General features: G+C 44.5%; 1 protein-coding gene across 2 annotated transcripts; it reads left to right on the top strand.

The window, feature by feature from the left end:
- Positions 1-47,137: 47,137 nt before the first annotated feature.
- On the top strand, positions 47,138-132,068 carry LOC122563295 (ras association domain-containing protein 8-like). Of its 2 annotated transcripts, none has more exons than XM_043716998.2 (5): positions 47,138-47,406; positions 77,672-77,939; positions 83,686-84,476; positions 106,852-106,978; positions 128,610-132,068. In XM_043716998.2, the coding sequence occupies exons 2-5, from the start codon at positions 77,837-77,839 to the stop codon at positions 128,717-128,719; spliced, it is 1,131 nt and encodes a 376-aa protein (XP_043572933.1). In that variant the 5' UTR covers positions 47,138-47,406; positions 77,672-77,836; the 3' UTR covers positions 128,720-132,068. The 2 variants fall into 2 exon arrangements, with proteins under 2 accessions (XP_043572933.1, XP_043572932.1); XM_043716997.2 differs by having other exon boundaries at positions 83,686-84,587.
- The last annotated feature ends 12,111 nt before the right edge of the window (positions 132,069-144,179 follow it).

The following is a 144,179-nucleotide window of genomic DNA, read 5'->3' as shown; positions in this document are numbered from 1 at the left end:
TCCTCTGACCCATTGGAGGTTGATTCAGAGAATAGTGTTGACCAATGATGGCTGATTTTCTCATTGCTCAGCATCCCGGTGATAATGTCACTGGAAAAGGCGTGAACACTTCTCGTGAGATATCTCTGATCACTTTTCAAAACCCTGGAGATTTGGAAGCTCCGCAGTGGGAGAGTGAATCAGAAGACACAAGTTAATCAAGAGGGCTATAGAGGCTGGGTCACTTAGTATAGCCAAGGCAGAGATGGATGTTTAATCAGTGAGTGAAAGAAAGGGTTACACGGAAAAGGCAGGAAGGTGGAGATGAGAAATATCAGATGGGCCATGGTCCCATTGAATGGTGGAGCAGAGTTGAGGGCCTGGATGTCCTACTTCTGCTGCCACATCTTATGGTCTTACATTGTTGTGTAGAGTCTTATTTGCCTTTGAGATGTTGTGAAGCACTCCGTACCTAATGGATTGAATCATTACTGTAATGTATCAAATCATTTGCACAAAGCTACACAATGACCACCTTAACTGTTCGTTGAAGGATAAATGTTGGTCAGGACAAAGAGGAATTCCCCTCCATTTCTGGGAACAGTGCACTGAGATCTTTTAAATACAACTGAGAAGTGCTGGGCCCATCTTATGCCAAAGACATCTCAGTGAAGAGCCTGACAGGGCAGGGGAAGTGGAAATTCTGATGATCTTACCTGAAGGAACTCATTTCAATCATTCTGTGCAAACTCCTGAGTGACAGTCAGCAACACTGACTGCCTTGTTTGCAGCAAAAGCAGAAATGTCAGGGGGATATCATGAAACCTGCAAGAGCAGAAAGTGGAACGAAATGAGAAAGTACTGGAGAATCTCAGCACGTCTGGCAGCATCTGTGGAGAGAGAAATAAAGTTAATGTTTTGAAACTTCTGGGCCAAGTCTTATGACTCTTCTGATGAACTGAGGAGACATGCTGGGAGTGTGTCTGATTTAGGCCGGGTATGAAATTTTAAAATTTCCAGTGATGGGTTGTGGTGCAGAGATAAAGCCGTAAGTTTGCATTTTGTCAAGTATTACAACAGACTGTGGTGCTTCCAATTTGTTGTACATTTGTATTCCATGAGTATCCAATGAAGGGTGTATTGGGTACATTTCCTACTGCTTTATCAACAAATTTGAATGGTGTCTTAACAGACATGGTCCATTTCTGAACTCCAGTTGACCTCCGCTGTACAGGAGTGGAGTATGGGCCAAAGTGCACCACACTGAGAAATAAAGAGAGCATCTCCCATCTGATGACTAGGTTCTTAACTCCACTGGAGAGGGAATGTCACTCCCACATCCCAGTTGCAGTTTCATCATGGTTGCCCACACCTTCCAGGTTTTATCACACGCCCTGGTTCCTCTGAATCACATTCCCAGCACCTTCAGGTAATCCGACCTGACAGCAAAAGGGCTAAAGGATAGATCAGACCGTTGGGATGTCATGATGTGGCAGTATAGGATATTGGTGAGACCTATACACACCCTGCTACATAAAGGATGTTATTGAATTGGAAAGGGTACAGAAAAGATTTACAAGGATGTCACCCAGACTGGAGGATTTGAGTTATAAGAGGAGGCTGGATAGCTAGAACTTTATTCACTGGAACGTAGGAGGTTGAGAGGTGACCTTATGGAAGTTTATAAAATCATAAGGGGTAAAGGTAAGGTGAACAGTAAAGGTCTTTTCCCTAGGATAGGGGAGTTCAAATCTAAAGTAGCACAGCAGTTCAGTGGTTAGCACTGCTGCCTCACAGTTCCAGGGACTCAGGTTTGATTCCAGCCTCAAGCGGCTGTCTGTGTAGAGCTTGCACATTCTCCCCGTGTCTGGGTGGGTTTCTTCCGAGTGCTCAAGTTTTCTCCCACAGTCCAAAGATGTGCAGGTTAGATGGATTGTCCATGCTAAACTATCAATAATGTCCAAGGATGTGCAGCTTAAGTGGATTAGCCACAGGATATACAGAGTTACAGGCTGGGGGGGTAGTCTGGGTTGATTCACCTAGGAGTGTCAGTGTGGACTCAATGGGCCAAATGGCCTGCTTCCACACTGGAGGGATATGCTTAAAGTGAGGTGGGGTGGTGGGGGGTGGGGGAGGGGCAAGATTTAAAAGGGACCTGAGAGGCAACCTTTTCACACAGAGGGTGGTTTATATGTGGAATGAATTGTTAGAGAAAGTGGTAGATGCAGGGAAGTTGCAACATTTAAAAGACCCTAGGACAGGTGCATGAATTGGAAAGATTTAGAGCGATATGGACCAAACACAGGCAAATGGGGCTAGTTTAGATTGGGAAACGTGATTGACATGGAAAGGTTAGATTGCGTGGTCTGTTTCCATGCTGTATGCCTCAATGACCAGTTTAAATCTCTTTCCTGTTGGTCATCCTGGATTATGGAATCAGGCCTCTGGATACAAGCCATCTGACATCGAAACTAAAATTCCATCACTTCTGATAATTCCACATGATAATGAACTGTCTACCTGCACTTCAACTATAACCTTATCAGGCTGTAATGCCTTGTGTTTCTATAAAACACAGAGAACTCAGCTGGTGTAGCAGCAACTGTGGAGAGAGAAACGGAGTTAATGTCTTGAATCCAGTGTAACTCTCCTTCAGAACTGACGTTGTTCAAAGTGAGAATGAGCTCAGCCAGGCAAAGGGAAGTGGTGATGGATGGAGACTGTGCAGGCCTCTTTATATGGAAGGAGCAGACACCATCCTGATGGGGGATAGATATGTACAGGGATGAAGAGAAGGTGGAAAGCAGCAGAAAACTTGAATTTATGGGAAACCAAGAATTCCCAAATGTAGGTGTGAAGAGACTGAATGGGGGTGGGGGTGGGGGGGGGGGGTGGGGTGGACATCTTCAGATTTATGACTGTGTTGGAAATTGGTTCCATTGCTTCAATTCTGTTGTCTTGTGCACTGACTACTTCAGTTCCCTACCCATTGGTGGGGCCCTGTTTTAGTCACATTGGCACTCAGCTCTGAACTTCCCCTTAAGCTCCTCTTTAAAAGTTGTTTCAGTTCCTCCCAACATTATTTGATTCTTTGTATTTTTTTGGTCAGATTTTGCTTCTCTGAAGTGTCTCAGCACATCGAGTTATAGAAAGTGAATCCTGCAGATGCTGGAGATCAGAGTCAAGATTAGAGTGGTGCTGGAAAAGCACAGCAGGGCAGGCAGCATCCAAGGAGAAGGAAAATCGACGTTTCGGGCAAAAGCCCTTCATCAGGAATGAGCGGCTTTTGCCCGAAACGTCGATTTTCCTGCTCCTTGGATGCTGCCTAACCTGCTGAGCTTTTCCAGCACCACTCTAATCTTGACATCGAGTTATAGAGTCAAACCCTCCATTCCTGACAATGTCCTGGTAAATCTTTTCTGACTCCTGTCCAGCTGAATAATATTCAGGATGACAGCACTGGCAGGGTGGTCCGTCCATTCAAGGCTGGCTGCATCCATTTTTCTGTCTCTGCTTTTCATCTTTTTTTTCCTTTCTTTATCTTCCTGATGTGTCAGGGAGACTGGAACTGTGTCGGCAGTGACCAGAGCAGGACCCCTGGCTTTGTAGGCCCAAAGCATGGACCTGGAACAGTCCTGGAGCCGTATTTTGATTCCTGGCCAATGAATTTAAGTAGTTTCCTTTTACTCTTTTGTACCACAAATTGGTGCAACATTGTAGTGACAGGACACTTTTCACTGTTTCTCCTGAGGTATATTTGATGGTAAACCATTCTTTCATAAACGCATAAACATCCTTCCGATTCCAAGTTGAACAATGTGATATGAATCCAAGTTTGTGATGTGCAAGCAGGCACAGTGTTCTGACCAAGTGTTGGATTAGCTATTACTGGATCTCTCTGTATGTTCCCAGTAATGTTAAGGTGGAGGAGCACGGCTAATGTGGGAAAACATGCACAAACCCCGGAATCTGAGCTTTGAAACATCAAATATAGGAACGTGGGGAAGGGACAGAGAAAGGAGCAGGGCAGCATCATTATAAAGACCAACTCGAATATAACAAAACACAATCAACACCGCGTTGAAATAGAGCTTCAACATGGTTGTGTAATGAAGCGATAAACTTTAAACTTTTAATTACTTTGAGAATTTATGGTTTGAAATGCAGATTTTTTTTTGCTGTTGCTTCTTGATGTTCATCCTGTAGACTATAGGCTAAATATGGCTTCAGACCTGAACAGTCGACCCTCACAATCCAGGTAACATCACTGTAATTCTTTGTTAGCAGCTGGGAACAAGATTACCAGTCCTCTCAGATTATTCTGGTGCATTGTGAGTTGGCCCTGGCACATGCTCCTCAGGGATAACGTCCCAGGGGCAGAAGGAAGGGCTCCTCAATGCTGCAATTGACCCACGGTCACACAGTCACTCAGCACATCCAGGTAAAATACCCGCAGCAGCTGGCCACAGCGGGCACACAGCTGCTGAAGTGGTGCCCAGCTTTACATCTGCAAAAATTCAGTCAATTGTTGTAAAAATCCATCAGGTTCACCAAGGTCTTTTAGGGGAAAGAACTCTCCCACCTCACATGGTCTGGATTACATGTAACTCCAGACCAACAGCAATGAGTTTTGCTCTTAAATTGCCCTCTGGACAATTAGAAATGGGTAATAAATGCCAGAGACGCCCACATCCTCTGAATTAATAAAACAAATACCACTGAGATTTCGCAGCATTCAATTTGGTAAAATGATCCCCCTTCAGCCAAAATAAAAGCAGACCTGGAAAACAATCGATTGCAACCTCTAAAGAAGGGTCAGTCGGCCCCACTCTGCTTCCTCTGTACAAGTACGGCCAGACCTGCTGAGTTTCTCTAGCACTGTCTGCTCTTTTTCTACACTGCTTGAGCACAGGTAGTCATAATTTGGAGATGCCGGTGTTGGACTGGGGTGTACAAAGTTAAAAATCACACAACACCAGGTTACAGTCCAAAAGGTTTAATTGGAAGCACTAGCTTTCCAAACACTGCTCCAAAACCACTGATGAAGGAGCAGCACTCCGAAAGCTGGTGCTTCCAATTGAACCTGTTGGACTATGACCTGGTGTTGTGTGATTTTCAACTTTGTGCACAGGATGTGTGTGGTAGGGCTGGCAAGGTTGCAACGATCCCAGCAGACCCGAGAGGACGCTGGTGGGCCTCTTTGGTGAACAGTGACAGTGTTGTTGGTCTGCTTGCTACTTGTTCGGAAATCTGAATTGTGTAGGGTTCCAGGTCAGCCTAGTGTGTGACTCGGAGGTGAGAGCTTTCCCATGACATTGCTGTTCTCGTTCTCCTCGCTGGTGGGCATGGGAGGGCCACAGAGTTTCTTTTTAATGAACGACTGGAGTGCCAAAGAGCAACACAAAAAGATAGATATCATTTGATACTCTGGGCAGATCTTTCATGATTCAAAGATGATGTTAAATTCGATGGCGCATCTGATTTGATTAGCCTGTCACAGCAGGAAAAAAAAAGGGGGCTGCTTGATTGAGTGCTGAGCACCCCAGAGAGGGGCCGGGAGGAAACAGAAGGCTGCTTTGCCAGAAAGAGCTGCCTGTCAAGCCTGTCATATTTGATGGGAAACTTGGCCCCCGTCACGCTCTCATAACCTCAGCAAAACAACGCAAAGCTGCAGCCTTTCCACTGAGCACTGCTTCAAAGAATCAGCATCGCAGGAGGGAATGAGGAGTAGCCTGTGACGCTGGCCTCTTGATGAGGAAGCTCCACACAGACAAGCTCAGAACAAAAACAAACGCCGGCTTCCTGAACTCGAGCATGTACGTTGTCAACAGTCCCTGACAGAAGCTCAACGCACACACGGAGCAGAGTCCAAGCAGATGTCTGCTGTCTCTCAACTGATCCTTGCTGATAAACTGCTTCCTATCCCAGTTTCAGAGGATTGTGTCACCTGTCAAATTACACTGGGACATGAGCCAGTCAGGGACCCAACAAAATGTCATTTTATCTCATCCGTCTTGATATTACCTGTTTTTGCTTCTATTATTTTTGCGTGATTGTGTGTGTGTGATTTTGATTGCAGCTTGTATTAGTGTCATCGGCAAGTCGTGTGCAAACTCCCAGACCAAATCCTTACACTCACTTAGCAAGTGTAATTTACACCTTAAAGGCACCAAAATCAACAGATTGGTAAAGAAGCAATTGCATTTTTGTTGCAACTCAAGAACTCAGGATGTCTCAATGTTCCTCCAATAGGGAAATACCAGTTGAAGTATAATTACTATTACCTTGGAGAAAGTGTGGCAGCCAATCGGATCACACAAACACATGAGCATCAATGGTCAGATATGTTTGAGTGCCATCAGTTGAGGGATAAATATTGGGCAGTTTACCAAGAGAAGTGCACTGTCTTTCTACCTGTGTGGCAAAACAAAAACTGCAGATGCTGGAATCCAAAGTAGACAGGCAGGAGGCTGTAAGAACACAGCAAGCCAGGCAGCATCAGGAGGGACAGGCAGGAGGCTGTAAGAACACAGCAAGTCAGGCAGCATCAGGAGGGACAGGCAGGAGGCTGTAAGAACACAGCCAGCCAGGCAGCATCAGGAGGGACAGGCAGGAGGCTGTAAGAACACAGCAAGTCAGGCAGCATCAGGAGGGACAGGCAGGAGGCTGTAAGAACACAGCCAGCCAGGCAGCATCAGGAGGGACAGGCAGGAGGCTGTAAGAACACAGCAAGCCAAGCGGCATCAGGAGGGACAGGCAGGAGGCTGTAAGAACACAGCAAGCCAAGCGGCATCAGGAGGGACAGGCAGGAGGCTGTAAGAACACAGCAAGCCAGGCAGCATCAGGAGGGACAGGCAGGAGGCTATAAGAACACAGCAAGCCAGGCGGCATCAGGAGGGACAGACAGGAGGCTGTAAGAACACAGCAAGCCAAGCGGCATCAGGAGGGACAGGCAGGAGGCTGTAAGAACACAGCAAGCCAGACGGCATCAGGAGGGACAGGCAGGAGGCTGTAAGAACACAGCAAGCCAGACGGCATCAGGAGGTGGAGAAGTTGATGTTTCAGATGCAACCTTTCTTCAGGACTGGGGGTGGATGGGGGGGTGGGTGGGGAGACTCCTCCCACATGACCATCCTTGGCCTCGTCCATTGCCAAAACAAACCACAGCACCTACTGAAGGAACAACACCTTATCCTCTGCCTGGTCACCCACAGCCCAGAGGACTAGCATTGAGTTCTCCAATTTCAAATAACCTCCCTCTCCATCCTCAGACTCCCTTGCCAGTCCCTCCTTCTCACTGCCACTCCTCCCAGTCACCAACCAGATTCTATCCTCCCATTGACTAACTAGATCATACCCTCTGCCTGTCTTCACCTATTCCCACTTCACCACCCTGCTCTGCCACCCACTTTATCTGCAGCTCCCTGTATACCCAGTCCCAGTCCTGAAGAAGGGTTATACCCCAAATGTCAACTTCCACACCTCCTGATGCTGCCTGGTAGCTATGTTATTCCAGCCTCCTGCCCGTCTACTTTCTACCTGTGAGGAATAGACAAATGTTGGTTGAATGTCTCATTTACAAGGCCACATTTCTGACAGTGCTGTACTGCACTATCGATTCAGGCGTTCTCACTGTAGATCCGGGGCAACCTGTGCATTGAAATGGTGAATCTCTGGATTTCTGAAGAAGTCGAATACCCCAATGAGAGTTCTCTTGGCCACAAAGGTGGCTGGAAACAAAGCTGAACAATAAATGGGGGTTCAATATGATGATAAGAGGTTTACAGGAATGACTGATAGAATGAGACAAAAACCTGACTCTTATAGAATCCCTACAGCACAGAAAGAGGCCATTTGGCCCATTGAGTCCTCACTGATCCTCTGAAGAGCATTCCTCCCAGGCCCAGCCCTATAACCCTACATTTCCCATGGCTAATCCACCTAAACTGTATGTCTTTGGACTGTGGGAGGAAACGGGAGTACCCAGAGGATATCCACACAAAGACACAGTGAGAAATAGCAACCTCCTCACAGACCTGGGGCTAGAATTGAACCCACTCCCTAGCAGCTGTGAGGCAACAGTGCCAACCACTGAGCCAACCTGCCAACCTCCTTTAAATGCCCTTCGCTTTTCTGAAGGCACTGACTTGCTGGGGGTAAGGTCATAGATACCAGCCCCAGTACCTCAGGTCTGAGTTTAAAAGGCCATTCAACAACTACAGGCTGTTTAAAAAGTTCACAGGGGAAAAAGCACTTAGAGCTTCACAGGCAAATCCCTTTTGACTCCTAAATAGAATTTGAGCATCACATTTAAAAAGATAGAGTGAGAAAGGTAGATTGAAGAAATCTGGATTTGGGCGTCAATGGAAAGTGCTGACTAGTTTGAGATGAAGCAGACACACTTAATCCTGACATGGATGTGGGAATTTTCCCACTTGCAGTTCAGTTGTTGCTGAGTGAGATTGATGATGTTTTGTCTGCCATGGCTCAGACTGTATTTGCTCATTCAGCCTTCGACTTTTCACTGCGTTTATTATGCAACCAACTTCCTCTTCTTGTGGAATTGTGTGGTCAGGGAGGTGGGAATGCAGACCAATGCCAGCTCTTTCTGGTATTCACGCTGCTGCCACTATATTTAATACTTATGTTACATGCTGCAAACCAGCAACTGGCCTTCTTCATACTGTGATTTATCACTGAGGGACTGGTTCAGAGGAATGTTCACTCCCTGTTTCATAGACACAGAACTGGGAATATCGGTGGAGAGAATCACAGTCTTTTTTTCCCTGTGGACTGCCACAGAAGGCCACATCACATTTAATAAGCCGAGGGAGTTTGGATCCAAATTGCTATGTCAATACTGTGTACCAGGTGAGACTGGATGCCTAGCAGTGCACAAGGGAGGTCAATGATTATAGAAATGCCTACAGTGCAGAAGGAGGAAGGGTTACACCCGAAACATTGACTTCTCCACCTCCTGCTGCTGCCTGGCTTGCTGTGTTCTTCCAGCCTCTTGCTTAACTACCACAGACACTCCACTTGGCTTCCTGTTGGAAAACAGGTGTATTTAACCAGACTGGGCAGTGATGTTAGCACTCCACCCACTTTAAACCCCACTCCACCACCCCCCAAGCGAGGTCTAACTTGCTTGTCTTGAGGAGCTACCTGGTTTCAGTACTCAATTTCCAGGTCTACTTTACTAATATTTGCCTCCAATTCCAGCCTTTGTTCCTCCATTAGGCTTTTTCCCTCTGCTCCCGGATTCTCAATCCCAGGCTCTCCTGAACATACAGAAATTCAGCCTCGATCAGAGCACGTTTATGTACCGAGACGGTGACATTATGGTGCACAAAGGTGACCTCCACATGCACAGATGTATTCTGGTTTAGAGGTGACAGTCACCAATAACCAAGGTCACTGGGCCAGTTGGCAGCCATTTTGATGCCCACGTTCCCGTTTAGGCCATATTATTCAGTTTTCACGAAGCTCATGAGGAAAATGCAATACTTGGTTTTCTTGTATAATTTCGACATCCACCCCCTGCCTAAAGTTGCCACGGCATTTGCAAATAATTAGTGCAGAATACCGATTAGCCTAACTGTTATCTTGAGATTACATTCTGACATTCTGACCACAATTGGTGATTTGCCACAATCCTACTTGAGGAACCTCGTTGTCATTATGACCAGTCCCAGCTGAGTATCACTGTATTTTGCTTTCATACGACAACCCCCAATCTTTAAACTACCAGGTCAGGAGGGTGAGGAGGGAAGAACTTTATTCACCCTCTCCCTCAGTTGGTCACAGCAAAGGTAATCAAAGTGTGATTCCCTTCCTTTTCTAATGCTTTTCCTCCAAACCGAATGAATTTCAGTCTTAAAAAGAAGATAATTTTAACAAGCCTTTTTCAACTTAACAAAAGAGTGGGCTTATGAGTTATGAAACATGAAAAAAAAAAGAGAATATATCACACATAAACACAGATTAGAAATGGAAAGTGAGTCCAAAAAAACCCATTAAAATTAGAAGATAGAAGATAGAACATTACAGCGCAGTACAGGCCCTTCAGCCCTTGTTGTTGCGCTTACCTGTGGAACCAATCTGAAGCCTATCTATCCTGCACTATTCCATTATCATCCATATGGTTATCCAATGACCATTTAAATGCTCTTCATGTTGGTGAGTCTCCTACTGTTGGAGGCAAGGCGTTCCACGCCCTGACTATTCTCTGAGTAAAGAAACTACCTCTGACATCTGTCCTATATCTATCACCCCTCAATTTAAAACTATATTCCCTTCCTGCTAGCCATCGCCATCCGAGGAACAAGGCTCTCACTGTCCACCCTATCTTACCATCTGATTATCTTATATGTCTCAATTAAGTCATCTCTCAACCTTCCCCTCTCTAACGAAAACAGCCTCAGGTCCCTTAGCCTTTCCTCACAAGACTTTCCCTCCATACCAGGCAACATCCTAGTAAATCTCCTCTGAACCCTTTCCAAAGCTTCCTGTAATGCAGTGGACAGAACTGTACGCAATACTCCAAATGTGGCCATTTCAGAGTTTTGTACAGCCGCAGCATGACCTCATGGTTCTGAAACTTAATCCATCCATCAATAAAAGCTGACACAGCATATGCCTTCTTAACAAACCTATCAACCTTGGTGGCAACTTTCAGGGATCTATGTACGTGGACATTGAGATCTCTCTGCTCATCTACACTACCAAGAATCTTACCAATAGCCCAGTACTCTGTATTCCTGTTACTCCTTCCAAAGTGAATCACCTCACACTTTTCCCATTTGCCACCTCTCAGCCCAGCTCTGCAGCTTATCTATGTCCCTCTGTAACCTTCAACATCCTTTAGCACTATCCACAACTCCACTGACCTTAGTGTCATCCGCAAATTTACTAACCCATCCTTCTACGCCCTCATCTAAGTCATTTATCAAAATGATAAACAACAGTGGACTCAAAACAGATCCTTGCGGTACACCACTGGTAATTGAACTCCAGGATGAACATTTCCCATCCACTACCACCCTCTGTCTCCTTTCAGCTAGCCAATTTCTGATCCAAACCTCTAAATCTCCCTCAATCCCATGCCTCCATATTTTGTGCAATAGCCTCCTGTGGGGAACCTTATCAAACACCTTACTGAAATCCATGTACACCACATCAACCACTTTGCCCTCATGTTTGGTCACCATCTTACTATTCTCCTCTACAATATTGTTTTTTTCCAGTGTGAAAACTGACAAAAAACATTCATTTAACACTTCCCCAATCCTCTTGGACTCCACGCAGAACTTTCCACTACTATCCTTGATTGGCCCTAATCTTTCTCTAGTCATTCTTTTATTCCTGATATATCGAAAGAAAACCTTAGGGTTTTCCTTGATCCTATCTGCCAATGACTTTTCGTGTCCCTTCCTGGCTCTTCTTGCCTCTCTTTATCGGTCTTTACTGGCTAACTTGTAACTCTCAAGCTCCCTAATTGAGCCTTCACATCTCATCCTAACATAAGCCTTTTAACAAGAGATTCAACTTCTTTAGTAAACCACGGCTCCCTGGCTCAACCACTTCCTCCTCGCCTGACACGTACATACTTATCAAGGACACACAGTAGCTGCTCCTTGAACAAGCTCCACATTTCAATTGTGCCCATCCTCTGCAGTTTCCTTTCCCATCCTATGCATCTATGACCAGTCCCAGCTGAGGTTCACCACTGTATTTTGCTTTCATACGAGACACCCCCAATCATTAAACTACCGGTTTAGGAAGGTGAGGAGGGAAGGACTTTATTCACAGCAAGGGTAATCAAAGAAATATCCCTTCCTTCTTGAAGACCTTTCCTGCAGACCGAATGAATTTCAGTTTTAAAAAGAAGCCAATTTTAACAGACCTTTATTGATTTAACAAAAGAGTGGGTTTATAAGTTATGAAACATGAAAAGAAATGAGGATGTAATGCACATAAACACAGATTAGAAATGGAAAGTGAGTCCAAAAAATGTTAAAATCAGAAGATGGTTGGATGTGCATCAAGATCAGTCACAATATGAACATAGTGGAGCAGTGATCATTGAGCAGTCAATCTTGAGATTGTTGCCTTTGCAGGTTCGGTGAAATTTCCTTGATCTGTTTGGGCTGGCTTGCTAACTAGTTTCCAGCACTCAGAACGATAACTCCCTTTAGCTGCAATGTCAGGGTTACTAGTGCATGTTCCTTCCACTATAACCTTTGCAGCACACCACTGTTCACACTCACGCAGTATTTCATCCCACAAGCACACCCAATCCACTTGGCACACATAAACCAGGTCCGAAACTCGATGTTAAATCCTGACCCTGTGTACTCTAGTCTCTCACCCAGATTACTGTCTTTTCCCTGTTAAAGTCACAGTCTAAGATAACCCAGAGAGATTGCTAATCAATTTTGCAATGTATTAAAGCTTCTTCAATACCTTTTGGTAAAATATTCTAGAATTTGTGGGGTCAGTGTGGATTTAATGGGTCAAGTGACCTGCATTTTAGGGATTCTATGATTCTATGAATTCTTCTGCATTCAGCCATTGGATTTCTATCTGTAGTCATCCTTTGCAAATATCAGAACTGTTTTTTAAAAAATATATAATTAATAGTTCAACATGTTGATGAGTGCTTCAGGCTCTGATGTATCACCATGACAATTTACAAAACAGCTGAATTTACCAATGGATGAAAACAGAACATGCCTCGGAATAAGTAATTCTGTGTGAAGTGCTTCAGGGTGTTCCTGACTGATGCGATAATGTCCTATAATTTCTTTGGTGTTAACATACTGAAAATGCTCGTCAGGTCTGGCAGCAACTGTGGAGAGAGAGAGTCATAGAGTTATAAATTCATACAGCACGGAAACAGACCCTTTGGTCCAAACCGTCCTGGTTGACCAGACATCCCAAACTGACCTAGCCCCACTTGTCAGCACTTGGGCTATATCTTTCTACACCCTCCCTATTCATACACCCATCCACACGTCTTTTAAATGTTGTAATTGTACCAAATTCCACCACTTCCTCTGGCAGCTCATTCCACACACACACCAGCCTCTGCATGAAAATGTTGCCCCTTAGGTCCCTTTTAAATCTTTTCCCTCTCACCTTAAACCTATGCCCTCTAGTTTAGACTCCCCGACCCTGGAAAAAGGCTTTGGTTATTTACCCTATCCATGCCCCTGATGATTTTATAAGCTTCTATAAGGTCATCCCTCAGTCTCCAATGCTTCAGGAAAATAACCCCACCCTTTACAGCCTCTGCCTATAGTTTAAACCCTCTAATCCCGGCACCATCCTAGTAAATCTTTTTCTGATCCCTTTCAAGCTTAACAAACCTTATTCGTGCCTCACAAATCTTGTTGAATTCTTTGAGAAGAATACCAAACAGGTGAATGAGGGTAAAGTGGTTGATGTGGTGTATAGGTATTTCAGTAAGGCATTTGATAAGGTTCCCCACAGTAGATTATTGCACAAACTACGGAGGCATGGGATTGAGATTGATTTAGCAATTTGGATCAGAAATTGGCTAGCTGAAAGAAGACAGAGGGTGGTGGTTGATGAGAAATATTCATCCTGGAGTTCAGTTACTCGTGGGGTACCACAAGAATCTGTTTTGGGTCCACTGCTGTTTGTCATTTTTATAAATAACCTGGATGAGGGCATAGAAGGTTGGGAGGTAAATTTGTGGATGACACTAAGGTCAGTAGAGTTGTGGATAGTGATGAAGGATGTTGTAGGTTACAGAGAGACATAGATAAGCTGCAGAGCTGGGCTGACAGGAGGCAAATAGAGTTTAATGCAGAAAAGTGTGAGGTGATACACTTTAGAAGGAGTAACAGGAATGCTGAGTACTGGGCTAATGGCAAGATTCTTGGTAGTGTGGATGAGCAGAGAGATCTCAGTGTCCATGTACATAGATCCCTGAAAGTTGCCACCCCGGTTGATAGGGTTGTTAAGAAGGCATGTGGTGTATTAGCTTTTATTGGTAGCAGGATTGAGTTTCAGAACCATGAGATCATGCTGCAATTGTACAAAAGTCTAGTGCAGCCACATTTGGAGTATTGCGTACAGTTCTGGTTACCACATTATAGAAAGGATGTGGAAGCTTTGAAAAGGGTTAAGAGGAGATTGACTAGGATGTTGCCTGATATGGAGGGAAGGTCTTATGAGGAAAGGCTGAGGGACTTGAGGCTGTTTTCGTTAGAGAGAAGAAGGTTGAGAGGTGACTTAATTGAGACATATAAGATAATCATAAGGTTAGATAGGTTGGACAGTGAGAGCAATTTTCCTCGAATGGCGATGGCTAGCAGGAAGGGACATTGAGAGGTGATAGATACAGGACAGATGTCAGAGGTAGTTTCTTTACTCAGAGAGTATTAGGGGCATGGAATGCCCTACCTGCAACAGTAGTAGACTCACCAACTTTAAGGACATTTAAATAGTCATTGGATAGGCATATGGACAAGAATGGAATAGTGTAGGTTAGATGGGATTCAGATTGGTTTTGCGGGTCGGTGCAACATCGAGGGCTGAAAGGCCTGTACTGCGCTGGAATGTTCTATGTAATATCTTTCTTATAGCAAGGAGACCAGAATTGAATGCAATATTCAAAATGTGGCCTCATCAATGTCCTGAACAGCCACAACATGAGATCCCAACTCCTAAACGTAATGCAATTACCAATGAAGGCAAGAGTATCAAACACCTTCATCACCCTGTCTACCCTCACCCCTCAGTCTCTTTGCTCGGTAATACTCCACAAGGCCCTACCATTAACTGTATAAGTCCTGCCCTGCTTTGCCTTAGCAAAATGCAACACCTCACATTTAAATAAATTAAATATGGGCGGCACAGTGGCATAATGGGCGGCACGGTGGCATAAAGGGTGGCACGGTGGCACAGTGGTTAGCACTGCTGCCTCACAGCGCCAGAGACCCGGGTTCAATTTCCCCCTCAGGTAACTCTCTGTGTGGAGTTTGCACATTCTCCCCAGTGTCTGTGTGCGTTTCCTCTGGGTGCTCCGGTTTCCTCCCCCAATCCAAAAATGTGCAGGTTAGGTGAATTAGCCATGCTAAATTGCCCGTAGTGTTAGGTGAAGGGGTAAATGTAGGGGAATGGGTCTGGTTGGATTGCGCTTCGGCGGGTTGGTGTGGACTTGTTGGGCTGAAGGGCCTGTTTCCACACTGTAAGTAACCTAATCTAATCTAATCTAAGTAATCTAATCTAATCTAAACTTCATCTGCCGTTCCTCCATCCATGGGCCCACCTGATCAAGGTTCTGTTTAATCTGAGGTAATTTTCTTCACTGTTCACTATGCCTGCAAATTTGGTATCATCTGCAAACTTACCAACCATGTCTCCTATATTCACATCCAAATCATTTTCCTAAATGACAAAAAGTATGGAACCAGTACCAACACAACATCTTGGCTAAGTATTTGATGTCTACTGCTTCATTTTGTATTTATGACTGATTTGAACTAGGTTCCCTGGTGGATCAATATATGAGTACACTTTACAGAACCCTAGATTCAATTACTAAGTGTGTTGATTTGCCGATCTTAGTTAGGGACTAGTAGAGAGATATTGTCAGTGTTCCTTAATTATGGGACGGAAAAGAACAAAGTTCAAATAAGATATTAACTCTTTATAAGTCATTGACTGGGCCTCAGGTAGATATCATTCTGGTTATCACTATGTCAAGGCCTGGAGAGGATGCAGAAGAGATTTACCAGAATTATGGGATGAGGGATGTCAGTTATGTAGTAAGTTTAGAGAAACTAGGATAGCTACCCTTAGCAGAGAAGCTTCAGGGGAAATTGAATAGATGTGTTCAAACTAATGAAGGATGATTACTAAAGGAAGTAAGGAAAATCTATTTCCATTTCCAGGAAGGTCAGTAAGCAGAGGATGCAGAATATTGACAAAAACACTCATGGGGAAATTATTTTCATGAAACCATCTTACTGTGACCTTAAATGATGGTGGAACCAGATTCAATAGTAATTTGCAAAAGGGAATTGAATAAATTTTTGAAAAGGGTAAAAAAGTGTGAGAGTGTCAGGAAGCAATTGGCCATTATCCAACTGCTCATGTGTTGAGTGAAAGCTGTGGCCTGCAGCCACCTTTGGAGAGAAAGAGGGGACCTGGGTGAGCTCCTCCTTGACACAGGAATGTTTTTACTCTTCCTGCTGCTGTCATGTCCTCTCAATACAGCCCTAGTGCCTTCCAATGGACAGACTGCATAATGTTCCTTAACTTTCATATGAAGGAGACTGAAAGCCCATAAGAATCCTACTCATTGACTACAGTTCAGCCTTCAACACTAATATCCCCAATAGACTGATTACTAAACTTAGTGATCTCGGACTAAGTCCCACTCTCTGCAACTAGATCTTCAGTTTCCTGACCCACAGGCCACAATCAGTGAAGATTGGGGACAATATTTCATCCTCACTAACACTCAACACTGGAGTGACCCAGGGGTGCATACTCAGTCCCCTACTATACTCACTGTATACCCATGACTGCGTCGCCAAATACCAGACAATGCCATTTACAAGTTCGCTGATGACACAACCATCATTGATCGAATCTTAGATAGCAACGAAACAGACTACAGATGGGAGGTGGAATACCTGGAAAAATGGGGCACTGAGAACAACCTAGCTCTCAATGCTGGCAAAACCAAGTAACTCATTATTGACTTTTGAAGGGATGTTACTCATGCCCCCCTACACATTAACAGCACAGAGGTGGAATGAGTGGAGAGTGTCAAGATCCTGACAAGAGTGGAGAGTGATCATCCACAACAAGCTTTCTTGGACGTTCCATGTGGACGCACTGGTTACAAAGGCCCAACAACGTCTCTTCTTCCTCAGGACGCTGAGGAAATTTGGCATGACGGCGAATACCCTGTCTGGATGTATCACCACGTGGTTTGGCAACTGTACCATTCAAGATCGGAGACAATTACAGAGAGTGATGGACTTGGCCCGGACAATCACAAAGGCCAACCTCCCATCTATAGAATCCATCTACCAGGCCCGCTGTCAAGGAAAGGCTGCCAGCATTCTCAAAGATCCATCCCACCCTGGCAATGCTTTTCTAAACCTCTACCATCGAGGAGAAGGTACGGAAGCCTGAAAACATGTACCAGCCGGTTTCGAAACAGTTTCTACCCTACTGTTGTTAGAATACTGAATGGACTCACAAACTCTTAACATTCGCCTGTACCTTCGTTTGTGTTTTTGGTGCTGTTTACCTATTATTTCCTTATCTGTGCTACTTAACTCCGTGATCTGCCTGTATTACTCGCAAGACAAAGCTTTTCACTGTTCCTCGGTACACATGACGATAAATTCAATTCAATTCAATTGAAAGCTCTTCTTCAGCTCAATGTGGAATAATACCATCTTGCCGCCCACCGTTCCAACACCATCATTGCCGGTGATTCTTAGTACTCTTCTTCTCAGAGGTTAACGAATGATGCCACATGGTTAGGGTGAGATTTTGGTGAAGATTTGTAGCTCAGGTTGTGCATCAGATTGTAAGCTTGTTTGCTGAGCTGATGGACTTGCTCTCAGACATTTTGTCACCACGCTAGGTAATATCACCAATGACCCTCCAGAGGAGCATCGCTGTTCTGTCCTGCTTGCTATTTATCTGTACACTAATGTGACTGACTATAAATGAACGCGTACACTAGAACGAGCCATTAACACTAAACAACAGCAGACCAAGACAAAGAAAAGACTAGCCCTGCAAGAAATACTGGCCAAGCTCACACACAGCAAGGACATGGACAATTCAGAATCTTGGATACAGAACCTGTCTGACTGATCACTCACAGACACGGAAAAAGCCATCCTAGTACAAGGGATGAACTTCAACCACAGGGACACGGATAAAAAGGACTTGGTAGCAGCACTGGAATCCACCCTGAAATACAACAAATTAAAGCAGGCCATCAGACAGACAGTAGCACCAACACTAAGCAGAAAGAAAGAAGGGAACACCCTCAATACACTGGAAAGGGAAGCCCTGGAAGGACTCAGAAAAGATAGAAATATCGTAATCCTACCTGCAGACAAAAGGCACATGACCGTCATCCTGAACAGAACACTACTCGCAGATACCAATACGTACCTACAGGTGGCGATGTTTCCAACTCCGCAGCTAGAAAACCATATTACTGCAAATCCTGAGGAAATGACACAAGACAGGTGAAATTAACAAGACTGGTCCCCAAAGAATGAAACCAGAAGGATCCAACACATGCCGTTTCTACGGATTACCAAAGATAAATAAACAAGAGACCAACCTCAGACCCATAGTCTCACTTCCCAGTATACCGACATACAGACTAACAAAGGCACTGCAACGCAAACTGAAACACCCAGGAGAAGACTCAACCCACTCCATCCACTCCACCAAGGAATTCATTAACATCGTCAAAGACACCAAAGTAGAGGATGACGAGGTCATGGTTTCCTTTGACGTGATGGCCATCAATAAACATCAGCCTCACCAAAGAAACACTGGCCTCACTGCTAGATGAACTAAGGACTCAAACGCCTGACAGCACCAACTCCATCAGCAAGGACGGCATTCTCAAACTAGTAGGCCTGTGCCTCACAACCCACTTCACCTTCAATGACAAGACCTACAAACAAATCAATGGGATGCCTATAGGATTACTAATATCAGGACTCTTAGCAGAAGCAGTCATGCAGAGGTTAGAACGAACAGCCCTTCCCACGATCCAGCCCAAGCTTTGGGTCCACTATGTGGATGACACCTTTGTCATCATGACATACAGTAAGAACAGAGAAGATGGTAAAAGAGGGGGCGGTGTGGCTTCGTTAATCAAGGGTAGTATTACAGCAGCTGAGGTAACGTTTGAGGAGTCATCCACTGAGGTAGTTTGAGCTGAGGTTAGAAACAGAAAAGGAGAGGTCACCCTGTTGGGAGTTTTCTACAGGACTCCAAATTGTTCCAGGGATGTAGAGGAAAGGATAACAAAAATGATTCTCGATAGGAGCGAGAGTAACAAAGTAATTGTTATGGTGGACTTGGGAATACAATAGTGATATTGATTGGGAATACAATAGTGATATTGATTGGGAATACAATAGTGATATTGATTGGGAATACAATAGTTCAAGTAGTTTGGATGGGTCAGTTTTTGTTCAACGTCTGCCAGAAGGTTTTCTGACACAGTATGTAAACCGGCCAACAAGGTCTGATGCCATATTGGAATTGGTACTGGGGAATGAACCGGGCCAGGTGTTAGATTTGGAGGTAGGTGAGCACTTTGTCAATAGTGATCATAATTCGGTTATGTTCACAATAGTAGTGGGCAGGGATAGGTATATACTGCAGGGAAATATGTTTAACTGGGGGAAAGGCAATTATGATGTGATTAGGCAAGATTTAGGATGCTTAGGATGGGGAAGGAAACTGCAGGGGATGGACACCCTTGAAATGTGGAGCTTACTCAAGGAACAGCTACTGGGGGTTCTTGATAAGTATATACCGGTCAGGCAGGGAGGTAGCTATCGAGAAAGGGAGCCATGGTTTACTAAAGAAATTGAAGCTCTTGTCAAGAGGAAGAAGAAGTCTCATGTGAGGATGAGGCATGAAGGCTCAGTTAGGGGGCTTGAGAGTTATAAGTTAGCCAGAAAAGATCTAAAGAGAGGGCTAAGAAGAGCCAGGAGGGGACATGAGAAGTTGTTGGTGGATAGGATCAAGGAAACCCCTAAGGTCTTCTATAGGTATATCAGGAATAAAAGAATGACTACAGTAAGATTAGGTCAAACCAAAGATTGTAGTGGAAAGTTGTGTGTGGAATCTGATGACAAAGGGGAAGTGCTTAATGAATACTTTTCATCAGAATTCAAATTCTAAAAAGGAAATGTAAGTGAGAAAACGAAGATACAAGCTACAAGATTAGATGGGATTGAGGTTGACAAAGAGAAGGCTTTAGTAATTTTGGAAGATCTGAAAATAGATAAGCCCCCTGGGCCAGATGGGATTTACCCTCGGATTCTCTGGGAAGCCAGGGAGGAGATTGCAGAGCCTTTGGCTTCGATCTTTATTGTCCTTATTTTTGACAAGAGTAGTGCCAGAAGACTGGAGGATAGCAAATGTTGTTCCTTTGTTTAATAAGGGGAGTAGGGACAATCCTGGTATTTATAGGCCAGTGAGCCTTACTTCGGTTGTGGGTAAGGTGTTGGAAACGGTTATAAGAGATAGGATTTATAATCATCTAGAAAGGAATAATTTTCTTAGGGATAGTCAACATGGTTTTGTGAAGAGTAGGTCATGCCTCACTGACCTCATTGAGTTCTTCGAGAAGGTGACAAAACTGATGGATGAAAGTTATGCAGTTGATGTGATGTTTATGGACTTCAGTAAGATATTTGATAAGGTTCCACACGGTAGGCTATTGTACAAAATACGGAGTGTCAGGATTGAAGGTGATTTAGTGATTTGGATCAGAAATTGGCTAGCTGAAAGAAGACAGAGGATGATGGTTGATGGGAAATGTTCATCAGTTACCAGTGCAGTAACACAAGGATCTGTTTTGGGGCTACCGTTGTTTGTCATTTTTATAAATGATCTGAATGTGGGCATAGAAGGATGGGTTAGTAAATTTGTGGATGACACTAAGGTGTTCAGAGTTGTGGATAGTGTCATGGATAGTTGTGGGTTACAAAGGGACATAGATAAGATGCAGAGCTGGACTGAGAAGTGGCAAATGGAATTTAATGAGGAAAAGTGTGAGATAGTTCACTTCAGAAGAAGTAACAGGAATGCAGAGTACTGGGCTAATGGTAAAATTTGTGATTTGGAGATGCCGGTGTTGGATTGAGATGTAATAAGTTAAAAATCACACACCACCAGGTTATAGTCCAACAGGTTTAATTGGAAGCACTACTTTCAGAGCCCTGCTCCTTCATCAGGTGGTTGTGGAGTAAAATTCTTGGCAGTGTAGATGAATGCTTGCACAATAACTGAATGCTTGCACAATAGTATTGTTCTCATTCTGCTTTTATTGCCAGTATTGGATGAATTTGCACAGTGTGGGAGCACTTGAAAATTGAAGTCATAGCCTCTCTCCATTTGCACTGTGTGTTCTCTGAGAGATCTTCTTTTGAAAAGATTGGTGGTTCTATCCTTTTCCTTCAGCCTCTATCTATGCTACACATCTCCCCCCATCACTGTGGATGGCCTTTTCCTTCCCTCTGCCATTTTCCTCAGTCTTTCTCCAATCTCCCTCTGTAACAATTGGCCCTTTCACTATCTCCCGCAATATCTTCCGGCATTTCCTCTTAATACCACTATCATCCAGTTCCCCATCCAATGCCCCATCTTCTTGTTCTCCTTCCCCAGGATTCCGAATTAGCACATTCTGTACCCCAGCTTAAATATGCAGCTCCCAATGTTCCTTGTTCCCCATCACCTCCCGTGGCCCATCACTCTGCAACCCCAGTCTGTTCCCTCCATTCCCCAGTGTCTAAGCTCCATTCCTGACTGTTCCCTTCCAATGAACCCACAGTCTTGTTCACATTTGTAGGTAGAACACCCTTTTCATGTTACTTGTTTGTAGGAAGTGGGCATCACTGGCTAGGTTAGTCCCTTGAACTGAGTGGCTTGCTCAGGCATTTAAGAATCATGTGGACTCAATCAGGTATGGATGGAAGATTTCCTTCTGTAAAAGATGTAAAGATGGGTCTTTACAACAATTGACAGTAGTTCCATTCTGTGGAAGTTCAAGTAAGACTTGAACCCACAGAATTAGCCTAGATTGCTAGTCCAGTGGCATTACCACTATGCCACAACCTTCCCTACTTATTGTGGGCCCCTTTTTGAGTTGATCTCCGCTTGTCTGCCTTAGTCAGGTTAGCAGGTATCAGCCAGTTTGGCTGCCCAGGCTTGTGGGCCCAATCAGCATTCACCACAAACACTATCACCGCTTGCTTACACCAAGCAACACCGTGCATGACTGAGAGTTTTCATGAACTGGTTGACCCACTGAGGGTTCATCCCTTACACTGTAAGTGTTTGCACAAAGAAACAGCCTGGTTGTGAAGGAGTCAAAAAAACAGAGGAAGATTGAACTCCCTGGAGCTTGGAGGAGGAAGACCGCCTGGCCAGGTGCACACCTCATGTTCAAACAGGTTTGTGAACCCATGAGTGTCCTGTTTCTCACCAACAGGATTGTGTCTGTGAATGGAATTCCAGCCGGCAGGGTCGCTAGTGAGTATTCATGGTGTGCCAAGGAACGCAAAAGTGATTCCTAACCATAGCGGTCAAGAAAATGACATGTTACCTGGAAAAGTTTGAAAACTTAATAGCACAACTTTATCTCTTGGGGAACTGAATTTTCACTTCTGCCCAATTTAGTTCCCCCATCTGTGCTTCTGAAAACACCCATTGTACCCAGAACATTTTACTGAATATTACCCAGCAGTCTATAGGTAGACGAGTTCAACATAGCACAGAGAAGGTAAATCCAACAAACCCAATTCACCTATATAAATAGGATAACTGTTGGACTAATGGTAGGAAATCAGTCACACCAGGAGTAGTTAATCCCTGAAATGGACTTTGAGGACAATGGTGGAGGGGTGTCAGTATTAGTTTGTCCTGGGGTGAGATGATTACCCTTTCTTATCAATAAATAGCATGACCTGAGCATTAATGTTGGTGAGTGGAGTGCAAGGATTGCTTGACTGAAACAGGAGCACCTATTTTATGTTGAGGTTAAAACTCTTTTTTTATTTCAAAAATATACTTTATTCATAAAATACTTTGATGATCTGTACAACTGGACATGCCATACATATGTAAACATTCCATTTGTTTGCATACCGAAACAGAGTAATCATTCCTATTTACAGGTCTGTACGATTACATTTTTAGCTGAGGCGTCAGCAGAGCCCAAATGACTGCGCGGGCCCCCTGTTCTTCTTTAGGCAGGCAGATGTTACACGGTGGTCTTTCCCCACCGCGCCTTGGCGGCAGCTGCCCCAAGCTTCAGCGCGTCCCTCAACACGTAGTCGTGGATTAAGTAGATTCCTTACAGTGTGGAAACAGGCCCTTCAGCCCAACAAGTCCACACCAACCCGTCGAAGCGCAACCCACCCAGACCCATTCCCCTACATTTACCCCTTCACCTGACACTACAGGCAATTTGACTTGGCCAATTCACCTAACCTGCACATTTTTGGACTGTGGGAGGAAACTGGAGCACCCGGAGGAAACCCAGGCAGACACAGAGAGAACGTGCAAACTCCACACAGAGAGTTACCTGAGGGGGGAATTGAACCCGGGTCTCTGGCGCTGTGAGGCAGCAGTGCTCACAAACCTTGGAATGTGGCAGTCTGCAACACTCAGTCGGGGTCAACTCCTTCAGCTGGAAGATCAACAGGTTTCGGACCGCCCAGAGAGCGTCCTTCACCGAGTTGATGATCCTCCAGGCACAGTTGATGTTCGTCTCGGTGTGCGTCCTGGGGAACAGGCCGTAGAGCACGGAGTCCTGCATCACGGCGCTGCTCGGGACGAACCTCGACAAACACCACTGCATTCCTCTCCAGACTTCTTCTGCGTCGGCACATTCCAGAAGGAGGTGTGATGTTGAGGTTAAAACTGTCTCGAGCTAACTCTCAACATTGATTAGATGCCATGGTGTACTGTTCCATTGCTCACGGGCTGCATTACTGCACTCCTCTCTTGCTCAGAAAGGTCACTCAGTCGCTTCAGTCTTTGGGACTTAGGAAACTTGCATCATTTGCCCTGGAGCCAGGAAGTGAATCAGAAATAATTGACTTTATCTTTATGTTGCAAGTTTATTTTTGATTCCCCCCCCAACCCACTCAAGCCACAGAGTTTGTGTTTGCTGTGTGGGAGCACATGGTAGGTTATCATTCTGAACTGAGTTCAGCCTTTGCTGACCTCCCCATTACGGCATTTCACATCACAAAGATCAACAGTATCTCTGACTAACAGCGAACCTCAGAGTCATTAGCGCTAATGTTGGACTTCCTTGCTTCTGGCCAATACTACATCCTGTTTGTGTTCCACCCTAATGGACTAGATGAGTAACACACAACTTGTTTATGCTGCTTATCCTGTTTAGTTTGGAGATATTTTGAAAAGGCTAATGTCTGTCCTGATTGGCTCAGGGGCCACATTCTCGGCCTCGGTTCTATCTAGAGACAGAAGTACTGTAGATGCTGGAATCCAAAATAGGAGGTTGGAAGAACACAACAAGCCAGGCAGCATTAAGAAGTGAAAAACTTGATGCTGTGGGTATAACCCTTCTTCCAAGACTAGGGCGGGTGTGGGGCGAAATGCAGATAAAGTGGGGGGGGGGGGGGGGGGGGCAGGAGGCAGGGTGGTGAAATGGGAATAGGTGAAGACAAGTAGAGGGTATGACCTGGTTAGTCAATGGGAGGAATGAATCCGGTTGGTAGCAGGGAATAATAGTAGTGTGTGGGGGGGGGGGGGGGGGGGGTTGGGAAGGGAGTCGGGGGATGGGGAGGGAGTTTATTTGAAATTGAAGAACTCAGTGTTGAGTTTTCCAGGCTGTAGGCTGCCCAGGCAGAAGATGAGATGTTGACCCTCCAATTTGCGTGTGGTTCATTTTGGCAATGGAGGAGGGCAAGGATGGTCATGTTGGAATGGGCCAAATTTGGAAGGTTTGGACAGTTATATCTTCACAGAAAGAGTGATGGGAGCTCTATAACTGACCTCAGTGGCTTTGGGCTACAGGGAATTTTAGAGAAAGAGAAAAGATGTTGAGTTCAGCATGCTGCGGGGAAAAGAATCAGTGGAAATCTACCAAAATGAGGTGAGAATGTTGGGTTTCAGTTTTCAGTAAGTTATGGTTTTTGTAACAGAAAATTGGAGAGTCCAATGGGTATGCACTGGAGTTGCCAATGCTTTCAGGTGCTGCCAGAATAAGTAAGTGTTTCTGGGACAGAGAGAGTGAGCTAGCCTGTAGCATTGGTGTGAAAAGCTCTGCAGCTAACTGAATTCAATGACCTGCACTGCAGTTTGATAAAGTTTCCCAGGATTGGTCATCCTGCTATATGAAGGATATTATTAAATTGGAGAGGGCTCAGAAAAAAATTACCAGGAAGTTGCCAGGAATGGAAGGTTTGAGTTATAGGGAGAAACTGGATAGGTTGGGACATTTTTCCCTAGAGCATAGGAGGTTGTGGAATGACCTTCTAGAGGCTTATAAAATCATGAGGAGCATTGTTAAGGTGAATAGCAAAGTTCTTTTCCCTAGGGTAAGGGAAGTTCAAAACGGGGGTGGAGGGCATATTTTTAAAGTGAGAGAAGAAAGATTTAGAAAGAACGTGACAGGCAGTTTTTTTTTACATAGAGTGGTTTGTGTGTGGAATGAAGTGCCAGAGGAAGTGAAAAATACAGGTACAGTAATAACATTTAAAAGGTGTTTGGATAAATACCTGAAATAGGAAAGGTTTGAAGGGATGTGGATCAAATGCAGGTGAGTGGGACTAGTTTGGTTTGGAAACATGGTTGGTATAGATTAGATTTGATTCCCCACAGTGTGGAAACAAGCCATTTGGCCCAACTAGTCCACACTGATCCTCCAAAGAGTAAACCACCCAGACCCATTTCACCCTAACTAATGCACCTAACTCTACGGGCAATTTAGCATCTTCTGGATTAGTGGTGCTGGAAGAGCACAGCAGTTCAGGCAGCATCCAAGGAGCTTCGAAATCGATGTTTCAGGCAAAAGCCCTTCATCAGGAATAAAGGCAGTGAGCCTGAAGCGTGGACAGATAAGCTAGAGGAGGGTGGGGGTGGGGAGAAAGTAGCATAGAGTACAATAGGTGAGTGGGGGAGGGGATGAAGGTGATAGGTCAGGGAGGAGAGGGTGGAGTGGATAGGTGGAAAAGGAGATAGGCAGGTAGGACAGGTCCGGACAAGTCATGGGGACAGTGCTGAGCTGCAAGTTTGGAACTAGGGTGAGGTGGGGGAAGGGGAAATGAGGACACTGTTGAAGTCCACATTGATGCCCTGGGGTTGAAGTGTTCCGAGGCAGAAAATGAGGCGTTCTTCCTCCAGGCGTCTGGTGGTGAGGGAGCGGCGATGAAGGAGGCCCAGGACCTCCATGTCCTCGGCAGAGTGGGAGGGGGAGTTGAAATGTTGGGCCACGGGGCGGTGTGGTTGATTGGTGTGGGTGTCTCGGAGATGTTCCCTAAAGCGCTCTGCTAGGAGGCGCCCAGTTTCCCCAATGTAGAGGAGACCGCATCGGGAGCAACGGATACAATAAATGATATTAGTGGATGTGCAAGTAAAACTTTGATGGATATGGAAGGCTCCTTTAGGGCCTTGGGTAGAGGTGAGGGACAAGGTGTGGGCGCAGGTTTTACAGTTCCTGCGGGGGCAGGGGAAAGTGCCAGGATGGGAGGGTGGGTTGTAGGGGGGCGTGGACCTGACCAGGTAGTCATGGAGGGAACAGTCTTTGCGGAAGGCGGAGAGGGGTGGGGAGGGAAATATATCCCTGGTGGTGGGGTCTGTTTGGAGGTGGCGGAAATGTCGGCGGATGATTTGGTTTATGCGAAGGTTGGTAGGGTGAAAGGTGAGCACCGGGGCGTTCTGTCCTTGTTACGGTTGGAGGGGTGGGGTCTGAGGGCAGAGGTGCGGGATGTAGACGAGATGCGTTGGAGGGCATCTTTAACCACGTGGGAAGGGAAATTGTGGTCTCTAAAGAAGGAGGCCATCTGGTGTGTTCTGTGGAGGAACTGGTCGTCCTGGGAGCAGATCCGGCGGAGGCGGAGGAAATGGGAATACGGGATGGCATTTTTGCAAGAGGTAAGGTGGGAAGAGGTGTAATCCAGGTAGCTGTGGGAGTCAGTGTGTTTGTAAAAAATGTCAGTGTCAAGCCGGTCATCATTAATGGAGATGGAGAGGTCCAGGAAGGGGAGGGAGGTGTCAGAGATGGTCCAGGTAAATTTAAGGACAGGGTGGAATGTGTTGGTGAAGTTGATGAATTGCTCAACCTCCTCGCGGGAGCACGAGGTGGCGCCAATGCAGTCATCAATGTAGCGGAGGAAGAGGTGGGGAGTGGTGCCGGTGTAATTTCGGAAGATCAACTGTTCTATGTAGCCAACAAAGAGACAGGCATAGCTGGGGCCCATACGGGTGCCCATGGCTACCCCTTTGGTCTGGAGGAAGTGGGAGGATTCAAAGGAGAAATTGTTAAGGGTGAGGACCAGCTCGGCCAAACGAATGAGTGTGGCGGTGGAAGGGTACTGTTGGGGATGTCTGGAGAGGAAAAAATGGAGAGCTTGGAGGCCCTGGTCATGGCAGATGGAGGTGTAGAGGGATTGGATATCCATGGTGAAGATGAGGCGTTGGGGGCCGGGGAAACGGAAGTCTTGGAGGAGGTGGAGGGTGTGGGTGGTGTCTTGAACGTATGTGGGGAGTTCCTGGACTAGGGGGGATAGGACAGTGTCGAGGTAGGTAGAGATGAGTTCAGTGGGGCAGAAGCATGCTGAGATAATGTGTCGGCCAGGGTGGTCAGGCTTGTGGATCTTGGGAAAGAGATAGAACCGGGCAGTGCGGGGTTCCTGGACTATGAGGTTGGAAGCTGTGGATGGGAGATCTCCTGAGGTGATGAGGTTCTGTATGGTCTGGGAGATGATGGTTTGGTGATGGGGGGTGGGGACATGGTCGGGGGGGCAGTAGGAAGAGGTGTCCTCGAGTTGATGTTTGGCTTCAGTGGTGTAGAGGTCAGTGCGCCAGACTACCACTGCGCCCCCTTTATCCGCTGGCTTGATGGTGAGGTTGGGATTGGAGCAGAGGGGTTGGAGGGCTGCGCGTTGTGAAGGTGAGAGGTTGGAGTGGGGGAGGGAGGTAGACAGGTTGAGGCGGTTAATGTCCCGGCGGCAGTTGGAAATGAAGAGGTCGAGGGCAGGTAATAGGCCAGCGTGGGGTGTCCAGGTGGATGCAGTATGTTGGAGGTGGGCAAAGGGGTCCTCGCAATTTAGCATGACCAATTCACCTGACCTGCACATCTTTGGACTGTGGAAGGAAATCAGAGCACCCGGAGGAAACCCACGCAGACACGGGGAGAATGTGCAAACTCCACACAGTCAGATGTCCGAGGCTGGGATCAGACCCGGGTCCCTGCAGCTGTGATGCAGCAGTGCTAACCACTGAGCCATCGTGCCGTCTCAGTTGGAACAAAGAGTCTGTTCCATGCTAGATAGATAGAAATAGAAATATATACAACAAATGTGCTGGAACTCCTCAGGGATTTATTTACATTGCACTGTAATGGGAGTAGTGCCTGTGAGGTCAAGACTTGATCAAAATACTTGCTCGGAAAACTTGGATTTAAGTAGCAGTTTAACGTAACAGAGGGAAATGAACATGTGACAAGGTCTAGGGAAGTAATTAGGACTTAAGCTACTGAAGGACAAATAGGGCAACGGATGTTGGGATGCACGAATGTACAAAATGGGAGGAACTCAGGATTCTGAGCAGGATCTAGGCTTGGACAGGAATATAGTGCTAGAGAACAAAGGTGCCCAAGGAGGGATTTGAATACCACATAAGGATGTTACAATCTTATTAAAGGAGATTTGAGATAAAATTAGATTTCTTCCACACACAGTGGCAAAACTATGAAATGGAAATAGAATTACTTTACAACTTGAGCATAATAGCCTTGTAACTCTTCTATTGGTACAGAGAAATGAATGTTACAAATTCTACCGCAACAGAAATCTCATGAAGAAGCAGAAAAGCAAGACAAGAGAATTTTTTTAAGCTTCGGGTTAGTTACTTATGAACAGTAGGTGTTCAACATGAGAGCTCAAGGGGATAGGAGATCAGTATGTGACCACAATGATATATCCAGCTGAATCCTGAGAACTTGGACAATAGTAAGATGATCTCATCAGGGACAGGACTGTCTTCAGCATAGGAGATCCTGCAGTGAGCATGCTGAGACAATGGGTCGGCCAGGGTGGTCAGGCTTGTGGATCTTGGACAATAGACACCTATTGACAGTGGGGAAATTTACTCTCAAAACAGCTATCGATATGTGCAGAAGCTCTCAGGTTGCTCTCAGCTGGACCAAAGACATTCCAGGCTGAATGAGAACAATATATTGGAAAAATGGAGAAATATCTGGAGAAGAGCGAGTGGAAAGATCAGTGACAGAGGGCAAGATGGAAATATCACAGAGACCACCAAATAAAAGAAAAGGAGGCCTGAGTAGTGGGGGGAAAAGTAGTACCCTAACTATAAGAAGCTTAATTTCTTTTTACACATGCAAATACTTAGCTGGACAGAAGCAGAATAAAGCTGCTGGAGACAGGTCACCCAATAATTCTGACAGATTATTCTACACCTGTTGCCTCCAACACCGAGATAGTGATCAACTGGTCAATTATTGAGTGTCTGACAGTGGATCTCATCCCTTGCCTGTGCACAGCAATTGTCACACTATTGACAGTCTTAGCTATTTGTTGCATCATCTTTCAGCTTGGTCTAGAGATCTATCTTTGCAGATTAAAGTATGTTTTGTGGTGGCAGTGCAAGCAAATTAATAAGAAATGTATTAGGAACTGATGTGTGAAGCTGGTATATTACAGCATTAGAGAAATAAGAGGCTGTTCAGCTGATCATGTCCCAGGTAGACTTCCGCCAAATCAGCTCAGCTAGTCCCGCTCCTGTTCCCTTCCTCTGTGGGCAGTGAACCATGTATTTTGTTTCTTCAGCTGCTTATCTAACAAATCTGCAAATTTAAAATCTAGAGACCAACCTGCAGCCTAGTGACGTCATGAAAAAACAAGCTGAAGCAATAATGATGAGTGATGAGCCTGGAACATCCAAATAGAAACCAAAAATATACAACTTCCAAACAGAATGGAGAAATTCATTCCTGTTCACGATTGTAAAAGATAAGAACACTTGGCTAGCATGCCCCCAAAGTACATCAATTAGTAAAAAGTGGGCATTAGAATGACACCACACAATGGTAAACTGGTGGGTCGACGGCCATTTTGAAAGCTCAACAGTCATCTTATTCTGAACCAACAGCAAAAGCAAATACCTGCACGGAAGCATCATTTTGCGATTTCCAGCTCTTGGCAAAACACAAGAAACTGTCATTCATGGAAGACAAAGTAATTAAAGCAGCAACGACTGTTACCACTGACTTTTTAATCCAAAGACCTGAGGAACAATAACAAAGTAATAACGGCAATCCAGAGCCTGCCACTTGGTGCTTCCAACAAGAAGCGAGATGAGTAGAATCATTGTCCAAAGACATCTTTTAGCAACTGCAGCAGGACCTGAAGAACTGTGAATGTTTCTCACTGCAGTTCCATAAATCCATCAACATGACCAACACAGCCCAGCTGACTGATTTTGATCTCATCGTTTTTCAGGACATAATGCCAAGGGAAGATTCTCTCACCTTTTTGCCCCTTAATAGGGAGAATAAGGGGTGAGGATGTCTAGAACAAATGCAAAAGATATGAGCTTGAGTAAAACATTCCAGTCAAAAAACTCATGATGCACCAGCGTGATCTTACCACTGGTGAATTCAATTGTATTTACATTCAGGGTTAATGCAATCTGAACAATGCTACAATCAGGGAACGAGTTACAGTCTATTTATTTGTTGTGAGCATTTTAATTAGTACCTGATTGGGAGGGACAAAGTGACAGTGGAGTCCGAGCACAATCATTTCAAAATATCTTTCTGAAACTGCTCCCATCTTCTCCAAAGTGTCTTCAAAGAAGGTTTTTTCTTGTTTGCAGCTGGATGTGACAAATAATCAAAGGAAGCAGTGTACATTGTCAAAGTGCTGTCACGAGCAGCATTCCCTACAAAGATATTTGAGGCTGAGGGGAAGAATGAAAGCTTCCTGATTCAATCAGAAGCAACAACTTGAAATTTCTGAGAGTCACCAAGCCAGCACAGACATTGTCTTTCAAATTCAGTTGTCTCGTTCAAATTAAGCAAGCTATTTAATGAGATGCAACTTCCCATGTTCTGCAGGATGAGATGATAAAAGGAGGATTGAAGGCATCAAGAACAGACCTGTTACTAGGGAGGATCCATTGAGCAGACAGAGATGAAACAATAATCCACTATGGCATCATGTACACAGGAGATAGGTCATTACTCTAAGGAGATGAGCAAAATGATGCTGAAGTGCATCCATGAAAGTCATCAAGGAATTGAGTCTAGTCTGAGGAGGGCAAGACTGTACTGACCAAATATGAGCAACGAAATGAAGGACCACAGTCCAATGCTTGCAACAAATACCAAGATAAGCAAGCCAAAAAGTCACTTATGACACAAAACATGCAATGCAATTCTTGACGTAGATCTTGTCACCCTCACAGAATCTGATTACAGTACCTTGTCACCATTGACTACTATTCTGATTACTAGAGTTAGATCAGCTGATGTCAATGACTACCAGTGAACTAGAGGGCACATGTTTAGGGTGAGAGGGGAGTATAGAGACCTAAGGGGCAACGTGTTCATGCACAGGGTGGTACATGTATGGAATGAGCTGCCAGAGGAAGTTCTGGAGGCTGGTACAATTACAACATTTAAAAAGCATCTAATTGGGAACATGAACAGGAAGGGTTTAGAGGGATATGGACCAAGTGCTGGCAAATGAGACTAGATTAATTTAGGATATCTAGTCGTCATGGACGAGTTGGACCAAAGGATCTGTTTCCATGCTGTACATTTCTGTGTCTCTATGATTATGACTCTATGACAGATGGCACATTTAATAATTGCAACATTTCAGATTTTGAGATGAGCAACGATGTCACAGGGGCTCAGTGGTTAGCACTGCTGCCTCACAGTGCCAGGGACCTGGGTTCGATTCCCACCTTGGGCAACTGTCTGAGTGGAGTTTGCACATTCTCCTTGTGTCTGCATGGGTTTCTTTTGGGTGCTCTGGTTTCCTCCCACAATCCAAAGCTGCGCTGGTCAGGTGAATTGGCCATGCTAAATAGCCCATAGTGTTTGGTGCATTAGTCAGGGGTAAATGTAGGGTAGGGGAATTGGCCTGGATGGGTTTCTCTTCGGAGGGTCGATGTGGACTTGTTGGGCTGAAGGGCCTGTTTCCATACTGTAGGGGATCTAATCCACAAGTGAAGAATTTAGGGACTACACAAAAGATTGTGAAATTCAACACCAAATATCATTTCCATATTATCCCCAGTAAAATGGGAAGGCTGAGGGGACAATGCAAATTGCCAAAGGGGTCATAAGAAAATTGAACAAATCCAGCACAAGCTTGAACATAGCAAGATCTGGATGGAGAAACACACCCATTGAAGGGATGGAAAGTAGTCCATTCCAAAGTCAAATGTCAGACAACACCCAACCCACTCTTGCAATTGTGAATATTGAAACCAGAAATAGTATCAGACATCTGGATGGATGCATGAATAAGAACAGATATGGGCCAGGACAGGCAGGTGGGAATGGTTTAGTTTGAGATGATATTCGACATGGACTAGTTGGACTGTTGGGCCTGTTTCTGCACCGCACCGCCCGCTTCTACCTCCTGCCCCACAACCCCGCACCGCCCGCTTCTACCTCCTGCCCCACAACCCCGCACCGCTCGCTTCTACCTCCTGCCCAAAATCCACAAACCTGACTGCCCCAGCCGACCCATTGTCTCCGCCTGCTCCTGCCCCACCGAACTCATCTCCGCATACCTTGACACCGTCCTGTCCCCCTTAGTCCAAGAACTCCCCACCTACGTTCGGGACACCACCCATGCCCTCCACCTGCTCCAGGATTTTCGCTTCCCCGGTCCCCAACGCCTTATTTTCACCATGGACATCCAGTCCCTGTACACCTCCATCCCCCATCACGAAGGACTCAAAGCCCTCCGCTTCTTCCTTTCCCGCCGTACCGACCAGTACCCTTCCACTGACACCCTCCTTCGACTGACTGAACTGGTCCTCACCCTGAACAACTTCTCTTTCCAATCCTCCCACTTCCTTCAAACGAAAGGAGTAGCCATGGGCACCCGCATGGGCCCCAGCTATGCCTGCCTCTTCGTAGGATATGTGGAACAGTCCATCTTCCGCAACTACACTGGCCCCACCCCCCACCTTTTCCTCTGCTACATCGATGACTGTATCGGCGCCGCCTCATGCTCCCACGAGGAGGTTGAACAGTTCATCCACTTCACCAACACCTTCCACCCCGACCTCAAATTCACCTGGACAGTCTCAGATTCCTCCCTCCCCTTCCTCGACCTTTCTATTTCTATCTCAGACGACCGAATCAACACGGACATCTACTACAAACCGACCGACTCCCACAGCTACCTGGACTACACCTCCTCCCACCCTGCCCCCTGTAAAAACGCCATCCCATTCTCCCAATTCCTTCGACTCCGCCGCATCTGCTCCCAGGAGGACCAGTTCCAAAAACGTACAACCCAGATGGCCTCCTTCTTCAAGGACCGCAATTTCCCCCCGACATGGTCGACGATGCCCTCCACCACATCTCTTCCACTTCCCGCTCCTCCGCCCTTGAGCCCCGCCCCTCCAACCGCCACCAGAACAGAACCCCACTGGTCCTCACCTACCACCCCACCAATCTCCATGTACAGCGCATCATCCGCCGTCATTTCCGCCACCTCCAAACGGACCCCACCACCAAGGATATATTTCCCTCCCCTCCCCTATCAGCATTCCGTAAAGACCACTCCCTCCGTGACTCCCTCGTCAGATCCACACCCCCCACCAACCCAACCTCCACTCCCGGCACCTTCCCCTGCAACTGCAAGAGGTGCAAGACATGCGCCCACACCTCCCCCCTCACCTCCCTCCAAGGCCCCAAAGGAAACTTCCATATCCGCCACAGATTCACCTGCACCTCCACACACATCATCTATTGCATCCTCTGCACCCGATGTGGCCTCCTCTATATTGGGGAGACAGGCCGGCTACTTGCGGAGCGTTTCAGAGAACACCTCTGGGACACCCGGACCAACCAACCCAACCACCCTGTGGCTCAACACTTCAACTCCCCCTCCCACTCCACCAAGGATATGCAGATCTTTGGACTCCTCCATCGCCAGACCACAACAACACGACGGTTGGAGGAAGAGCGCCTCATCTTCCACCTAGGAACCCTCCAACCACAAGGGATGAACTCGGATTTCACCAGTTTCCTCATTTCCCCTCCCCCCACCTTGTCTCAGTCAAATCCATCGAATTCAGCACCGCCTTCCTAACCTGCAATCTTCTTCCTGACCTCTCCGCCCCCACCCCAGTCTGACCTATCACCCTCACCTTGACCTCTTTCCACCTATCACATTTCCGACCCTCCTTCCCCAAGTCCCTCCTCCCTACCTTTTATCTTAGCCTGCTGGACAAACTTTCCTCATTCCTGAAGAAGGGCTTATGCCCGAAACGTCGATTCTCCTGTTCCCTGGATGCTGCCTGACCTGCTGCGCTTTTCCAGCAACACATTTTCGGGCCTGTTTCTGTGCTATATGACTCTATGACATGAGTAATAAAATCAAGATGAAAGAATAGAAAACTAGACTTAACTTTGGTAAAACTGCCCAGTTGTTGTCACAATCATGCATTGAAGAGCCAGACAGAGTGAAAACATTCAACACTCTTAACAAGAGTTAGCCCATGTGAAAATTTGGGACCTGCATTAAGCAAATTTCATGCCAATCATGTGCAGTGAATATGAATGACCAGATATATCTTTGCAACTTTGCATCTATATTCAAATAGAGAAGCTGTATCTTCACTGGAGATGACTGATTAAGAAGATGTGATCTCACCACATACACAGGGTACAACCAACAGTCCCAGAGATCCACTGTTCTCCAGCAATAGAAATGCATCAACAACAGCAGTAAACAAAGCAACAACCTTCACACAGGAATGACACTCCTCAGAGAAGCAACGTTCCCCCAGGAATGACCACACACCAGATGAAAGTTGACGACGATGTGCATGCATGTCATTAGAAGGCCTGTAGGATTTAAAGGCTACCTATGTCATATATGTGCAGAAACTGACAGAAGTGAAACTTAGTTTAATACATCGTTTTGTTAATAAATGACAATTTTCATTGTTGACCATGCATATTGCATAATATAAGTAATCTGTAACTGCAAATGAAAATGCATACATTTTTTATAAAAATGGAAGAATGCAACTGTACTTAGCGTATTGGTTGGCTTGTCATATCATGTGACCACTATTTCTGCTGCAAGTGCCTTTGTGTTCAGTCTGTGGCAGCCATTACATACATTACTAGAAAAAAAAACATTTAGTCCTGCCATGATATAAAACCATAGCTAATTGGATTACGACCTTCAGGACTCTATATCGAATTCAATCACTTTAGGGCTGGAGCTCTTCCCATGATCTTGCTCCAAACCCCACCACTAGGCCTTGTTATCACATGGTCTGCTATAACATACCACTCATTGTTAGCAGCTAACAGTCCCCATTAACAGCTATTCACCCTCCTAGTGAGATTGTTGTCCACTCCTTTGTCCAGCTGCAGTTCTCTCTCTTTGGTATCTATCCCCACCTGTCATTTACTCTTTCCCCTCTCCCTCCACCCTAGCTTCTGCATATACACCAACCTTTCCTCACTACCATCAGTTCTGAGGAAGGGTCACTTGACCCAAAATGTTAACTCTGACCTTTCTCCACAGATGCTGCCAGACGTCATGAGCTTTTCCAGCAATTTCTTTTTTTGGCTCTGATTTACAGCATCCGCAGTTCTTTCAGGTTTTTTGTCAGTTGACTTTATATCCTGATTTTGGTGGTAGAGAAGGCCATATTTCTACTTAGGAAGTGTTTCCTTCCTTCACTGCTGTCTGATTTTGCTCAGACTCCCCACTGCAGCAGAAAGCTTTTCTGTCTCCACCCTTTAAAATCCTGTCCAAATTCCTCTCAACTTCAACAAAATCTTACCCTAACTTTTGAAATGTCAAGAAATAAAAGCCAATTTTACATAATCACACTTTACCATTAGAATTCTGGTGAAGCTGAATTGAATTGAATTTATTGCCACGTGTACCGAGGCAAAGTGAAAAGCTTTGTCTTGCGAGTAATACAGGCAGATCACAGAGTAAAGTAGCACATTTAAGTAAATAATAGGTAAACAGCGGCAAAAACAAAAACACAGGTACAGGCGAATGTTAAGAGTTTGTGAGTCCATTCAGTATTCTAACAACAGTAGGGTAGAAACTATTTTGAAACTGGCTGGTGTGTGTGTGTGTGTTCAGGCTTCTGTACCTTCTCCTCGATGGTAGAGGTTGTAGAAAAACATTGCCAGGGTGGGATGGATCTTTGAGAATGCTGGCAGCCTTTCCTTGATAGCGGGCCTGGTAGATGGAGTCTATAGATGGGAGGTTGGCCTTTGTGATTGTCCGGGCCGAGTTCACCCCTCTCTGTAACCGTCTCCGATCTTGAATGGTGCAGTTGCCATACCAGGTAGTGATACATCTAGACAGAATGCTCTCGATGGTGCACCTATAAAAGTTGGCAAGGGTATTCACTGAATCTGAAGTGCATTACCTCCAAGGCCAATGTATCCTTTCTGTAACAAAAACCAGAAAGTGCTGGAGAAACTCAGCAGGTCCAGCAGCATCTGTGGAGAGAAAGCAGAGTTAACATTTCAAAATGACACTGGAATCAAAACATTAACTCTGCTTTCACTCCACAGTTGCCACCAGACCTGCTGAATTTCTCCAGCAATTTCTGTTTCTGTTTCAACATCCATGGTTCTTTGTTTTATAATCCTTTCTGTTGTCCACTACCTAGAAGTTGGCAGCTGAAGATTGGTAGCTCACACTGAGATGTGGGGTTGTCTAACATCCATGGATCTCTCACATCCGTAACTCTTTGTGGGGATGGTTTGAACGGAGAGATGGGAATGAGAGAAAGCAGCAAAAGAAAGTCCTAGCATTTGCACAAACACTCTGATTAACTGGCATATCTTATTTCACCACAAGAGTTTTAAATTGGTTGACAATGGCATCTTATTGTAAACAGCTTGACAGTGCTCAGCTTGGGAGAACTTCAATTCACAGTGATATCAAATTATGGTCATTAATTTTCGTTCATTACCTCAAGAAAGACATTAATCTTTGCTCAAGTAGCTCCTTAATGACTAATTACAAGGTAAGTGCCTTTTCTGTTCAGTATGAGTAATGACTCACTAATGAACACAACAACATTCTGCTAGAAAACTTTCTCACCTTAATCACTGAGATGTCATAGTGTTTTCTTAAATTAGAAATCTGACTGTCAACATTTTGCAATACCTTGTTCTAGCTATTCCAGCTGTTACTATATTTTCAGATTGCAATTGATGAAAAGGTTAAATACAGCATCATTATTGTTTTTCATTTCCTGAAGAAAAACCACAGGTCTCCGGACATTTGCTGCCGCAGTTTAAAGGGATATCACACTTTGAAGTACAGAGATGATGTAAGTTCTCTGAATTGAGCAGAACAGGGAGACTCCAAATTCTCTTGAAGTTTTCGACTTAGTTAACTGTTCTCTACACTAAATAGCCATTCTTTGTCAGCTTTGACAGTCACTGTCACCTTGGAAAATGATATTAAATGTTCATTTTTATAAAATTTCAAAGTAGTTTTCAAGTTTCCACTGACCATTAAATTTCGTTTTTGTGAAAGTACCCCAACAGTCTGACCTGACTATTGTTTTGTTGACAAGACTGGATGCTCAGTGTTAATAACTATTCAACTGCAACATGCATCACAGCCAAACCCAAGTGACTCATCAGGCAGTTTCTACAGCTGCAAGTGTGAACATGAGCATCTAGCTAGCTTGCATCTCCCTTCTCAAAGTTCCTTGGATTGGTTTAGCTCACCACAGGTTGACCTGGGCTGAATAGACCCCAACCAAACTTTGTGTTTCACTGTGTGTTTCACTGGCTGTGAATTGCTTTAAGACATCCAGAAGCAGTGAGAGGTCATCTCCAAAAGCAAGTTCCATATTCTCTATCATTCTCTCCAGAAAATTCTTTGCTGAGATTGATCAAGTGTTAAATTTGCTTGTTTCGTAGCTTTTCTCCCGAGATAGTTTGTGCTTTCTTCATACTCTAAGGTATTCAACACTTCACGTGCCGCCGAGTGGGTCACTACGTAGGTAAAAGATGGAGAACTTTCAAGTTGCAAAGTGCGCGCTCAGCCTTCGAGACCGCAGGAGTTGTCTGCAGATCAGCAAAGGGTGAAAGGGGCACCAAACTACTCTGTTTCATACAGAGCAGATTCAGGCCTCTTGCAGCACATTGATAGTGCCTCTACCTCTGAACCAGAGGTCGGGAGTGTGGTGCTGGAAAAGCACAGAAGGCCAGTCAGCATCAAAGGAGCAGGCTACATCAGTGCCTCTAGTACATCGATGACTGTATCGGCGCCACCTTGTGCTCCCACAAGAAGCTCGAACAGTTCATCAACTTCACTAATGCCTTCCACCCCGACCTCAAGTTCACCTGAACCATCAAGGACACCTCCCTCCTCGTCCTGGACTTCTCCATCTCCATCTCCAGTGACCGAATAAACACAGACATTTACTACAAGCCCACTGACTCCCAGAGCTACTTGGACTACACCTCCTTCCACCCTGCTTCCTTTAAAATCGCCATCCCTTATTCCCAATTCTTCCACCTCCACCGCTTCTAGGAGGATCAATTCCACCACAGAACACACCAGATGGCCTCCTTCTACGTGGCAATTTCCCCTCCTACGTGGTAGACAATGCCCTCCAGTACATCTCCTCCATTTCCCGCACCTCCACCCCTGAACCCCTCCCCTCCAATCGCAACAAGGACAAGAACCCCCCACCCCAGGTCCTCACCTTACACTCCACCAACCTCTGGATACATCGCATTATCCTTCACCATTTCCGGCACCTATAAACAGATGCCACCACCAGGGACATATTTCCTTCCCCACCCCTACCTGTGTTTCAGAGAGACCATTCTCTCCGCGACTCCCTTGTCAGATCCATGCTCCCACCAGACCACACCCCCCTCCCCAACCCCCCTCACCACACAGTCCAACCCCTACTCCCGGAAGTGTGAACCCACTACCCACACCCCCCCCCCCTCATTTCTATCCAAGGCCCCAAAGGATCCTTCCACATCCAACAGAAAGTTACCTGTTCTTCCACACACGTCATCTGCTGTGTCCGTTACTCTCGATGTGGTCTCCCATACATCTGGGAGACGGAACGCCAATTCAGAGAACAAATCTGGGACACCCGCACCAACCAACCCTAGCGCTCCATAGCTGAACACTTCAACTCCCCCTTCCACTCCACCAAGGGCATGCAGGTCCTGGGCCTCTTCCATTGCCAAACCCTAACCACGCGATGCCTGGAGGCAGAACGCCTCATCTTCCGCCTTGGGACCCTCCAACCACATGAGATCTATGTCGATTTCACCAGTTTCTTCATTTCTTCTCCCCCATCTTATCCCAGTCCCAGGCCTCTGGCTTGGCGCCACCCTCCTGACCTGTCCATCGTCTTTCCCATCTATCCGCTCCACCCTCCTCTCTGACCAATCACTTTCATCCTCAACCTTATCTGCATTCCCAGCTACCTTTCCACCAGCCCCACCCCACCCCTCCCATTTATGTCTCAGCCTCCTTGGCCCACAAGCCTCATTCCTGATGATGGGCTTCTGCCTGAAACGTCGATTCTCCTGCTCCTCCGATGCTGCCTGACCTGCTGTGCTTTTCCAGCACCACAGCCTTCAACTCTGACCTCCAGCATCTGCAGTCCTCACTTTCTCTGAGCCAGAAGGCCTGAGTACTAATCCCACTTTCACCAGAGGTTTATCACAACAAGAACAAGTGAAGAGTGCCAGGGTGAAGTGATGGACAGAGTCAACAGTAGCTGTGCACATTGTCACACGCTGCACTGCAACCTCTCAACAAGATGAGGGAAACCATTGTGTGAGGAAATTTCATTGCTCTGGGTGATTTTGCACACATGAGGCTCAGGAAAAGACTATTTGATCCTTCAAACATGTCATAGAGTCATGGAGACGAAAAGCACAGAAACAGACCTTTTGGTCCTTTACAATGTTTAAGCCATTCAGGTACTTCCTACCACTTTTCTCTTCTATTATTATTTTGGGATATACTATAGTATCATGATAATGCGTATATATGGGACACTGGTTTGGCCACCTTTGCAAAACTGCATTCACTTCTGGTCTCCCTTTTATAGGAAAGACATTGTTAAACTTGAAAGGATGCAGAAACGAATTATAAGGATGTTGCAGGGGTGGAGGGTTTGAGCTATAGAGAGAGTCTGAATAGACTGGGGCTATTTATCATACTGCATCGGAGGCTGAGGGGTGACCTCATAGAGGTTTATAAAATCATGAAGGGCATGGATAAGGTGTATAGCTAAGGTATTTTTCTCAGGACTAAGGAGTCCAAAACTAAGGTGAGAGGGGAAAGATTTAAAAGGGACCTGAGGGGCAACTTTTTCACACAGAGGGTGGTGCGTGTATGGAGTGAGCTACCAGAGGCTGTGATGGAGGCTGGTACAGTTACAACATTTAAAAGGCATCTGGTTGGGAACATGAGTAGGAAGGGTCTAGAGGGATGTGGCCCAAATGCTGACAAGTGAGATTAGGTTAATTTAGATACTGGTTGACATGGACAAGTTGGAGAGAGGGATCTGTTTCCATGCTGTACATCTCTATGACACTTTGACTCTATTTATTGCCCATCCTTAGTGAAGGTAGTGGTGAGCTGCCTTCATCAACCACAGCAGTCTTTGGGGGGAGGATGGGGGTTTGGTGGAGGCGGGGAGTGGGGTGTTGCTGCAGATACCTATGATGCTGTTCAGAAGGAAGTTCAGGATTTTGGCCCAGCAGGAGAGAAGGATCAGCGATAGAGTTCCAGCAATAGAGAATGGTGAGTGACTTGGAGGAGGGCCTGCAGGCGGTGGTGATGGCTCCATGACTAAGGGAACCCAAGTGTATTGCAGCCAGATCTGCTGACTTTGCAAAGATGGGTAGGATGAAGCAAGTTGTAAACATTGGAAAGGACTTTGAGACAGCTGATGGTCAAGTAAAATGCTACAGAAATGCAGGACTTACTTTTAGAGGAAAAGGGGTTGGATATTCCAGGAAGAGCTGTGACCTATGAGATGATGCATGAAGAACTGGAATGTGCATTATGGCTGTTAGTCGGCAAGGACACGATGAGCTGAATGGCATTTTAAAAAAATTCATTCATAGGATGAGGACCTCACTGGCAAGGCTGGCATTTGTCACCCATCCTTATTTGCCCAGAGGACAGTTAAGAGTCAATCACATTACTGTGGGTCTGGAGTCACATGTAGGCCAGACCAGATAAGGATGGCAGTTAAAGAACATTAGTGAACAAGATGGATGTTTCCAATAATTGGCTCACAGTCATCATTAGACTCTTAATTCCAGATTTTTATTGAATTCAAATTCCACCATGTGCCATGACAGGATTCAAACCTAGGTCCTCAGAATATTACCTCGGTCTCAGGATTAAAAGCCCGGCGATAATACTACTTGGCCATTTTGGCTCTTACCTCTTGGCTGGTTTTAGTAACTGCCATTTGGCATTGATTGCCTCAGATTGGTCTTAAAAACATACCACGGACGGTGAGCTTGATATTAGAAGTAACCTCCATCTCTGGTAAGCAGGATGTTTATCAGGCGGAATCCTGCAAAAGCAAAAAGAAGACTTGAATTTATTCAGTCCCTCTCACAAACCTATAATATTTCAATGTGCACTTCAACCACTTTGCAATCAGAATGATTATCCATAATGTCAAAAGAGCTCCCGCTCATGTGCAGACATGGTTCTTGTTAAGTGCAAGGTCTGGGATTAATTTTTGAGGTTTATTTTGCAATTGTTGAAAATGTATTGAAAACCATCAAAACGTCACTAACTAATAACTCACTTGACAAAGTAACATAAGGAATGCAGGCAGATCATTTGACCCCTTGAGTCCATTCGTCCGTTCAGTTATGTCATGCACATCAAAGCTATCTCCACTCCCCATTGCTACAAAATACTGAAGATGCTGGAGATCAGGAACTGCTGGAAATACTCAGCATCCATGGCAACCACGGAGAGACAAAAATAAAATTAACATTTCAGGTCTGAGGTGGCCAGTGGTTTGTTTCTGTCTCCACAGGTGCTGCCTGACGCATTGTGCATTTCCGTCATTTTCAGTTTCCATTTCTGCTCCATTTGAATACCTTATCCCTCAGAATCGATATATTTCTCGAAAATTCCTCTCCACAGCCAACCTTCCAGTGGCGAGAATTCCTCCTGCCCTTTATGTGGAAAACGTGCTTCCTGATGTGCCTCCTCAGTGATCTATTTCTACTCTTGGGATTTTGTTGTCCTTGTTCCCGCACCAGATGAAATAGTTTCCTCATACTTTTCTTATCGCTTCATCGTTTTAAACACCACAATCAGATCAGCCCCCAAACATCTATGCAAAAGGCATTACAAGCCATGTTTATGTCAATTGATTAGATTAGATTACATTACATTACATTACATTACAGTGTGGAAACAGGCCCTTCGGCCCAACAAGTCCACACGGACCTGCCGAAGCGCAACCCACCCATACCCCTACATTTACCCCTTACCTAACACTACAGGCAATTTAGCATGGCCAATTCACCTCAGAACTGTCTCCTTTCAGTACCAATATTATTGTGGTGAATCTGCACCACAGCCCTCAAGATTGATGTACTCCTCCTGACATTTGCTGTCAGGACTGAACACAGTTCCAGATGAAATCTGACTAAACACCTGTATAAATGTATCATCACTTGGAATCATAGACATATATAACATGGAAACAGACCTTTCAGTCTAACTCGTCCATGCCAACCAGATATGCTAAATAAAGTCCCATTTGCCAACATTTGGCCCATATCCCCCTAAACCTTTCCCATTCATATACCCATCCAGATGCCATTTAGATGTTATAATTATGTCAGCTTCCATCACTTCCTCTGGCAGCTCATTCCATATATGCACCACCCTCTGTGTGAAAAAGTTGCCCCTTGAGTCCCTTTTAAATCTTTCCCTTCTCCTTATGCCATCTAGGTTTGGACTCCCTTACCCACACCAGGGAAAGGACCGTGTCTATTTACCTTATCCATGCCCCTCATGATTTTATAAACCTCTATATCATCACCCCTCAGCCTCTAAAGCTCCAGGGAAAATATTCTTAGTCTATTCAACCTCTCTCTATAGCTCAAATCCTCCAACCCTGGCAACATCCTTGTAACTCTTTTCAGAGCCCTTTCAAGTTTCACAACACCCTTCTTATATCACAGAGGCCAGAACTGCACACAGTATTCCAGTGGCCTAACCAATGTCCTGTACAGCCTCAACATGACCTCCCAATTCCTATACTCAATGCACTGACCAATAAAGGCAAGCATACCAAATGCTTTCTTCATTATTCTATTTACCTGGCATTCCACTTTCAAGGAAGTATGAACCTGCACTCCAAGGTCTCTTTGATCAGCAACACTCCCCAGGACCTTACATTAAGTATATAAGTCCTGCCCTGATTCACCTTTCCAAAATACAGCACCTCACATTTATCTAAATTAAAATCCATCTGCCACTCCTCAGCTCATTGGCCCATCTGATCAACATCTCATTGTACGCTGAGGTGATCTTCTTCGCTGTCCACGACACATCCAATTTTGGTCTCATTTGCAAACCTACTAACTCACTACCCTTTATATTCCAGTGACGTCTTGGAGCGTTTTTATAATGCCTTTATGGGATTTGGGCATTGCTGGTTAGACTCATTTTTTGCCCATCCCTAACTGTTAAGATTCAACCACATTGCCGTGGGTCTGGAGTCACATGTAGGCCAGTTCAAATGCAGCAGATTTCCTCCCTTAAATTGGTGAAGCAGATGGATTTTTACCCCATTGGGCTAGCTTTTTAACTCCAGATTTTTTGCCAAATCCAAATTTCACCATTTGCTCTGGTGGGATTCAAAGCCAATTCCCAGAACATGAAACAAAAAAAAGCAAAGTTCTGAAGAGGGCTCACTGGACCCTCAACGCTAACTCCCCTTTCTCCCCTCAGATGCTACTGAGTTTTCCCAGTATTTCTGTTTTTGTCCCAGAACCTTAGCCTTGGGTTCTACATTACTAGTCCATTCAACATTACGACAACACCACTGCTTCTGACAAATCAGCCTCTTTTTCCTAGAAATTTATGCTTCTTGGTGCTGAGTTTTTTTCCTATTATTACCAATCTCTTCCTCAATTTTCCCACTGGATGAAGAAACATTCAACCGGGGATACTAACCATGTACGTCTTGTTGAGCACAGACATAAAGAATGTCGAACCATGTCTGCTTAAGGCCCCTGAGTATAACTCAAAAGGGCCAATTGTGTTCAGGATATTGGCAGTCCCCTCACTTGTGCAAGAAGAAGGTTAATCAGTCCATTTGCACCTTTTCAAATGCAAATTCCTAAATGGGGTATGGAAAGGTCATTAGAGTGTCTTGCTTTTCAATAGCCATGGGTTAAATCCCACAGCCCAGGCAATGGAAATTTGAGCCTGTTTTCACTAGCACTGGTACTAATGTTTGCTAAGTGTTTCCCTTCCCTTGTAGCACTGACAACCTTCCTTTGATGGCAGTGACAAGTCAAAGAACAACTTATCTGTCCTTAGACAGGCCCTTGGTTTTGCCACACTGAATCAAAAGAACTCAGGAATTCATTTGACTAATTGAGCTTGTGTCAATTCTTTGAATGACTGATCTAATTAGTTCAACTCCCCCACAGAGCTGGAATGTTTTTCTCCCTTTTTCAGTGTGCATCAGTTAGATATATTTATTGGCATATTTCATAGAATCCCTAAAGTGCAGATAGAGAACATTAGGCCCATTAAGTCTGCACCAACCCTCCAAAGAGCATCTTCCAGAGCCAGCTCCCCCACCCTATCCCCATTACCTTACATTTCCCATGGCTAACCCACCTAGCCTGCACATCCCTGGACACAATGGACAATTTAGCATGCCAATCCACCTGATCCACCAGATTTGGACTATGGGAGGAAGCCAGAGTGCCCAGAGGAAATCCACGCAGACACAGTGAGAATATGCAAAATCCATATAGTCATCCAAGGTTGGAATCAAACCTGGGTCCCTGGTGCTGTGAGGCAGCACTGCTAACCACTGAGCCACCATATGACCATCATCCCCTAATGTATTCGAAGAAGAGTCCTTTGGATGTGAAATGTTAACTCTGTCTCCCAACATCTCTTTCATTTCAGTCTTTCAGCTTCTACAGTATTTCATTTTCAGTTTAGGTAAATATTGGACTTGCTTTTGAAGAAAAAAAGAGCATACTGTATTGACATTGTTCATCTTGCTGTCATCAGGGGCATAGTAAAGGGAAAACAATGTTTGTACTGTTTGAGAGGATTGGTTGGCAAATTTTTAAATTGAAAAATGAGCACTTTACACCAGTTCTAAAATTGCAACCTTACAGGTTCAGGTTTCACTCTGTTCACAGAGCGAAACAGGTGCTTTAGGTCCTCGTGTGAAGCAAAGGAACAGTCCAGTGATTATCTTCAGCTCCAAGTCCTGGATTACCATGACTTTCAGCTGAAACTATTTCCTCAGAGTTTCTAGTAATACTGTCTTTGACACTGGCTGCTGCTGCTTTCAGCTGCTTAAGAACAATGTAAAGTGTCTCTTTGTTCATATGTGTTCATGTGTCACCTAAAAGGAGTATTTGCAGCTCATATAATCACCTTTGAAATGCAGCTGCTGTTTTAATGTCGGGAATATAGCAACCAATTTGTGTATAGCAAGCTCCCGCCAACAGCAATAAGATAATGCTCAGATAATCAGGTTTAATTATCTTAGTTGAGGAGTACATGTAGAGTCATAGAGTCATTCAGCACAGAAACAGACCCATCAGTCCATGCTGACCATGTTCCCAAACTAAACTAGTCCCACCTGCTTGCATTTGTCTCATATCCTTCCAAAACTTTTCATTTATGTCCTTATCCAAATGTCTTTTAAATGTTGTAACTGTACCTGCATCTGTCACTTCTTCTGGCCGTTTATTCCACACCTGAACCACTGTCTGGGTAAAAATGTTGCTTCTTGTGACTCTTTTAAATCTTTATACTTTCACCTTAAAAATATGGCCCCTAGTTTTGAATTCCCCTACCCTTGGGAAAAGGCCCTTGTCATTCATTTTATCTATGTCCCTCATGATTTTATAAACCTCAGTAAGGTCACCCCTCAACCTCCCGCGCTCCAGTGAAAAAAGGCCTCGTCTTTCCAGACTATTTTTATAGCTCAAACCCTTCATTCCCAGCAACATTCTGGTAAATCTTTTCCGAACTCTCTCCAGTTTAATAATTTCCTTCCTATGACTTCTTCAAACATGCAATAAGATCTTTTACATCTACTGGAAAAGGGAGGTGGTACTTTTGTTTTAATGTCTCATTTGAGAAGAGTTTATTCCACAAGGCAGCGTTCCCTCAGTACTGCAAAGTTAACTTGGATTTTATGGTTCATTATCTGGGACATGAACCTACAACATTCTGACTCAAATGCTGGAGTTATACCCACTGAGTCACAGCTGAAAAAGCAAACTCATACCCCTACAATGAACTAAGTGATTAATGTGTTTTTATTATTATTTAAAAGGTGATACTTAATCTCCCTGCAGTTGCTGTGTGCCAGAAAGGAGCAGAGCAGAAACAGTTAATGACTGTGTACAATACAGCCTCCTCATTTTACTGATAAAGCACTGTCAGATTGTTTAATGGGTTAAGGCCATTTATTTCTGTTTAGGCTGCAGTAGGGAGCTCTCTCAATCAGTAATTCCTGTTAATTACTCTTGTGGGCCAACCCATGACTGTCACTGGATTGAGTGCGTGCATCTGGCTGAAAGCCAACAAACCTCCCCTGCCCCAGCCCCAGGCACAACAGTCAATCAGTTCAGATAGTTCTCTTTTGACTATCAGCTCCTGAGGAGCCACCTTGCTCCACAGTACAGACAAAGCTGAGCCAAAAGCACAGGTTCTTAGTGACTAAGGAGGCTGGTGCCTGTCATCAGTCATGGCTGGGTCCTGGGATTCTCACTGCTGCATTGAAGATTCCTGGCAGTAAGTGGTGTGGAACAGTCGGAAACACCTGCAGTGAGATAGACAGAGAGAGAGAGTCCCAGCCAAAGGCCAGCCCTTTCTATTCTGTGCACTGGCTGGATTGTGTGACATTGTGGAAGAAACCTTTTTTGGGATCCACAACACTCTGGTAAGTACAGAGGAAATCCCTATAAAGCCTACTCGCCACAGTAAGTGATATATAGGAATGCAAATTGAGCAGGATTTTACAGTTAGTATTCCTATTACTGTTAAAAATGTCATCAACATATCAATGGCTTTATCATGTTTGATATCTAGTTTTCTTATGAAATGTTTAGCGTGGTTGAGAAGGCACAGTTAGAATAATACTGATCACTGGTATAAAATCCTCAGCAGCATACAACTATGTGATAGTCTGAAGCACATGCTGTGTTTTTGGGAAATGGTGCAACAGTCTGAATTCTGTGTGGATTGATTGGAAAACAATGGGATACAGTGTGATCCCATCCTGATTGATTAATTGTGCAGCAATGGGACACAATCTTTATCCATGTTATGTCTTAGGGAAGCAAAGGTCAACGGAGGTCAATGATGTACCCAAAGGAAAAATAATTGGCGCCACATTATTTGGGCTGGTGAAGCCTTGGGGGGGAAGAGGTTAGATATCTGCTGGTGATTGGTGTAAACGGGAGAGAGTTCCTTGTTTTTGTTCCCAGCAAATATATAATTGGATCAGAGAAGGCAAACATACTTCTGCAGTGGGTGTAGATATGGACCGCCTGCTGTTTGTCTGGGCTGGAAGTGAACAATCCCTCTTACCTTGGTCTTGCAGTAGTGGGCGACTTCCTGTTTCTGGAAGTATTCAGATTGACCAGGGCTGCTGTTCAGGAGCTAGTAAACACAGTCAGTGAGGTTGACCATGATGGTGACTTGGCATGAGATTTCACGTGCCTTTGCCAAGTATTTGAAAGCAGGGGGCTTATGGCTTGGCCTACCAGTCCCTGAGCCGTCTCACGTTCTATAGGGATGTTGAAAACTTTGGAAGGCTCACTCACCCTGAAGCCTATTGAGGCCCTTAAGTGACCAATTAATGGCCACTCAAATTCCTTATCTCACCTGTCTACTCATTGATCAGTGGCAAGCAGAGGCCATTCTCAAAAGAGCAACTTGGTAGGGTAGGCTGGCATTGAACAAAGGGTGGTATATTTACTTTTGAAGTCCCCAGTGTCCATTGGAAGCAACTTCAACCATCAAGAACATGCCCTTCCTCCCCCTTTTAACCCTCCTCCGCTGCCCTTTATATCCTGGCCCTTTGATGCTTCACCCTGGAGCTTGTCTGCCAAGGCCTGCCATTACCTCAGACTTTGCTTCAGTATATGAAATTCTGGGTGTGCCTGGAGTCCCAGCAGTGTCCACTGCTCAAACCTGGCACTGTGGAGACGATAGAGAGGTTGACCAGCAAATCTGTCAGGTGTGATTTCCTCCTCACTTAAGGGCAGCCAGCTCATCCTGAGACAGTTCAAACCCCATTGGGTTTTAAATGGCTGTGAGGTAACTCGTATTGATGGGGTTACATACTTGGCCAACTCTCTGAAGGGTGGAGCAGGAAACACCTCCATCTGAAAAATCCCATCCATACCTGTGGTACCAAAATAGACCAAGGTAAAAATACTCAGGTTCAAATCTGACCGTGTGATACCGCTTGAGTCATATGGAATCGCAGCCTGACTTTCTTAATTCTAATGATCATTAAATGGATCTTGGGAACAGTGAAGAACAAAGGAGAGGGTGATCTCAGAAGGGACCATAAACAAAGACAGCAAATGTGCATTTACTTAGCGCCTTGTACATTTACAGCTCCAAAGTCATTCAGAGCCAATTGTGTACTTTTGAAGTGTAGCCACTTTCAAACGTAGGAAGTATAAATTGCACAGCAAACTGCCACAAACAATGACCAATAATCTGCTTCAGTAATAGTGGCCGAGGGATAAAATTGGTCAGGATATTGTGGAGAATTTTCCTCCTCCTCCTTCTTCCAAATGCTACCTTGGGTTCTTTTATGTTCAGCTGAGAGAGCTCTCTAACTTGAAAAAGGGGACCACCGGCAGTGCTGCATTCCTTCGGTATGGGACTGGTCATTTCAGCCTAGATTACAGGCTCAAGTTTTCATGAGGTTTGCAAATTGGCATTGAATTTCGATAGGCTGAAATTCAATAGTACATCTGATTAAACTATAACAGCTGCACAATGCTCTGACAAAAGAAAATAAGAGGTATTTTGCACCAGGGGTTGTTTGTCAGGGGATTGAAATGGATCCAAAAGAGATCTGAATAGATACAGACTGGGGATATTTATTGTGCAGTGGGTTGGGTGGGGAATTGTGGTTTGGCTAATGTCATGTTGTATCTTCAGTAAGAGACAAGTGCAGATAACATGGGAGCCGAAGGTAGGGTCTGCTCATTGACACTTTGGATAACACTAGTGTGGGGTAGGTCAATATTTTTTCAACTCTTGTGCACTCTAGAAAAAACACACTAATGTTCAAAATTGGCCAGGGTTTCCACCAAAGTTGTTTTAAAGTTTTGTTTTTCACAGGATGTGGGCTATTTGGATGGAAAATGTACTAATGTGTTTCCTGGCTTGACATTAGTCAAGTGACCCCTGCCATGACGCAGGCAGCTATTCTGCGACATGCTTAATAAAGGCAGAGCACAATCAAGGCTAGCGTCCTGTCAGCTTTAACATGGGCATTGTTGCCCAGAGCAGCATCTACTGCCCATCTCTCATTGCAGTCCATGCAGTGTAGGTACAACCACAATGCTGTTAGAGAGGGGTTTCCACCAAAGTTAGGGTAAAAGTTGCTGCAGTCAGCCTTTTATACTCTTCCAAGTAAAATTCTGTCACTTGAGCAATATCTGTTAGGGCACTGAGGTATGGCCAAGCATGACCAGAGGGGAACTTATTCCTCTGGTGCATTGAGCTATAGGGAGAGATTGAATAGGCTACAGCTGTTTTCCCTGGAGTGTCAGAGGCTGAGGGGTGACCTTATACAGGCTTATAAAATCAGGAGGAGCATGGATAAGATAAATAGACAAAGTCTTTTCCCTGGGGTGGGGAGAGTCCAGAACTAGAGGGCATAGGTTTAGGATGAGAGGGGAAAGATATAAAAGAGACCTAAGGGGCAACTTTTTCACGCATAGGGTGGTACGTGTATGGAATGAGCTGCCAGGGGAAGTGGTGGAGGCTGGTACAATTGCAACATTTAAGAGGCATTTGGATGGGTATATGAATAGGAAGGGTTTGGAGGGATATGGGCCAGGTGTTGGCAGGTGGGAGTAGATTGGGTTGAGATATCTAGTCGGCATGGACAGGTTGGAGCGAAGGGTCTGTTGCTGTGCTGTACATCTCTATGACTCTATGCCATGTTGAGCGGTCCCTTCACATTTATGGGTTGACTTTCTGACTGCACAGTTCTGGTGGGCAGCCTGCACCACCAACCTCCCCTCAACCCCTCCCATTGCTTATACATGTGGCTGCTCTGCAAACTGTTCTCCATCCACCGTGGGTGAAAAGCTGTCAGCTGCGTGCCTGCTATTTCCTGACCCGTGCTGCGGGAGAGCCAAGGTCAGCACTGGCACTGAGTGCCCAAGTAATTAGCCTTTGTGTGTATTATACCCAATAATGTAGGTCACAGGGCATCCAGAATGATGGCTGGAATGACTGCCTGTTCACATGCCAACTCTGTCCAGCTCCTGCTGCTCTCTCCAACCGCAGCATTGCAAATTGACATCAAACTGGCAAAAATCAACCAAGTTACACAACAGAGCAGGTTCTCACAGATGTTACACTTGAGAGATCCCAGGCTTTATTTGCAGGAAATAACAGGCCTTGTATAAATAAAGATGACAGACTCTCGATCATATTATACTGAGTGACAGGATCTGCACATACTCTGGTGAATGCTAGATGTTGTATATGTAATAAGGAGTAACATACCCAATAGATATTGCAGTGAATAATCTGACTTGCTACATTACAGGAAAACAGGTCCTGTATATATCACAGTAAGTGACAGTCTGTATACATTATAGTGGAAGGACAGATCCTCCACAATATTATAGTCAATAGTAGCACCTCTGTATATTGCTGGGAAAGATAGGGTTTGTAAATATTATAATAAATGTCAGACTCCTTTTAATATTATTAGTGACTGGACCTGCATTAATAATAGACAATCTGGGCTCTATTGAATGAAGTTCCTTCATTTGGGGTAGCATGGTGTTGACTGACCTTGTATATACTATAATGTGAGCTATATCCCACAGATATTAGTATAAATATGAAATGATTTCACTGTAGTGAAAAACAGGCATGAAATAATTTATCAAATACACACCATTGTTTCTCATAATGAAATGATCTACAATTGTTCTTTGTGTGAAATGTCCTTGATGTTAAGCATCAGATTTTGCAACCCAGTGTGCTGCCAACATTCAGGAAGACACTTAGAAGCTATCAGCAATTGTCAAACTGGCAGACAATCTGGGCTCTATTGAACAACATCAACTTTATCTAATCTGCCAAAGGAAGTGGAGAGTACAGTTACAACATTTAAAAGACATTTGGACTGATGCATGAATAGGAAAGGTCTAGAAGGATATGGGCCAAACCCAGGCAAATGAGATTAGTTTTTAGTTTGTGAAACTTGATTGGCATGGAATAGTTGGACTGAAGGGTCTGTTTCTGTGCTAAATGACTCTATGACCCATGAGCCAGTGGCTGAGCTTGTGGAACCTTGGAAAGTGCCCAGATCTGATCCCTGGTCAACGTTGATCTCATAGACAGTTTTACAGTGAAGGTTAGAGACCTAAGGGGCAACTTTTTCACGCAGAGGGTGGTATGTGTATGGAATGAGCTGCCAGAGGATGTGGTGGAGGCTGGTACAATTGCAACATTTAAGAGGCATTTGGATGGCTATATGAATAGGAAGGGTTTGGAGGGATATGGGCCAGGTGCTGGCAGGTGGGACAAATTGGGTTGGGATATCTGGTTGGCATGGACGGGTTGGACCGAGGGGTCTATTTCCATGCTGTAAATCTCTAAGACTCTGTCTTCATCACTTTTGGGATTTCGATTGCTAACTCAGGTCAATGATCTAACAGAATAACAGACCACAAATGCATTAATAATTGTCTATGCTAAAGACATGAAAATCATTATTTTACAATAAGCTGTAACTGGGGCGATTGCGATAAGAGTTAACATTTTGGGTCCAGTGACCCTTCCTCAGAACCTTCCTCTGAGGAAAGCTTACCAGACCCGAAACATTAACTTGGATTTCTCTTCACAGATGCTGCCAGACCTGCTGAGCTTTTCCAGCAACTTCTGCTTTGTTTCTGATTTACAGCATCCGCAATTTTTTGGTTTTTATTTTTACTGGTGCAATTGAGTTCTTCAGCCCTTGTTAACTCCTGTGCTTATTGTTCCTGTAAATAGTTGTTAATTATCTTGCAGGTTTCCTTTTAATGACCATTGCAGATCTGCTGCTTGTGGTTATAGGTGCCATCTAACTCCTTTTTTAGCTTAATAAAAACTGGAAGAACTCCAGGTGCTGGAAATCTGATTTTTTAGCCTTGTTAATTAACTAGTTCTGGTTAGCAAAACTAAGTGACGTTGTGTTGGTGCTGTAGGACTCCATTCCTGAGCTCTTCACTAGTTAGGTCCCCATTGAATTAACAGGGAGGAGAAAGGTGAGAATAAGCAGACACTGTTGAATGTCTTGGTGACGAAACATAAATGTAGTAAAATAATATGGGACTAGATTATCCAGAATACTATTGTAGTTTAATATGGAATTGGGACAGACATGAATTCAAAGTACTAAGTTACACTTTTACATCTGATATCAGGAAGTTCTTCAGTCTGAGAGTGATCAATGCATGGAGACACTTAGGATAGAATAATGGAGGCAAAATATCCGGAATCGTTTGAAAGACAATTAGTGGATTAATGGGAAGACATTAAGGTCTTTCTGAATGGCTCAACTGAGGCGAGACAAATGGCTTTCCTCATTCTATCAGTACTCCGTGATCTGCTTTTGTGAATCTTACATTACAACAGCCACTACAATGCATTTGAATTTCACTGACTGTAAAGTGTTTGAAGGTAACATTTTTTGATGATTCTCTTTTGAGAAGCCCAATGTCACCAACACTTAGATCCTAAAATTAAGGAGCACTTTGGCATCTGAACAAGGGTGGGGGAGGGGAGGAATGCTGCTGGGACTGACAGGAGGGCAGTGGGTGGGGGGAGGGAATTCAGGGGTATGGGAACTGTCAGTGTACGGGGTGGAGGTGTGATGGTGGTAGAGCTGTTAGTGCAAGCCAGCAGGAAACGTGGCTATTCAGAGATGTACTGCAGATGAGCAAAGCAGCAAAAATAAACTGACAAGGGAAACAGGATCCCAGCAGGAATCAACCCCTCAAATGAGGACGGTGGCGTGGAAATTCCAGGGGGAGTGGAATTTCTTAGGTTGATGGCCCTAAGAACTTGTACCGAAGTATCTGTACTAGGAGGAGAAAGTGAGGGCTGCAGATGCTGGAGATCAGAGCTGAAAGTGTTGCTGGAAAAGCGCAGCAGGTCAGGCAGCATCCAAGGTGCAGGAGAATCGATGTTTCGGGCATAAGCCCTTCTTCAGGAATCAGTCCTTTTACTCAAGATGGCGCCATAAGGGTAAACGTTTCACTGTGTTCATTTGAGTACTTGTGACAATAAAGCTAATTCAATTCCTGATGAAGAGCTTATGCTCGAAACATTGCCTCTCCTGCTCCTCGGATGCTGCCTGACCGGCTGTGCTTTTCCAGCACCACAGTCTTCGACTCTAATTCAATTCAAAGCTAATTCATGCCCATGTGGCATTCCAATGTCATTCTGTTCATTTGTTCAGCTCTTTATATTATCGTTACAAGCAGCAGGTTCCCATTTGTCTACAGACAATACCATCTGCACCTTTTGGTTTCTACACTATCTGCAAGGCAGCTGCACACACCCTGCCTCTTCAATAGCCCAATTACATTAGAGAACCACTTCTGTTCCTCGAGACTTTGTTAAACAATTGGAGAGGCAGCACCACTCAGAATCTATCGTGAAAATGGGGAGAACTCAGGTGACCAGCAGCTTGCTGTCAGCTGGACTGTGATTGATTTTATATGGGCTCTTACCAAAGATCTGTCAGAATCATCAGCGCAATTTGAAAGTTTTGAATGAAGACAGAAGTCCAAAGTAGCAGCCAGTTTTAAAATAAACAACCATTAGCTCTGCAGAGGGCTGTATAATCTCTGTCTCAGGCACTTCCTCAGACAGCACAGTCAGACAGAACAATCTCATTCTCACTGGAATAGGGCTGCGCATCACACATAGAACTGAGGGGAGAAAGAAAAAACAACATCAATGCACAAATAAGCTTTTAATTGATGTGTTTAGCAGATAGTTCCAAAGGACCTGCCCCTGTTTTAGAGAGGCTATTCAGAGAGCACTGAACTGCAAGCTCAGGACATTTAGCTAAATGCTGTTTCAGTTTGCAGTGAGTTTTGGCTAGCAATATTATGCTTCATGCTGTAAACAATTGCATTCTATACAACGGTGTGATGTATTAAGTAGCTGCTTCACTATGTACATCCACTGTGCTTTGAGCCTGAGCTGCATTTTCAGTGCTGATACACCTGGACACACTGACCCGCAACCAGTCAACCCCTAACATACTGAATCATACTGGAGTGCAGATCCTCTCCTGAAAATACCAACTCAAGGAGAACTACTGTGGGACATCTCTACTGCTCCATTATTGTTTTCCCTTCACATTTCACATCATGCTGTAAGCCCCATTGGTCCAGTGCCATGGATTATAGATTAGATTACTTACAGTGTGGAAACAGGCCCTTCGGCCCAACAAGTCCACACCGACCCGCCGAAGCGTATACCACCCAGACCCATTCTCCTACATTTATCCCTTCACCTAACACTACGGGCAATTTAGCATGGCCAATTCACCTAACCTGCACATCTTTGGATTGTGGGAGGAAACCGGAGCACCCGGAGGAAACCCACACAGGCACGGGGAGAATGTGCAAACTCCACACAGAGAGTCGCCTGAGGCGGGAGTTGAACCCGGGTCTCTGGCGCTGTGAGGCAGCAGTGCTAACCACTGTGCCACCGTGCTGCCCACTCAAGGGACATGTGCAGCTCAAGGGTCATCGACCCCAGCCCATGCTGATATTCCAGATTCCCTCGGCCCCATTCAGGATGGTACTCCTCACCCTCTCTGTCCCAGTTCAAAGTTAAAAATCACACAACACCAGGTTATAGTCCAACAGGTTTATTTGGAAACACTAGCTTTCGTAGAGCTGCTCCTTCATCAGGTGGTTGTGGAGAATAAGATTGTAAGACACAGAATTTATAGCAAAGGTTATAGTGTGATGCAACTGAAATTATATATCGAAAAAGACCTGGATTGTTTGTTAAGTCTCTCATCTTTTACAATGACCATGTTGGTTTCAGTTTTTTCATATGTAAATCCATTAAACAACCACCAAACCTCAAACAGATAATTGTTTGCAGTAAACTGCCCGGCTTTCAGGACAACTCCATACAACCCTGTCATGGCAGACGCTGCAAGATTTGTCAGAGTGTCGACATGGATACCACCAGTACATGTGGGGACACCACCCACCATGTATGTGGCAGGTACTTGTGTGACTCAGCCAATGTTGTCTATCTCAAACGCTGAGGCATGGTACATTGATGAGACCAAGCAGAGGCTACAGCAACAGATGAATGGACGCTGCACAACAATCAACAGACAGGAATGTTCTCTCGCAATTGGAAAACACTTCAGCGTTCCAGGACATTCGACCCTGGACCTTCGGGTGACTGCCCTCCAAAGCAGACTTTGGGATAGGCAGCAATGCAAAGTGGCCGAGCAGAGGCTGATAGCCAAGTTCGGTACCCATGGGAATGGCCTCAATCAGGACCTTGGGTTCATGTCACACTACAGGTGACCCCATTGCACTAATCACACACACTCCTACAGACTCTCTCTCATTCACAAACTCTTCCTCATATGCTTACACATACACTCCCACATTCACACATTCACCCTCTCATAGACTTATACCCCTTTACACTCACACTCATACTCATACATGCATTCTCTCACAGACATTCATATCCCCCCACACACACCCACCTGCACGCACACACATGTTTGTGGGGTGATTTTGCAGAATTGTGTTTTATTTTGCTTAGAAACTGCATGAATCCATGTAAGATTCTGTAAATCCCTTTTTTAAGAAATAGAATCAGTCTGAACATTGGGGCACTGACAACCTCACACAGGGCACCTCACACCTTCAATACATCATCTGGGCCAACATGGCACCTGTTGTTAAAGTTCACTTGAATGTAACTTCTTCAAAAAAAGTTCTGGGATTTACATTAGAAAGAACTGAAACCAACATGGTCATTCTAAAAGATGAGAGACTTTACACACAATCTATTTTCAATATATAATTTCAGTTGCATCACACTGTAAACGCTTGCTATAAATTCTGTGTCTTACAGGAGGTGGCCACGCCAGGAGACGGCCACACCGGGAGGTGGCCACGCCAGCAGATGGCCACACCGGGAGACAGCCACACCAGGCCGAGACCACCTTTCTCCTCCTTCAGGCCTAGCTGCAGACGGAGAGCCTCAGCCTAGCCTGAGAGTCTGGGCAGGTTAAGTCAGGCCAGGACCTGCTCTTTGCTTGACTGGAGACCCTGGGCTGCGGTGGAGCTATGCCCAGCTCATCCTGGCATTGCTACCACCAGAGGCTGCTCCACTCACCCTTGGCCAAAAGCAGGAGGAGCATAAACCTTCCCATGCAGTCTTTGCATAGCTCATCTCTAGAAAAATCCAAGTGCTTTGTTAATGAGGTAGGATTTAAGGACCTTCTTCTTGGAGCGAAAAGAGAGGAGTCTAGTTTTAGATAGAGTATTCCATAGCTCAGAGTCTCGGCAGCCGAACGGCCAGCTGCTGAAGGTGTCACAAGTAAAATCGGGGACGTTCCGAGAGTCTAGAATTGAAGGAGCAGTTTGGAGGGTATGAGGGCTGGAGGTTACAGAGATGAGACCAACACAGAGGTTTAAAATTGAGAACTTACTGAACCAGGTGTCCAATGTAGGTCAGTGAGTATGTGGACTTTGTGCGAGTTAGAATTCAGACAGCGGAGTTTTAGTAAAACGCATGTGTATAAAGATTGGAGGATCAAAGGCTAGATTGGAAGCATAGCAATAAATGAGGCCTGAGGTAATAAAGAGGTCTTGTGACGCAGTGGTTGTATCTCAAGTGGCCTTCAAGTCTGAGGCTCACATTCCATCTGTTGGCTGTGGAAAGTGCGTTCATAATTGGCTATAAATCTTTTCATCATTCCTGATGAAAGGCAGTAGGAGCAGGACAGATCCATTAGAAGCTGCAGCGCAGTGGTGTACAGTCAAGAGGGAGGCTGCCCTGGGAGACTTCAATATTGACTCTAGACCCCCAGGAAATCTCATCAGCAGGAAGGCTCCTTGGCTGAACCCCTTCATGTTGAATGCAGTTTGGAGGAAGCTCTGAAGGTGGGAAGGGCACAGAATGTACACTGGGTGGGGAACTTCAATGTTCAGCACCAACAGTAACTCAGCAACGCTACATTGTCTGAGTCTTAAAGAACATAGCTGAGTCTGTGGCAGGTGGCTAGGGAACCAGTAAGAGGGGGAAACATGTTTGACCTCATCCACTCCAACCTGTCTGCTGCATGTACATGTGTCCATGGCAGGATCAATATTAGTGAACACAGCATAGTCCTTGTCGAGACAAAGTCCCACACTCATATAAGCAATACATTGTGTTGCTTGGCACTATCTCTGTGCTAAAAGGGACAAACTTAAAACAGATCTAGAGATTCAAGTCTGATCACCCATAGGCACTTTGGACCATTAGTAGCACTCCACACAATCTGCAATTTCATGGCTGGAGATAAGGAGAAACTTCTTCAGCCAGAGAGTGGTGAATCAATGGAATTCACTGTCACAGAAGGCCATGGAGGCCAACTCATTGAGTGTATTAAAGACTGAGATAGATAGGTTCTTGATTGTCAAGGGTTATGAGGAGAAGGCAGGAGAATGGGGATGAGAAACTTATAAGACATGATTGAATTGGCAGAGCAGACTTGATGGGCTGAATGGCCTAACTTCTGCTCCTATGTCTCATGGTCTTCTGGTCTTATGGAATTTCCCCACCCCTAGTTCTATGGAATTTCCCCACCCCTAGTTCTATGAAGAGTGCAGGAGGGCATGACAGGAGTAGCACCCAGATGTAAAAATGAGATGTCAACCTGTTGAAGCTACAGCATAGAACTGCTTGCGTGCCAAACTGCATAAACAGCCCTGGAGCTAAGCGATTCCACACCCAACGGATCAGATCCAAGATCTGTAGTCCTACCAGTTTCCAGTTGTGAATGGTGTTGGCTAATTAAACAACTCTTTGAAGGAGGAGGCTCCACAAATATAACATCCTCAATGATGGAACAGCCCAGGCATATCAGTGCAAAAGATAAGGCTGATGCATTTGCAGCAATCTTCAGATAAAATTTCCAAGTGGAAGATTTATCACAGCCTCCTCCAGAGGTTCCCAGCATAACAGATAATTAATTTCACTCCCGGATGCCCACTCATGCTCACTGATGCCAGTTTTGGATTTGCCAGGATCCCTCAGCTTCTAACCTCACTATGGCCTGGGTTCAACCATGGACAAAAGAGTTGAATTCCAAGAGGCAAGGTGAGAGTGACAGCACTTGACAGCAAGGCTGTGTTTGACTGAGCTGTGGCGTCAAGGACAAATGGAGGAAAAACATATCCGCTGGTTTGACTAATATCTGGCATATAGGAAGATGGTTGTGGTCATGAAGGTCAGTCATCTCAGCTCCAGGACATACCTGCAGGAGTTCCTCAGGGCAGTGTCCAAGGCCCAACCATTTTCAGCTACTTCATCAATGACCTTCCATCTGTCATAAGATCAGAAGTGGGAATGTGCAATCATCGGCGAACAATGTTTAGCGACTGCATTCATGTCTCCTCAGACACTAAAACTGTCCATGTCCAATGTGGCTCCAATTGGGTCATTGCCAGGTTTGGGTTAACAAGTTGCAAGTAGCATTCATATCACACAAGTTCCAGGCAATATCCCCTCCACCAAAGGACAAGCTAACTGTCACGCTGTTGACACTCAATGGGGATTCATTGTTGGTAAAGCCAACGTCAACATCCTGGGCATTACTACTGACCAGAAACAACACTGGACAAGCCACACAGTACAATGGCCACATGAGCAGATCAGAGGCTGGGAATAATCCAGTGAGTAATTAACCTCCTGACTCCCAAAAGCCTATCCACCTTCTAAAAGGCTAAAGTCAGGAATGTGATGGAATACTCCCCACTTACCTGGATAAGTGCAGCTCCAACAACACTCGAGGCTTGACACCATCCCGGACAAAGCGGCCCACTTGATTGACACCACATCCATAAACATCCACTCCCTCCACTGATGCTACTGAGCATCAGTGTCTACTATCTACAAGCTGAACTGCTGAAATTTGCCAAAGATCCTTTGACAAACCCATGAACACTTCCATCTAGAAGGACAAGGGCACCAGATACATGGGAGCACCACCACTTGCAAGTTCACCTCTAAGCCACTCACCATCCTGAATTGAAAATATATGTTCAGTCCTTCAGTGTCGCTGTGTCAAAATCCTGGAATTCCATCCCTGAAAGTTTCATGGGTCTAACTGCATGCCAAGGACTGCAGCAGTTCAAGAAGGCAGCTCATCAACACCTTCTCAAGGGCAACAAGGGATAGGAAATAAATTCTGGCCCAAACAGTGATATCGAGAATGAATAATTGCAAAATATATATAAGAACTGATATTGCCAACATTGCAGCAAAACAGAATAATGATTGATAGCGGAAACGTTGGATCTCACGCTGTCTCCCCAACATGAACACAGCCAGTGGATTGGTAATGTGACTGTAATCCTGAGCCCATCTCCTGCACCTAGCCTCAATGGTGTAAATCTTTAGATTAATTTATTGCCACTTGCATATAAAAATACAGTGAAAAGTGTTTTCTCAAGTGCAAAACGCAAAGTGCTGCCATGTTCTGGTGCTATCTTGAAACACAGAATATAATGCAAAGTTGGACTGCAATACAGTTAATCGTCCCATCTTCCTCACGTTATCCTCTGTTGCTCAATATCAGCTGGGGTCTCTGTAATGGACTCGGGGCGGGGGGTTGGTGGTTCTCGGTTACAAACAGAGATGAGGTGAATTGCCCAGGTTTTGGAAAGCTCTCTCCAACTGCTAGGTGGTCATAAATGGTCACCATGAAATTCCTCTGCTCTGGAAAGCTCCAAGTGGAGGACATTGCCCACTTTTATGAGTCCGGTCTGCCCTCAGCTGGTCCAAATGCCCGTTGCTGAATGACTCTCATCTCCTCTGCGCCACATGGTCACAGCTTAGATGCTGACTGAAGAGCCTGTCAGTGACTGGGGAGGATGGAGGGTTTAAAGAGCTGACCAATGTACTTTACAATCCTGGGAGTTACTATTGGTTCAGTCATAGAATCCCTACAGTGTGGAATCGGGCCATTCAACCCATCGACACTCCAAAGAGCATCCCACCCAGAACCACCCAGCCCCCTATCCCTGCATCCACCAGAGCCAACCCACCCTATGTACACATCCCTGGACACTAGGGGCAATTTAGCATGGCCAATCCATCTAACCTGTACATCTTTGGACTGTGGGAGGAAACCTGAGCAGACCTGGGGAGAATGCGCCAACTCCACACAGTCATCCAAAGTTGAAATCGAATCCAGGTCCCTGGCGCTGTGAGGCAGCAGTGCTAACCACTGAACCCCCATATCACCCCAAACTCAACCAGACTGGCCATGTCTGACTGATTGTGGTATTGGGGCTCTGTCAGTATATTCTCTTAGAACTGACTTTAAACCACTGTCCCCGTCTCAATCTCTTTAGTTCAGTTTGACAGCTTTGCTCAGTTCCCTGTTCATCTCCCTCCAGCTTGATCTGTCAGAAGTAGATCTTGTGAGACACGACCATACCAGCAATTGAACGCATCACAGCTACTGCTGGGAACTCTCCTGTTAATTCACAACCAATTCACATCTGTGGAAAGGCACATCTGTACAAAGTAGGTTTCATTTCTTGGATCCTGTCTGTGGAAAGGGATGTGAAAATGACTGCACTGTTTTCAAAGATGTTGGCCTCTGCAGGAGGCTGACTCAGCTTCTACTTCTTCCAGGGGCTCTCAGCGGATGGGACCTCATATATAACACCAATGTTGCAGTTTAGTTGTTGGTTACAGAAAACCTCCCAATTTTCCTTTCTGTTGGAGGGCTTTCTATGACAATGCCTTGCCATTGAAAATTAACCTTGAGAGAGCGGTGCTGAAAAAGCACAGCAGGTCAGGCAGCATCTGAGGAGCAAGAAAGTCGACGTTTTGGACAAAATCCCTTCTTCAGGAATGAGGCTAGAAGCCTCAGGGGTGAAAAGATAGACTGAAAATTAACCCCAAGTGTATAGACAGCCTTTCCAACTCATTTCTCCATGGGATGGCAACACTGAGGAACTCACTCCGTCTCGTTACTAATTCAAAGACTCAATTGAACTCTGGAAATCTACCCCTCATTAATTTGAGGGCTGTACTGAGGGCCTTGGGTCTTCAACCAGATTTTCCAATTAAAAGAACATAAAACCAAACAGACAAATCCTTTGTCATGAGTAAGACCAGTAATAGAGAGTTTGGGAGAAATTTACCTCAGACTTTGGAATGATGGACAGGTCTAGTCTCTGCCCTCTCCCAGCTGATGTCAAAGTCTCTTTAAAGCTTTAACTCCTCTGGATAGTCACAGTATTACAGTTCTGGCACTTCTTTCATACTCATAATCCCAGCGATTTACAATTTGTAGCACAAAGAGACAGAAAGCTTAGTGAGGTAAAGGTCAGTCAGCACAAAGCCCTTCCTTTGTTAATCTTTTGACAGCTGGCAAGAAAAAGAAAGGATTTAAATCCTCTATGGTTTTGTTTGCAACTCTGGACATGAAGAAAGGATTCAAATATTGGAGAGTCGCAGAAAGCAGCATGGGGTGGTTATCAGTTAGACAATGTGGGCCCAGTTGACAAGTTAAGCCCTAGCTTTTATACACAGCCAGTCAATAGCTGAGGATGCACTCTCAGTATTCCACTGCATCAGTGTGACGTCCTGTCTATCTGGTATATTCACTACTTCAAGAAACATTATTATGCACAAAATAATGTCAGTCTAAAACTCACTGTTTTAAAAAATGTTCAATGATGAGGGTCAACCATCATTTTCAAGATTAAGTTTGATTTTTTTTTATAGTGAGCAGAGGGTATTGACAGATATTGGATGAATGATGGACAAATGAACTATTGTTTAATGGAATAAGTGTGAGCAGATCAGTGACCTACTCCTGCTGATCTCTCAATGATATTGCAAGCTCAAGCTGTGAAAGGATGTAATCAGTGTTTGGAAATGTTTCAAATCATTTGCTGTTAAATGATCTACATCTCTAAAAAGAGGATCCATGTTGTAGATGTCAGATTAGAGAGAAGACAATGTTTTTACTGAGCTCTAAGATGTCTGTGCTTTATTCCTGGACTGGAAGTGTGGAAAAGCCAGATTGTGTCAGCAGAGAGCTGCTTCAGTTCATCAATTCCCAAACGGGGGAGGGGTCTTGCTGCAGGCTTGATGAATAATGACCTTTCTCAGAGACCTAAGTAACCTTTTGAATTATTCAGTCCTCCTGACAGGTCCTCAGTGTTCTGGTGTAATCTGTAATCATCTAAAGTCATCTGACAATACATTGATTTCAGTGAGTAACCCTTATTCTGCTGATTAAAGAGAATTCTGTACAGTCACACCGGGAATAACATTTACCTCATTCAATAAATAGGAATGCTTCACTTTGTACAGTGAGTAACCCTTAATGTACTAAAATAACAACAATTCCATTATATGCCTTCATCAATCCTCTTTGTTACTTCTTCAAAAAACTCAAGGCTGGTGAGACACGATTTCCCACACACAAAGCCATGTTGACTACCCCTAATCAGTCCTTGCCTTTCCAAATACATTGAAATCCTGTCAGTCAGGATTCCCGCCAACAACTTACCCACCACCAATGTCAGACTCACTGGTCTGTAGTTCCCTGGCTTGTTCTTACCACCTTTCTTAAATAGTGGCACCACATTAGCCCACCTCCAGTCTTCCAGCACCTCACTTGAGTATCGATGATCCAAATATCTCATTAAAGGGCCCAGCAATCACTTCCTTATCTTCCCACAGAGTTCTAGGGTACACCTGATCAGGTCCTGGGAATTTATCCACCTCTGTGCATTTTAAGACATCCAGCACTTCCTGCTCTGTAATATGGGCATTTTTCAAGGTGTCACCATCTATTTCCCCATATTCTATATCTTCCATGTCCTTTTTCACAGTAAGTACTGGTGCAAAATACTCGTTTAGTATCTCCCCCCATCTCCTGCAGCTCCACACATGGGTTGCCTCATTGATCTTTGATGGGCCTTATTCTCTCCCTAGTTACCCTTTTGTCCTTAATGTATTTATAAAATCCCTTCGGATTCTCCTTAATTATATTTGCCAAAGATATCTCATGTCCCCTTTTTGTACTCCTAATTTACCTCTTAAGTATACACTTACTGTCTTTATACTTTAAGGATTCATTCGATCTCTGCGGTCTATACCTAACATATGCTTCCTTCTTCTTAACCAAAACCTCAATTTCTATAAGTTTAAAAATCACACAACACCAGGTTATAGACAAACAGGTTTAATTGGAAGTACTAACTTTTTGAGCGCTGCTCCTTCATCAGGTGGTTGTGGAGGACACAATTGTAAGACGCAGGATTTATAGCAAAAGTGTACAGTATGATGTACAGACACACATCTGTAATCTATAAAAATAATAGGATGGTAATGATAGGGGATTTTAACTTTCCAAACATACACTGGGACTGCCATAGTATTAAGTGTGTAGATGGAGAAGAATTTGTTAAGTGTGTACAAGAAGATTTTTTGATTCGGTATGTGGATGTACCTCCCGAGAGAAGGTGCAATACTTGACCTACTCTTGAGAAATAAGGCAGGGCAGGTGACTGAGGTGTCAGTGGGGGAGCACCTTCAGACCAGAGACCATCATTCTATTAGTTTCACTGGCTGGTGGTACCGGGAGTAATCCAGATATTACTATCCTCAAGAACATTCTTTTTAAATACCTGCCTAGCTTCCTATATTCTCCCTTCAGAATCTCATCCTTTTCCCTTCCTCTGTCATTAGTTCCAATGTGTATAATGACCTGCTGTAGGTCACTCTCCCCTTTGAGAACATTCTGCATTCTCTCCAAGATATCCTTGATCCTGGCACCAGAAGGCAACACACCATTCTGATTTCTCGCTGTCAGCCACAAACGTTTGTCTGTGCCTCTAACTAGAGACTCCCTTATCACAATTGATCGCTTGGAACCTGATGTACCTCTCGTTACGTTAGAGACTGTCCCAGTACCAGAAACTTGGCTGTTTGTGCTACATTTCCCTGAGAGTCCATCACTTCCTACATTTTCCAAAACAGCATATTTGTTTGAGATGGGGATAGCCACAGGATATCCTGCACTACCTGCCTCCCTCTCCTACCTTTCCTGGCAGTAATCCATCTATCTGACTGAATCTGTGATTTTTCTCCCTTCCCATAACTGCCATGTATCACATCCCCAGCTCCTATAAATTCCTCTACCTCTAACTGCCGCTCCAACCAATCCATGCTATCTGATAGGATTCACAACCAAAGACACTTCTTGCAGACATAATTATCAGTAGCATTGAAACTCTCCCTAATCTCCCACATCCAACAGGAAGAGCACATCACTCTACTAGAGGCACCTTAACAATCTACAGACCCAGAAAATAGCGCAATCTTACTGCTCTAAAAAAACACTGCTCCGGGATAACTTAGCACCTAAGTTTTCTCTCTTAAAATTATAGTGAAGAGACAGATCTCAATAAAACACATAACCAAAAAGAATCCACTCTACTCACTATTTAAAAAAAGACAGCAAGGTTACACTTAGAAACCATACATTTATCTGCTCCTGTGCTGTGAGCTCGCCCACACAGGCGCCTCCAAGGTCAGCTGTGAATTTCGCTGTCTGTTAGTTTTTCTTTGATGTATCCCAATGGCCAGAAATACTTGAATTCAAACAGCAGAGACAGTAACTGTGCAGATTCACTCCTGTGTCAGACAGCAGTGTAGGTTTCTTTCTCTCTCTGTTTCGCTGACCATGTGGTCATTACCTTTGTTTCTCTTCCTCCTTTTTAAAGTGCTGTTGTTTTGGTCTCTTTTACCTCAAAGTTCCAAAACAGTGCAACAGATTATGAAACAGTAGTTACTCCTCCTGGAATTCAAGGAAATCAGCTCCAACACCTAAAATACCTTTTTTTAAAAAAAAAAGAGCAGCAGCTGTTGCATCCACAACTTTTTTCCATCATCCACCTTGGATTACCCAGAATCCTAAGGCACCACACAAATGCAAGTTGCTATTGTAAATTTTGAATTAGTAAATTAGTCTAGCAATAGTATATTACCATTGGAAATTATGATGAAAGTCATGTTTAAATTTTACAAGGAATGCTGTAGATACTAACTGGATGTAGTATAGAAGATATATAAACTATTATATAGCATGGTGTTTAACTGAGTATTTGGCTGTTCAAAACCTGACCAAAGGAGCATCTCCTGATGGAATTTTTGATTGACCTCTAACTCAGAGCACTATGCTCTGACCTTCAACAAATGTAGAATTATTAACATTGAACTGTTAGACAAGAGACTGAAGGTAATAGTGTTGCCAGTCTTTTTGGTACAGGCAAATTCCTTCGGTTGTTACATCATCACATTGGAATCATAGAATCCCGACAGTGTGGAAACAGGCCCTTCGGCCCAACAAGTCCACACTGACCCTCCGAAGAGTAACCCACCCAGACCCATCCCCCCCCTACCCTATAAATCAAATTGATATTGTAGAGTCGAATACCTGTTCTCAAGAGATCAGGATACAGTGCCTTGGCTGAGCAGAGTGGGTTTGAACTAACATAACTATTTGCAAACATCATTGTTTCTAGTGACAGCCTTAGCTTGGAAATAGACCCTGTCACAGAATTCTGCCAGTGCCATTGTTGGCAATGGGATATAGCACTACTTCTAGATTTTTCATGCTAAGCATTCAGTCCAGTGAAGTCAGTCAGGGTTGTGAATGCACACTTGAGTTTGCTGGACAATCTTTCTCTGAAGCATGGTGCGGAGGAGGAAGAGTTCAGAGCACACTGAGTCAACGCTGCTCCTATCTGGAGAGAATCTCCTTTAAAGGAGTGAGCAGCACTCTCTCCTAAGATCTATCTCCAATTAATTCTAACCAAGGTGCCAGTTTGTCATGGGAATGCGCCATCACTCAATGCAGTTCTGCCTCAGACTTTGTATTATCTGTTGGTCAGGGCAACGTAAATGAAGCATGTGTTTTGTTGAAGCATATTCACATAGATACATTTACCATGGGTTACTGTCCTAATAGCACAGTCATGCATTAGATATCCTGTCAGGAGTGAGAATCCCCATCTCTCAACATCAACCAATAACTTCACATGGGATCTACAAGCTATTACTGACATCCTGGACACTAGAAAAATCAACCAGCGAACAATTTAAGAATATTGTGTGCATTGCTCATTTTATGGACTCAGTCGTCCAGCATAGAAACAGACCAATCAGTCCATGCTGATCATGTTCCCAAACTAAACTAGCCTCACTTGCCTGCGTTGGGCCCATATCCCTCCCAACTTTTCCTATTCGTGTACTTATTCAAATGTCCTTTAGATGCTGTAACTGTACCTGCATCCACCATTTTCTTTGGCAGTTCGTTCCACAGACAAACTACTCTGTGGTAAAATAGTTGCCTCTTGTGTCCTTTTTAAATCACTCTCCTCTCACCTTTAAAATATGTCCTTTAGTTTTGAACTCCCCCACACTTGGGAAAAGGCCCTTGTTATTCACCTTATCTGTGTTCGTTATGGTTTTATAAACTTCAAAAAGGACACCTCTCAACCGTCTACACTCCAATGGAAAAGGTCCAGTATTTTCAATCTATTTTTATGTTTCAATCCATCCATTCCCAGCAGCATCCTGATAAATCTTTTCTGAATCCTCCTCCAGTTTAATAATATCCTTCCTATAACTGGGCAACCAGGACTGGGCACAGTACTCCAAAAGAGGACTCATCAAAGTCCTGTATGGTCTCAACATAACGCCCCAACTCCTGTACTCAAAGATCTGAGCAATGAAGGCAAGTGTGCTAAATGTCTTCTTAAACATACAATCTAACTGTGATGCAAATTTCAAAGAATTATGTCCCCACACTCCTAGGTCTTTGTTCTTCAACACTATCTTACAAATATTTGAGATTCTAAAATAACATGGTCGGAATAAGATTTCCTCTAAGCCTCTGATTCCAAGTAGGACAGAGTCCTTCTCCTTTTTGGGCAGCTCTTCAGGTTTGGGATGACTTGCTTGGACCTCCCTTCAATGGGTTCCGTAATGGCTGAAACGTTCAATGTACGATTTTCGCATTCTCTCTGCACATTCCCGTTGGAGTCTCCCAATGTGGTCGGTGACTTCCCAAATGTCTAGCCTGGCACAGGATCTCCTATAAGATCTCAGCCAGGATGCATTAAGGATATTTCCCAAAGGATGGGGACATTGACCAAGAATCAACCAATTGTTTCATACAACTAGTTTGTCTTTTGATAGCCATGGTAAGAAAGATTTGCGTTTATGCTTATGTTACTGTGTGTAGTTAGAGACAGACACAGCAGTTGAATTTGCGCATGCAAACCTGAAGTCCAGCAGTGAGATGCAGGCTTTCTCTTCAACAAGATATTTGTTCCTAACATAGCATGCTTGTGTTAGCCTCCATGATATAAGACTTAGATGTCGGTAACATGGTCTGAGAATATTCAATAGATGTTTATCACAGTTCTTGGTAAGCATAAATATTACAGCCATAGACTGTAATTTAACGGTAGGTGATGGCCTAGTGTTGTTATTGCTAGATTATTAATCCAGAGCCCCATTTCCACTGTCCTTCTGGGAATCTCCTGTCAGAACCAAGTACCAGGTAGAGTAGTTGGAGTTTCCAATTTCCAAATAGATTCTATTTCACTTCATGTGGGAAACCTGAAGTCAGCAGTGAGATGCAGGCTTTGCTTTCAGCAAGGTATTTGTTCCTAATGTGGCAATGTTTCCATTTGTCTCCATAACATCAGACCTAGTTCTGGGTAACGTGATCTTAGAATAGATGTTTATTACAGTTCTTGCTAAGTATAAATATTACAGCCACAGGCACTTCAATGTCAGAATTAATATTCAGGTTATTTGGTTACAAACAATATGTTATGCTTCAAGTGGCCCAAGTCTAAGATGGAGTCAGAGGTCTTTATAGCTTCAAATCACATGCTATGATACAGTCATGCTATCATGAGCAGGTCTTTTAAAAGTACAACACACATTAACTAGAGACATATATTGGCATATTTGAAGGCAGCTGCTGAGGAAAGTTTTATCGAAGGGTAGCTGCTTGTGAATATCTTCTTCACAGAGCAGAGTTGGGAAAAAGAAAGCTGGAGTTTGCTTGTCTTTTATTTTGTACTTTTGATGTTTGATGGATGTGTATTAGTCAGTAATGCGGAATCACTCAGTTGTGGGTTTCATTCCTATACCGGAGGTGTGAGCACACAATTGAGGTTCGTTGCAGCACAGAGTGGGTGCCACCCTTTAGAACATATCATCGTTCCATTGAGACACTCAGTCAAAGTCCTATCACCTTTTTGTGTGGACATTGCAGTCTTCTGAAGGAGACAAAGGGAAATCTCCCATGTTCCCCTGTTTACCAAGATTTATCCCTCAGCCAACATCACTCAATCAGATTAGCTGGTCATTATCCCCATAAGACCAGAGATATAGGATCAGAAATAGGCCTTTCAGCCCATCAAGACTGCTGTGCCTTTCAATTAAATCATGATTGATCTAATAATCCTCAACTCTGCTTTCCTGCCTTTTCCCCATAACCCTTGATTCCTTTAATGATGAAAAATCTCTATCTTAACCTTGAATGTGCATAGTGACCCAGCCTCAACAGCGCTCTGTGGTAAAGAATTGCCCAGATTCACTACCATCTGAGAGAAGAAATTCCTCCTCATCTCTATCTTAAATATGTGACTCCTTATTCTGAGATTATGTCCCCTGATCCTAAACTCTCCCACAAGGAGAAGCAACCTCTCCACATCCACCCTATCAAGTCCCCTAAAAATCTTGTATGTTTTAATAAGGCATCATTCTTCTAAACTCCAATGAGCGCAGGCCCAACTTGCTCAATCTCTCCCTCAAAACCAGACTCTTCCTTACCTGGTGGGAGACTAAACATGTGGCGCTGGAAAGGCACAGCACATCAGGCAGCATCCGAGGGGCAGGAGAGTCAGTGTTTTGGGCATAACTCCTTCATCAAAAATGGTGGGGGTTGTGGGGATTAAGGGGGCTGAAAGATAAATGGGGGGGTGGGGATGGGCTGGGGGAGGCAGGTGGCAAGATGATAAGTGAATGCAGGTTGGGGGGGGGTTATAGTGATAGGTCAGTAGGGAGGGCGGAGCGGATAGGTGGGAAGAAAGATGGACAGGTAGGATAGGTTGAGACAGTGCCAAGTTGGAGAGTTGGATCTGGATGAGGTGGGGAGACGGGACATATGGAAACTAGTGAAGTCGATGTTGAAGGGTCCCAAGGCAGAAGGTGAAGCGTTCTTCCTCGAGTCGGTGGGTGGCATTGATTTGGTAGTGAAGGAGGGCTTGGTTCCAACCTATTGAACCATCTCTGGACTGCCTCCAGTGCCACAATATCTTTCCTTAGATAAGGAGCTCAATCTCAATGCTGTTGGTCAGAATTTGCTGAGTGAAAACTGGCTCTCATGTTTCTGACATTATAACAGGGGCTACGTGTTTAAAAATAACCTCATTGGTTGTAAATGCAAACTTTTTTTAGAAAGATATTTTTATTGAAAAAGAAAATTAAGATTTTTTTACAAAATTACGAAAATAATACAAACTAGTGTATTCCACTTTACAATATGATAACACCAATATAAAATTAAATAAATTTAAAAAAAGAAAAAGAAACCCAACTAACTACTAATCTATTCGACAAACAACCAAAACATAAAATAGGATATCATACATTATTAACAGTAAGCAACAAAGTCATTAAATAATTAGATACATGCTCAAAATAGATTTACATCAAGTTATAATAGAACCCGTATTTACATGGGATTCTTCCTCCCCGGGGTCCCCGAACCAGCCAGAACCATTAACACAGCTAAACAAAAACCCTGGACATTATGGCTGAAATGTCTGAGTCGATGTAGTTCAAAAAGGGCTGCCATGTTTTATAAAATAATTCCATTTTTTGGTGCACCATATTTGTGAGGAGGTCAAGGGGGATATATTCCATGACTATCCTGTGCCAATTTGGGGGGCCTTCAGTCCTGGGGGGCCTTCAGTTGCCCAATTCACTAAAATATTTTTCCTCGCACAAAATGAGAGGATAGTAAATAAGTTCCTCCCGTATACGTCCAGGGGGGGAAAATTTGGAGAGCCCAAAAGTAGGGACATTGGATCCAATCTAATCTCCGTACCCAAAATCTCTGTCAAGGCATTTGCTACTCTATTCCAATATCTACGGATCTTATGGCATGTCCATAGACCATGCGTGACAGTGCCAACTTCTATTTTACATTCAGGACACAGTGGGGATGCTCCTGCCTTGAACTTTGAGAGTTGTTCAGGTGCCATGTGAGCCCTGTGAAGTATCTTTAATTGAGTAGCCGCAGTTCTGCTACAAATAGAGATCTTTCTGGCATTTTCCCAGATGTCCTCCCACATTTCTAAAGAGATTTCAAATCCTAATTCTTGATTCCAGGTTTTATATAATTGTCCCATGTCCTTCGAGACCTTATTGTATAGTGAGTGATAAAGAGTACCTGACTGAGGGTGGCCCCATCATCCATAGCACTCTCCTTTCCCTTTCTGATTTGTAAGGATTGACTATCAATATGGTCGTCTTTTGTAAAAAGTCTCGTATTTGAAAATACCGAAAGAGATCCTTGTTAGGCAGTCCAAATTTCTGGTGCAGATGCTCAAAGGACATCATAACCTCCCCATCGAACAGGTCTCCCAAGGAGGAGATACCACTGGACTCCCAAATTTTAAATGGCGTATCCGTCAGCCCTGGCTGGAAACCTGATGCTCCCCCTATAGGGGTATAAGGGGAGGTTTTTTGCAGATTACCCTCATTTTATCACATTATCCTCCAGACTTTAATCCTATTTAGTACAATAGGGCTTTTGAGGCGAGCCTTGAACAGGCGCTGTTGCTCTCCCTTTTGTCTTTTCCGGGTCACAGAATATGAGATGACCAAGCCTTGTGCATATGCCTTAGTGGTCTCCCACATCATCGATGGGTTACTGGCCAGACCTGAGTTGATATCCCAGAAAGTTTTGAATTCCTGTGAAAAATACTTTATAAATTTGCTATCCTTCAATAAGAAAGGATCCATACGCCAATGTCGGGGGCCTTTCCCATCATCCTTAGTCTTGACTTCCATATATACTGTGGCTTGATCAGAAATAGTTAAATTACCTTTTTTACAAGACAGTATCGAATTCAAAAGGATCAAGGGGACAAAATACATATCGATTCTGGTATGGCACATTGTGTGGGTTAGAGTAGAAAGTAAAGTCTCTGCCCTGGGGATGAAGACACCTCCACAAATCTACTAGTCCTAGCTCCTTATTCAGATCCACCAGCTGTCTTGATCTCAGAGATATACCCGTAGTGCTCCTAGGTATCCTATCCGTCTCGGGTCAATAATACAGTTAAAATCTCCCCCTATAATTGTATGGTGGACCCTGAAAGCCATTAACTTAAAGAACGTTTCCATTACAAATTTAAAAGGGGTGTGCCTGGGGGCAATAAATATTCAAAATTCCATATTCCTCTCCATATATTAGGGCTTTGATTAATATACAACGTCCAGACTCATCTTTTATCTGGCTTAACATTTGGAAAGGAAGATTTTTCCAAATAAGAATGGCTACCCCCCTACTTTTTGAGCTGAAAGATGAAGAGAGAGCCTGATCAAACCTACCCTGTTGTAGCTTCGAGTGTTCCTTATCATGTAGATGTGTCTCCTATAAAAGAGCTACATCAATCCTTTATTTTTTAAGACTTGATAATATCTTTTTCCTTTTGATTGGTGAATGGCTCCCCTTGACATTCCAGGTGCACCACCTAAATGAATGGCTAGCCATGATCATCCAGGCAAGGCCCGAGACCCCCCCCCCCCAGGAGGAAGAACCCCACCCAAAAGACCTTGAATAAAGACCATAGAAAATTCACAAATACAAAAATTCTTTAAAACATTTAAATCAACACAATTAAGAACTACTCCTAAAACATATTTGAAAGACTTTCCCTCTTGCTCCCAGGGGGCACTACTACCTATCAATAACCCCACCATAACCTCTCCCAGCTAAGGCCCTGCTCTTAGCCCAGGCATTACAAAATGGAGGAAATAAATTCAAGTGTCTTATAAAACCAGAGTTAAAAGTGAATTACCCACTGTGCCCTCCCCCACACCAACACCTAGATACGTTTAATAAAACAATACAAAACAGAAATATATAAAGTTACAAAATTACAATCCCAGCAAGTATTAGGCAACTAAGAAAAAAAACTCCACTCAAAACCCCACTGCTGCCTCACAGTGCCAAAGAACCCGGTTCCATTCCCGCCTCAGGCGACTCTCTGTGTGGAGTTTGCACATTCTCCCCGTGTCTGCATGGGTTTCCTCTGGGTGCTCCGGTTTCCTCCCACAATCCAAAAATGTGCAGGTGAGGTGAATTGGCCATGCTAAATTGCCCGTAGTGTTAGGTAAAGGGGTAAATATAGGGGAATGGGTCTGGGTGGGTTGCGAGTCGGTGTGTACTTATTGGGCTGAAGGGCCTGTTTCCACACTGTAAGTAATCTAATCTTTAAAAAGAAAACGTCCCCCACAAATCACGTAAGCTGTGCGAGCTATAAAAAGGAGAGCAAAGAAAGAATAAAGAACAGGCTCCCCCTCTCAATCCTCAGGGAAAGATGAGTAAAAGAGAGATGGAGAAAGAAAAAAAGGTAAACAAAGGGATGGCAAAATAAAGTCATGCAGTTCAAGTCCCGCAATCTATCTGAGAGCATCCAGAAATTCTTTTACTTTCTCCAGTGATCCAAAGTTATAAACGGATCCTCCATGGCTGAAGCGCAGCGTTGCTGGATATCGCATGGAGTATTGAATATTTAAGTCTCTCAATCGCTTCTTCGCCTCATCGAATGCCCTCCTCTTGTGGACCACGACTGGAGAGAAATCCTGAAATAGCATTATCTTGGAGCCCTTGTACATCATGGCCTGGGGATCCTTCCCCAGGACTCTCGAGGCCTTTCGGAGCATTTGTTTTTCTTTATAACATTGGAGTTGGGCTAGAACCAGGTGTGGGCACTGATGCGACCCAGGCCTGTGTACAGCAACACGGTGGGCCCACTCCACCTGCACCCGGCCCAGCTCCGACTCCAACTTCAATAATTGTGGGAACCATCACTCCAAGAAATCCACAAACTAGCCTTCCTCTTCCAGTTCGGGAAGGCCCAGCAACCGAATATTTTTCTGAGGTTGTCTATGTGCTCCTCCAGGGTCCGGACTCGCCACTCCAGGGCCTGGACCTGACCGACGGATGACTCAGCAGCAGTCTCTGAGGCCGCGGCCTGTTGCTCCGCCCCTCCGACACACTGCTCGAGTTTTTCAATCTCTCGGCCATGCTGTCTCTGTCTGTTGTGAGCTGCGGGAGTTTTTGCCCTTTGGTGCTTTTTTAAAAATGACTAAACTGTTAAAGTTTGATGCAAAATGACTAAGAGCGCTGCGCAAAAGCTATCTTGAATGGTTTAAAAGGTGAGGTGAAGGTGGGCGTCCCACTTTGTCCGAGTCTTAGGCAGAGAACTGAAGACACAGACCTACTGCATCGCCACCATCTTGGATCTCCCGCAAACCTTTTTCTTACTACTTTCCAGGTGGTCAGTCATTGATTTGTGATTCTGTCCTAATCGTAGACATGAATCAAACACATATAATTGTATTTTTATTTTCAGTTGTATCCTTTCCTGCAGTGATTGTGACAAGGTCAGCCAGGGTGGCATCGTGGTACATGTGTTCCCTGATTGGGGCTGTTAACCTGGTCCAATCAGGGAGCCCTGGCTGACAGGTACAAACAGGAAGGTCAGAGGTTCTGTTCACTCTGAGAGCTGGCTCTGATGGAGCAGGATCAGTGTCTAACTCTCCATGTGTAAATAGAGGGTGACTTGGTGATGGGACACTGGCCTCAGTCCTGTTATTTCATTTCCCTGAGCCCGCCAGCGGTATCCTGTTGTGTGTGTTAAGGTCAATTGTGATGGACAGGGTGCTGTGTTTTCTTATTGAGTGAAATGCTGACACCAGCCATGGAATCTGACCTCAAATATCTCCCAACATAGGAAGAGACAGCAGGTACTTCTTGAAATAACCGATATATTTGCCTTGTTTGCTCTGACCTTTGAGTATAGGAGTTGGGATATCATGTTGATGTTATACAGGATGTTGGTGAACCTCTTCTGGAGTCCTGTGTGCAGTTCTAGTCACCCTATAATAGGAAGGATATTATCAAACTGGAGAGTTCAGAAAAGATTTACCAGGGTGTTGCTGGAAATGGAGAGTTTGAGATATAAAAATAGACTGGTTAGGCTGGGACATTTTTCCCTGGAGCGTGGGAGGTTGAGGCGTGACCTTATTGAGGTTTATAAAATCATGAGGGGTGCAGATAAGGTGAATGAAAAGTGTCTTTTCCCTAGAGTGGGGGAATTCAAAACTAGGGGCATATTTTTAAGGTGAGAGGAGAAAGATTTGAAAAGGGCATGAGGGTCAATTTTTTTAACACAGAATAGTTCGCGTGTGGAGAAAGTGGTAGATGCAAGTACAGGTACAACACTTAAAAGACATTTGGATAAGTTCGTGAATAGGAAATGTTTGGAGAGATATGGCCCAATTGCAGCACATTGGATGAGTTCAGTTTGGCAATATGGTAGACATGGACTAGTTGGACTGAAGGGTCTGTTTCCATTTTGTATGACTCTGACTGAGGTGAACATGAGAATGCTTTGGAAGTGCACAGCATTATAACAAACTTAGAAGGTTAATGGGACTGGAGGTTAGCCATTCTGCAAGTCAATTAGATCATGGTTAATCTACACTTCAATCTCAACAACCCACATTGCTCCACAACCTTCCAGACCCTCCACCAACAAAACACAATCACAACCTTTGAAAGGTCAAGTCGTTCAGTCTTCCTCTTGTGTTCCCTGCCCAGTGACAGGTCCCACACAAATCTCCTACAAGGGTAGATGAAGAAGGATGGAATATGGAATCGAACCCTGCACTGTTAGCACTTAATGACCCACACAGGCCACCCAGCCAATTGCCCCATTCCCCACTCTCCCCAACGCCCCCCACCACCACCAAAAGGATTCAGAGTTGCTATGGCAATGTACATTTTTATTTGCATGTTGTAGCTTGGAGCTATGGACAGTGATGGGGGAGGATCCAATTTTCTCCCACCATATGGTTGACCAGGAATCTCTCTCCTCCTATCGTCTGTCGTTGGTGCAAGTTGGAAAGATTTACAATGTGAAACTCGATCTGGCTGTGTTAAGAAACTACTTTGTTTGGTCATCAGGTCTTAGGTTGGGGCTGGAACCTGGAATTTCTGGTTCAGAGGTGGGGATGCTCGCCACTGCATCTACAAGACCATCTCACTATTCAATACCCTTTGGGGAAAAGAAATTGTTTTCTGATTTTAATCAATAAGGAAGTCAATGTCACTGGGCAAAATGTGGAATTGAGTATATCAATCTGCCGTGTTTGCTTTGATTTTTTTTTTTCCTTTTTATTTTATTAAACAATACACAATTTACAAAACAATTAACATTAACAGCTGTATCCAGAGTAACAGCAAATTACAAGGGAGAGGAGCTGCAAGGGTAGGTCCCAAACCCTACCGTTCAAACCGTTTTCAGGGAAATGAGGATAAACGTTAAATCCCACTTGCAGTCATCGCAAAACAGTAACAATGACAAATACATATAAGACAGTCCAATTACATTTTAAAAAGTGCACAAAATACAGAGTTGAAAAATGTGGTGCTGGAAAAACACAGCAGGCCAGGCAGCATCCGAGGAGCAGGAGAATCGACGTTTTGGGTATAAGCTCTTCTTCAGGAATGAAGCATAAAATACAGACCCAGCCAACAACCCAGTAAGCCCCTTTTTCCCCCCCCCCCCCCGCCGCCCCGATCCCTCTCACCTTCCGGCCACTCTAAGGCAGTCTGCCCCTACTGGCTCTCGGTCCACCCCATGCCCCTTCCGCTATGACCTCTTTGAATGGTGGAGCAGACTCAATGGCTGACCATTGCTCCGACATCTTATGTTCTTATGGACTCCAGTTTTCTCATAGCTGCAAAAGGGGGTTCAAGACAAAACATGAGATGGATATAATTGAGAATAACAAAGGGTTGGATAGGATAAATAGGCACAGTCTCTTCCCTGCGGAGGGCGAGTCCAGAATTAGAGGGCATAGGTTTAGAGTGAGAGAGGAAAGATATAAAAGGGACCTAAGGAGCAAATGTTTCACACAGAGGGTGGTACATGGAAGGAATGAGCTGCCAGAGGAAGTGGTGGAGGCTGGTTCAATTGTAACATTTAAGAGGCATTTGGATGGGTATATAAATAGGAAGGGTTTGGAGGGATATGGGCTGGGTGCTGGCAGGTGGGACTAGATTGGGTTGGGATATCTGGTCGGCATGGACGGGTTGGACAGAAGGGTCTGTTTCCATGCTGTACATCTCTATGACTCTATGATTCTATGACTTGGTATTGGGGTTATAGTGAGCAAAATGGTGGAGACAGGATGTCCATTCAATAATTTTCAGCCATTGTAAACCATCACATTAAAGCTGTCTGTTGTGATTTTGGCAGTGAAAGGCGATGTATTTCTTTCATTACAAATTTATGGTTTCAACTTTCTTTTCCCAGGCTCTGTCTTCACCCCAGTGAGACGCATGCTCAGTGTCCATCTAAGGAGCGGCCATCGAATGTCATCTTGAAGGTTCAGCATTGGAGTGGGTCCCTCTTTCCCCTTCTTCACACCCCGCGCCACCTCAGCCCACACCCCCACATCTCCTGCTGGAGCTTTGGACCATGGAGTTGAAGGTGTGGGTGGACGGGGTTCAGCGAGTGGTCTGTGGAGTCAATGAGAAGACCACGTGCCAGGAGGTGGTCATAGCCCTGGCACAGGCTATGGGTAAGGAAAGTATTCTCTGTCTGGTGCTGGGTGGTATCTGGGAGGACTGACCTATATCCCTCAACATCCTGACTTTATTCCAGATGAGAACTGGCAGGATCACCCTCGTCGTATCAAGGATTTAGGTGTTGGGTGGGGGGGGGGGTGGTCTGTACTCATTGGAGGTTAGAAATATGAGAATTGGCTTTAAAGAAACATTTAAGATTGTTCAGAGGCCTGACAGGATAGATGCTGAGAGGTTAGAGTCTAGGATCATTAGCAGTTGGCACAGTGGTTGTATGGTCAGCACTGCTGCCTCACAGTGCCAGAAACCGGGATTGACTATCTAAGTGGAATTTGCACATTCTCCCCGTATGTGCATGGGTTTCATCTGGGTGTTCCAGTTTCCTTCCAAAGTCCAAAGATGTCCAGGCAAGGTGGATTGGCCATGCTAAATTGCCCATAGTGTCCAGGGATGTGCAGGCTAGGTGGGTTAGCCATGAGAAATGCAGGGTTATGGGAATAGGATGGGATGCTCCTCAGAGGGTCACTGCAGACTTGATAGGTTAAATGGCCTCGATCTGCACTACAGGGATTCTATGACATAATCTCATAATAAGGGATTACCGATTTAACACCAAATTGAGGAGGAAGTTCTTTGCTCAAAGGGTAGTGAATCTATGGAATTCTTTCTGGCAGAGAACAATTTAGTTTGAGTCATTAAGTATATACAAGGCTGAGATCAAGAGATTTTTTAATCCATGAGGGAATCAAAGTTTATGGGGAAAAAGCAGGAAAGTGGAGTTGAGGACTATTAGATCAGCCATGATCTCGGTGAATGGTAGAGCAGACTCAATGGTCCACTACCTCCATTTAACATTTATTTCTGTGCTCTTCTCAATTCACACAATTACTGTAGACCATTTTTGTGGGGGATAGGAAGAGATGTGATTGTGGGTTTTGCCCCTGACTCTGACCCCTTCAGATTATAAAGCCAAGGAACCGTAATTCTGAGACACACTCAGAAAGTTGGAGGGATTTCTGTCCGATGGGATGCTTCCTAAATGGATCTACTTCCCTGATAACTCTCTCTGATGGTTTTACTCCTTCCAAAACACATAGTGTTGGGAGATGAAAGAGGCTTCATCTTTACACGTTACTGGCAATAGAGGGCAATAAAATCTTTGGTTTTTAAAGAGGGAATTATTCTGCCTTTGCCATGCTGAAGGAGGATGACAAAATGGAAACAAAAAAGGACAACTTTGTAAGTATAAAGTGTAAATCAAAAAGATGCCCAAGTGACACATTATATTGGATTGTGTTATTTTCCAGGCCCCTGGACGCACTTAAAAATTGTCATTTGGTTTCCTGCTTATAATAGTTCCCTGTTATACAACCCCTTTTTGAAATTGGGGAATTCTAATTCTGGCATGGCCAACCACCTGGTCACGTAGCACTAAGAGGGGCATATATTCTCTCCCCATAACTAAGACAGGCTTGATTAGGCAAAAGTGAGGACTGCAGATGCTGGAGATCAGAGTCTAGATTAGAGTGGTGCTGGAAAAGCACAGCATCCGTGGAGCAGGAAAATCAATACTTTGGGCAAAAGCCCTTCATCAGGAAGCAGGAAGCCTCCGGGGTGGAGAGATAATGGGAGGGAAGGGGTGGGCCTGGGGAGAAGGTAGGCAAGAGTACAATAGGTGGATGGAGGTGGAGATGAAGGTGATAGGTCAGAGAGGATGGTGAGTGGATAGGTGGGAAGGAAGATTGGCAGGTAGGACAGGCTTGATTACCCTGGGGCTTACCTGGGATCTACTGACCTTGCCCCACAATCCCTGCTTTCTCTTTCTCTCTCCCCATGCCCCCCCCCCACCACCACCAAGGAATTTACCAGAAGGCTGCCCAGACTGGATGGATTCAAATGGGCAATCTGCCTATGGGGAGACTGGCAGCTTATTCCTGAGGCCTAATGTCAGGAAGATGATGTGCGCCCTTCTTTATATGTTGAGAAACAGACTGTAATGAATATTCATAGTAAAGCTGTTAATATTGTTTCTGACGAAGAGACGAACCTTTAAACTGAGAAGAGGTTAACCTAACTAGAAAGTTTTTTAATAAAAAGTCAAACACGTGATACTATTCAGTTAGTTTCTCTGGTGCAGTTTAAGTAAAAGCCGTCCCCGAAATCCTGAATTCTGTTGGACCTTCCTCCATATTTCTGACAAAGTTAGATTGGCGCAACAGTAGACCGTCAGTGGATTCACGACACTAACCCCTCGCTGAAGAAGGGCTTATGCCCGAAACATCGATTCTCCTGCTCCTTTGATGCTTCCTGACCTGCTGCGTTTTTCCAGCAACACATTTTTCAGTTCTGATCTCCAGCATCTGCAGTCCTCACTTTCTGCTAATTGATACTAACCCCTCGCTGCCAATATTACCATTTTAGTCCAATGTAGCTGCACAGTGGTCAACCAAGGTGATGACTGCCCCATCTGCTGGAAACAGCAGGCATTGCAGCTTACTCAACAAAATCAGAGCACCCGAGCTGGAAGCTAAACTGGACAATTAACCAAGGAGGAGAATTGTTCTGGACACCAACAGCAGACAAAGGAACATTTGACATAATTGTAATGGATTCCACAGGCTGCAATTTAACACAGGCATTATTATAGGTTATTTCAAATATATCCTCACATGAGCTGAATTAATGGACAAAGAAACAGTTTACAAAGTGGCTATTGGTATTGGTCTGCTGATAGTATCACTGGTCATTTCTCAGCCATTGTATAATGGTCCAGCTAATGAACTCATCAGGAATGTGTTCATGCATAACAGCCCATATGATTACTGTCTCACAGTCCAGCCCGACCAACATAAAAAACTTGAATTTATATAGCAGCCTTCACCAACCACCAGATGGCTCAAAGCACCTTACAGCCAATGTAGCAGTGTCACTGTTGTAAGATATATGGCAAACAATTTACACCCAGCCATCTCTGACAGACGTAATAATGATCAGATAACCTTGTCACTTTTTGCAATATTAAGTGAAAGGCAAATTTTGTATATATTAACTCCCCTGCTATTCTTCAAAATATAGTGTCATGCAATCTTTAACATAGACATGGTGACTCAATGGTTAGCACTGCTGCCTCACAGCACCTAGGATCCATGTTTGATTCCACCCTTGGGTGACACTCTGTGTGGAATTTGCATACCCGTTCCATGTAGAGTCATTAAGGTGTACAGTATGGAAACAGACCCTTCCGACCAACTCGTCCATGCCGGCCAGATATCCTAACCTAATCCAGTCCCATTTACCAGCAGTAGCCATATATCCCTCTAAACCCTTCCTATTCATGTACCCATCCAGATGCCTTTTAAATGCTGTAATTGTACCAGCTCCACCACTTACTCCGGCAGCTCATTCCATACATGCACCACCTTCTGTGTGAAAAAGTTGCTCCTTCGGTCCCTTTTATATTATTCCCCTCTCACCCTAAACTTATGCCCTCTAGTTCTGAACTCCCCCACCCTAGGGAAAAGACCTTGACTATTTACCCTATCCATGCCCCTCATGATTTTATAAATCTCTATAAGGTCACCCCTCAGCCTCCAATGCTCCATGGAAAACAGCCCCAGACTATTCAGATTCTCCCTATTGCTCAGATCCTCCAAACTTGGCAATATCCTTGTAAATCTTTTCTGAACCCTTTCAAGTTTCACAACATCTTTCCGATAGGAAGGAGACAAGAATTGCATGCAATATTCCAACAGTGGCCTGACCAATGTCCTGTACAGCCGCAACATGACCTCCAAACTCCTGTACTCAATACTCTGACCAATAAAGGAAAGCCTACCAAACGCCTTCTTCACTATCCTATCTACCTGCGACTCCACTTTCAAGGAGCTATGAACCTGTATGCCAAGATCTCTTTGTTCAGCAACACTCCCCAGAACTTTGCCATTAAGTGTATAAGTCCTGCTAAGATTTGCTTTGCCAAAATGCAGCACCTCACATTTATCTAAATTAAACTCCATCTGCCACTCCTCAGCCCATTGGCCCATCTGGTCAAGGTCCCGTTGTGCTCTGAGATAACCTTCTTCGCTGTCCACTACACCTCCAATTTTGGTGTCATCTGCAAACTTACTAACTATACCTCTTTTGCTCACATCCAAATCATTTATATAAATGATGAAAACTAGTGGACGCAGCACTGATCCTTGTGGCACTCAACTGGTCACAGGCTTCCAGTGAAAGACAACCCTCCACTGCCACCCTCTGTCTTCTACCTTTGAGCCAGTTCTGTATCCAAATGGCTAGTTCTCTCAGTATTCCATGAGGTCTAACCTTGCTAACCACTCTCCCATGAGGAACCTTGTCAAACGTCTTACTAAAGTCCATATAGATCACATCTACCGCTCTGCCCTCATCAATCCTCTTTATCACTTCAAAAAACTCAATCAAGTTTGTGAGACATGATTTCCCATGCACAAAGCCATGTTGACTTTCTCTAATCAGTCCTTGCCTTTCCAAATACAGGATTTCCTCCAACAACTTGCCTACCACCAAAGTCAGGCTCTCACCAGTCTTTAGTTCCCTGGTTTTTCCCTACCATCTTTCTTAAATAGTGGCACCACGTTAGCCAGCCTCCAAGCTTCCAGTGCCTATCTGCATGGATTTCATCCAGGTGCTCTGGTTTCCTCCCACAGTCCAAAGATGTGCTGGTTAGGTGGATGGTCCATGTTAAGTTGCCCATTGTATCCGGGGATGGGTTAGGTTAAGAAGAGCAGCAACACTGGGAAAGGCAGTGTTACAAGGATGGGTGGGTTTAGTGGGATGCTCTTTGGAGGGTTGGTGTGGACATGATGGGCCAAATGACCTGGTTTGATACTGTAGGGCTTCTAAGATAGACCTGAGGTCAGATGTGGTTAACTTTCCATCTGAAAGATAGCATCTCAGACAGTGTCAGCTTTGAGTTTTACACTGGAGATCTGAGGCTGCATTTTACAGACCTCATCCAATATCTCCCCCCGCCCCCCCGCCCCCCCCCCCACCCCGACATCAACAAAGGCATGTTCTTGGCAGAAGAGAGTAAACATAGTGGGTAAAGGCAAAATACAGTCGATCCTGATATAACACAAATAGTTCAGGTTTCACACAATTTCATGTTATAAGAAATCACTTAATAGCCATGCCATTTAGACTAATGGGGCCAGTATAGTGTTACAGCCAATGCAGGTAAGGAAAGTTCACATTCTACAAGTAACTGTCTAAATTCCTCAATCCCGTTAAAGTCAATTCGCGTTGAAGAAACGCGTGTTATCTCAGAACAGACTGTGCTGCTGATGCTGGAAATGTGAAACGAGCACAGAGAAACTCAGTGGACCCTGGTGGTGTTTGTGGAGCGAGAAACCGAGTGAAACTTTCAAATCTGGCATGGCTACTTCAGAACTGGGTCTTCCTCAGTTCTGAAGAAGAGTCATATCAGACTCATAACGTTAACTCTGTTTGCTGTCTTCAGACATCACAGGGTGACTAGCCACCATCCTCATGCCAACCTACAGGGGGTGGATAAACTGCCTGCAAGCTTGTCTATCCAGCCTTAGGTCTACTGAGCTGCTATATAAATGCAAATTGTGAAAGATGCTATATCAATGCAGATTCCTTTCTTTCTATTGTATTGAAAACTATGAGCCGCATCTCACTTTCCTCATATTACAGAAACTTGGCATTAGCAACTCTCTTTCTCCATTTAATTTGCAGGCCGGACTGGACGCTACACTCTGAAGGAAAAGTGGAAGGATATTGAAAGGCATTTCACACCAGAGGAGAAACTCTTGCCATCCCTCAGTAAATGGGGCCAGAAAACTAAGGATGTTCAGCTGATACTAAATCGCACTGGGCCTTCCCTCAACCTGCGGCCTGTATCAGACAAACACAGACCGGAGAGGAACATTCACAGACAGAGCCTTCCCCCGTTGGCAAAACTCCGGAATAAAAGTGACAAAAACAGTCACGTGAAGGAAGCCAAGAGGAAGTCCCTAAATTTTGCTGAAGGGGCTCGAGAGTGGCTGGGGTCGTTCGGGAAGAGCAAGGAAGGAAAGGTCAAAGGCAAAGGCGGCGAGCCTGAAAAGGAGGCCTCAAATTCTGATCACCGTCCGGGAGGGGAGCTGAACCAGCTACTCCAGCGTCAGCAGGAGAAGCTGACCAGTCTTCAAGCTGAGCTGGAGGCGAGTGAAGCAGAAATCGCAAAGCTGCAGGAAGACAGTGAACCAAGCACCCACACTGAGATCATCAGGATCCAGGAGCTGATAGACGAGAGAAGTGCTGAGGCAGAAGAGGTGGAATTCTGGGAGAACGAACTGAAGGCCGAGCAGCTCCACGGGGGAGAACTCCGGGAGCAGCTGAAAGAAGTGAAGGAGAAGCTGGAGGAATGCGAGGAGAAACTAAGGAACTGCTTGCTGAAAGCCCAGGGTCTGGCAGCCGACCTGGAGGTGGTCAGGTCTCAGAGGGAACAGCAAGAGGCCAAATCCTGCCATGACATCAGGATCAAGGTAGAGGAACTGAAAGAGGAAATAACTGTTAAATCTCAGAAAGCTGTACGCCTGGAGGAGGATGTAAGGCTGGTGGAGAAGGTCATTGAGAGGGTGGAAAATGAAATTCAGGTCAGTCTGTAGGAGAATTTTGGACAATCCCAGTGACATTTTTGTGTTTGTATGAATAATTTGTCACTGCTGAGAGACTAAAGAGCTGTGGAAAGGATATTGTTTTTGCTGGACTTTTTGGCAAATAAACATGTGTCCACATGTACCCAAGATAGGTGTACCCTCAATGTGACTGTGCCACGTCAAAGGGGCAACTGAAAACACGTCCCAAGCTAATCCCATCCTCTCCCAAAGATTCTTGATGGTCTTTTATCTTATACACACACACACTCTCACACACTCTCACACACTCTCACACACTCTCACACACTCTCACACACTCTCACACACTCTCACACACTCTCACACACTCTCACACACTCTCACACACTCTCACACACTCTCACACACTCTCACACACACCACTGAGTTCCAGACTCAACCAGCTCCACCAATAATGAGGGTTCAGCTCATGACACCAAATGCCCCTACCCAGAACAAGGAAGTGAATTAGGAAACTGAGATGGGAGATGGGCTTTGTACCCATTACAATAACATCAGGAAATGATCAGCTGGCCTGATAAACCTGTGCCACATCCCTAGTGACAGGAATACCCTGACTAAATGTTTCTATCCCATCTCCCACTCTCTGTTTCCAAACACCTACAGCTATGATTCACCTGAGAGACGGGACCAATAAAGGGAGGAAGACCCCTAGAATAGTCTCTCTCAACCTGTTTCGGCAAATGAGAATCAGCCCAGGAGATCACAGGGCCCTACGTGTGCATCAGCTGTTCACCTGCTCACCTTCAATTTGTGCTGATCTCTGACCACACACACACACACTCTCCCTAATCCTGTTATTAACCAGAAGTGATCATGAAATCCCCTACAGTGTGGAAGCCGGCCATTCAGCCCATCAAGTCTGCACGGATCGTCCAAAGACCCACCCCTCCCTACCATATCCCCATTACCTCACATTTGCCATGGCCAACTCACCTAGCCTGCACACATTGGGGAATCTAGCATGGCAATCCATCCAACCTGTACATCTTTGGACTGTGGGAGGAAACCGGAGCACCCAGCAGAAACCCACGCAGAGAATGTGCAAACTCTATACAGATAGTCACCTGAAGGTCCTGGCACTATGTGGTTGCAGTGCTAACCAGTGAGCCACTGTGATCTCATTGGAAGGCAGGAGTCAGCATGTTTCTCATTTTAGAGGGAGTGGGGGAACAGGCATCTTAAGGAAATTTCCTTTGGGGGACCAGTGGTACAGAGCAGTGCCTGGCAATACCCATAGGGGGAGCATTGGCTTCTGTGTTTGCCTCTTGTCCAGTGAGCTCTCACCAGTGCTCCATTCTGGTTCAAACCTAACATTCCAAAACAATCAGCATCAGAAAAATAATCTCAAAGGACAGGATTGGTTCAATGTGGGAGAGTTTTAAGTGCGAAAAACCTTTAGCATGTTATCTCGGGGTTGCCAGATTCTGACCGTGTCAGAGACAAAAACAGAAGTTGCTGGACAAACTCAGCCGGTCTGGTAGCATCTGTAGAGAGAAATCAGAGTTAACGTTTTGGGTTCAGCAAGTCCTTCCTCAGAACTGATGGTAGCTACGAAAAAGTTGCTTTTCTTTTTAGAGAAAATGGGGTGGCAGTTGGGGGCAATGAGTAAATAAGCGGGGATGGAACCCAAAGAGAGAATGGTTAGACAGAAAAGGGCTGGAAACAGTCAGCCTGGGAGAATGAATGGATGCTAATGGGGACAATTCGCGGCTAACAATGGGTTGTGTGTAATGGCAGACCATGTGATAACAAGGCCTGTTGGGTGGGGGGCTAGGGTAAGGCTGTAGAGTGTATTTCAGAGAGCGTGATAGCACACACACTGACCCAGTCACAGGTTAACATGAACTCGTATGTGGTGGGATGTACATACTGATTCCACTGCTAATGCTAGCAGCCTTGGATCCTGTGCCTGTCACAGTGTTAGTGGGCCAATTATGTGCTTGGTATTCGGAGCATTGTTCAGTCATCATGGGGACTTAGTGGGGTTCCTCATTTAAATAAATGCCAGCCTTTGGGTCTATACTAAACACAGAAGAACAAATGGGAACAGGAGTGGGCCATTTGGCCCTTCTAGCCTGCTCTGCCATTCAATACTATGGTCATGTATTTCCATGTATTCAGTCTGGAGACCAAGTGTTGCTCCTGTACCTGCAGTTGCCAACTCTGGAGTTATTCAGGAAGGTGTCATCCCATGACTTCCTGCCTCCAACCACCCTACTCATTGACCCTTCAACATTTCTGTCCTCATGGCACACTCTCTTCCCAGAAATGAGATGTAGGCAGACTCTTTGTTGTTCAATTGGTTGATTCTTGACGGGAAGACAGCCAATCATTTCTCTCCCTCCCTCTAGTATTTGGATGAATAAAAAGCAAAAGTATTCAAAAAAAATTGAAACAAAAGATAACACTTCCTTCTGGTTTTATTGTCCTTTCTTTCGTTACTCAATTGAGGCAGTGTTTTAGGGTGATCAGGATACCAGGCCTATCAGCGTGGATTGGAACCCGACAGTGTTCAGCCTTATCTGAGAGGATTTAACCAGCTCCGACAGTCAGCCTAGAGCTCCTGTACATTCCAGTAACACACCGCACAATGTGTTCCTCTCCTGAGCTATTGGAGGAGTCTACTCACACAACAACAAACCTAAATGGCTAGATGCTTGACGAGTGCCCATACTTGCACCAAGTCTTGAACATAAAAACAAAGGTCTTAGGAGCAGGAGTAGGACATTCAGTCCATCAAGCATGCTTTGCCATTACATTAGATTGGGTGTGGTCTGAACACCACCTTTCAGTCTGTGTGTGTTCCCCATTCCCGTCTCTTTCTCCAATTCCCTCCCATTAGGTGGGTTAGCCATGGGGAAATGCAGGGTTATAGGGATAGGTTGGTGAGTCAGGGTGGGAAGCTCTTTGGAGGGTTGGTTTGGACTCAATGGACTGAATGACCTGCTTCCACACTGTGGGGTGTCTATGATTTCCTTTCTCTCTCCCGTACTCTCTCCCTCTTTCCCATCCTTCTCCGCCTCTTCCATTCCCTCCCTTTGCTTTCTTGGGGGGAAGGGGTTGGTGGGGGGGTATTGGATTGAGGTTCCATAACAATCTGCAATCACTCACAGTATGAATGTGGACAATAGGTCCTTTGACCATGAAGCACACATTGTACCTTGACCCTCCAGCTGTTGTTCACGTTCCTTCCCAGTCCTGATCTCTGGACTTCAATCTGTAGCTTTGTCATAATCCTCACCCACTCTCTTGCTCAGGAACACTTATTTCCATTTTCATTTCCTGACCTGAGTTGAGGCAGGACTAATGATTGAACCTGCAATTGCCCTGTCCTCTCTGGCTTGGCTTGATAGAGCTTTAAGGTTTGGTACTGGTGTGCTCCTTGTTCAATTTGCTGTGTTGAAATGCCCCTCTCCCTCGGCTTATCCCATGTTACATAGGATCACCACAATTCTGGTCCGCTTTTGTTCTATGGACCTAGCAAGTGGTAGATACTTTTCCTGCTGCCCGCCTTCCCCATGTATCCAGGTTGTAGACTGGCACCAAGCATGCCAGCACCAGTAGCTGACTTCTGTGGCCAACCAAATCTGGAGCATCCTGAAGCCCATAGCTAATCCACTGAGCCTACACATGGTGCCTCAGTGGTTAGCACTGCTGCCTCACAGCACCAGGGACTCTGGTTCAATTCTAGCCTCAGGTGACTGTCTGTGTGGAGTTTGCACATTGTCCCCGTGTCTGCATGGGTTTCATCTGGGTGCTCCGGTTTCCTCCCACACTCCAAAGATATACAGGTTAGGTGAATTGGCCATGTTAAATTGCCCACAGTGTTCAGGGATGTGTAGGTTATGTGCATTAGTCAGGGGTAGAGTAGTAGGGTAGGGGAATGGGTCTGGGTGAGTTACTCTTCAGAGGGTCGGTGTGGACTTGTTGGGCCAAAGGGTCTGTTTCCACATTGTAGGGATTCTATGACTGGGGATAATTTAGCAAGGCCAAACCACCTAATTTGTACATTTGTGGACTGTGGGAGGAAACTAGAGCACCCGGAGGGGACCCACACAGACACGGGGAGAATGTGCAAACTCCACACAGACAGTCGCCCAAGGCCAGAATCGAATCTGAGTCACTTGAAAACACCTACGCTGTGAGGCAGCAGAGCTAACCACTGAGTGACCAGTCCGTGCTGCTGGGAAGTATCCTTGTGGAAACATCTTTAAACTAAATAGGGACTAGGTATTTTATTTCGCTTGCCTTGCATCGAGCTGTGCTCACTGAGCTGTACCACACAACCCTTGTTCCCTGTCTCCCTCACTATCCCCCCAGGGTTTAGATGCCGTAATATGATTTCAGAGATTCAATCTAGACAAGTTCAGCTTTCCTGGATCTCACCCGGCACTACCAGAAACCGAATGGCTTTCACTGTATGATTTCCTCCTGGACACCCCGTGCTGGCCTCTTACCATCCCTCAAACACTTTATCTCCGAATGCCACTGTGACATAGACCACCTCAACCTGTCAACACCCTCCCCCACTCCAACTTCTCATCCACACAATGTGCAGCCCTCCACTCCCTCTGCTCCAACCCCAACCTCACCATCAAACCAGTGGGCAAGGTGGGAGGGCGCAGTGGTAGTTTGGCGCACTGACCTCTACACCGCTGCAGCCAGGCGTCAACTCACTGAGACCTCCTCCTACCACCTCCTCGACCACAACCTCCCCTCCCATCACCAAACCAACACCTCCCAGACCATCCACAAACTCATCACCTCAGGAGTTATGCAAAATGACTGCCCTGGTAAACTGATTGTCTCTGTCTCTGCCTGCCCTACTCACGGCACCTCCTCATTTCTCAAATCCGTCCCGTATCCTTGGTCCATGAACTCTTCACATATATTCGGGACATCACCCACGCCCTCTACCTGCTCCATGACTTTTCAATTTCCCAATACCTCTTCTTCACCATGGTTATCCAGTCCCTATATACTTCTATCTCCCATGACCAAGGCCTACAAATCCTCCATTTCTTCTTCTCCTGCCAACCTAACCAGTTACCCCTCCACTGATACACATTCAATTGGCAGAACTGGTCCTCACACTCAACAACTTCTCCTTCGTATCCTCCCACTTTCTACAGACCAGGGGGGGTAGCCATGGGCATCCACATGGGCCCCAGCTATGCCAGCCTCGTCATTGGGTATGTGGGACAGTCCATCTTCCGTAGTTACACCGGCACCATTCCCCACCTTTTCCTCTGCTACACTAAGGATTGCATCAGCGCCACCTCATGCTCCCACAAGGAAGTTGAATGGTTCACCAAAACCTTCCACCCTCACCTCAAATTCACATGGACCATCTCTGACACCTGCCTTGCCTTCCTGGACCTCTTCGTCTCCATCTTCAGCAACCAACTTAATATGGACATCTACTTCAAACCCACCAACTCCCTGGACTACACCTCCTCCCTCCCCTTCTCCTTACTCCCAATTTCTCCACCTCCCAGGAAGAGCAATTCCATTCCAGAACATCCAGATTGCCTCCTGTTTCAAGGTCTGCAAATTCCCCTCCCACGTGATCAACCAAGCCATCCACCACATCTCCTCCACTTCCTCTATCTTGCCCTTGAACCCCACCCCTCCAATCGCAACAAGGATAGAACCACCCGGTCCTCACCTTCCACCCTATGAATCTTCGGATACAAACACATTGTCCCTCGCCATTTCTGCCACCTATAGTCAGACCCCACCACCAGACATATAGTTCCCTCCCCAACTCTTTCTGCATTCTGCAGCCACCATTCCCTCTGTGACTCCCTCGTTAGGTCCACGCCCCACACCAACTCACTCTCCACTCCCGGCACCTTCACTTGCCATTGCACGAGGTGTAAAACCTGCACCCACACCTCCCCCCTTATCTCTGTCCAAGGCCCTAAAGGATCATTTCGAGTCTGGAGGAGATTTTCCTGCACATCGACCCACCTCATCTATTGTGTATGTTGCTCTTGATGTGGTCTTCTCTACATCGGGGAGACAGGATGCCCACTCGTGGAGCTGTTCAGGGAACATCTCTGGGAGACAAGCACTGAACAACCCCACCGTCCGGTGGCTGAACACTTTAACACCCCCTCCCACTCTGCTAAGGATTTGCAAGTCCTGGGTCTTTTTCACACCAAATCCAAGCCACCTGATACCTGGAGGAAGAACGCCTCATCTTCCACCTTGGGATCCTCCAACCACAATCAATCTTGATTTCACCAGTTTCTTCATCTCCCCTCCCCCCCACCTCATCCCAGATCCAACTCTCCAACTCGGCACCACCCTCTTGAACTGTCCTACCTGTCCAGCTTTCGTCCCACCTATCTGCTCCACCCTCCCCTCCGACTGACCACAATTACCCCACACCTGCATCCACCTATTGCTTTCCTGCCTACCTTTCCCCTAGCTCCACCCCCACCCCCGTATTTATCTCTCAGCCCCCTTCCGCCCCCCCACATTCCTGATGAAGGACTTATGCCCGAAATGTCGACTCTCCTCCTCCTCGAATGCTGCCTGACCTGCTGTGCTTTCCCAGCACCACACTTTTCAGCTGCTTTCACAGTATGATCAACACAGTTCAAATTAACACACAATTGGTTCTTGATAATTCTAATGATGTATAATGTCAGCTACCGTTTATTGCTGCATTCTGTATGAGTCTGTTTGTACATGACAAGTTTCCTGTAATGACCCCTTTCTATGTAAATAAAGTTATGTTTCATTTTTCAGTCATCAAAACAATCATTCTTTACAGACATCACCTCCTGAATTCTATTATCACTAAAGCTTTTTGAGGACTTTTGTACTGACTGGATTGTTGAAAATAGCATTCCTTCCCTTCACTGGGCCCTCCCGCTCACACTCAACTTATTCACATCACACCCACCTCACACTCACCCCAACCTCATTCACCTCACATCCACCTCACACTCCCCTCCCACCCACTTCATTACCCTCTTCTCATTCACCTCACACCCACCTCATCCTCAGTCTCACCCACCCCAACTCACACTCACCTCACTTACTCCCTCTTCATCTCTTCTTTCCTCACTCCCATAATCCTTTCATCCACCATCACCTCCCCACTATTTCTCTCCTCTCCTCTCTCCTCTCCTCTCCTCTCCTCTCCTCTCCTCCCTCCCTTTATCTCCTCTCCTCCTTTATGTCCTTTCCTCCCTTTTTAAGATTTTCATCTTGCACTCATCAGGACAGAATGCAAGAATAACAAACCCAAAAGAAAACAACAATTTAAACTGCAAGAGGGTGCTGATTAGTCAGCTGTTGGACAATGATTGGTAGACACATTGACTGGTGCATTCACCAAGACAATGGCCAATCCTTTATTTAAAGGTGTAGCGATAACACTGCAGAGTCTTGACAGCATCAATTGATTGGCATCACATCTTGCCTCCACCACTGATGCTCAGTAGTAGCAATGTATACTATCTACACTATAGAAATTCACAAAACATCCTGAGACAATGCCTTCCAAACCCACTTCCATCTCGAAGGACAAGGACAATAGATGATTAGGAACACCACCCCTTGCAAGTTAGCTTCCAAGACACTACTATCCTGACTTGGAAATATATCGCTGTTCCTTCATTGTCACTGGGTCAAAATCCTAGAATGCCCTTCCTATTGTTATTGTGGGTCTACGTACAGCACATAGACTGCAGCAGTTCAAGAAGGCACCTCATCACCACCTTCTCAAGGGCAACCAGCAATGAGCAATAAATGTTGGCCCAGCGAGCGACACCCACACCTCATGAATGAATTTTAAAAATGGATTACTACATCTGTTAAAGACAAAAGACTTTCAAGTGAGTACATTCAGCCTTAAAGAACCTCAACCCTATTAATTATTTCTATGCTCCAGTATTGTACATTTGAATTGCAACTGAAAATAAGATCGAAAGGTCTTTAGCACCTCATTGTGTCTCAAAGTATGTTACAGCCAATCAAACACTTCTGAAGTGCATTCACTGTTATGATGCGACAACGCGACAAACAGTGTGAACAGCAAACTCATGCAGTATTAGAGTGACCAGGTAATCTGCTTTAGTTACATTGTCAAAAACCACACAACACCAGGTTATAGTCCAATGGGCTTATTTGAAAACACTCGCTTTCAGAGCACTGCTCCTTCATCAGGTGCTAGTGAGAGAGGAGGACCTCAGACACAGAATTTATAAGGAAAAGATCAAAGGGTCAGACAACTCAGGCAAACAAATTTAACACACCTAAGATGGCTCTTAAATCTTTAATCAGTTAGAATGGAGGTGCAGGTTTTGATTAATTAATATGCAAATCCCAGAATTTCTTTCAAGTCACTAATGTATTTTTAGGTGCGAGGTCTTGTTTGGAGTCTGTCTGTGTCTTAACCTGGAGTCAGTCTGGTTTTATTTCCAAACTAGCAGTTTATAAAATGCCACATTGACTGACTGTCTACGAATTGTGTGCTTTCTGAACAAAATACAATATATCTGCATATACAAATCTGCAAATGCAAATTCTCAGATTTGCACATTAATCAATCGAAACCTGCACCTCAATTCTAGCTGAATAAAGATTTAAAAGCCATTTGTTTGCATGAGTTATATGACCTTTTGATCTTTCCTTATAAAGTCTGTGTCAAAGGTCTTCCTTTCTCACCAGCACCTGATGAAGGAGCAGCACTCCGAAAGCCAACCTGTCGGATTATATTCTGGTGTTGTGTGATTTTTGACCTTGTCCAACACAGTCCAACACTGCCACCTCCACATCTTAGTTACATCGGTTGAGGATTGAATACTGGTCAGAAACTGGTATTTTCCCAGGTGACCATTCCTCCTAAGTCTATAAAACTCTAACAGGATAGACACAGGAAGGATATTCCCAATGACCATGGGAATCTAGAACCCATGGTCACAGCTAAGGATGCAGGGTAGGCCATGTAGGACTGAGATGAAGAGAAATTTCTTCACTCAGATAGTGATCAACCTGTGGAATTCTCTGCCATAGAGAGCAATTGGGACCAAAACACAGAATGTTTTCAAGAAGGAAATAGTTATAGTTCTTGGGGCTAAAGGGATATAAGCGTATGGGGAGAAGGCAGGAACAGAGGACTGAGTTGGATGGTCATCCATGATCACATTGAATAGCAGATAGGCTCAAAGGGCTGAATAGCCTACTTCTGCTCCTAATTTCTATGTTTCTGTCTTCTTGTATTTGATAAGGTTTATACCCAGATACTGGGTGAGAGTTGTTTGAGGTGGTATGCTGCCTCCAATTCTCTCGTCTTTTCTCTGTCTTCAACCAATGCAATGTTTAGTGGTAGACAACACACCACCTCGGAATATCCAAAGAAGGGACACTGTTCTTAGAGCAAGGAGGGCTATTGAATGGCAGCAAGAAGTACAGCTACATTTGGTTAGTCATAGTTACTCGGACCTTAGGGGGCTGATAACAAAAATATCTGCTCCTCCGAAAGTAGAGTAGAACTCCTTGCCTCCACCCACAAGATGAGACGTGTGATGAAATCTTCTGGGAGAGTTTGTCCTGTTTGTATTGAGCAAGCCAGCAGTCTGCTCAGTGCTGAGAGTTGTTAATAGGTGGCAATATTGAATGCAATCAGCAAAAGGGGAGAGTTTTATTGCAATTTTTCAATACTGTTTGGGGGGTCATTGAAGAGGGTTCATTGCATTTGCTATTTGATGTGCCTAGTGTTGAATCAGTTTATCATCGACATTTACTGCATGTTATTTTTGGGTGTTAGCAATTAGCTACGTATATACTGTAGATTGTGACTGCTCTAACATTGTAAAGAAAAGTTATTGTTGTTTATTCAAAACGATGAAATCTTGAGGCATATTCTCATAATAAATCCCCTGAATCCCATCCTTTGTCTAATTTAAAAATAAACGCAATGGTTCCTAACCAGATTGTAGCATAAATTTAGCAATCTGGTCCTGGATCATAACAGTGTGACATCAGCAGAATGGAAGAGTCAATTTAACATGAATATTAACCCCTTCAAAGCCACTACTTTATATAACAGACATTATGGGAATAAGTATTCAACCTAAAAACGGTGCCATTGATTTTATGTGGCAGGTGCTAGAATATCTCATTTATATTGTCAATGTCAGTTCCTACTGGGCAAGGAAGGTCAAAATCAGGCTCTGATTGTGTAGCCTTTCACTTGTTTCTTTCCTGGAGTTAATACTCAGCGGGTGTTCAGTTGCTAACACTGTCGGTATCTGAGCCAGAGGTTTGTCAGTTACTGTACTCTACAGAGGTGATCAGATAAACTCAGATGATTGAGTGGAGTGCTGTATTACTCTGTTCCAAATGAAATGTTGAACAGCAGACTATCTGCTTTTTCAGGTGGATATAAAAGATTGAACCTTTCTATGAAGAGCTGGGAGTGTATTCCCTGCATTCTGGCCAATATTTCTCCTGCAGTCAAAAATGGATGATTACTTTTCACTGTTGTTGTTAAATTGTTAATTACGCCTGCAGTCCCTCCTTATCAGATGTAACTCACGGGCTGTGAACTATCTGACAATCCCGATAGGATGAGGTATAAATGTTGTTTTTGCAGTAGCTTAAACTATGATCTCACTTGATTTTCATAACAGAAGTTCCAATGTTTCAAATTCAATTCCTCTTTACTTTAGTAGTGCTAAAACTAGACTATTTTGTCCCCACCAGGAGTTTTGGCAGGTGCATTTTCTTGTATATCTCAATGCTTCTTCCTTGCCTGAAAATACATTAATAATCAGCCGCCCATTGGCTCCTATAAGTATCACCGATGTCAGGGTAAATAGCTTGGCACTGACCTCTTTGATACAGTCTTTCAGAACAAAGGACCACATTAGCGGTTTCTACAAGGAGCCCAGCAACAGATCTATAATTACCACAAGATTTCAAATCTCTTTCCTTAATATATCCTCGCAGGTGAAAATTAACCCTAAGGCACTTCAGATAAGATGAATGGTTTACAAAGGAGATTAACGGACTCAGCTGATTAGTTCAGAGGTGTTGTATTCTCAGGTGCTCATTACTCTAATGGTCTCTATTCATGGTGTACGTGCTGTCATTGAGGCCATTTTAACATTCGGTTAAATGGTAATGCAATCAGAGCATTATTGTGCACTTTATGAACATGCAGTCTGCAAATGCTAATGAGGTTTCAATTTGAGTTGTAAAGCCCATATCAATCTTTTTGTCTCCTATCAGTATCAGCCTGGTCAGAGCTTTCCTCAGTTCTCTTACCCAGATGTTCAAAATGTACAATTCCTTGCTTGCTCTTTCCTCTCCACATTTACATTGTATTCAAATGGCTAGCAATAACCTGCATTTGTAAAGCACCTGTAACATATTAAAAACTCCCTGTGCGGATTGAAATTGACACCAAGCCCCAAAGGGTCCTTCTACATCTTTCAGAGATTTTCCTGCATATCCAAACACCTCAGCTACTGTGTCTGTTGCTATCAATGTGGTCTCCTCTACACTGGGGACTCAGGACACCAACTGCCCTGTGGCTGACCACTTCAACTCCACCTCCCACATGCAGATCCTGGACCTCCTCCATTGCCATATCCAAGTCACCCAATGTCTGGAGGAAGATTACCTCATCTTCTGCCTCGGGACACTCCAACCACATGGCATCAATGTTGATTTCATCAGTTGCCTCATTTCCCCTCCCCCCACCTCATTCCAGATCCAACCCTCCAACCCGGCACCACCCTCTTGAATTGTCCTACCTGTCCATCTTCCTTCCCACCTATCCACTCCACCTGCCACTCTGACCTATCACCATCACTCCCCACCCTGCATCTATCTATTGCCTTCCAAGCTACCTTCCCCTAGCTCCAAGCCCCTCTCATTTATCTCTCAGCCCCCTTGGGCTCCTCCCACAACATTCTTGCTGAAGAACTTATGCCCAAAAAGTTGACTCTCCTCCTCCTTGCATGCTGTGCTTTTCCGGCACTGCACTTTTTGACTCTGATCTCCAGCATCTGCAGTCCTCACTTTCTCCTAATTAAGAGATACTTCGACAAGATATTGTTGCCCGAAAAGGAGTAATTAAACCTTTTACCCAGGTGTTCTTCCCTTGTGTGGCAGACAAAAAGCAAGGAATGACTCAGAATTTAACCAAACAAATCTTCATTATTTTAACTCTCAGTATAATATGCAATATAAAAACATTCATTGCAACATTTCCTCCTTACCTCCTCTAACTTAACTTCAACTTTAACTCACCTCATTTAGTTCACTTTACCTTAGCTTTAACTCAATTCACATTTTGCCCTCAATCTTACTTTAACTCTATAAGTTTGGCTTGAATCAAATACTACCCCAATTGGAGTGAAGTGGCTAACTTTGCTCTTTCCGTCGATCTTCTTTCATGGTTCTCTGTCTTCTCCGAAGATAACTCCAGGCCACGTTTCTCTGAAATGTTGGTCTCAAAGATCTCTCCTGAAAACATCCTTTTGTTTAATTTGATTTATTGTTGTCACATGTACCTAATTACAGTGAAAGGCTTTTGTTTGCGAGAAGTACAGGCTGGTCATAGTAAACAAAGACCATAGGATGCATACAGATCATTGGGTGTTCTGCGAACTTATCTCAAAAATTTACTTGGTTGCCAGAAACTTCTCTGGCACTCAGCCAAATGTCTTAACCAGTTTAGTAGCCATTTCTGCTGCTGGCCACCTGACTACAATATAAAACATAAGGAACAGAAGCAGGAGTAGATTACATAACCCCTTCAACACCTCTGCCAACATTCAATACGATCATTGTTAAAAATTCATTCACAGATGTGGGCATTGTTGGCTTGGCCAGCATTTATTACCCATCCCTGATTGCACAGTGGACAATTAATAGCCAACCATATTGGTGTGGGGCTGAAATCAAAGGTAGGCCATACTAGGTAAGCACAGCAGCTCCCCTCCCTAAAGGACACCAATAAACCAGATGGGTTTTTTTTCCAACAGTCAGCACTGGTCATTGTTAGAGTCTTAATACCAAACATTTATTTAATTCAAATTTCACCATCTGCAATGGCAGGATTCAAACACAAGTCCCCAGAAGATTAGCGTAGCAGGTCAGGCAGCATCCAGGGAACAGGAGAATCGACGTTTCGGGCATAAGCCTTGATTCCTGAAGAAGGGCTCATGCCCGAAACGTCGATTCTCCTGTTCCCTGGATGCTGCCTGACCTGCTGCGCTGTTCCAGCAACACATTTTCAGCTCTGATCTCCAGCATCTGCAGACCTCACTTTCTCCCCAGAAGATTAGCTGGGTCTCTAGATTAATAGTCTGCAATCATATCAATAGGACTTGCCTTATGGCTGATCTTCAGTCTGGACCTCATTTTCCCACCCACTCTCCACATCTAACCATGCTAATCTCAATTAACTATACAGCGGGAGAATCCACAAAACTCCAGGCTGACAATTCCAAAAATTCACAGCTTTCCAAGTGAAGGAATTTATCATCTGGAACCAGAATGGTCAATCCCATACTGTGAGACTTTGCCTCGGTTTCTAGATTCCCCAAGCCAGAGGAAACAGCTTCTCAGTGTCAACACGATCAAGTGCCTTCAAGCTCTATTTATTTCATTGAGATCAACTTTTGTCCTTCTCAGTTCCAGAGAATATTATCCCAGCTTGCTTAGCCTGTCATCAAAGGATAACGCTCTCATCCCAGGAACCAGCGTAATCACCCCTTGCTTCACCCCTCCCAGACAAGGAAATCTTCCTTAAATATGGAGATCAATACTGGACTCAACTCTGTATTTCTGCTCTGACCAAAGCCTGCGCAATTGTAGGAGAAAGCGAGGATGGCAGATGCTGGAGATCAGAATCGAAAAGTTAGTGTTGGAAAAGCACAGCAGGTCAGGCAGCATCCCATAATTTCCCCTCACACATAATCAACAATGCTCCCAGCGCATCTCCTCCACCCCGCACCTCTGCCCTTGAAGCCCACCCCTCCAACAGCAACAAGGATAGGACACTCCACCACCAAACCCCACACCACAATCCCCCCACCCCGCCCTGGTCCTCATCTTTCATCTCACGAATCTTTAGATACGGTGCATTATCTTCTGTCATGTCCGCCATCTACAATCAGACCCCACTACCAGAGATGTAGTTCCCTCCCCACCCCTATCTGTGTTCCGCACAGTCCGTTCCCTCCGTGACTCCCTCGTTAGGTCCACGGCCCCCACCAACCCACCTTCCACTTCCAGCACCTACCATGCTGCCGCAAGAGGTGTAAAACCTGTGCCTACACCTCCCCCTCACATCTCCCCCTCACCTCCATCCAAGTCCCAAGGGATCCTTCCACATATGGCAGAGATTTTCCAGCACATCTAAATTCCTCATCTACTGTGTCAGTTGCTCTCAATGTGTTCTCCTTTACATTGAGGAGACAGGACACCAACTCATGGAATGTTTCAGGGGACATCTCTGGAACACATGCACCAAATAACCCCACTGTCCAGTGGCTGACCACTTCAACTTCCCCTCTCACTCTGCCAAGGATATGCAAGTGCTGCACCTCCTCCTTACCAAATCCAAGGCACCCGACACCTGGAGGAAGAACTCCTCATCTTCTGTCTTGGGACCCTTCAGCCACATGGTATCAATGTCAACTTCACCATTTTCCTCATCTCCCGTCCTCCCATCTCACCCCAGATGCAACCCTCCAACTCAACACCACCTTCTTGAACTGAGCTACCTGTCCATCTTTCTTCCCACCTATCTGCTCCACCCTCCCCTCTAACTTATCACTATCACTCCCCCCCACCTCCATCTACCTATCACCTTCCCAGCTACCTTCCCCCAACCCCAGCCCAACCTATTTATCTCTCAGCCTGCTTCCCTGCCCCCCAACATTCCTGATGATGGGCTTATGATTCTCCTGCACAATTGTAGCAAGGCTTCCTTGTACTCCAATCCCTTTGTAAGAAAGAGCAGCATGTGATTTGACTTCCTAATTGCCTGATGTACTTGCTTGCATGCCAACTTCCTGTGTTCCTTAGATGAGTGCACACAAATGCTCACAGCATCAATATTGTAAAAGTTCCATGTCTTTTCACAGCACGGAGAGTAACCTTATGTTTCCCCACATTATAATCCATCTGGCATTTTGGTACTACTTAAGAGGCCCATCCACATCTATTTGCAGTTTTTTTGTGTCCTCCTTCCTGCTCATGTTTCCATCAAATTTCTCTTTTGTAATACTGTCCAACTCTGATTACACTATGAATTTCCAAGCGCAATGTTGAAATTCCGTCAAGAATAGATTCAAGTACTTCCCTGTTAGTTTAGTGTCAGGATAAACAACTTGTAGCACCTATTTCTTGTTCTCTCCTTTCTTGAATTCTGATGTTACATTAGCTCATTTCTAACCTTCTGGGACCATTCTAGAATTTAGGGAATTTTGTAAAAGTCACGACCAGTTCCACCTACAATGTCTGCAGCTTTTAGAACCCTAGGATGTAGGCTCTCAAGTTGTGGGACTTTGTTTTGGTTTTTAGTTCCTTAGATTTCTTCAATACCTTTCCTCTACTGATATGAATCCCCTGAAGTATCTCACTATTCTGAGGCCTTCAGTTGTCCTTGCCTTCCATTATGTAATTTGTTTCTGCTGTTGTGCAGATGGAAACAAAATATCTGTTCAACATCTCTGTGATTTCAGTACCCATGCAAATTCATCATGTCTCTGTTTCGAAGGGATCAATCTTTACTTTAGCTACCCTCCTCCTTTTATTATAGTATTTCAAGACTTCACAAATAATTTTTATATTCCTGCCTTGTTTACTTTTGAGTTTTTTAACTCCTTTTCATCCTTTTTTTTTTTGTCTGTGTTTTTCTGTTTTTGAAACATTCTGAATTCTAAGAATTACCATTATTCTTTGCAACATTATTGGTCAAATTTTCCAACACAAGGTTAGTGCTCCTGTGGGGAGTTAGACTGCTGTCTAGGTTTGTTCAATATATCGCATCAGTTGCACGACACTCTGAACGTTTGCTATAAATTCTGTGTCTTATGGTCCTGCCCCACTAGTTACCTGATGAAGGAGCAATGCTCCGAAAGCTAGTACTTCCAAATAAATCTGTTGGACTATAACCCAGTGTTGTTTTAACTTTGGCCACCCCAGTCCAACACCAGCACCTCCACATCATAAAAATGCTAAAATTAACACATCTCACAGTTCAGAGGTTGTGGTACCCATGTCTGGGTACCCATAGACTGGTGATATATTGCTTAAATTAAATGATGTCAAAATCATATAATGGCCTAGGACCTCTATGCTCAGCATTTCAATACCAATGCAAAATGCATTGTATATTAACTTACAGCTGACCCCATCATTGTCTCTGTTGGAGCTGGTCTGTAGCATGCAGGTCCTTGAAAACTAGAAAAGTGAAGAAGACCAATTCCAAATAAGGTTGTTGATGACTGTATTTGGTCTCCGAATTGGTGTGAGTGGCCTCAATGGCTTGTCCTCATCCAGAATCAAGCAATGGAGAAGGTTGTAAGTCCTCAAAGCAAAATGTCTTCACCTTCGTAATCTTTATCTTACAGTGTACAGACTTCAAAAATGTAGAGTTGAAATTTATGACTATTTACCTTGCACCTTCACCATAATATTTCTTCATTTTAAATAATACTTTCTCACACGTACACAGCAGTAAGTAAGGTTTTAAGCTGGTAAAAACAATGACTGCAGATGCTGGAAACCAGATTCTGGAAGAGCACAGCAGTTCAGGCAGCATCCAAGGAGCAGCGAAATCGACGTTTCGGGCAAAAGCCTTTCATCAGGAATAAAGGCAGAGAGCCTGAAGCGTGGAGAGATAAGCTAGAGGAGGGTGGGGGTGGGGAGAAGATAGCATAGAGTACAATGGGTGAGTGGGGGAGGGGATGAAGGTGATAGATCAGAGAGGAGAGGGTGGAGTGGATAGGTGGAAAAGGAGATAGGCAGGTAGGACACGTCTGGACAAGTCATGGGGACAGGGCTGAGCTGGAAGTTTGGAACTAGGTTGAGGTGGGGAAGGGGAAATGAGGAAACTGTTGAAGTCCACATTGATGCCCTAGGGTTGAAGTGTTCCAAGGCAGAAGATGAGGCATTCTTCCTCCAGGCGTCTGGTGGTGAGGAAGCGGCGGTGAAGGAGGCCCAAGATCTCTATGTCCTCGGCAGAGTGGGAGGGGGAGTTGAAATGTTGGGCCACGGGGCGGTGTGGTTGATTGGTGTGGGTGTCTTGGAGATGTTCCCTAAAGCGTTCTGCTAGGAGGCGCCCAGTCTCCCCAATGTAGAGGAGACCGCATTGGGAGCAACGGATACAATAAATGATATTGGTGGATGTGCAGGTAAAACTTTGATGGATGTGGAAGGCTCCTTTAGGGCCTTGGATAGAGGTGAGGGAGGAGATGTGGGCGCAGATTTTACAGTTCCTGCGGTGGCACGGGAAGGTGCCAGGAAGGGAGGGTGGGTTGTAGGAGGCCGTGGACCTGACCAGGTAGTCACAGAGGGAACAGTCTTTGCGGAAGGCGGAAAGGGATGGGGAGGGAAATATATCCCTGGTGGGGGGGTCTTTCTGGAGGTGGCAGAAATGTCGGCAGATGATTTGGTTTATGCGAAGGTTGGTAGGGTGGAAGGTGAGCACCAGGGGTGTTCTGTCCTTGTTACGGTTGGAGGGGTGGGGTCTGAGGGCGGAGGTGCGGGATGTGGACGAGATGTGTTGGAGGGCATCTTTAACCACGTGGGAAGGGAAATTCCGGCCTCTAAAGAAGGAGACCATCTGGTGTGTTCTGTGGTGGAACGGGTCCTCCTGGGAGCAGATACGGCGGAGGCGGAGGAATTGGGAATACGGGATGGCATTTTTTCAAGAGGTAGGGTGGGAAGAGGTGTATTCCAGGTAGCTGTGGGAGTCGGTGGGTTTGTAAAAAATGTCAGTGTCAAGTCGGTTGTTAATAATGGAGATGGAGAGGTCCAGGAAGGGGAGGGAGGTGTCAGAGATGGTCCAGGTAAATTTAAGGTCAAGGTGGAATGTGTTGGTGAAGTTGATGAATTGCTCAACCTCCTCGCGGGAGCACGAGGTGGCGCCAATGCAGTCATCAATGTAGCAGAGGAAGAGGTGGGGAGTGGTGCTGGTGTAATTACGGAAGAAGGACTGTTCTACGTAGCCAACAAAGAGACAGGCATAGCTGGGGCCCATACATGTGCCCCTGGCTAACCCTTTGGTCTGGAGGAAGTGGGAGGATTCGAAGGAGAAATTGTTAAGGGTGAGGACCAGTTTGGCCAAACGAATGAGGGTGTCGGTGGAAGGGTACTGTTGGGGATGTCTGGAGAGGAAAAAACGGAGGGCTTGGAGGCCCTGGTCATGGCGGATGGAGGTGTAGAAGGATTGGATATCCATGGTGAAGATGAGGCATTGGGGGCCGGGTAAACGGAAGTCTTGGAGGAGGTGGAGAGCGTGGGTGGCCTCCGCCTCTGAGCTTACTTTCACAATCAGGACTCCCGCCCACCTTCCGAGGACCCTTTCGCCCACCTCCAACACACTGCATCCACCTGGACACCCCGCGCTGGCCTATTACCTGCCCTCGACCTCTTCATTTCCAACTGCCGCTGGGACATTAACCGCCTCAACCTGCCTACCCCCTCCCCCACTCCAACCTCTCACCCTCACAACGTGCAGCCCTCCAATCCCTCTGCTCCAATCCTGACCTCACCATCAAGCCAGCGCACAAAGGGGGCGCAGTGGTAGTCTGGCACCCTGACCTCTACACCGCTGAAGCCAAACGCCAACTCGAGGACACCTCTTCCGACTGCCCTCTCGACCATGACCCCACCCACCATCACCAAACCATCATCTCCCAGACCATACAGAACCTCATCACTTCAGCAGTTCTCCCATCCACAGCTTCCAACCTCATAGTCCGGGAACCCCGCACTGCCCGGTTCTATCTCCTTCCCAAGATCCACAAGCCTGACCACCCTGGCCGACCCATTGTCTCAGCATGCTCCTGCCCCACATAACTCATCTCTACCTACCTCCACACTGTCCTATCACCCCTAGTCCAGGAACTCCCCACATATGTTCGAGACACCACCCACGCCCTCCACCTCCTCCACGACTTCCGTTTCCCCGGCCCCCAACACCTCATCTTCACCATGGATATCCAATCCATCTACACCTTCATCCGCCATGAACAGGGCCTCCAAGCCCTCCGTTTTTTCCTCCTTCTTTAGAGACCGCAATTTCCCTTCCCACGTGGTTAAAGATGCCCTCCAAAGCATCTGAGCCACATCCCGCACCTCCGCCCTCAGACCCCACCCCTCCAACCGTAACAAGGACAGAACACCCCTGGTGCTCAACTTCCACCCTACCAACCCTCGCATAAACCTGCACATCCACCAATATCATTTATTGTATCCGTTGCTCCCGATGTGGTCTCCACTACATTGGGGAGACTGGGCGCCTCCTAGCGGAACGCTTTAGGGAACATCTCCGGGACACCCACACCAATCAACCACACCGCCCCGTGGCCCAACATTTCAACTCTCCCCTCCCACTCTGCCGAGGACATGGAGGTCCTGGGCCTCCTTCACCGCCGCTCCCTCACCACCAGACGCCTGGAGGAAGAACGCCTCATCTTCCGCCTCAGAACACTTCAATCCCAGGGCATCAATGTGGACTTCAACAGTTTCCTCATTTCCCCTTCCCCCACCTCACCCTAGTTCCAAACTTCCAGCTCAGCACTGTCCCCATGACTTGTCCGGACTTGTCCTACCTGCCTATCTCCTTTTCCACCTATCCACTCCACCCTCTCCTCCCTGACCTATCACCTTCATCCCCTCCCCCTGTCACCTATTGTACTCTATGATACTTTCTCCCCAACGTTTTAAGCTGTCTGTTTTAAAGCAGGAAGTTCATAAATTATCAAAAGGTAATTTGCAATGTACAGGGTTAGCAATACATAAACCTATTTCTGCTGTAACATTTGGGATTTTTCCTGTAACATTCAATTGCTAATATTGTGGACTGAACTTTGTCGAGGGAGTTGACAGAGGTCTTCTATATCAATCATCAGCAGCAATATGATATCTTAGAAAGTTGATTTTAATCCTTCCTCACAGTCCTTGTTATTTGATATGGAGGGAATGAACTGTTGAAATGGATGTGAGTAACTCAGAATTACTTCCCACCAGGACTTTTCAGAAATTGTCAGAAATCAAAAATGTTTCTTCTTTACACTGTCAGGTGCTTCTTTCTGTTACAAAACAAAACTTCATTTCTTTTTTGTTATAAAAATGTTAGAGACAGGATAAATGGCTATTCAAACGAATGAGATATTTAGAAGGCCCAAGTGATGAATTGTCAGGTGTAAATCCAAGCAGGGTTAACAATCCAATGGCAGGTTCTGTGATGATTCAGTAGAAATGCCCTTTTTGTTTGTGTCTGGTCAAATCCTGGGAATTGCCATTCCCTGTCACTGTCTTCAACAAAAATATCAGTTTCACCCAGTTATCTCTCTGGGCTGTAGCCATTGTGTTTGCTTCGTACAAAGAGATTGTCAGAGCTCGGCACTAAGCTGGTTTTACGTTGACATTAGTGGACACTTGTATCTCACATGATGCAATTGTGTGGTTCTTCCATGTGAACTGACAAACACCAATGTAAACTCACTAGAGTGGCCAGTGAAGAAGACCCACATGAACATTTCAGAGCCAACGTAGGCCACTTGCCCTCATTGACCTGCCTTGCCATTTGATATGGTCATGGCTGATTTGACTGCGATCTCAATTCCACTTTCCTGCCCATCCTGATAGCCTTTGCCATTCAGTTTGTTTGCTATGGCTTGCTTAGAAAATACATTCATTGGAGTTTAGAAGAATGAGGGAGAATCTCATAGAAACCTGTAAAATTCTAGATGAGTTGTTGGGGGGAGCACAGAAAGGATGTTCCCAATGACCAGGGAGTCCAGAACCAGGGGTCACAGTCCAAGGGTATGGGGTTGGCCATTTTGGACTGAGATGAGGAGAAACCTCATCGCCCAGAGAGTGATGAGCCTGTGGGATTCTCTGCCACAGAAAACAGTTGGGGCCAAAACATTGGATATTTTTAAGACAGGGTTAGATTTAGTTCTTAGGGCTAACGGAATCAAAAGGTATGAGGAGAAAATGGGAATGGGGACTGAGTTCAATAGTCAGTCATGATCATATTGAATGGCAGAGGAGACTCAAGGGCTGAATGGCCTCCTCTTGTCTTCAATGATTCCATGTAAACTTGGCCGCGGTGTAAAACAGGTTGCCAATTCATTCTCTGTCATTGGTTTCAAACCAATAGTTTTAGCCCTATTGCCTTTAGATGGCCATTCTTAAAAAATCTGACAAATCTTAGTTATGTCAACTGCCTGGAATGCACGTCTAAGGATGAACTTTCATTGCAGGTCTCTAGGCAACATTGAGTACTGTGCATTGGGTCAAATCAGTGAAGGAAGATAGTAACGTAGGATCAGGAAAAGACAATCCAGCCCTTCAAGCATGTCCCACCATTCAATTAGACCCTAATTAATCTGCGTCTCAACTTCATTTTTTTTTAACAACCAATCCCACAATACCCTTACTGAATAAAATAAAAACCTATATATCTCAAGCTTGTAAGTTCCTAATGTTCCCCGTGTGCATAGCTACTCCATATTCCTAGAACTTTGATGTGAAAGAGTGCTTTTTGTTTTCTCGCCTGAGTGTATTGGCTTTACTTTGAAGATTCTATCCTTTTGGTCTTGATTCCTCCACAAGAAGAGGCAGGTTCTCCGTATCTACCACACCAAATCCTTATAAAACTCTAATGCCGTAATCATTACTCTCCTCCTACCCTCGATAAACTCAAGGGAGTATGACCCACATTTGTACAATTTGTTTTCATAAATTAACTCTCCAAATCTTAGTATGTTTCTGCTGATTGTAATGCTCCTTAGTTCTGTGACTGGTTATGTGAGTTTGTTCACTTTTGCCCTGATTCTACACAAGCTTCATCAATCAAATACAGTGAGCATCAATATTAAACATGCTCACACAGTCAAGCACATGAACAGTTGAACACTACTGGATGTCGGACTATGGATAACCACGTCCTTCCGCTTGAAAAGATGTAAAACAAACTATTTATCTTTTCCCTATCCAGAGGAAACGCTGTGAGCTGGAAGATTTGACAAGAGAGCTACGACAGGTAAACCTGCTCCAGTTCATTCAGCAGACAGGGACAAAGGTCAGCATTCTCCCAGCCCAGGAGGGACCTGCTCAGGTTATTGGTGAGTAACTACAGGTTACTGCTCTCCACAGGTAACGCTCCTCTTTCCATGTAATCCATCAGAAAAATCACACTTATAAGTAGGCAAGACAAAAGCCGTGATCCAAAACAAAACCTTCAGGATGTTGGCTTTGCATTCTGGGCTAGTAATTACTGCAAATGCCCCTGGAGAAGGTATTGGGGAAGCTGCCTTCTTGAATTGCAGGCTTGCTTGGGATGTAGGGAAGGACTACCTACTTTTAGTGCTATTAGGGAGGGCCCCAGCATTTCCAGATAATTGCAATATCCCAGCAAACAGTGAGCCCCGTTAAAGGGGAACTGCAGCCCTGTTGTAAATTCTGCGTAAACTCTTTTTCACCATTTTTCACATTGAAATTTCAACTGGAGCGAAGAACCACAGCAGTTACAAAGAAGCTGTAGTTTTTTAAATTCACCAAAGCAACTAACTTTGGAGCCTTAGCAACGGTTACATTATCTTGCCGTGAAGGTGTGACAGAGCACTTGCTCAATCTTAACAAAGCAGCCGTGCTGGGTGTGAGGAGCATTGTGATTAGCGAGTGACTTGGCGTGTTTTGAGTTGCAAGCTGCCTACTTTTATTCTAACTAGGCCATCTGTTTACTGAGCAGGCGTTCTGCTATCTATTTTTAACGTGAATTGTGCAGCGTATGTCTGGTTTATGCGGGTTCATTTTCCCCAATTACTGTTCAGTGGCAGGGACCTTTTCTAGCGAGAGTTCAAAGTCTGCTGTAGCTCCAAAATAAAAGCCACTAGTGCACCGACTGAAGATAGAGGAGCATAATGTCCCAGGATTGGGGACTTGGTACAAGATAAATCTGTCATGTTTCTGACAGGAGGAATGCCTTGATTATCAAGCCACACTTTTTTATGAGGCAAATTATTGTCAATATTTTCATTTTATCATTGAAATGTTAAGTTCCCGGGAATGATGATCCCCAACAATCTGGATCACAATGGTCAAGAAAGCACAACAACATCTCTATTTTGTCCGGAAGTTGAGGAAATTTGTCATGTCCACAATGACTCTTACCAACTTTTATAGATGCACGTAGAAAGCATCGTATCTGGACGCATCACAGCTTGGTATTGCAACTGCTCTGCCCAAGACTGTAAAAGCTTTCAGACAGGAATCATGCAAACCAGCCTTTTTCCACTGACTCCATCTACATTTTCCACTGCCTCGGAAAAACAACCAACATAATTGGGGTGGCACAGTGGCTCACTGCTGCCTCACAGCACCAGGTTTGATTCCAGCCTCGGGTGACTGTCTGTGTGGAGTTTGCCCTTTCTCCCCGTGTCTGTGTGGGTTTCCTCTGGGTGCACTAGTTTCCTCCCACAGTCCTAAGATGTGCAGGTTAGGTGAATTGGTCGTGCTAAATTGCTCATAATATTCGGGGGTGCATTGGTTGGGGTCAATGTAGGGGAATGGGTTTGGGTAGGATACTCTTCGGAGGGTCGGTATGGACTTTTTGGGCTGAAGGACCTGTTTCCATACTATAGGGATTCTAAGAAAATAATCAAAGACCCCTCCCACCCTGGTTATACTCACTTCCACCTTCTTCTGATGAGCAGAAGATATAGGTTTGTACATACGTATAAATAGATTCAAGAACAACTTCTTCCCCGTTGTTATCAGACTTTTGAACAGACCTCCCAAATATTTATTCTGATCTCTCTCTTTCTGCACCTTCTCTGTGGCTGTAACACTGTATTTTGCAATCTGTTTTGTTACCCTGACGCACTTTGTATGGTATGATCTGCCTGTATAACACACAAAACAACACTTTTCACTGTCTCTTGGAACATGTGGCAACAATAAATCAATCAATCAAACGGTCAAACTGTTTCCCATTATTACTACCATCCAGAATAAAAGAGACCTCCACCAAAATGATTAAAGAAACTCAAAAATGATTTGTTTATAATAAATATAACTTATTATTTAAACAACTGATAAAACTGGTTAACAACTAAGCTATATTCTGAAATTAAACTGTGTCCCCTTAATCCCTAATGAATACATTCACGTGACATACAAGGCAATACATCTCTGCAGAAATGATGTGACTTTCACAAAAAAGGAGAAAAAAAAGTCTGTCATCTTTTAGAATGACTATGTTGGTTTCAGTTCTTTCATATGTAAATGCCAGAACTTTTTTAAAGTTACATTCTCAAGTCAACTTCAACAATAGGTGCCATGTTGGCCCAGTTAATGCATTGAAGGCGTGAGGTGCCCTGTGTGAGGCTGTCTGTGTCCTAATGTTCAGACTGATTCTATTTCTAAAAAAGGGATTTACAGAATCTTATATGGATCCATGCAGTTTTTGAGCAAAATAAAATATAATTCTGCAAGTACAAACTCACCCCACATCCTTACTTGTGTGTGCGTGTTGTGCAGTGGGGTCACCTGTAGTGTGACATGAACCCACGGTCCTGGTTAAGGCCAGCCCCATGGGTACCGAACTTGGCTATCAGCCTCTGCTCGGCCACTTTGCATTGTTGCCTGTCCTGAAGTCCGCCCAGGAGAATGGTCGCCTGAAGGTCCAAGGTCGAATGTCCCAGACCACTGAACTGTTCTCCGACTGGGAGAGAATACTCCTGTCTGTTGATTGTTGTGCAGTGTCCTTTCATCTATTGCCATAGCCTCTGCTCGGTCTCGCCAATGTACATGCCTCAGGGCATCCTTGCCTGCAGCGTATAGGGTAGACAATGCACACGCACGCATGCGTTTGTGGGGTGAATTTGTATTTGCGGAATTACAATTATTTTGCACAAAAACTGCATGAATCCATGTGAGATTCTGTAAATCCCTTTTTTTAGAAATAGAATCAGTCTGAACATTGGGGCGCTGACTGCCTCACACAGGGCACCTCACACCTTCAATGCATTATCTGGGCCAACATGGCACCTGTTGTTAAAATTGACTTGCGAATGTAACTTTAAAAAAGTTCTGGGATTTACATATGAAAGATCTGAAACCAACATAGTCATTCTAAAAGATGAGAGACTTAACAAACAATCCAGATCTTTTTCAATATGTAATTTCAGTTGCATCACACTGTAAACTTTTGCAATGCATTCTGTGTCTTATGATCTTATAATCTGCAACCACATGATGAAGGAGCAGCGCTTCAAAAGCTAGTGCTTCCCAATAAACCTGTTGTGTGATTGTTAATTTTGTACACCCCAGTCCAACACTGGCATCTCCAAATCAGAAATATAAGTAAGGTTTCCCAACAGATGTTTATGGTGTTGGGGGTAATATATTAATATGGAGAGGGGATTAACAAAGTAATAGGAAGCAGAGTTGAGATAAATGTGCCATTTTTAGGTTGGCAAATTATACTTAATGGGGTACCACAGGTATCAATTCTGGCTCCTCAACTATTTACAACTCATATCAATGGCTTTTTAAAATTTGTTCACAGGAGGGTGATCAAGAGCTGAATGTCATGGTCTGAAAGGATGATGTATACAAAAACTCTCATAGCATTTAAAAAGTACTTGAATTTGCAGATGAGGTTTTGTAACCTACAAGGTGATGGTCCAAGAACTGAAAGATGGGGTGGGATTGTTAGCTGGCGAAGACTGAATAGTCTTCATCCTAGTTGACAATGTCTGATCATAGGAAGGCCAGCCAGGACGTACTTGGGATTGTTAAATCTGTCAAAAGGGTAGTTTCTGCTTCAAAGACATTTTTGTTGTTATTATTACTTCATGGAAGGTAGGCGTTTGCTGACTCGGGTCAGGGTTTATGACCATTTACGAGTGTGACCTGTGAATGGAAAATGGGCTGCAACCACAGCCAGTGTGAGCAGAGTCAATGTCTGCATTTCCAAAGGGCAAGATATGGAACTGATTCCTTCCCTCCCTGATCTGTAGGAAACATGAAAGACTCTCCTATATACCCGGGTGTTTTTAGTGAGTGAGGTGGAGCTGGGAGAAAGATTCAGTGCTCATATAGCATTTATAATCTCCTACTATCTCTTTGTGACTAAAATCATTCCTATCTTCCCCCTCTCAATACTAATTCATTCAAGTATATCACAGTCCCCCATTTGGCCCAACAAGTCCACACCGACTCTCCGAAGAGTAACCCACCCAGACACATTCCCCTACCACTCTACATTTCCCCTGATTAATGCACCTAACTGACACACCCCTGAACACTATGGGCAACTTAGCATGACTAATCCACCTAACCTGCACATCTTTGGATTGTGTGAGGAAACTGGAGCACCCGGAGGAAATCCATGCAAACACAGAAAGCACATGCAAACTCCACACAGCCAGTCACCTGAGGCTGGAATTGAACTCAGGTCCCTGGCGCTGTGAGGCAGCAGTGCTAACCACTGAGCCACCATGCTGCCCATAAATTTCTTTGTTGAAACAATCCTCACATTTTCTATACTCCTTAAGGGCATCTGCTGTTTTGAACCCTCAGTGTCTGCCTTAAGCTTTTTTCTTCCATAATCTAATCCTGTACATCCCTTGGCATTCAGATTCCCTGCACTTGTTGGTTTCAGCCTTAACATTCACAGGAATATGTTAGCCCTGCAATCTTACCCTTCAGAATGTTTCTCGCTGTTCTGGAGTGATTTTCCTGCAAGTAGTTGCACCCAGTCCCTCTCTAAGTCTCAGTTTAAAGTGCCCCCAAGATGCAGAGAGGAACAACGGCTCAGCGTCCATCATCCTTGATGCCATTTCCTCTGGATGGATGAGACACAGTGTCTCTGCAGACTGAGGATAACCCGGGATACTGGCACAGTCTAGATTAGAGTGGTGCTGGAAAAGCACAGCAGTTCAGCAGTAAAACTGCTCCTCGGATGCTGCCTGAACTGCTGTGCTTTTCTAGCACCATTCTCATCTAGATTCTGGTTTCCAGCATCTGCCGTCGTCGTTTTCACCGGCATACCGTCACGGCGCTGTGCTAACTGCTGGATTGGGACTTGTGACCTCGAGGAGCGAGTGACCATCTGATCCCAGTGACCATTTAGGTGGCTTTCATGGGATGAACCCCTTCCAAGGAGCCACTGGAGATCCGTGTGGGATCTGTAAATCATCCAGCCACAAACACATCGAGACTGTGATCGATTTATGCCACATCACACCATCCCATCACATATCCCCGGTGACGGGGTCAGTGCTGCATCCTGAGTAGTGGGATTCCACACTCTAGCTGGCTTCCCCCAGGGGCAGGGTGTGATAGACCGTATACACACTGTGCTGAGAAGGTCACAGCATAACAGAGTAGAGTTCATCAACAGGATAGGGCTGCATTCCATCAACGTGCAAGTGATCATCAGAACAACTTTACAGAGGTGAATGCGTGATCCCCAGGAGCTGCCATGATGCCTGTATCTTTCAGAGGTCTCATGTGTCTGCTGTATTTGAGGGTCTAGGCTGGTTACTGGGAGACAACTGCAGCCATGGCTGGCGGCTGGTACACAAACCACCCCCCACCCCCGAACGAGGCCGGGCCTATGTACAGTGCAGTCCATTCTTCAGTCAGGGCCATCATGGAGCAGGTGATAGGCCTCCTGAAGATAAGGTTCAGCAGCGTAGATCAGTCGATGGATCTGAAGTGGGGAGATGGGAGGGTTGGTTGCTTGAAGTTCGCTCCAGAAAGGGTGTGCCTCATGATGCTGACATAGTGTCTCTGTACAACAGGGCAGTAAAGAACGGGATGTGATGGAAGCTGAAGAAATAGGAGGGAAAGGGAAGCAGTCTCCAGGGAGGAAGATGAGGAGTTTGAGCAGGAGGAACATCGCGTTGTGCAAGATGGAGCGCAGCAGCATCAGGCACTGTGAGCCAGACAGGAACTTAGAGGCGAAAATGTGTTGCTGGAAAAGCGCAGCAGGTCAGGCAGCATCCAAGGAACAGGAGAATCGACGTTTCGGGCATAAGGCCTTCTTCAGGAATTCCTGAAGAAGGGCTTATGCCTGAAACGTCGATTCTCCTGTTCCTTGGATGCTGCCTGACCTGCTGCGCTTTTCCAGCAACACATTTTCAGCCCTGATCTCCAGCATCTGCAGACCTCACTTTCTCCAGGAACTTAGAGGCACCTAGTTCCAGTAGATAAGAGCTGGGGGCAGTGATCACTCACTGACTGGAAACACCTTGGTGCTCGACATGCCCAGAGTTTGTTTCTGTTCGGAGAGACTAATGCAATCTGTTTGATTTCTACTCAGTATTTGGAAAGAAAACTGTATTTGAGGTGACCGAAGGTGCCCCTGTATGTGATGGTCCCACACTAAACAGTGAAAAGATGCTGGGCTACAGTGGACATTAGGGAAGGAACAGCAATGACTTAGAGAGGGTGATAAGAAAGGATGTGGCTAAGGACATCTCAGATGTATGGTCTGGTGCTTCAAAAGTGATAGGCGTGTATAGAAGGGAGTGTTAGGAGAAAGTGAGGTCTGCAGATGCTGGAGATCAGAGCTGAAAAATGTGTTGCTGGAAAAGCGCAGCAGGTCAGGCAGCATCCAAGAAGCAGGAGAATCGACGTTTCAGGCATAAGCCCTTCTGCAGGAGGGTGTGCCAAGCAGGCTAAGATAAAAGGTAGAGAGGAAGGACTTGGGGGAGGGGCGTTGGGAATGCGATAGGTGGAAGGAGGTTAAGGTGAGGGTGATAAGCCAGAGAGTGGGTGGGGGCGGAGAGGTCGGGAAGAAGATTGCAGGTCAAGATTGCTGAGTCCGAGGGTTGGGGCTGAGATAAGGTGGGGGGAGGGGAAATGAGGAAGCTGGAGAAATCTGCATTCATCCCTTGTGGTTGGAGGGTTCCTAGGCGGAAGATGAGTCGCTCTTCCTCCAGGCGTCGTGTTGCCATGGTCTGGCGATGGAGGAGGCCAAGGACCTGCATATCCTTGTGGGAGGGGGAGTTAAAGTGTTCAGCCACAGGGCAGTTGGGTTGGTTGGTGCGGGTGTCCCAGAGATGTTCTCTCTGAAACGTTCCGCAAGTAGGCGGCCTGTCTCCCCAAAGTAGAGGAGGCCACATCGGGTGCAGCGGATGCAGTAAATGATGTGTGTGGAGGTGCAGGTGAATTTGTGACGGATGTGGAAGGACCCCTTGGGGCCTTGGAGGGAAGTGAGGGTGGAGGTGTGGGCGCAAGTTTTGCATTTCTTGCGGTTGCAGGGGAAGGTGCCAGGAATGGAGGTTGGCTTGGTGGGGGGGTATGGACCTGACGAGAGAGTTGCGGGGGGAGTGGTCTTTCCAGAACACTGCTAGGGGAGGGGAGGGAAATATATCCTTGGTGGTGGGGTCTGTTTGGAGATGGCGGAAATGACTTAGGATGTTACGATGTATCTGGAGGTTTGTGGGGTGTTAGGTGAGGACCAGTCAGGTTCTGTCCTGGTGGCGATTGAAGGGGCGGGGTTCAAGGGCGGAGGAGCAGGAAGAGCATCATGGAGAGGATCGTCAACCACGTCTGAGGGGAAATTGCGGTCTTTGAAGAAGGAGGCCATCTGGGTTGTTCGGTATTGGAATTAGTTCTCCTGGGAGCAGATGCGGCGGAGGCGAAGGAATTGGGAATATGGGATGGCGTTTTTACAGGGGCAGGGTGGGAGGAGGTGTAATCTAGGTAGCTGTGGGAGTCGGTCGGTTTATATTGAACGTCCGTGTTGAGTCGGTCGCCCGAGATAGAAATGGAGAGGTCTAGGAAGGGGAGGGAGGATTCTGAGACGGTCCAGGTAAATTTGAGGTCGGGGTGAAAGGTGTTAGTAAAGTGGATGAACTGTTCAACCTCCTCGTGGGAGCACAAGGTAGCGTTGTTTTGTCAATGCTGTGTCACTACATTAGTGGTGAGGGGCAACTCTGGACTGCCAACGCTTGACTGGATATAGAGCTGAGGATCAAAGACAATGCCAAAACAAGTGATGCCAGTATATCTGAATATCCCAGTGCTGATGAATGCATCCAGCTACAAGGAAGTGGCAGAATCAGGCTAGCATCAGATGGGAAGTGTGATCGAGGTGTGGTAGGTAGTCAGTGAGGTGAGTTTGAGTTCAGGGTTGGAGATAATTTGGAATGAAAGCTTTGAAGAAGCTCAATGAAAATGACGCTTTGCTAAAATATGGCAAGATTCAGCTCTTGGTCACATGATAAGGAAGGCCATTTGATCCATCTTAATTCTTCAATCCATCATGATCTACACCCCAGCTGCCTCCATTGCAGAATTTAATTGCTTCTTTAATAATTCTAGAATTTTCCCCTGAAGCATACTGAGAGTCTCATAGCAAAGAAGAGACAATACTAGTGTAAAGTTATATTTTCAGCCCTTTCATGCAGTCTAGGACTTTTATCTTCTTTCACATTGAAGCAATTAATTCAACTTCAGGCCCATTTATATGAAAGAGCACGTTGCTCAAAACCTACTTCGGGAATTCTCAGACAACGTTTTCATTCAGAATATTAAATAACTTCTGCTCATGTTCTTTCAAGTCTATTTGAATCTTTTATTTTTTTTTTTAGCTTTCATTGATTGCCCTTTTATCCCTGAAGTTCTGACAGAATTTTTTACCTTTTATGTTTTCCATCTTCTCCTAAGGTTTCTTTCTAGATCATTCTCTTTCATCCTGAGAATGCCTGGAAAATATTTCATCTTGACAATGCCTGAAAAAACATTTCTGTCAAGAGTTTAGGACATGGAGTGGGGGGAGTGTGAAGATAATTCAGATAAATGTGGAGATTGGGGATTCGTTAACAGGGGAACACAGAGTTTGGTTGACTCCAGAGTTCTGATTGTGGAGGTAATTTTGTTACACTTGGGTAAACATTTATAAAGTGGTCTCACTGTTTGGTATCCTTCTTTGAATGTTAGGTGATGGTCCTGCAACAAGTCAAGCTGCCAGACTTGGTGGAACCTCATATGATGCAGCTTTGCTGTCGAGTGCAGAAACCTAATCGATGAGGGGTGGGTTCTGCTGCATATACTGTTAGTGGTGATCAAGTGTCACTGTGGGCAGTGCTGGTGCCTGTTGACAAGCTGCTGTAGCCAGTGATCTCATGGTCTCTCACTTGGTGTCCACATAACTTCACCATTTTACTCTGTAGTCGGCTAGGTTCTTCCAGGTTCAATGTTTGTGTATTCATGTCACACTGTCAAGTGGAGCTTTGGGTATCCCACTGAACTTCTGGCTCCAGCTACTTCCTTACTTCCTACAGAATATCCTTGGGAATGTATCTGTCTTCCGTCCTGCAGAAATGCCCCGAGAATCATATAGTACAGGAGAGGTCTTTTGACCAATCCAATCTGTACCCCAAAAAAGATACTACTACCTATACTAGTCCCACTTTTCCATACTAGGCCCAAAGCCTTCAATGTTACAACACTTAAGCTCTCATCCAAATACTTTTTTTAAAAAAGTTTTGATGTTTCCCATCTCAACTATCCTCTCAAGCAGTGCATTCTAGAACCCCCACCAACCTCTGGGTGAAAAGGTCTTTCCTTAAATTCCCTCTAACTCTCCTGCCTTTCACTTTAAAATTATACCCACCCCCACCCCAGTTACTGACACTTGACCACTGTCTGATGAACGGCCATGTATGTGGTAGTTTTATCTGTGAGAGACATTGCCATATTTGCAATGCTGTCCTTTAATAAGGTGCAGAGAATGAAGCACAGACAGTGGAGACAGGGTTTGCTGAGGCTCCTTTCTCAATAGCTGTGGGTCACCGATGTTTCACCGTCATACATCAAACTACTTGAAGCACAGTTGTCCTGGTCCTAACAGTCAGCCTGGATGTTATTCCAGGCACAGTTCATCACTCAGCAAAAGGTGGTAGCTGTTTTCCCCAGACATCTATCAGTGCTGCACTTAAAGACAGATTGTCTGTCATCACAGATCCAAGCTCACAGAGTTTGCTAACCACTATCAGTGAGGTGTTGTTTACTCTGACGAGGGCAGACATGTGACATCCTATGCATAGGAAAGACAACCCATGCTTCTTCGTAGCCGATATTCTGCCCCAGCCACAAGTACTATGCCATCTTCTTAGAGGAATTCGGTGGTAAACTGTGTTGTATTTTTATCTTCATTTTCTGTCTGTAGTTTGTAGAACTTGCTGTCTAACCTAATGTTGTCTGCACCGGTGGTTAAGAGCCAAATCAAAACAACAAGAAGTTAGGGTTATCCTGCTAAACTTTCATCTGGCAAAGTCTGAGACAGGAGCCAGTTTATAAGTTTATGCTGAATAACGCATTCAGCCAGCAAACAGACTGTCCCTTTGGGAAACTAAAATAATCAATCATTTTGGATGAAGGAAGCACCTCCGTAGCAAGCAGGGGAGGTATGGAAATTGGTGAATTCAATGTTCATGCCATGTGGTTGTAGGCTCCCGAGGCAGAAGATGGGGTGTTCTTCCTCCAGTTTGTGAGTGGCCTTGTGTAGGTGGTGGAGGATGCCCAGAACGGGTATGTACTCAGGGTAGTGGGAGGGGGGTTGAAATGGATGTCCACAGGAAGGTGGGGTTGGTTGGTGCATATGGACCAGAGATGTTCCTTGAACTGTACCACGAGTTTGCGTTCAATCTCTCTGATGTAGAGGATTGGCCGTAGCAACAACCTCTGTGGGTGTCCAAACCCAATTGGTTGTCGTGGTCCAAGTAGTAGCTCAGCACCTTCTCATGGCTTCAACCGATGATGGTCACATCTCTGAAAAATTAAAGAATTACAATTGGAAGTGAGTTGCCTGAGCTTGGTTAATGAATTTTTGCAAAGTCTGTCTCCAGTAGGACTTAGGGGTGTGTGTGTGTGTGTGTGTTTGTCTGTCTGTCGTGTTGGGGATTGCAGGTCCATAAGTGGAAGTAGCAGAACTCAGTGACATGGCTCAAGCTGCACAGATTTCTCTGCAGGAGTATCATGGTTGGGAAGTAAAGGAAATTAACAGAGTGAATATCTGAAGCGCCCTGTTCCTGTTCAGGAGCTGACTGAAAATTCACTTCCTCTCCCAGGTAATTTCAATGACAACTTTACCTTTATTTGAGAATCTGAGATAACAATAGGCCCTGATAGAACTTCGAAATTCTAAAGTGGCTCAAGAACTGAGCCCCATCCAATCAGCAAGGGTTCATGGATTGGTCCAAGTGTGGTACTTTGTAGAGGCCCAACAGGAGGACCAATCTCCTTTGCTTCACTTACTCAGATTTACCTAATCTGAAATTCTCAGGAAAGCTTTACAGAACTGGAGAGCTGTCAATCTTGTTCAATGTCCTTTGAACTTGGGCAACTGAGTGTTCAGAAAAATCGGAATAGTTAATTTTTTTTTTGTGACTGCTTGGGCCTGGAGCTTTGGAAAATAAAATGATCAATCATTTTGGATGAAGGAAGCACCTCCGTAGCAAGCGAGATTTGAACCCAGAACCACCGAGCCAGAGGTGGCAGCACATCCCTTAGCTTTTGTATACATTTTAAACCAATCTGTTTGCATAAGGTTATGACACAACTTCAGAGCAGGTAGGATTCGAACCTGGGTCTTCCAGTGTAGGCACTACTGCTGATCCAGTGAAGACCCATTTGGACATGTAATGATATACCTCCAGAGCAGGTAGGATTTGAACCAGACGTCTAGACCTGGGAGATGAGAACACTAGCACTATGCCATAATAACCCCTTAAATCAGAATGCTTACAACTGTCGTTAAATCTAAGCAGGGAGACCCCAATGGATTTGAAATCCATCGCCGTAACCACTTGAAAATGATTATTTTTAATCAAAATGCTCGGGCATGTTATGATATCTCTCTTTGTGACAGATCAAAATTCAACCCAGAGCTTTTGGACCCAAGGCAGAGGCATTACCACAATGCTATAAAAGCCCCCTTGTGCCCCTAACCTTTACTCAATTAATATCAGTTACTCTTAATCACAACTAAAGCATGCACATGTGCACACATAACTGATGTTTGATTTTGATTTGATTTGATCTGATTTATTATTGTCACATGTACCTAGGTACAGTAAAAAGTTTTGTTTTGCAGTACAGGCAGATCACACTATATGAAGTCTATAGGGAAATAGAGCAGAGCGAGGAATACAATGTTACGGCTGCAGAGAAGGTGCACAAAGATTGAGATCAACATTAAATTTGAAATTTGGGAGGTTCATTCTGAAGCCTAATATCAGCGGCGAAGAAGCTGTTCTTGACTCTGTTGTTACGTGTATTTAAGATTTTGTGTCTTATGCCCAATGGAAAAGGTTGGAAGAGATTGGAACTGGGGTGGGAGGAGTCTTTGATGATGTTGGGTGCCTTCCTAAGGCAGCAGGAAGTGTAGATGGAGTCAGTGGATGGAAGGTGATGGACTGGGCTGTGTTCACAACTCTCTATAGTTTCTGACAGTTCCCGCAGAGCAGTTGCTGTACCAAGCTGTGATACTTGGATAGAATTCCAGGTCCGGACACTAAATTCACAACGTTTAGTACCAGTAACTTGTAACCACATTATTGACACATTTGATACAAACACTGCGATTAATGAGTAAAACGAAGCTTTCAGGGCAGACTTAACAAAGCTGAGGGGCTGCAGTTTGGGAAACCATCCAACTCAGTCTACTTCTGTTGAAGGGAAATTATGCCAATAGTGAAGAGGGTGAGCGCAAGTCTATTCCAACACAACTCAACATTACCATGTTACAATTGTAACATGCTATGCTTTTCCTTTCAGGTCATGTCAAATCGAATGTGGAAAATCTTACCAATGTGAATTAGGGCCTAGTGTGAAAAATAATTGCAATCACAGTTCTGTTCAGCTGATTACATGCTACACGCCTTGATTGGTCGTTCTTTCTCCCTATTCTAATATTCATGTTGCCAGCAGGGTCAATGATATATTGTTCTGTTAGTAGATATTCTCCTTGGGCTGTGGGCTTCTTAAAGGGACAGTGCAACCACCTCGCTGCTGAAATCCAAAGATAAAGAATTACAGCCAAATTCCAACTTGATTAATGCTATCTTCATCATTTTTAATTTGATTACGATGCTGCTTCTACAATGCGCAGGAAAGAAAATGAAAATAAAATAATGTGCATGGAATCTTAATAGATTTCCTGGAAAAATCCCACAGCGTTTCACATGAAATTGAATTCCTTTGAAGTTTAATGTTTGTAATTGATTTGCTACAATAAACTCTGCCCTCCATATTGTAATGAAGATCTACAAGTAATGGAGAAGTTGCAAATTGATATCAGAGCCAATTTTCTTTTCTTTTGTGGGCTGTGGATTTCACTAGCTAGTCCATAATTTATCGTCCTTAACATGGGTTTGCTTGCCAGTGCTATTTCAGAGAGCAGTTAAGAGTAACCACATTTGAAGTCAGAAGTTGGCCTTACTGGGTAAGAATGGCTGATTTCCTCCCCAAAAAAATCACAGCGAGCCTGATGGATTTTTAAATTTAAAAAATCGATAGTTATCATGGTCATCATTACCGAAATTAACCTTCACTTCCAGGTTCGTTAACGGAATTTAAACTCCTCAGTTAGTGTTATTTGGGTTTGAACTCATATGCCAGTGTGTTACAAAAACAGAAATTGCTGGGGAAACTCAGCAGGTTTCCACAGATGCTGTCTGACCTGCTGAGTTTCCCCAGCAATTTCTGTTTTTCTTTCAGATCTTCAGAATCTGCAGGTCTTTGTTTAATCCCAGAGTATTATCCTGCCCAAACTGATGACTAGTCAATTGTCATTCCTACTACACCATCATCTGTCCCTCATCTGGCCATCACCAGTAGAACCATCTGAGCTGCCTTGAATAGATGACTGCCACTAATCCTCCTTATTGACATCAGTCTATATTACTGATGGGGGAATATAGCCATACAGTTACTGCGTAATACTTAATGGCTAGTTAATTACACCTACATCTTAGTTGCATAACCATCTCTTGTGAGACCTTAAATGTAAGCACATTTTTTTTCAGCCTTTGGCCTGCTCTTGTAGTAAAAGTGTTTATGTGGCTGATGCTGTTCATTTCTGGTCAATGATGGTTCTTTAGAATGTGATGGTAAGTCAGTAACAGCAATGCATCAAATAACAAGGGAATTTAGTTAGATTCTCTTTTGTTGGAGAGTGTTATGGACCAAGCCAGACCCCCTCAAAACATTTCAAGAAGAAGGCCCAAACCTTAACTTTTCTAGTTATTTTGAGCAGGTGTAGGGTAGATATTCCAGGAACGATGCAGCTGGTCAAAACCCTTTGGTTTTAAACAAAACAGAATTTATTTACAGAGTACCAAATGAAACACAAACGAAAGAGAACAGAGTATAGAATAACTTAACCTATCGAACAGACTATCTCAACTTAATGGTGCTGTTCCAAAAGCCTGCAAATTCCCATAAACACCCCCTTGGCAAAAAGGTAACATCAGGTACAGGTTCTGACAGGAGAGAGAGAGAGACAGGGCAGAGAGATTTAACATGGTACCTCCTTCCACTGTGACTGTTTCTTTGGATTCCTCAGCTTAAACTGACCAGCAGCTCTGAACAGCCAGACGGCGAAAAACCAAAACAAACCACAAAAAAAGGTGAGTTAGGAGAACTGGCCTCTCCCCTTTCATTGTACAAGTGTTTTTTTTAAAGAAACTTGAAAACCATTTTCCTGAGGCAGTGCCTGTTAGTTACAATTAAATTGGCCCTAAAACCCACACAAACCAGACACATCAGAACCTCTGCCTTTATGACCCCTCTGAAAAGGAATCAAGGACAAAATAATCTTGTTAAAGGAGCAGCATTGTCACAAGATAGAGAGTGCCAGTTTTAAAGTTTTTGCGAAAGAAGCAAATTGTGAGGTAAGGAAAGGTGATTTTTCCACATAGTGAGATTCTAGGTTGTGGAATACATTGCCTGGAAGCATGGGTGGAGGCCAGGTTAATTAAGGCATTCAAGGGCATTGGATGATTGCTAAAATAGAACTAACATGTGGGGTTCTGGAGAAAAGACAGGAGACTGGTACTATGTTAAGGTGCCGAGAGACCAATACCGGCACATTGGTCTGCACCATAATACTTCCTGGTTCTGTCACATGACAGGATAGCTGGCTGCAGGATAGCCTTGTATTGTATCAACTTCCCATCAATTGGGGTGAAAGCAGAAGAAGCCTTTTATACAAAGGAGCATAAAGCTGTGGAATGTCACTAATTGAAGCTGAGACCATTTCTAGCTGGATGAAAGGGATCTAAAGACATAGAGGGAGCTAAGCAAACTGCGGAGAATTTCATGGAGCAATTTGTTTTTGAGTTGTAATTCTGTGTAACTAGATGAAGGAGGTCCCAGATCCATACTGAACCCAGCCAGTGCTGCTGTTTTCACCAGAATAAATCCATACGATCAATAAAATGTGGTCAATAGCATCATTATGTTTTAGTATTAACTGGGACACAAACATAAGAAGGAGTAGGCTATTTATCCCCTCAAACCTGCTCCACCATTCAATAATGGCTGATCTACTAATAGACTCAACTCTATTTTCCAGCCTTCCTCCTCCCCCTTATTTTGAAACTGTTCCCATTAGTCCCAGACTCTTCTATGAAGGAAAACGTCGCCTCAGCATTCTCCCTGTCCAGCTCTCACAGAATCTCTTATATTACAGTAGGGTGGCCTCTCATTTTTCTAAACTCCAATGAATCCAAACTCAACTTGCTCAAACTTTCTTCTTCAGGTTTATGGTCTGGATTTGATTAAAAAGAACATAAGAAATAGGAACAGGAGTAGGCCATCTGGCTTGGCAAGCCTTCTCCACCATTCAATAAGATCACGGCTAATCTTCTCTGAGGTTCAGCTCCACAGTGTCCACCATCCTGACTGACCCTCTGAAAAAAGACAGCAGCAGCTCATTGTGAAAATGAGCAAAAGTTGGCACTGAACCACAGAGACTAGGAAAACCCTAAACTCAATAAGCTGCCTGTTGTTGTGGGGGAAAAAAGACCCCTCTTAAATGTATAGCACTAAGCAAGCAAAGACCTTTATTTGAGTACAGGCAAAGAAAAAGGTCTTGGTCATCAAAGAACACCTCAATGATACGGAGTGTGCAGCACATATTTATAGCTCATAATTTCCTGGTTTTACCACAATGTTTGGAATGGCCATTCATTATCAACCACAACATTACAGCCCATAATCTAATCAATAAACTGAATTATGCAAGCCCAGCAGATGTCCCTTGTTATCTCAGCTCTCGACCTGGATAACATATTTACTCAAGTTATGAAACTTAAAGCTTGTAGACTGCCCTTGATCAAGTATCCCATCATGCTAAAAGGGGGTCCACCTAACTAAAGCACTTCTTTCAAATCTGTTAATTCAGTTAATATTAACTGTACTAATATTGACTATTCCATGTCCCTACTTCTCCTGTGCTGAATTATATGATAATATGAGTATTATAAATAACCTCAGCATCTTTGGATAATGGGGCAGGGACAATGACATCAAACATGGCCATAGTCTATGGGTTGTTGCAATGTATGGATCTACATTGTACTCGGATGTAATATATTCCATGGTAAAGTTATTGCTCATGCTATTCATGACTACAAATCAATTATTACTATTTGGGACATTAAACTAGCGCCAATTGTAGTGCACTCTTACTTTTCATCTTTTCATTATTGGTAGCCATGACTTCAAGTGCTGAGGCCCTAAGCTCTGGAATTCCTACCCTAAATCTTCCAAACTCTCTCTTTTTTTTTAAAAGACCACATTTTAAAACTCCACCTTAAAGATGTTCAATGGTTCAGTCTCTGCTGAGCAGACCCAACATCTTTCATCCAGGCTTTAGGTTATTCCCCGCTAATATCTCCAGGAATGTCCAAATATCATTCACCTAATAAGGTTGGTCTGACGTGAATTGGGATATTTAACCACGTGAAAGGTGTTGTGCACATTGGAATTTATTTTGTTAGGCTGTACAACTAATATAACCTCCAGAGTGGCAGCGACAGGGTCATTGAATAGTCTTAAGGCAGAGGTAAAGAGGTTCTTGGACTAACAAGGGAACTGAGGGTATCAGGGTAGGCATGAAAATGGAGTTCAGATGATAATCTAAACAGCCATGATCTTCTTGAATAGTGGAAAACATTCAAGGGATCAGATAGTCTATTGCTGCTTGTAGGTTGTACGCTCATGTGGTGTATGTTAGAGTATACATTTTAAATGACAGGTATTAAAATGGGAGCTCCAGTTAAAAAAGGGAATATGGAAAATTTGCAAGGTCATCAAATTTTGGTACTTCCTATTTGTAGACTGCCTGCACACTAGCCCAACTTCAGTAGAATAATGAAGCATGGATTTTCGGTCACGATGGTGTTGGTTTCCTTCCAACAGATGACATCATCCTGTTGAAGTTAGGATGGGGTCAATTTCACAGAGTAAACCCCCTCCCCCACCCCGACAACACACAAATATAAAACAATTGAAATCATTAACTGAAGAGCAATGAGAATCTTGGAAACCTGCAGGACAGAAAAAAGCTCTTCAGCCCATCACGTCCATGCTGGTCAGAAAACAACCACCTGATAATTCTAGAGAGATTGTGGAAGAGATTAGGGAATGAGAAGGTGAGGGAGGGTGTCTTCCAAAAAGCAACATTCAAGTTAATAAAGCAGAATAGTCACCTTCTTGGATCAGCAGGAATCCTCCAGTCCCACTCTTGTAGGAACCCCAGCAAACTGTTCAAACCTCCTGTTGACTCATTGCACACTCTTTGGGCAGCAATGGAGTTACAATTGTCCAGGAGCTCTGCAGCCAGGAGAGATGGATACTGCAGCCTAGAAACCTAGATGGAGCCTTTTGAATGAAGAAGAGAATGCCTGTATATTAATGCAGTGTCCCCTATCTAGACAATTATTCTGGGCTTTACATAGACTCAATAGCATTTGCTTAAATTAGGTACAGGCCAACATGAAAATGAAGCTCTGTTTTGGGGCAGGATTTATCCATGTCAAAGTACGGGAAATTAAATTACGCTGGAGAAACGCCTTGTCACTGTGACAATGCGTGAGCAGGTTTGCCACCTACTGGCAGTTCACAGCCATGTCTCTATCCTGTGTTCGAAGTACAAATTGGGTGAGTGCATTTTGAAAGGCCATCAGGAGAGCTGACAAATGAGCCCAAACACTGGAGTCCCTGCCGGCGTGGACATGGAGGTCCTCTCGAGCCTACCAAAATAGTCCTGGAATTGGTTGCTCTCAGGAGCCTGGCCTTTCGGTCATTACTGGCTTTATGCTTTGAAGAACCCCAGTGTTCTGTGTAGCTACAGAGGCGAAACTGGCCAGGACTTCGGCAGACAGCGCTACCTCTCCCTTTCTCTTTCACTGAAGCCCAGCACTGAAGACTGCTCCCCCAAATTCAAACAGTAAAGCCACCAACAAATTTGGATATGTCCATCTGTTCCAAATACAAAATAATTACTCCAAAATGGAGGGGGTTTTCAGAATCATCATGTTCATTGATAAGTTACAAATGCACAACCAGTGGTTATGATACAGTTGGCTGCTGTTTAAATTGCAACTCTGATCCACTTCTTATATAGAATTCAATGAAGGGCGAGCATTGGCACGTTAGTCTACTCATGCCCTGTGATGTTAATACCAGTGACTTGGTATTTAAAGGGAATTTGGGGGCAGGGGATAATTTTTCATGTACATGTCCTGGGAAACTTGCTCCTCACCTACAATAATCAGGCTCACCATTTTCGGATCTTGGAACCTGAGCAAGCGTTCCCATCCTGAAGGCATACTGCAAATCAACTTTGCAATATTTAAAATCCCAAAGCACTTCTTAGGTGTGTAAATCAGCCAAAAAATGACACCAAGCCAAAGAGAGTGATCTGAGGCCCAATAAATTCATGCATGGTTGAAAAGGTAGGTTTTAAACAGAGCCTTAGAGGAGGAGGTGGAGGGGCGGAAAGGAAAATCCGAAATTACTGCCTAGAAAGCTGAAGCATGGTCACCGTTAATGAGGTGAAGAAGGTGAGAGTTGCTCAGAAGGCCCTTGACCTGTGTATTAATGTAACCTGGCCTGTTCTGCATGACAACCAGTTTGAATGATTCCAAGTAAGAGATGGCTCCAAAGTTGCAGCTGTCATCTGCAATTGAATTGAGTTCAAAGTTTCAAAACAGTTATCATCACTTCAAGGACTCACTCAAGAGTCAGAACAGTGTGCACTCATGGTATATTCACACTCTTCCTTTGATTCATTGACACCTTGCTTCAAAATCGATGACTGTGTGAAGTTCCATACATCAACCTGCAGGCAGCAGTTCATCAAACGTTTCACCAATCAATCCTCGACAACTAATGATTGTCCACTAGCTGAAGTAATCTGTCACCTTCAACGTCTGGCGCTAGCTCTGAAGCAATGACTTTCTGAAGAGTATAAACATTTTCTATATTGCAACACACTGTGAGTAAAACTTTGGCACAGTGGTTGCAGTCTTGCTTCTGAATTCAAAGACGTAAGGCCATTCCAGAGGATTGAGCACGACGTTGAAGCTGTAACAGTTCAATGCAGAGGCAATGTGATAATGTTTGTTAATATTTTTGTATTACAGGTGACATATTTTGTCTTACTTGAACTGAGTAACCTTTTGTCTTTGCATATATTCTGAATAACATGTTTATGATGATTCATGTGATCACTCTTCTTGAACCACATTAGCTACATTTTTTTACCATGTCCATAATCTTTGAATTTCTCCCAATCCCCTCTCTTGGATCTACCTAATTTTCTCATGGTGACATGTGCATAGTTAGCATTTGGATTTGAGAAAAGTGAGCACACGCTCATTATGTACTTTCAGAGGAAGTGCATTCATGTAGCACCTTATCACATCTCAGGTCATTTTGAAGTGCTTCACAACTAATACATTTTTTTTGAGCTGTAATCACTATTGCTGAATACCCAAGTACAGTGGCTAATTTGCATATATCAAGGTCCCACAGACAAATACTGGCAGATAAGTAATTAATGAACCTCTGGACTTCAAAATGATATTTTATGCATGTGAGGTGGATGCAGGTATAGTTACAATGTTTAAAAGACATTTGGATAAGCACATGAATAGAAATATTTTGAGGGGATATGGGCTAAATGCAGGTAGGTGGGACTAGTTTAGTTTGGGAACATGGTTGGCATGGACTGATTGGACTGAAGGACTTGTTTCCATGCTGTATGACAATATGACTCTTCAGATTCTAAGTCCCATTCAATCAGTTTTAACTGATGCCAGAGATTATAAGATGTTCTTTTTTTATTTCTCTTCTTTCTGTCGATTTTATGTATCTCTTAATCCGTTGCTTCCTTGTCTCTCTTACGTTTTCTCTTTTTGATCTGATGTTCACCTAATTGTTCTCACTTACACTTCCTAGTTCAGAACCTGTGCAGCTCTTTAATGATTTTTCTACAGCAGTGTTTGCTTACAATGGCAACTGGTTCTCCTTGTTACTTCCCTATGTTACCACCTTCTTTTCTCTGGGGTTTCTGTCCTGTGTCCCCAACCTCACTGCTTAACTCCAGTTCAAACATGTGCATGTTTCCCTTAGGAAACAGAGTGCTGCATTTACACATGATTTCATGCCTAAAGTCTATGTGATGATGTTAGAGTTTGGAACCGTGCGCATGCACACTCCTGAATAAGCTCATGTGTGTAGTTGCTCACAGTCACCAGTATTCAGCAGGAAGATACGCCGTTGTATAATAAAACAGTCCCGCCTCAGGCGACTGACTGTGAGGAGTTTGCACATTCTCCCCGTGTCTGTGTGGGTTTCCTCCGAGTGCTCCGGTTTCCACCCACAGTCCAAAAATGTGCAGGTTAGGTGAATTGGCCATGCTAAATTGCCTGTAGTGTTAGGTGCAGGGGTAAATGTAAGGGAATGGGCCTGGGTGGGTTGCGATTCAGCAGGTCGGTGTGGACTTGTTGGGCCGAAGGGCCTGTTTCCACACTGTAAGTAATCTAATGTAAGTAATCTAATGAACTGCGCACATTAGAAATCTGAAAGGAAAGCAAAGATTGGTGGAGAAACTCAGCAGCTCTGGCTGCATCTTGGAAGAGAACCAGAATTAATGTTTCGAGTCCAGTGTCCTCTATTCTGAAATATTAACTCTGCTTTCTCTCCACAGGTGCAGCCAGACCTGCTGAGTTTCTCCAGCATTTTTTAATTTTTGTTTAAAATACATAGTTACTTTCCCTGATTACACAGGCCCCAAAAGCCCTGGAGAGAGCACCATGCTGCTTGATATCTTCCTAGTAGCAATTTGTTCAGCAAAAGTCCATAGAAGGGCCTGCTTTCTCTCCATGGGTACAGCCTGACCCGCTGTGATCTCCAGCGTTCTTGTTTTAGTTCAAAACTCCATAGAAGCTCTACAGGAAAATACACATTTACCAAAGAGCAGGCAGCCTTTTGTTTACCACTCACAGCAATATCTTTTGAGTATTGACCAAGACATCAGAGATTCTTGCATTTCTTCAGAATAATGTAAGCTCCCGTGGCACTATGTTTATTTCCATTTAAATTGCTGATACTAGTCAAGAAAGATGCTGGTATTTCCCTCTTTTGGTCATTGTTTGTTCTATCCTGACATTAGTGTTAACTTGTATATTCATCCATGTTTGTTTTCTCCTTCCACAGAATCTCAGCTGCATCAAAACTCTCCTGAAAATGAAATACTCCCTGCCAAAGCCAAGGTTCTCCAGTATTTAATGGTCTCCAGTTTTAACCGAGAAGGGATCTATGTATAACTTTCATTTAATTGTGTTCTGGACTCATATGAGTCCAACAGATCACTCCAATGCATGCATGGCCTGTGATAGCAGACTTGGCTCTGATACTGCTGATAGGTTCCAGGCAAATAAGATGCATAACTGAGGCATTGGAAACTTTAGAAGGGGACATGCTTTAAGGCTTCTGCCACATGAAGGTAACCTGCATCCAATTGCATCTTGTAAGTGGATGTTGCTGGGCTGGACACACAACAGCATGGGCACTACCCTAAGTCCAGAAAGATGTGAGAATGAATCTGAACGTAACACTTATAATATTGAAGCTGGTACAATGCATTTGTCACCAGTACAGTACAGAGATTGTGCACTGTACTGGGTCAACTACAGCAATAACTTGTATTTATAAAATAACTTTAATTAAATGAAATGTACTTAGGCATTTGGCCCAAAGAAGCTGAAAGCATGGCCACCAATGGTGGAGAAATTAGAATCAGGAAGTTCATGGGGTCAGAATTAGATGAATGCTGATGTCCAGAGGGTTACAGAGAAGATTATAAATATAGAGAGGGACCTCTATTGAGCACAGTGCACAGATATGGAATAGCAGGTCACATGGTGTGTACTTGACTATTAAGTAATTATACAGTGCATTTACATCTGAAACTGTGTGTACTTTGTTAGTCCATTGGGTCCTCTAAGTTGTATTTATGAAAGGACAAACATTACATTATTGCATTAACACAGTCTATCTATTAACTGTTTTCTTATAAATGTGATGCAGAAACTGAGGCTAACAGGATACATATGAATCCCCAGCACATGAATACCCAGAGATGTGTTAGTATCAGGAACTGAAGGTTCACTGTTCTCCTGCAGTTTACTAAGTTCATGTACATAAATCACGTACTCACACTGAAAGCCACATTTTCAGACTTACAGGGCTTCAATTTTCTTATTCACTGCACATCCTTGTAATCAGCTCGAATCTTGTCAACACATGAAATGTAAAACCAGTGCAGGGGATATGCAGTATAAAAACACTGCAAATGCAAAATGTACTGAATAATTAGTTAACATTTATTTTTCTCATGATTAACTCCAAAGGTTAATCCATTCTATAACAAGAGCAGTTGAAAGCTCAGTGCTAATGACACAAAAAATACATAGATGAACAACCAAAGGAAGCAAAAAAGCTCAAACATTATCACTTTACCAGCAATTTCTTTGATATATGAAAACAATTTGGATCATTTCAGATTGCTTAACTGTGAAATATTGAGTCACATGTCAGTATAATTCATTCTTAAAGCTACTGTTCTATCAGCCTAGCTTGTCTTCCTGAACTGTGTGTTTAGAAACACTCTAAGAGTGTCCTGGAGTCTTCCTTTATGCATAAGTCATATAACAGCACAGAAAGAGGCCTTTCCATCCATCAGTTCTTTGACAGATTAATCAAAATACATGCTTTAAACATAACTATCATTAGTTACAATAACAATGAAACTGGAAGAAAAAAAGATTTGTTCAGATTGTGTGGGAGGAACTAGGAGATGATGTGATGAAACTTTGAGGAATGTATAAAGCATCCATAAATCTCTTCATGTGAAATGGTTCTATTCCATTCACCTGCCTTCTGATTTTCATTGCTGTTGCTCTAACAAATGTTGGGAATTTCTTGGCTGTCCTCAGTATGGATTTGGGAGAGAAGATGAATTCAGTGAGCTCACACATGCCAAAGCCTGAATTTTCATTATTTTAGTTGCAAGTGCAGAGTTGAAAAAGTTACAAATTTCAAAATTGCTCTGGACTGTCAGATTTTGGTTCAGGGCACCTGGGGGAAGGGTTATTGCTGGTGCTAGGGATGGCACCCCAGCAAGAGTTTGGAGGCAATCTGTTATTGTGTGTAGAAATAGGTTGTCTGAAATGCCAGCTTCAGTGCTTCAATAGTTTGTCCCTGCATTAAAAAAACAATAAAATATTCTTCCAGCTCTCACCTGTCACATAATCCCTATGTCCCACCCATGCCACCTAATGTTTCCCACCCACTTCCATGGCTTTCATGACCTCCTTGCTTGCCCATAGCCCTTTAGCCTACCGTATCTCTTCATATTTCCGTGCCAACTTAGTACTATCTCCTGCCAACCTAGGACCTCCCCAGGCAACACCCTTTGTACCCACTATGCCAACTCACCACATATTCAATATGGGCAGACTACCGCACCCATGCTGAACTTAAATAGTTTTTAAAGTTCTTGAGTGTTAATCGTGAATTTACCATTTAGGAAGCACTCCCATTGAACAAAAAGCATTTACTACAGTTGACTTCATTCAGTTACTTAATTCAGTAAGCTTGACAGTTCTTTTGACAACTTGACAGTTCTTCTGACAACTTGACAGTTCCCTTGACAGGTTGACATTCCAATGAATTTCATAGTTTCTTTGACAACTTGACAGTTCTTTTGATAGGGCGAAAGTGAGTACTGCAGATGCTGGAGATTAGAGTTAAGAGTGTGGTGGTGGAAAAGCATAGAAGGTCAGGCAGCATTCCAGGAGCACGAAAATTAACGTTTCAGGCAAAAGCCCTTCATCAGAAAAGTTCTTTTGACAGTTTGACAGTTTCAATGAATTTATTCAGTTCTCATGCACATTGATGTCTACCTTTAATAATCTCCAAAAACGTGTGATGTCTCCCAAAGAATGCCATGCCTCTCCCAAAGAGCATCTTACTTCCTCAAAGACACCCCACGGGCATCCTCAAGAGTAACCAAAGTGTCTCCAAAGATCTCTAGCAATGTTAGATCTTGTCTTGAAAAGTGAAAAGCCTAGAAGTTTTGTTTTGGACAGGCACATGTACCTGTAGCAGTGCAATGGAAATACTCAGTCTTAGAGTGTCAGTGCAATCCTCCAGGAGTTGTTGCACTGTAGCTGAAAAAACTAATTGAATATTAAGGATTGGTCCTAACTTGCTGTCCATAATAAATATTATGTAAATTCATGCTGCATTACTTATCCAAGTTGAACAGTAAGGAAGATTCAGTATATAATGCAGTATGGAAGAACAGAAGTTCCAACACAGTGATCTTTCTTCCACCAGTATTAAACTTATAATACACTAACGTAAAAGCTTAGCTCAAACGAATGAAGTTTCTCACAATGTACAATGTTGTATTATGGCATAGACTGTGGATCAGTCAGGCCTGTACCTTTAAACCTGAGACTTGGCATCACAACATATGATGTTCTAGTATAAAGATACATACCTCATCTATCGTCATTCTTTCTGTAATGGAATCAGTGCAGTGTCTTTACACAGTCAGCAATGTGTACAGTAAGCCTAGTAAGCATAGAATCCAGATTCTGTGCGTAAATCTGTGATATTGTGACCGTTAATAAACATAAAGACATGACATGACATGGTATGTGCATGTATGCTAAAATGTTAAAAAAATTACAAAGCACATCAGAAAACCATTTTGCTGATTGATCTTGAAAATCTCCAAAAACAAAATTGAGAATGCCAAGTTCTCAATTTTGCTCATTAAAGAATAGTCAGTACACCTTGAGTTCAATAAGGATGATGGGCTATGATTCCAGAGCTTTTCCCTTTATTTGTGTCCTCATTATTTACACATGGGTTTGATTTTAAAACAGGACTTGAGACACTCTGGAACAATAAAATTGAGAGTATCATACTCCTAGTATTCTAAATGTCAAACTCTCTTTAAACACATGAAACACTTTCCCTTGCTATTTAGATCACAAACACTATCTCTAGTTTCTTGACTCAGGGTGACTCCATAATCTGTCCAGACACTCCTTGTAGATCTCTACAGCTAGATTCTTACTCCAGTTCTCCTCATCTAGTCCCCAGGCACTCCCATAGGCCTCAGGCTGCTCCTACTTCAAAACACTGTCTATGTCACTCTGGCTCTGCTCCTCTCCAGCTTGACCATGACAACATTCCCTGTACCTGAAAGACCCAATGGGACTGTCCAATTCCCTTACCTGATCCTACCCATCATCAGACATCTGGTCCCTCACTGAAAGCAGAATCTAAGTGCCAAGGCTGAACTCAACTCCCCAAAACAAAGACTTAATTAAACTTTTGCTGGACATACTGAGAAACATCATCTGATCTGGCAAGGGAACTGTATGTACATTTAACTTCCCGTATTTTCATAAATGTACACACCTTACTTTTCGAACAATCAGTAGACTATGTAGCAGAGTATTCAACCACGACTGAGTTCTATGGTCAATGATAGCTCTGTGACCATATGTGTGCTTACAAGCAATCTGGGCATACACGGCTAAATTTCAATGAATGAATCATGTGCAATGCCAGGACTATTGGGCACTGAGGTAATGACACTCACAGTATGAGAAAATGTCTGCAGAGATATTTTTTGGAGATCTAGCTCATTCACTTGCACAATAACTGTCGAGGTGCAGAGGTCTCAACACCTCTGCAGTTGGCTCACATTTAAAAGCAGCTCTTGTTTAAGGTCTTTGCTGAGGGGCAGGCTGCTGCCATTCAGTTTGAAGGAAAAGCTTTGAGCAGCCCTCATTAGCAGTGCACAAGTGGCCTGCATTCAGCTGAGACATGCTTGACTGACAGATTGCTGCATAATCGCGGGAGCCTGATGAGAGCCACTGGTGTAGATGTTTGTGACAGCAGTCACTTTCAATGACAGCTAAAGGAACAACATGAGCAATTATAGAGCACCAGTTAACAGCATTGCTGATCCAGCCTCAATCTCTGCAGCGATGTAGTAACGTAAAAGAGGACCTCCATTTACTGGGATTACCACTTTCAAATCTGGGTAGTGCACCAACAGAAAACTATCTTGGAATGAGCACCAAGCAGATTCACCATAATGATGCTGGGCTTAAAAGAGCTAAATAATAAGGTCAGGCTTGTACTCAACTATGAGAGTCGAAGATTAAAATGTGTGAAAGATAGAGAATGATTTGTTCAGATACATAAAGAGAAAGTATTCCCTGTGGTGGGTGAATGCAGAACAAAGGGTGTGATGCTAAAGTTGGAGCTGGGGCCGAGGGATGCTACCAGAAAGCACTTCTTCACACAATTCAATTGAAAGTTTCAAAACTGAGATTGATTGATTTCTGTTTGGCAAGTGTGTTACAGATTACCAGTCAAGGTGGATTAGTGGTATCATTATGTGGACTAACTGGAGAAGAGGCAGGAGGGATGAATGGCCTGTTTTACTGATGCGATCTTATTTCTTTTTTTGACAAATCTGTGTTTATTGCTCTTCATAATGCAGTTTTCTGCTCAGAAACACATTTACTAGAAGATCTCTGAAGAGAACATAGGTAATGTCTGACATGTAATTTCTGATACTCATGAGCACATCCGCCACTTAATTCAGTCACATTAACATTGGAAACTCAGGTGGAATCTTATAGGAGCTGGAGTGATGGGAGCTACGGTGGAATTTGGGGCAGAATCACCAAAGTGGTCAGGCGAGGCCCATCTCGTTTTTGTAAAAACTCGCTCCAACCTTTATGTATTTGCCAAGCAGTGAGGTGAGTTTCTTACTAAGCAGCAGTGAGTTTGTAATTAATGGGATTATAGATTATGAACAGCCCAACTCATCTCATTAATAAGCAGCTTCCTCTCTTACCAAACACACCAAACAAGCTGGATATCAAGATTCCTTGACTTGGAAGTCAGAGTGGGTATCTCACAACTTCAACTCACCACTCTCTCCAAAGGACCTCCATGTTGGACAGCAGGCACCAACATATCAGACCATGTTCCATGGGCTCCAACCACACACACTGCCCAACAAAGGGGAGTGTGCCAGTCTGCGAGACCCCTCGTGATACATCTTCAAACACTTATCGGTTACTTCTACACTTCAATGCTGCACCTTAGGCTGCACCAGCAACTATCATTGTGATGCTGCAGCAAGGACACTGTGCATCTAAGGACATGCACTCAGCTTATGGACTGCACCAGGCTGCATCTCTGGCCTGTTCACATGTTTTCATAGCATTCACTCTAAGCTAACCTGGATACTTACAGCATCATTGTCTCATACTATCTTGCCTTTTTCTGCATTGCTCTCTCAGAGAAATTAGACTCACATTCTTTCTGTCATACCTTACTGTTTAGTACAATCATAAATTCCAGGAATAGCCTTTGCACATGGAATCCAAAAAGAACACATCACAGGGCAGCCTCTGACATCAGCACAGGGGTTTGGACATAGTCAGTCAGTTGAGGCAGTCACAGTCAGGATGTTCTCCAAATAAGAGGTGAGGAGCCAACTGTTAAGTAGCCCACCACTCATCTGCTCTCCTCTGGACTGCTTTACTTCCAGAATAAGAGAGAGAGGTGGGTATCACAGGAGATGGAATGAATGCCACAGCTGTTACTGTTGGTGCAGGTTCAGAGGTCTCCTGAGTGAATGGGTAGCCAGCACAGATGGCATGCAGAGTTAGTGGTGTTAGACACTGAGTTTGGTTGAGCATGTGGGGAAACATTACAGACAACAGTGAGAGATGGGCACAGCAGCAGAGATCGAGTGGGTATGAGGTATTTGATAAGGATGGTAGCACTTAGTCTGGTGGAGTGGAGAAGGTCATTGATCTTCCTGCTGTGTTGAGCATTCCTCCAAGTGGCTGAGACAGCACTGGTCCAGAAGGAAACTTTGGATTAGGCTGGCATGCACTGGTGTCACAAACTCCTCTACTGTACCTGGTGGAACTAAACATCCCTTGACTCCAGTGGTACCTCCAAATGGCTGCCTTCAGAAAAAGGTGACAATTTCCCCCAGTCTGTCAAGTCTAGGGCAAATGTCAGGAAGATGGACTGGTGCAAGGGATTCTGATAAATCCCAGATATCCACTGAATACTGAGTTGTTCTGGGAACAATGTGTGGTAAGATGGGGCTAGGATTGGACAAAAAGTTACCTTGGGAGGGATGGGGTTGTAGCTAGTTATGAAGGATGTATACAAATTTATTACGAGGCAACACACCAGGTCTCACAGTGAAAAACCAACCAGAAACCTCTACACAACCTGCACTTAAGCCAAAAAAGCAGTAACATTCAGCACAGAGTGTCTAAATGCACAAGAGTGTGATGTATCACATGATGCTGTTCAGCAAACAATTAATATTTAATCATAACAAGAACTTTAGAGTTTAGCCCAAGCAAAGTCAGCTCATCAAAAGACTCAGCACTCAGAAAGATTTTTCCTGCAAACACTAACGTTCTTATATGCAAACGAACTGTTAAGTCTTTCCCCAGTTGATTCACCTCTGGAAGCTTCACTGTTGCAATTAGTGGGGCATGTGATGCATTTTCCATGTGGCTAATTAAAGACAATATAGGACACAGAAGTTACCAAGATCTGACATCCAAGTGACAGTTCAGGTGGTACAAATCCTGCCGGGACCAATTTGGAGAGATTGCAATGTAGTCTGGTGGTCAGATTCAAACTGAATTAAACATCCAGATGACTGGCTGACATTCTGATCTCAGCTGACACATAGGTGTCCTGCAGAGTGCAATGAAAAGGCTCAGGAAATGCTTCCCTGCAGAACAAGTAACGTACATGGGGCATTCTACTGTATCCACCTCTGTAAATCCAAACCTAGGGAAATGGGCGGCACGGTGGCACAGTGGTTAGCACTGCTGCCTCGCAGCGCCAGAGATCCGGGTTCAATTCCCGCCTCAGGCGTCTGACTGTGTGGAGTTTGCACATTCTCCCCGTGTCTGCGTGGGTTTCCTCCGGGTGCTCCGGTTTCCTCCCACACTCCAAAGATGTGCAAGTCAGGTGAATTGGCCATGCTAAATTGCCCGTAGTGTTAGGTAAGGGGCAAATGTAGGGGTATGGGTGGGTTGCGCTTCGGCGGGTCGGTGTGGACTTGTTGGGCCGAAGGGCCTGTTTCCACACTGTAAGTAATCTAATCTAATCTAAAACTCTATATGCATGCTGTATGGATGAGGTGCTCTTTGTTAGCGCTGACAATACCATCTGTTCCAGCAACTTGTTAGTGTCCCTTAGATTTGTTTGTAATTCAGCGTGAAGTGAAGGACATTTCATCTCTTCCCCATCCCCATTGTTTTCCCATTCAAGTCACGAGAATACTGTCATAGCTGTCCATTGTGATGATTCTTCACCCGTGAGGTTATAAGCTGTTGACCATTTAACACATGGAGGGGTGGGGGGGGGGGGGGTTGCTGCTGCCAATCTTTCTCTCACCCTACCCTCACAGATGGGCACATTGCTGCGTGTTTCACAACTGTGAAGACTGGCAGAGACTCAAGCAAATTATTCCCCTCTTCAGCCCAGTGTTACTGAGACCAGTTACCACACATAGAAACATTAGAAAACAGGTGCAGGAGTAGGCCATTCGGCCCTTCAAACCTGCACCACCATTCAGTATGATCATAGCTGATCATGCAATCTCCGTATCCCACTCCTGCTTTCTCTCCATATCCCTTGATCCCTTTAGCCATAAGGACCACGTCCAGCTTCCTCTTGAATCTATCTAATGAACTGGCCCCAACAACCTCCTGCGGAAGAGAATTCCACAGGTTCACAACTCTCTGAGAGAAGAAATTCTTCCTCATCTCCATCTTGAATGGCTTACCCCTTATTCTTAGACTGTGACCCCCCCCCCCCCCCCAAGTTCTGGGCTTCCCCAACATCGGGAAATTTCTTCCAGCATGTCACCTGTCCAATCCCAATTGAATTTTATATGTTGCTATGAGATTCCCCATCATTTTTCTAAATTCCAGCAAGTACAAGCCCAGTCGATACAGGATGGCATATGCTGCTACCTGGGAGCAAGTGAGGACTGCAGATGCTGGAGAGTCAGAGTCAAAAATTGTGGTGCTAGAAAAGTAGAGTAGGTCAGGCAGCCGCCGAGGTACAGGAGAATCGACGTGTCAGGCATAAGGTGTTCCTTAGGAATATGGAGGGAGAAGGGGGCTGAGAGATAAGTAGGAGGGTATGGGTAGGGGTGGGGGGAAGATAGCTGGGATGGCAATAGGTGGTTGCTGTGGCAAAAACGGCAGAGTATAATGCACTGTGCCTGGAGATTTGTGGGGTGTAAAGTGAGGACTGGGGGGAAGGGGGCGATTCTATCCTTATTGCAGTCGGAGGGGTGTGATTTGAGGGAAGAGGTGTGGGAAGTGGATCGCTATCCCACCTACCTTTCCCCCATTCCCACCCCCAGCTCTCTAATTATCTCTCAGCCTTCTTTCCCCTTCACTTTCCTGATGAAGGCCTTATGCCTGAAACATGGACTCTCCTGCTCCTCGGATGTTGCCTGACCTGCTGTGCTTTTCCAGCGTCACACTTCACGACATGTACTATCACCTGTCTAAAATCAATCAGCAAGGGTCTTTTTAACCTTTGGAGGGACATCAGTTCTCCAGCGCTGTCACATCCTTCCTATAGTATGGTGACTAGACTTGCACGCAGTACTCCAGCTGTGGCTGAACTAACATTACATGCAACTTCATCATTACTTCAAATTGGCAAGTCGACATTTACATTCCAGAAGTAATAAAGGAAAACATCTGTCAGAACCTAGTGTTCAACTGAGCAGGAAAATCGACGTTTTGGGCAAAAGCCCCTCATCAGGGATCGCTATCCCACCTACTTTCCCCCAGCCCCATCCCCAACTCTCTATTTATCTCTCAGCCCTGTTTCGCATTTACAATCCTGATGAAGGGCCTTTGCCTGAAACGTCAATTTTCCTGCTCCTCGGATGCTGCTTGACCTGCTGTACTTTTCCAGCACCACTGTAATCTTGAGTCTGATCTCCAGCTTCTGCAGTACTTACTTTCGCCGAGTGTTCAATTGCCTATTGGTAAGCAGACCAGTGAATAGAGTCCTTTATTTAATTCCATTATACCTTCCAAGCCCCTGGTGCAAAGTCACAGTGATGTCGACATGCTCTGACATAATACAACATTCAGTGCAATGTCAGATTATGTGTATCTGTTCTGGGTCCTTGGTGTTGCAAAAAGCATTTTTGGTACTGTTTTAGAATTGTTTGCAATTGAGAAATTCCTATTGTTCCATTAAAACTTGGATTATGAACAACTTGTATTTAGTTATCTTCAGTAATGAATATCTCTCACCATTCTGGGAGTTGACCCAAAGTGGACAAGCTGTATAAAATCTGTGGCTATAAGACCAAGTCAGAGGCTAGGAATCCTGCAGCGAGTAACTTCCCTCCTGACTCCACAAAGCCTGTCAAGACACGAGTTAGGAATGTGGTGGAGTACTCTCCAATTCCAGGATGAGTGCAGCTCCAACAACACTCAATAAACAAATGCATTCAACATTCACACCTTTCACCACTGAAACTCAATAGCAGCAGTGTGTATTATCTACAAGATGTCATAGAGTCATAGAGATGCACAACATGGAAACAGACTCTTTGGTCCAACTCGTCCCCATATCAATATGCCGTCCTCTCACCGTGATCTGGGTTCTCCGTGTCCAAAAATGTTTCAATCCTGGTTGTGACAGCCCTTTGTTTCCGCCATATCCACTAGCTGCTTCAGTTTGGCCAGGACTAATCTTTCTACGTCAGATATAGTCAGCTGTGACTGGAAGTGTTTCCAGAAATGTTAAAACCATTGTGGACTCTTCCAATGGCAATCCCACAGGTGGAGTATCTGCCAATTGGAGGTGGCTCAATATATCTGCATTTGCTAATTACCCTCCCGGACGATGTTCCAACTTGTAATAATACACACTTAGTACTACAGCCCACTGCTGAATTCGAACTGAAGCTATGGGCAGCACAATCTTATCCTCTGTGGTCCATTACTATTATAAATTTTGTCCATAAAGATACAGAACATAGAACAATACAGTGCAAAACAGGCCCTTGGGCCCTCGATGTTGCGCCAACCTGTGAACTATTCTCAGCTCGTCCCCCTACACTATCCCCAAATCATCCATGTGCTTATCTAAGGACTGTTTAAATCTCCCTAATGTGGATGAGTTAACTACCTTAGCAGGTAGGGTATTCCACGCCCTTATGACTCTCTGCGTAAAGAACATGCCTCTGACATCTGTCTTAAATCTATCACCCCTCAATTTGTAGTTGTGTCCTCTCGTACACGCTGATGTCATCATCCTAGGAAAAAGTCTTTCACTGTCAACCCTATCTAATCCTCTGATTATCTTGTATGCCTCTATCAAATTCCCCCTTTAGCCTTCTTCTTTCCAAAGAGAACCAAGTCTCTCAGCCTTTCCTCATAAGACCTTCCCTCCAGACCAGGCAACATCCTGGTAAATCTCCTCTGCACCTTTTCCAATGCTTCCACATCCTTCCTGAAACGGGGTGACCAGAACTGTACTGAAAATGTGTTGCTGGAAAAGCGCAGCAGGTCAGGCAGCATCCAGGGAACAGGAGAATCAACGTTTCGGGCATGAGCCCTTCTTCAGGAATGACCAGAACTGTACACAATATTCCAAGTGTGGCCGCTCCAGCGTTTTGTATGGTTGCAGCATGATATTGCGGTTCCAGAACTCAATCCCTCTACCAATGAAACCTAACACACCATATGCCTTCTTAACAGCACTATCCATCTGGGTGGCAACTTTCAGGGATCTATCCCCATGGACTCCAAGATCCCTCCGCACATCCACACTACCAAGAATCTTTCCATTGACCAAGTACTCTGCCTTCCTGTTATTCTTCCCAAAGTGCATCACCTCACATTTAGCTGCATTGAACTCCATTTGCCAACTCTCAGCCCAATTCTGCAGTTTATCCAAGTCCCTCTGCAACCTTTAACATTCTTCCAAACTGTCCCCTACTCCACCGACTTTAGTGTCATCTGCAAATTTACTAATCCATCCACCTATGCCTGCGTCTAAGTCATTTATAAAAATGACAAACAGCAGTGGTCCCAAAACAGATCCTTGTGGCACACCACTAGTAACTGGACTCCAGACTGAATATTTTCCATCAACCACCACTCGCTGCCTTCTTCCAGAAAGCCAGTTTCTAATCCAAACTGCTAAATCACCCTCAATTCCATGCCTCTGCATTTTCTCCATCAGCCTACCATGTGGAACCTTATCAAAACCTTTACTGAAGTCCACGTATACCACATCAACTGCCCTACCCTCATCTACATACTTGATCACCTTCTCAAAAAACTCAATGAGGTTTGTAAGACACGACCTGCCCTTGACGAAACCATGTTGACTATCAAATCAAATTGTTGCTTGCTGGATGATCATAAATCTTATCTCTCATAATCCTTTCCAAAACCTTTCCTACAACAGAAGTAAGGCTCACTGGTCTATAATTACCTGGGTCATCTCTGCTGCCCTTCTTGAACAAGGGCACAACATTTGCAATCCTCCACTCCTCAGGTACTAAACCTGTAGACAATGACGACTCAAATATCAAAGCCAAAGGCTCTGCTATCTCTTCCCTAGCTTCCCAGAGAATCCTCGGATAAATCCCATCCAGCCCAGGGAACTTGTCTACTTTCACTCCTTCTAGAATTGATAACACCTGTGCATAACTAACCTCGATCCTTTCTAGTCTAATATTTCGTACCTCATTCTTCTCCTCTACAATACCCTCCTTTTCCTGAGTGAACACCGATGAGAAATGTTCATTTAGCACCTCTCCGATCTCTACAGGGTCCACACTCAACTTCCCACTTCTATCTTTGACTGGCCCTATTCCTACCCTAATCATCGTTTTATTCCTCACATAGAAAGCTTTAGGGTTCTCTTTTATTCTATTTACTAAAGACTGCTCATGTCCTCTCTTTGCTCTTCTTAACTCTCTCTTTAAATCCTTCCTAGCCGATCTGTAACTCTCTATCGCCTCATCTGTACCATCTTGCCTCATCCACACATAAGCCTCTTACTTCTTCTTAACAAGAGATGCAATTTCTGTAGTAAACCACTGTTCCCTTACCTTATCACTTCCTCCCTGCCTGACAGGGACATACCTATCAAGGACATGCAATATCTGTTCCTTAAACCAGCTCCACATTTCCATTGTCTGCATCCCCTGCATTTTGCTACCCCATTCTATGTATTCTAATTCTTGCCTCATCACATTATAATTGCCCTTGCCCCATCGATAACTCTTGACCTGTGGCATGTACCTATCCCTTTCCATCGCTAAACTAAACGTAACTGAATTATGGTCACTCTCTCCAAGGTGCTCACTTACAACTAAATCAAACACCTGGCCTGGTTCATTATCAAGCACCAGATCCAGTGTGACCTCCCCTCTCGTCAGCCCTTCGACATACTGTGTCAGGAAACCCTCCTGTACACATTGGACAAAACCTGATCCATCCGATGTACTAGAGCTATAACATTTCCAATCAATGTTGGGGAAGTTAAAGTCCCCCATAATGACCGCCCTGCTCCTTTCACTCCTACCCAGAATAATGTTGCTAATCCTGTCTTCCACCTCTCTGGAACTCTGTGGAGGTCTATAAAAAACTCCAAGAAGTGTGACCTCTCCTCTCCTGTTTCTAACCTCAGCCCAAACTACCTCAGTAGACGAGTCCTTGACAAAAGTTCTCTCAGCCACTGTTATACTATCTTTGACTAACAAGGCCACGCCTCCCCCTCTTTTACTGCCTTGCCAGTTTTTAATGAAAGATCCCTGGAACCTGCAACATCCATTCCTGTCCCTGCTCTATCCATGTCTCTGAAATAGCCACAACATTGAAGTCCCAGGTACCTAACTGTGCTGCAAGCTCACCTACCTTATTTTGAATACTTCTGACTTTGAAGTAAACACACTTCAAACCAGTTTGCTGTCTGCCAGCACATTCCTGTGACCCTGAAATCCTGTCCCTGTCCTTCCTACTCTCATCCTCCTGTGCACTGCAGTTACATCTCCGGTTCCCATCCCCCTGCTGAGCTAGTTTAAACCCGCCCAAATAGCACCAGCAATTTCCCACCCAGGATATTAGTACCCGTCTGGCTCAAGTGAAGATCGTCCTGTTTGTACAAGTCCCATCTTCCCCAGAATGAGCCTCAATTATCCAAAAACCTGAAACCCTCCCTCCTGCACCATCCTTGCAGCCACGTGTTTAGCTGATATCTCTCCCTATTCCTTGCCTCGCTATCACGTGGCATAGGTAACAATCCAGAGATAACAAGTCTGTTTGTTCTAGCTCTCAGCTTCCACCCTAGCTCCCTGAAATCTCTGTATTGGTGGAACTTCCTGACTTCAAATATGACCGCCAAACCTTCCTTTTTTATTTGGGCATATATACGCTCTGCATTAGCCAAAGTCCTAGATGCATATGTTATTGGGTGTTCCTCTCCACTGGGCCACCTATGAGCTCATACTACCCTGATACTATATGTGAGGCAATGCATGCCAATAGCAGATTTTGCTTGGGATCATACAGTGCCAATACTTTCAAGGATAATATCTGTTTCTTTACTTCCCTGAAAGCTATGGCTTGGCTATGTGACCATTTCCAAGGCTGACCCTTTTTTAGGAATTGATGAAAAGGTGTCAAGATGGAAGCCTGGTGATGTATGAACTTTCCATAATAGTTCACCACCCCAAAGAAATGCCTAAGCTCCAGTACAGACGCGGGAGCCGGACCTTTGATTGCTTTCACATTACTTTCCAACAGGTCACCCAAATGGGTCACTTAGGGCCTGGAATGCATGCTTTCCCCTGCTAAGGCTTACATGCACCTGGGAGAAACATCTAAGGACTATGTCCAAGCTCTCAAAGTGCTCCTTATTGGTCTTCTCTATTATTAGTATGTCATCTAGATAAATCATGACTTGGGGTAGGCCACTGAAAAATTGCACAGGCTGACAATGCCTCAAATGGCAGTCTTGTATATCAGTACAAATACTTATGGTTATTAATTGTAACATACTTCTGGGAATTGCAACCACAATTGCAAGTACACATAGCTCATGTGCAGTTTTGTGAAGGACAGCCTCTCTGCCAGTTTTGTTAATAAATCATCTATGCGAGGGATTGGGTATTTATCCACTTGCAAAAAACGGGGTTTACTGTTTGGTTAAAATCCCCATAAAGGCAAACCGACCTGTTGGGTTTCACAGTTGGTATGACTGGTGCTGCCCATTCCACAAACTAGACTGGTTTGATGCTTCCTTCACTTCCCAGCCTTCTGATTTCTGGCTCTACTTTTGTTCATAAGAGAAATGGCACTGGGCAGGCCTTGCAGAATCATGGAAATGCTTCCTGGTCATCTGCAAGATGGCCTTGGCTGCTTTGATAGATCCCAAATCTTCCTGAGAAACTTCCGGGTATTTAATTAGAACTTCACTCAGGCAGCCATTTTTTAATCGAGAAACGTTAAACCAATCAAGGTCAATCTTTTACAACCAATTTTGACCCATCAAGCTTAGATCTGAGTCTTTTACTATAATCAGTGGTAACTGAACCAGCTACTTCGCCTAAGAGACTGGAACTGAAGTTGTATTCTT

This window comes from Chiloscyllium plagiosum, unplaced genomic scaffold (assembly GCF_037043375.1).
Source record: "Chiloscyllium plagiosum isolate Xiang-an unplaced genomic scaffold, Cpla_swu_hap1 HiC_scaffold_26, whole genome shotgun sequence".
Classification (NCBI taxonomy): domain Eukaryota; kingdom Metazoa; phylum Chordata; class Chondrichthyes; order Orectolobiformes; family Hemiscylliidae; genus Chiloscyllium; species Chiloscyllium plagiosum.
Note: the sequence above shows the minus strand (reverse complement) of the source record. Positions and strands in the feature narration are given on the sequence as shown.

Coding starts and splice junctions, on each gene's coding strand:
- LOC122563295 (XM_043716997.2), top strand. CDS start 77,837: ATGGAGTTGAAGGTGTGGGTGGACGGGGTTCAGCGAGTGGTCTGTGGA. Junction 84,588..106,851: donor GGGTGGAAAATGAAATTCAG/GTCAGTCTGTAG, acceptor TTCCCTATCCAG/AGGAAACGCTGTGAGCTGGA. Junction 106,979..128,609: donor GGGACCTGCTCAGGTTATTG/GTGAGTAACTAC, acceptor CTCCTTCCACAG/AATCTCAGCTGCATCAAAAC.